Source organism: Mesoplodon bidens, assembly GCF_964165515.1.
Source record: "Mesoplodon bidens genome assembly, chromosome: X".
Taxonomy (NCBI): Eukaryota; Metazoa; Chordata; class Mammalia; order Artiodactyla; family Ziphiidae; genus Mesoplodon; species Mesoplodon bidens.
In genome coordinates, this window is record NC_138163.1 from 40,640,288 (window position 1) to 40,784,466 (window position 144,179).

At 38.4% G+C, this 144,179-nt stretch overlaps 1 protein-coding gene across 3 annotated transcripts; it reads right to left on the reverse strand.

Annotated features, from left to right (window-relative positions):
• Positions 1 to 9,153: 9,153 nt before the first annotated feature.
• PLS3 (plastin 3) lies at positions 9,154 to 99,193 on the reverse strand. Of its 3 annotated transcripts, none has more exons than XM_081221894.1 (16): positions 99,088 to 99,193; positions 53,171 to 53,251; positions 34,931 to 35,094; positions 28,815 to 28,944; positions 28,174 to 28,306; positions 25,883 to 25,964; positions 24,756 to 24,921; positions 22,949 to 23,091; positions 20,405 to 20,500; positions 15,559 to 15,754; positions 14,399 to 14,477; positions 13,447 to 13,561; positions 13,125 to 13,258; positions 12,371 to 12,494; positions 12,026 to 12,150; positions 9,154 to 10,379 (listed from the first exon to the last, which is right to left on the reverse strand). In XM_081221894.1, the coding sequence occupies exons 2-16, from the start codon at positions 53,241 to 53,243 to the stop codon at positions 10,247 to 10,249; spliced, it is 1,893 nt and encodes a 630-aa protein (XP_081078020.1). In that variant the 5' UTR covers positions 53,244 to 53,251; positions 99,088 to 99,193; the 3' UTR covers positions 9,154 to 10,246. The 3 variants fall into 3 exon arrangements, with proteins under 3 accessions (XP_081078020.1, XP_081078022.1, XP_081078021.1); XM_081221896.1 differs by lacking the exon at positions 99,088 to 99,193 and adding an exon at positions 98,431 to 98,449; XM_081221895.1 differs by lacking the exon at positions 99,088 to 99,193 and adding an exon at positions 64,149 to 64,239.
• Between the last annotated feature and the right edge of the window lie 44,986 nt (positions 99,194 to 144,179).

Consider the following 144,179-nt stretch of genomic DNA (forward strand, 5'->3'; position numbering starts at 1 on the left):
TCCATTTTTATAAGGCTGAAGGTTGGGATTAATGATATGAGGGAAGCTTAAGTGCCAGAAGGGGCCTATAAAAGGGAATCTGTCTTCCGAGATGTTTAAAGGAAGTGATATTAAATTAGTGTCAGCAGGGTCTGGTGGAGGATACTAGATCCAGCAATCAGTTAAATTCAGAGCAGCACCTATGACTGGGAAAAACATATAGGAGAGTTTTCTTTTCCCTGAAGTGGCAGAAGAGGGCAATAGGGGTTCAAAAATAATAGGATGAAGATAAGGGAGATCACATAGCGTTCTGGAGGGTGTAGAAGTGTCTTAATAGGTAATATTAGTAGAAGGGCAAAGGGACAGAAAAAGAGTGTTGAAAAATGAGAAAATTAATCTCACTCTGTCATCTTGGGTGGAACCTATCCCCTTCCGGAAACAGCAGCTTTTGTTGTCTCGGGGAGAAGTTGCCCACTTCCGCTGTTAGTGGCTTCTGGAAGATTCCTAAGAATCCTCAGTCTAAGGTCTTCTGATGAAATAGTTGTCCAGTAGTGTGGGAGGAAGTGATGTATATCTTTTAAGTTAAACATTTTATATACTGAAAAAAAATCTAAGCATCAATACCTTGGAGTTTTACTGATATATCAGTTGTTAATAGTACCAACAAGAAAGTTTTCACTAAGGGTCAATGGAAGTTTTATTTCTGTTGCCTATTTCAGAAGACCAAACCTCCAGGTGGCAGATCACATGGAGGATATTTAGGTGCATATTTTGAAGATGTACCTTATACGCACTGGTCATAAAGTTGGAGATATTTTATAAATCTCCTGGAATATTCAGTCACATTAGCTTGTAATAGAGTAGAACCTGAGATTGGAAGTGAAATTCCCAAACTCATGAGGCAGTTTTTTATTAACACATAAGGAGGAAACTTGTGGATCCTTGAGTGGTTTATCATCATCGGGCTAATGACAGTACTTTGGGCCTGGGAAGTCTGAGGGTTTTTGAGAGCTTTAATAATTAAAATTTTAGAATTCTGTTAATTTTCTTTATTTTTTTCTGAGTTTGAATATGGTATGTACAGAGGAATTTCTGAGTAAAATATAATATTTTTGAGGATTTTAAAATGGCAATACCAGCAAAATGTGTGTCCCTGTTACTGGAGAGATACCTTGGGATTTCCCGTATCAGGAGTGGGGAAACCATTTCACTCAGCTTTCCAGCAAGGAGAGGCCTCAACCCACCCTAAGAATACACGACAATAACCAGAACACACTCATTGCCCATTTGGAGACGTATAAGGGGACCTCGAGGCTCTGGTTCCTGTTTCCTACCTTTACAGACTTTCAGGATTTGTGAGATTACAGGTAGGACATGCCTCAGCAATACCTCTTACCATTTCCCCACTACTGTTGGTTCAGTGCTGTGGCCAAGCCATCTCTGCTACTAAGGGTGATACCATGAAGTGTTTTTGCTAAAATCTGTTTTTATCATGGTTAACTTAGATAATGGCAAAGCATCTCAAGGTCTTTTAAGTCACCATTTATTTTATAGAGGTTCCTAGAGAGGTCAGGAAATGTTCTAAACCATGAGGACATCATGGAATTAACCTAAAATCACATATTTACTATCAATATGAAATATCTTCCTTTATATTTTGTCAGTTAGTCTGAGCAAGGGCAATTAAGTTAGCTATCAGAACTGATTTAATTTCTATGAGAAGCTTATATTTCAAGGGGACATTTAAGTCCGTAATATCATACCCTATTTAGCAATTTTTTAGTTTTACTTTTCCAGTTTGAACCATTAACAAATACAACTAAATCATTGTTAGTTAAGAGTCTCTAGAAGGTCTGTCCAGGGCATAGATAATCTCCTAAAAGGCATAAGCAACCATGGGGGTTTTCTGTTTCAGGTGAAGGAAGGAGCGTGACTGGCTTTGGAGTATTGCAATAATATTTCTTAGGTGACCAGCTGAAAAGTGGTGAGTGCTTTTCTTCCATAGAAGAGTGTATACAGCATGAGAGCCATTAAGATTACTGAAGACCTTAGAACTAAGCTTAATGAAGTTTTTACATATTTCGCTGTTGCTGTTACAGCTTAAAGTGGATATGTTTTGGTTATTGGATCTAAGCAATAGGTCTTTCATGAGTCCTATGTAACTGAGTCAGTACCCCAAGTGCCTGTCCACAAATATTTTGAACAAAAAAGAAAAATGGTTTGTGAATCCAGAATCCTGGAAAAATGTTTGGAAGAGAGTCATTGCATCAGTCTTTGTGCTTAAATGTATGTTTCTTTTAACTTGAAATGTATTCAATCATTGAAAGATATAATTACCATATTTAATTATGCATAACTAACATAGGTAGATAAACTCTTAATTTGTTAAGTTTATCACCATTATTTTTACAGTTTGGACTTAATTAAAAGGTAGAAAAATTTATTCTTATTGTTCTTTCTTGTATAGAATTGAGAAGCAAATCTTCATATTCCCTAGTGGCCATTTCAGGAAACCCAAAGATAGTTTAGGCATAAAAGACATTTTAATAATTTTATTATTCTGAATTTGGAGCCTAGATTTGGGAGAGGCGAAATCAAGGCTAGCTGTCAGAGGAGACAAGGTGTAAGTCATAAGTATCTAAAGACAAGAAATATTTATAATCAACACTGTAAAACTACACTAGATTATACCAAGGCTAAAGCTGTATTGGGGGAAAAAAGACAGCAGCAGGGCCTCATATAAGCCAGTAGAGGAGGATGTTTGTTCATTTCTGAGACTTGGACGACATTCATATTTTGTCTGTGTTCAGACATGATTACACAGTGGTCTTGGTTTTGTCTCACTTCGTCACCATCATAGAGGGGCCTTGTCAGACGTTGGTATGTGAATTTCTCTATGCTCACAGGAGAACAGGCTGAGCCTTGAGTGCCAGGCCAGCTTCCATATGCCAGGGGCTGTTTTCCTCTTTCTCATCAGTGACATAGACTCTGAGAGGACTGTCTTATCTATATTTTAAGTGTCAGCTGTCAAGCCTTACAAGGAGTCCCTTCCATGAAATCTGAGTGTAGCAGTTCTGAAATAAGATTTTGAAACCCGGGAGTAAGTATGGGTCAAATCTGGACCTCAAGAAGAAGCCTGAAGGGTCTTTAAAAACTCATCTGGGCCCCTTTATCTCCAGTCAAATTTGTAAGAAATAAATCAGCAGCTAAAGCATCACTTTGCATTGGGGATTTTGCTGACCACCATGACCCCAACCCACACACATTTTGTTTACCCCCATCCAAATTTACCATTTTGGACTTTGTGCTCCTGATACAAATTTCCATAGACACTTTACTTAGTGATAAGTGTTTATGTCCCGGATCCGCAACTATACAGCTCAAGCAAAAGAACGTCTCTCATTCATCTTATTCAGGCCTTAGACAAAAGCCTGAAATTAAGCAGGTGCTCAATATTGTTTAATCGATTAGTGAATTATTAATGAAAAACATTTTAACAGAAGACTCAACAGAAAATGTAACTTTGAAAACTTCTCTATCCACGTGAAGTATGTTGAGTAAAAAGCAACAGAAGAGGAAGACTTAAGTCCCAAGTTCTTCCCTGGGGACATTTCACAAAGTGGACAAAATCTGATCAATTCCTCAGGAGTCGCTGCAAGTTCCTTTACCTGGTTTTTAATTTTTAAAAAATTTTTATTTAATTAATTTATTTTTGGCTGCATTGGGTCTTCGTTGCTGCATGCGGGCTCTCTCCAGTTGTGGCGAGCGGGGTCTACTCTTCGTTGCCATGCATGGGCTTCTCATTGCAGGTGGCTTGTCTTGCTGCGGAGCACAGGCTCTAGGTGTGCAGGCTTCAGTAATTGTGGCTCGCGGGCTCAGTAGTTGTGGCTCATGGGCTCTAAAGCGCAGGCTCAGTAGTTGTGGCACACGGGCCTAGTTGCTCCATGGCATGTGGGATCCCCCCGGACCAGGGATAGAACCTGTGTCCCCTGCATTGGCAGGCGGACTCTCAGCCACTGCGCCAGCAGGTTAGCCCCAATGGTTTTGTTTTAAAACCTTTCACCAATACTATTTGTCTCCCAGTAAGTCGTTGTCATCTCCCATCTTGTTGATCCTTAAAATACACCTTCCCATGAAGTGTTTCTGGGAAGGTATATGAAGGACAGAGGACCACTTCCCATTAAATTCGAAGTGATCTGTTTTTATCTTTAAGAACATTTAACAGGGGATCTACCCTCTTAACAAATTTTTGAAGATGACATGATTGTCTATGTAGAAAATCCCAAAGAACTTACCCAAAAACTCAAAATAGAATGAAATACTTATGTATAAACTTCAAAAACTGTACAGACTCTGTATACAAAGAACTTTTAAATGCTGATTAAAGAAATCAGAGAAGACCTAAATAAATGAAGAGATACACTATACTCATGGATTGGAAGAGTTATAATAAAGATGTCAGTTCTCCCCCAAATTGATCTATAGATTTCACACAATTCCCAGCAAAATTCCAGCAAAAACATTTTTTTGTAGACATAGAAAAGCTTATTCTAAAATGTGTGTGGAGGGGCTTCCCTGGTGATCCAGTGGCTAAGACCCTGCACTCCCAATGCAGGGGGCCTGGGTTCAATCTCGGGTCAGGGAACTATATCCCACATGCTGCAACTAAGAGTTCGCATGCTGCAACTAAAGATCCCGTGTGCTGCAACTAGGACCTGGCATAGCCAAATAAATACATACATACATACATACATACATACATACATATTAAAAAAATAAAATAAAATGTGTGTGGAAAAGCAAAGGACCTAGGATGGCTAAAATAATTTTGAAAAAGAAAAATAAAAGTGGGAGGAATCACTTGACTTGATGTTAAGGCTTATTATGCAGCTATAGTCATAAAGATGGTGTGGTATTTATTGGCAAAGGGCTAGATACATAGATCAGTGGAAATTAATAGAGAACCCACAGATAGACCCAAGGGTTAAGGATGAAGGCTGGTGGATGTGGCTATTAAAGGGGTAGCACTAAGGAGCATTGATTGTGGTGGTTGTTCCATGACTCTACAAGATACAATTGCACAGAGCTATACATATATACACACATACACATACAAATGAGTGCATGTAAAACTGGTGAAATATGAATAAGCTCTATGGATTGTATCAATGCCAATTTCCTGTTTTTTTTTTTTTTTACTCTTTTCCAGTTCCTGTTTTTTATTCTTTAAATTGCAGTAATAACTGACATAACATTGTGTTTGTTTTAGGTGTACAGCCTAATGATTCAGTATTCGTATATATTGCAAAATAATCACCACAATAAATCTAATTAACATTTGTCACCACACGTAGTTACAATTTTTTTCTTGTGATGAGAACTTTTAGGATTTACTCTCTTAGCAACTTTCAAATATACAGTACAGTGTTATTAACTATAGTCACTGTGCTGTACATTACATCCCCAGGACATGTTTATTTTGTAACTGGAAGTTTGTACCTTTTGATCCCCTTTACCCATTTCACCCACCTGGTGTTTGATATTGTACTATATACATATACACCTCATTTTATTGCACTTCACAGATAGTGCATTTTTTACAAATTGAGAGTTTGTGGCAATCCTGCATCAAGCAAGTCTATCAGCACCATCTGTCCAACAGCATTTACTCACTTCAGGTCTCTTGTGTCACATTTTGGTAGTTCTCATAATATTTCAAACATTTTCATTATTATTATATTTGTTATGATATCTGATCAATGATGTCACTACCGTGACTTGCTGAAGGCTCAGATGATGGTTAACATTTTTTGGCAATAAAGTATTTTTTAATTAAGGTATGTACAGCTTTTTTTAGACATAATGCTGCTGCAAACTTAACTGACTACAGTATAGTGTAAACATAGCTTTTATACATACTGGGAAACCAAAAAGTTCACTTTATTGCGGTGGTCTGGAACCGAACCCACAATCTCTCCAAGGTATGGCTTTATTGCTATATAGGACATTATTACTGGGTGAAACTGGATGAAGGGTGCATGGGACCACTTGTTCACTTTTTGACACTTCCTCTTAACTTATAATCATTTCAAAATAAAAATTTTAAGTGACCCCTCCCCCAAAAAAGCCATGTCACTTATTCAACTGTACCCACCTAAAACAAATGCTACAAACTCATCATAAGCTCATTTATACCAGGTTTTGTAAATATTATTTTGTCTAAATGGCAAATAATTTTTTTCCTTATTTTCACAATCAAATTCAGATGTGGGTCATCCTACTACAAAACTGGTCTGAACTCTTAACAAATGTCAATGGCACAAAAGACGAAAAGAGCAACAGATTGTTCCTGTGTCTTACATTTTAAAGGCAGAACAGGGACTTGACAATCAAATGCAACGTGTAAATTTTTATTGTATCCTGGATTAAAAAGAACATCTTTAAAGATACTTTTGCATATAACAAACCCACAGGTATCATCATTCTCAGTGGTCAAAAGCTGAAAGCATTCCCTCTAAGGAACAAGGCAAGGATTCCACTGTCACCACTTTTATTCAACATAGCTTTGGAAGTCCTAGCCATGGCAATCAGAGAAGAAAAAGAAATAAAGGGAATCCAAATTGGAAAAGAAGAAGTAAAACTGTCACTGTTTGCAGATGACATGATACTATACAAAAGAAAATCCTAAAGATGCTACCAGAAAACTACTAGAGCCCATCAATTAATTCGGTAAAGTTGCAGGATACAAAATTAATATACAGAAATCTCTTGCATTCCTATACACTAACAATGAAAGATCAGAAAGAGAAATTAAGGAAACAGTCCCATTTACCATCATATCAAAAAGAATAAAATACCTAGGAATAAACCTACCTAAGGTGGCAAAAGACCTGTAGTCTGAACAATATAAGAGGCTGATGAAAGAAACTGAAGACCACACAAACAGATGGAAAGATATACTGTGTTCTTGGACTGGAAGAATCAATATTGTTAAAATGATTATGCTACCCAAGGCAGTCTACAGATTCAAAGCAATCCCTATGAAATTACCAACAGCATTTTTCACAGAACTGGAACATAAAATTTTTAAAATTTTGTATGGAAACAAAAAAGACCTTGAGTAGCCAAAACAATCTTGAGAAAGAAGAACAGAGCTGGAGGATTCACACTCCCTGACTTCAGACTATACTACAAAGCTACAGTAATCAAAACAGTATGGTACTGGCACAAAAGCAGAAATATAGATCAACAGAACAGGACAGAAAGCCCAGAAATAAACTCACGCTATGAACCTAAAATTGCTCTAAAAATAAATTCTACAGGAATTCCCTGGCTGTTCAGTAGTTAGGACTCCACGTTCTCACTGCTGAGGGCATGGGTTCAATCCCTGGTCAGGGAACTAAAATCCCACAAGCCGTGTGGTGTGGCAAAAAAAAAAAAAAAAGGAAAAAAAGAAAAAAAAGAAAGTCTACTAAAAAAGGCAATTCTTGTTGGTTTCATTACTTTTTGAGAATCAGCATTTGCTTTTTATGTTCATTGGTTAATTATAGGTTTTAAGTTGGATATTTACCTCCTTTGCCCATTTTTCTAAAGGAACTTTCTCTTTCATAGATTTGTTAGTCCTTTGAATATATTAGTGGCTTTAGCCCTTTATTTGGAGGAAAGAAGAAATGGTGTGTTCAGGCCAATTGCTTTATGTGGACACTTAATAGACCAAAGGTGCATTCCTACAGACTGTGGGCCTTGTACAGTGAACCACCCAAGAAACCAGCTCTTTTTTTGAATAAAGGGCAAGATGGAGTAAGCCTTTTCTCTTGCTTCAAAGGCATTTCAAGGCATTTGGGACATAGTTACTTACAGAGAAGAACTTTTGTACTTGGAAGGAAACAGTGTAGATAAGCATAGGAAATATAAGGTAGAAGATAGGTCATAAGATACAGTCATCCTATCTCATCAGTTACCCTGGCATATGTTTGCAGAAGACTTGTCTTTTATTTATTCATAAAAGGTGTCCTTATATTAAGAAAATCCATGATATGGGCACCATAGACCAAATGTTTGGGTCTCCTCCAAAATTCATATATTGAAACCTAATCTCCCAGTGTGATGGTATTAGGAGGTGGGGCCTTAAATTATAAGGGTGGTGTCATGAATGGGATTAGTGCCCTTATTAAAGAGACCCCAGAGAGCTTCCTTGCCCCTGCCACCATGTGAGGTTACAGCTAAAAGACAGCCATCTATGAACTAGGAAGTGGGCCTTCAACAGACAGTGAATCTGCCAGTGCCTTGATCTTGGACTTCCAGACTGCTTAACTGTGAGAAATAAATTTCTGTTATTTATGTCACCCAGTCTATGAATGGACTAACACATGGGACTAAACTTTTTTCCTTGGTCATCTATATTTTGACTTTGTTTATTATATTTATTTATTTATTGCAAAAGCAGAATTGTCACATTTATCATTCTTTCATTTTATGTCTCTGGGGTTTGTATCATACTAAGAGAGGTCTTTCTTACTCTTAGACTATAAATACAAAATATTTTATAGTATCACCATGCACTTCCTCAAAGGACTACATTTCATATTACTCATTCACACAAAACCTTGAAACGGTACCATAAACAACAGGTTGTCAATTAGGGATGATTTTGCTCCCACCATGGAACATTTGGCCAGATCTGGAGACATATTTGATCTACACACCGGGGGTGTGCTACTGACATCTGTGGGTAGAGGCCAGGGATAGAGCTAAACCCCTGCAATGCACAGGACAGCTCCCTCCCACCTCCAACAAAGAATTATCCAGCTCAAAATGTCCATATAGTGATGAGGTTGAGAGAACCTAACATAAACCATCTCTCTTCCCTGGTTGTTCTGATACCCACTGTTTCGATCTTCTGTATAAAATCAAACATTGAAAAGAGTGAATGAGATGGAAAAGAAAGAAAAAGGGAGAAATTGGATAAGGAAATTTTGGTAAGTTGGAGAAAACCATCTTACCCCACTGATCGTATCCTTAACTCAGTCAGCCCCTGTAATTCAGCTCCAAAAGCTTAAATTTAACAAACATCATTTTATAAAGTACACCAGAAAAAGAGTTAGAATATTGGAGGAAAAAACCTGGCAAACATTACTAGCATACTACTAAGGGACAGAAGCATGAAGAGACTAATTGTTATGTAAATGCCTTTATTTGAACTAATACATTGCTACCAGATTACAACACTTTTCAGAGTTAGAGTAACATTGTGATCTTGAAAACTATAGCAAACAGCTTGACAAAGCAAGAGTACATTAAGTCCTACATATATGTTTATTTTTTAGTGACCACATCTCCTTGTCTTAGGTGTAAAATTAGAAAATTTATTATACACTTAGCATACTTGGCCTACGTATCCTGCCTAAATTCTGAGCCCACTCTCTCCTCAAAAGTGTCATATTCAACAGCATTTTAAATCTAAAGAGAGAGTTTGATGATACAGGTTTTAAAACAAATAAGCATATATTGAACCAAGTGTTTTAAGACAAAATATGTCAATTGTTTACAGCTTCGGTGTGAGAGGGAAGATGGAAATTCAAGGTACATTTTTCTTCTACCTATAATGTATGTTTTTTACTTACTTGAAGACCCCTTAAAAAAAGTAGCAAAATCAGCAGTCTTATTTAATGTAATCAAAATATTCTTAAATGTACAAAAAAGGATCATGTAGAAAGAATACTGTAAAAAGATACAGATTTTTAAGAATAAAAGAATATGAAAAGCTTCTATTACATTCTACACAGCCAGTTACTTCTGTAAATTTTCAGTACTAGAGAGATAAGCGAAGGATACTCATATCCAAATACCCTCTGACCACAGTTCTTGAATAAGAACTAGCATACTGGATGAAAAGCAGAATTATTGTCTAATAATATTCATATCCAATCATCTAAGCAAGTCCCAGGAGGTGGACATTCTAAGAGGGAAACAGATACAGAGAGAAATACGTACAGCAATGGGAAACATCAAGGGCAGCGATCTAGGAGGAGCGAGTAAATGATTTGGCTATGAGCACATTTCAGGTGGGCCTGACAAATCCACCTTGACTACGGGAAAGAGGAGTTGTTATTAAAACTCCCCTGAGGGCTCCCATGATGAGCTTAGTCTTGTTAAAAGTCCTTTAAATAACCAAGGGTTCCTTAAGCCATGAGCACTTCACCTGGAAATTGCTGACCTGCTAATCATGCACTTGGGAGCAAGGTTGTTTTTATTCAGATTGGTTATTTTACACTCTCTTCATTCCCCTGCCCATCAAGCATGCAAACACGGTCATGACCATCTTGGGCTTTACTTCCACAAGGTCTTCCGGGAGAGCGTACACCCTAGCTCCAATTCTTCTAGCCATTGACACTGCGTACCTATTTTTGGACGAAACAAAAATGAAGGTGAAATTCTGGTCAGTCAAGGGCACATGAGACATCTATTTCCTCTTACATAATCATTTGTCTGGGATGCAAAACTTCTATAGCGAAAGTTCAAATCAGAATGATATCATTTTTCGTTATTTTGTTTTCTGTTTTATTTTGTTTGCGAGGTCACTCATAAGTGACACCAGATTTTTAAGCTCTACTATTTGGGGCTGATAATATTTATTCACTCTTTTTCTACAATATAAAATGAGAAATAATTTTGGAGCACTGATTTGATATGAAAAAAATATTTTTCTAGAATATATAATTACCCAGATTGATATTCTCGTTGAGCATGTAATAAGATAATACTAACTCTCATGAGATCTTAGAGATTTGGGGTGGAAAAAATTATGCCAGAGGCAAAATACAAGTTGGTAGATGCAGTGAATACTTCCAAATATTCAAGGGAGGTGAGAGAGTCTACATGGTACATGGCCAGAGTGGCCGAAACAAGGAATGGAAAGTGTAGAGAAAGGAAGGGAGAAAAGAACTGACGTGTCCAGCTGGGGAAATTTGCAGGAGCTCCCCTCAATTAATACACAAGGCATTTCTAGGTGTTCTGTAACAGGAATCTTTAAAGATGATCAAGCATCTGGAAAAAGAAGCCTCAGGAGTTCTGTATAAATTATGGATATTAAATCTTTATCATATTATGCTACAAATATTTTTTTAAGGTGGGCAGAAATGACGTGCTTAAGCATGAAGTTTTGCAGTAATGTTTCTTAGCTATCCTGTGAAGCCCTGCTGGGGGCTGATTTTCAGTGTGTACTGGGAAAGTTTTCATGGGTTACCCATGAAACCAGATCACAGTCTAGGTCTTTGGAGAAGGGAAGAGACAGGTGGAAAAGACCTTCTCAATACTGTTGAAATGCCGGAAACTTTCAAGGCACAGTTCCACCTGAGGGTTTAGCATCCTACCCACTTAAGGGACCAAGATAATAAACTCAACATACATAGTAAAGTGGTCTATGCACAGTAAGAGAGACATCACTAGACAATGTGTGTTAAAAGAGTGTGACAGAAGAATACTCTTATCAAAGGCATGGTTATTCCTAGCTCATCTTTCCCTTGTGAGTTTGTAGCTAAGTTGCATTAAAACATACGTAATTTCTGTAATCTACCAAAGCAACGACTGACTGAGCACCTACCTACTAGGTCAGGTGCAATGCTAGGCTCTTACAGATTTTATACATTTCAAAATCTCCAAGGTAAGTATTATTATTATTATTATTTTTTGCGGTACGCGGGCCTCTCACTGTTGTGGCCTCTCCCATTGCGGAGCACAGGCTCCAGACGCGCAGGCCCAGCGGCCATGGCTCACGGGCCCAGCCACTCCACAGCACGTGGGATCCTCCCAGACTGGGGCATGAACCCATGTCCCCTGCATCGGCAGGCAGCCTCTCAACCACTCCGCCACCAGGGAAGCCCCAAGGTAAGTATTATTGATCCCATTTTACTGATGAGGAATCTGAGGCTAGAAGAGGTTTCCTCCAGGTGACATCATTCTCAAGTGGCAGAACCTGAATGAGAATGCAGATCTGCCTGACTATAACGCCTGTGCTCTTGCCAGGATATTATGCAGCATCCCTTACTTGGCATTATTGTGCTTGTCATCTTCTGTTAGATTGCCGCTCTTAACAAGGTCATAGTTTATGCAGCCTGGCTGGATGGCATCAATTAAATCCACAACTGCCAAACTGGAGCTGATCGTCTTGTCCTAGTGTAAAAGGACAATACATCTGAGAATTTCAATGTGTACAAATTAACGTGGATTACCTATATAAAGCTGCCAGAAACAAAGTCCAGTGAATTAAAAAAGAATCACGCCATTAGCCCAACAATGATTCTCACTCACAAAGAAACCAAAAGCTAGCCTTCCAAATTATAGATACTTTCTAGAGCAAACAATGTTTAATAGTCAAACATGGAATTCTTACCTTAAAACTCTGAATGGAAGTTGATTTTCCAGCTTCACTCAATGTTCTGTTCACCCAGCTTACAATGATGTCATCATTAGCTTTCTGACCGTCTCCAAGATCTTCCAGGACATTGAGGGTATATCTAAAAGAAGAAGCAGAAGAAAAGGTCCTGATCTACTTCATGAGAAAAAATTCAATTAGAAAGATGCTTTATCTTTAATTTCTTCTCCTTAGGTTTAGATTTCATGGAAAGAGAGTTGCACTGTATGGAAAAAAAAAACAACATTTCAAGTAGTAGTGGCTTGCCATGGAGCTGCCTTTTGCACTGGTGGGGGGGAAGATTCTCAGTGCTTTAATGAGTAAGCCCAACAGTCTACTGCAGTCTCATTTTGTACTAGTCCAACCATGGTAAGGACTTAAAATAAGCTGTGCTTTGGCTGGTACCTAGTTAAAATGAATGTTTTTCAGCATTACAGTTAAGAGATCTTTCTCAAATGTATACATGGGGTATTCATAATTTTTGCTATTTTTATTCACCGACACTAAATGAGGCTCAAGTCTGTCTGTCAGGCTTCCTATGGCTATGCCTCACTTTCAAGACGCCATCGCTCATTGGCCATCCAACATATATTCATTACTTAAGCTCACTTCAGAGTCTAAACACAGAAATTTCAAACGTGTAGTCATTGATACAGTTGCTTAAAAACAATAAGGACTAGATCACAGACCTGTATTATAGTGAAGCTTAAACAGCTAAAATTGTGTACCATACCTTCTCATCAGCTGCCAGACTAAAGCTAAAGTCAGGGTTTGGTTCCCATCATTCAGGTCTTGCCCTCCAATGCCAACCAGGGAGAATTTGGCAGGATGCTTCCCTAATTCAACAGCATAGTTGCAGTTTTCTAGCTGCAAACACACAAAAGCAAATGCTTAAAAGATTTTTCACTTGTTTAATCTGTATATGCACGTGTGCACAAAACTAAGACACAGTTGCTTTCCTTAAGAAGCTCAGCGCCAACGAGTTTCCCAAACAAAAGAAACAAATTGAGAATTAAAAGTCTGTAAGAAACATGTGCAGCAACCTAATTATCTACCTTTTTCATGTTGGCTCCAAGTTTCGGGTATGGAGGTTTATTCACCTTACTCCAGTCAACAGGAACTTTAATTCGTTCGTATAACTGTAAGATTACCAGGGCATCTTGCAGGTCACTAATGATTTAAAAAGAATTTGATCAATGCTTTCAGACAGCTGGGCCTATGTTTCCTTAAAAACAATAACACTACACTGTCAAACAAGATATATAAAACCACAGATAATACCCAAGACTCCTATTTTTTTAATCAATCTGTGCTGAAAATAGAGCTAACATCATCCAATTCTCTTAAAAATATTTATTGAGAGCTTATTGTTTGAAAAGTACTGTTCTAGAAGCTGGGCACATAGGACAAAAATCCCTGGCCTTTAAAAGTCAGAGAGAGAGAGAGAGAGAGAGAGAGAGAGAGAGAGAGAGAGAAAGAGAGAAACAGAGAGAGAGGGACAGAGAGAGGGAAGAAACAAGTATATGGATAATATGATTTGGGGTGTATTTAATTGCTATGAAAAAAAAAGAACGAGGTTAGGGGTTAGGTAGTGGTAGGTGGTGGTCAAGATCTGGATCACTGGCTTGAATATAGCAAGGGAATAACGCATTAGATGTGGAAAAGAACATTCCGGGCTGAGAGAACAGTGAGTACAAAGGCTTCAAGGCATCATGGATGGTCTGCTTAAGGCACTCTCTGGTCTCTGTTTCAAAATATAAAGTATCTGTTCCCTACGGTGTTAGAAAGACATTTATACATTTTTTCACTTAATGTCAATGATCATGTAAAGAAATAATCTGGGCTTTTGTGTATTTGGAAATGAAAATGGGAGTCACCACTCAACATTTTCCAATATAAGTAAAATGCTACAAACTAACATTTAGGAAAGGTTTAGAGCTGTAATTATTTGTGTAGTGTCCATTCATGATGTTCATAACTGTTTACAATAGCAGTAGGAAGGCTTACGCATAGAGATGGTTTACATGGGGATTAACACCAAGAGAGTTCATCCAGTTACGGAAGGTTCTTTCTTCACGAGTTTCTCCTATTAAAAATATTCACAATGTTTATATATTCATTAAATACCTTGTATATGTGCATATAACATCAACCCACATATAAGATTATTTTATTTCTTCTTTACAGATCTAGAGCTTTTTCTCCATTGTGAGTCTCTAAGCAGCCTCTCTAAATACATTCTCTCTAGATACATGCTTCTTTTTTTAACTGGATGAATTTATTTTAAAAGTAAAGAATACAACCTTATTAATAACCAGTTAAGCAATTTAGAGGTGTATGAAGTTTTTATAATCTCCTCCTCTGTCCAATCCTTCTCCAGTATCTCCCCAAATCCCCATACCTCTAAAGTAACTGATGTTATCAGTTTAGTTTTTATTTTAAAATTTTTCTAGGGTCATATCATATAAACCTCTATACTCATATTAAACTACATCTTCCCTCTACCCATTTAACAAATACTAAGCTACATATATGTACTCCTTTTACATGCCTATATTAGAGCAACAAATTATTTGAAACTTCAAAATCATAAAATTTAAAGATTTTATAGTAATGATAGTAGACATGCAATGAACTACTATTTACATTGTTAATTTTTAAGTACTATACTTCATGCATATATAATCTGGCAAAGGTAAACTCTGCCTTTCCCGAACTTAAATAAATAATTACTATGCATTATTATTATTTTTTGAGTAGGTTAACTGTGAAAGGAACTGGGGCCAGTTTCAGTTAGTATGACTGGAAGAATGAAACATAAATATTGTAAGTTTATAAATTTTATGCAAATGTGTATAAATTTTATGCATATAGGCATTTTTCTGGTGAAAGGTTTAAAAAGTGACCTAATTCTAAAATATTAAAATAAAACATTGGTTTATTAAGTGGCCTTAAACTAAGTGACCCTAGGCTAGCTTACTTTAAAAGTTCCCTTGTATCATTCCTTTCTATCAGCTGCCACTTTTTACTCAGCCCTTGGGACTACTTCTAGCAGACGGTTGCTAAAGGGGATAAGGAAACTTATTAAAGTCAAGATTATGAAATCACTGTGGCCTATGTGTTTCTACTCTGTAGTCCCAAACATAATTTAAGAAACCTTTAGTTACCTTCTAATAGAGTCCAGTCAATATCCTGGTTCTCTGGCTTAGTTAGTGCCGGGTATTTATTAAACAGGTTAGCCACAAAGGCTAAGTTCAGTTTGGGGTTTCCACTGACGACATCAGCAGGGGTAACAAACTGTCTGCAACCTAATTTGTCTGCTTGTTGAAGCATGCTCTCAGCTCTCTTCAAATCATCTGTTTCCTGTTGAAGTAAAATAAGAAGACATTTTTTAAAAGACCATACTAAAAATATAGAAATGCTTTCCTACAATGATAGGCTGGGTATACAATTCTGTTTTCTCTTAGTCAATATATGGTACTTACACTATTGTTGTGAATGCAAAAAAAAAAAAAAAAAAAAAAAAAGTTGGCTGTGCTGGATATGCAGTACCCTGAAAATACCCTAGATGGCACCAGATCGTATATCTAAGGACCGAATACATTTAACTCAATTGAGATTACATCTCTCATGGCAAAATTCATCAAGAAAAAAGCAAAACCTGTTCAGATTTTTAAATTAAGCCCTAAAGAAGGTGTAAGGCTGAAAAAGATGATGGAATTATGAGAAAGTATTTTAAAAATAATAATCAGGGATACCAGGTTCCGATAATTTTATTTCAGGTTTAAATTGCATATTTTAAATTGTAGTTTTTCTCTTCACCTATTTTTTGTTTGTTTTATTTTACTTTTCCACCCGGGAAGCAAAGTTGTCCATTTCTGTAAAAAAATACTTACTTTCAACTAATTCCTAGGACTCCTAACTTTTCTTCTTCTCCATTTTGCCTTTTTTTTTCTTCTGGAAAGATGCATGCTGATCTCTTGACTAACGTACGGTTTGGTGAAGATTTTTAAGTTATAGATCCGATGATTTCAGACCAATGTAAAAATAGTTTCCCAGGTGCTCACCATTCCCACCTCCCACCAATAAAAGTTCCTCCTCCTGGAGCTGCAGGAGAAACAGTTGCTTTTGGATTATTCGTTTCTAGTGACCTGCCCTCCAGACTGCTCTTGGCAGCTACAACAGACATCTCCACCCCAGTCTACCCCAGGGCAAAAGTAGCTCTTCTGGAAAACAGTGTCACTCACGTGAAAAGAAAAGGGATTTTATAACTGGGAGGAAAAAAGAGAGAAAGGGAACTTTAGGAATGTTACTTCTAAACCAACACGGTGCACGCAGATTGTATACTTTGAGAGTCTTAACTCTGTCTTTAATGGGTGGTGGTATCTTTAGTTTTTTAATCTCCAGTGAGGTGCCTTGAATGTCTGGGACTCTAGAACAATGTGTATTTATTATGTTACCCTTCTCTGTTACCATCAGCAGAGCAATCAGTAACCACCAGCAGATGGGCAATTGAGTGGGATTCAGCCTTTCTTCAGGACTCTCTGTGAGCTTAGTGACTTCCTCTCACAGAGCCTATTTTATTTCTTGTAACCTATCAGTTGTTACTTTAATGCCTCTGGTTTATGCTATTTACCATCTTTATTTTAAAATCTCTTATTTATTGATCATCTTGGCATTCCTAAACAAAAAGCATTGATAATATTGGAATAGAAGGAAGCTTTAAAATAGCCCCAAATTTAAAAAATTCAAATAGTTAAATATATTGTAGAATAGTGAAACAAAAAATAATCAAATAAAAAATATACATATGCAAAAAAGAACTTCAGCCCATACCTCACATCATATTCAAAATTAACCCCAAACACACACACACACACACAAATGTATAAACACAACACTATAAATCTAAAACCCAAATGTAAAACTAAATGTAAAACCCCAAACTATAAAACCTCTAGGAGAAAATATAAGGAGAAATGCTTATGACCTTGTGTTAGGCTAAAAGTTCTTAGATACAACACCAAAAGCATGATTTGTAAGAGAAAAAAACAACTAAATCTGACTCTGTCAAAATTAACAACGTCTGTTCTTTGAAAAACACTGGGACTAAATATTTGCAAATCACATATCCAATAAAGGACTTGTATTCAAAATATATAAAACACTCAAAACTTGACAAGAAGAAAACAAACAATGCAATTAAAATGGGTAAAGTGTTTAAACAAATATATATGGATGGCAAATAACTACGGGAAAAGATGTTCAACATCACTTGTCATTAGGGAAATGCAAATTAAAATCACAATGAGGGGCTTCCCTGGTGGCACAGTGGTTGAGAGTCCGCCTGCCGATGCAGGGGACACGGGTTCGTGCCCCGGTCCAGGAGGATTCCACGTGCCGCGGAGCGGCTGGGCCCGTGAGCCATGGCCTCTGAGCCTGCGCGTCCGGAGCCTGTGCTCCACAACGGGAGAGGCCACAACAGTGAGAGGCCCACGTACCGCAAAAAAAAAAAAAAAAAAAAAAAATCACAATGAGACACTTCTACACCTGTTAAAATGATTCATGTTTAACCACACTAAGGTGTCAGTGAGCATGTGGACGTACTGGTACTTTCACGCACTGCTGGCGGCAATGTGCAAAGGTACAACTACTTTGGAAAACAACTTGGCAGCTGCTTTAAAAAGTTAAACACACACATACCATACTACCCAGCCATTCCACTCCTAGGTATTTACCCAAGATAAATGAATGCGTATATGCATACAAAGACTTGTATATGAATGTTCAGAGCAGCTGTATTTGTAATAGCCCCAAACTGGAAACAATCCAGATGTTCATCAACAGGTGAATGGATAACAAATTATAGTATATCCATTCACTGGACTATTATTCAGCAATAAAATAGGAATGAATTTATGATACATGCAACAACATGGATGAATCTCAAAATAATTATGCTGAGTGAAAGAAGCTAGATAAAATAAGAATACATACTGTATGATTCCATAAAATTCTCAAAAATTCAAACTAAACTGAAGGAAAGCAAATCAGTGGTTGCCTGGGATGGAGGAGTATGGGGGCAGGGAGGAATTACAAAGGATCATGAGGAAACTTGATGTGGTGACGGATATATATATATATATATACCCCTAAAGAAGATGTAAGACTGAAAAAGATGAAGGACACTGAAAAACAAGGGGAAAAGCAAGAGGAAAGGCTCAGAGGTAAAATGAGTGTGTGTGTGGTGGGTACAGAGTAATGGGAAATTGCACTGGCCAAAAGAGTCAATGGGGAAACCTTGAAGGATTCTGAGGAGGTAAGAGACAATGAAGGGAGTGCTTTAAGATCAACTAGGGAGGAGTGACTAGAGAAGAGCTGTACCAGAATCAGAATCAGTATACTGGTGCCATCTACCCAGGCATAAAATCACCTGGCTAGCCATCCCAGACAGCTCCCTTAGTGCACAAGAGGGCCCCTTGTTCGTGCCAAGAGTAACCTGAGCTGAAGAATTTCACAGTTAAAAACAGACAGACTACTGGGCATATACCCTGAGAAAACCATAATTCAAAAAGAGTCATGTACCAAAATGTTCATTGCAGCTCTATTTACAATAGCCAGGAGATGGAAACAACCTAAGTGTCCATCATCAGAGGAATGGATAAAGAAGATGTGGTACATATATACAATGGAATATTACTCAGCCATAAAAGGAAACGAAATTGAGTTATTTGTAACGAGGTGGATGGACCTAGAGTCTGTCATATCGAGTGAAGTAAGTCAGAAAGAGAAAGACAAATACCATATGCTAACACATATATATGGAATTTAAGAAAAAAATGTCATGAAAAACCTAGGGGTAAGACGGGAATAAAGACACAGACCTACTAGAGAATGGACTTGAGGATATGGGGGGGGGAAGGGTAAGCTATGACAAAGCGAGAGAGTGGCATGGACATAATATATACACTACCAAATGCAAAACAGATAGCTAGTGGGAAGCAGCCGCATAACACAGGGAGATCAGCTCGGTGGTTTGTGACCACCTAGAGGGGTGGGATAGGGAGGGTGGGAGGGAGGGAGATGCAAGAGGGAAGAGATATGGGAACATATGTATGGTTTGTGACCACCTAGAGGGGTGGGATAGGGAGGGTGGGAGGGAGGGAGATGCAAGAGGGAAGAGATATGGGAACATATGTATATGTATAACTGATTCACTTTGTTATAAAGCAGAAACTAACACACCATTGTAAAGCAATTATACTCCAATAAAGATGTAAAAAAAAAAAACAGACAGAAATATAAGCACTACAAGTCAGTTACAAATTCAGTTCTGATAAGGGCAGCATAAATGGTTTAGCCAGTGTAATCCACTCCTACTGTGAAATATGCTAGAAATGTGGATTTTTAAAAACCAGTAGAATACATTCCATATCTAATGAGTACTAACAACAGGATCCTAGAAAGTTGGGACTAAATAGTCTAGGCCAACTCTTTACTTCATGTATGAACAAAGTGAAATCCAATTTCGGGAAGGAACTTGTCCAAGGTCATTGAACAAATAAGTGATGTAATCAGGGAACATGTTCCGTGACAGTAATTCCCCAAACTGGATTTCAGGGATCAGGAGTTTGTTAACATAGTCACATTACTCTCAACACAGGAATATTACAGATGCGTATATGAATATGTAGTCATTAAATCTATCACTGTGATTGTAATCCAAATACTTGGAAAAGGTTAGTCTCTAGTGCTTATTTCCCCACACCTGCTTTGAATATTTTATGCCATCCATATGAACCAATGCCACCATAATTACAGAACTCACTAATAAACTATTAACATAAATCAAAGCGTCTTTCTGCCTCTGAATTACACCTACAGTAGTAAATTTTAAAATAATGCTTAAAATTGTCAACACCACAACATGCAATTATAAAAATTCTTGTTATTTATAAGAAATTGACAACAACTTTGTAAGCTTGTAGAATTCAGAAGAACACCTATACTTACATTGAAACCTGACATGTTAATATCTATCCGTGGTTCACCTTCCTTTTGTCCTTTTGGTGCAATTTGATTGAGAAGATGAAAATAGGCTTTGGAATCCTACAAATGAATTGAAAATGTCAGTGAGATCACATTTACAAAGAATGAATGTATCCTACTGTCCCATGTTTGGAAGGATACTTGCATCGGATTTTGTGAGAATGTACGACACAAATCTCTATCTTCTAATTTAACAGCTCCTTTCCCCAGAAAAGTCCACTTATCTGGCCTTAGGTCTGCCTTGAATATGGATAAACTGGATTTTGTCATGACTTTACAATTTATTGAAGTCATCAATACAATAATGCTAGTAAACACATAACTAGTTCTGTACCTTCACTGAGTTACTGAAGTCAATAAGCTTGATAGATAAAACAAGCAAGAGAAATAAGTAGGACAGGAGAAATCCAGGAAGCATAGGGAAAGAAAAAATAAACAGGTTACATCATTACAAAGCACAATATGTATATACCATAAGGTATGGAGAAGAGATTAGCTGTGTTAAAGATGTATTTAAATGACAAAAATTTTAACACGAGTAACACCTGAGGTGGTGAAATAACATTAAACCCTTAATTATCTGAATATATTTAACCAAACAAGCTTCTCTTTGTTTTAAGCCCCTGAACTCTTTCATCATTTGAACACTTTCACTTGGAATCCCAATACCTAAAACAAAATGGCGTTGCTCATACGGAGTGTGCACTGGGTGAATGCAGGCTGTGTGGACACTGCACAGAACAAAACGTGAAAAACACTGTACCAAGTGCAAACACTTATGAGGGTCTTCAACACGCATGTCAAATTGTACCAGAGGACAGGAACTGGAGTGAAGATTCCTTAATCATGTTATATTTGAAGATCACCTTCCCAGCTATGATAGTTTTCTATTACTGGGCCTTGACAGTCCAGACAGATTATAAAGGAATGTTTCTTGTGGTAAACCCTATGGATTATGTGCATCCTAATCCCCTGGAGAAGTTGTTCAGTATGGAGATTGCTGGATCCAACCTCAGACATACCAAGCACAGATCTCTGGGAGCTGCCCGGAGAGCTGCATCTTAAATGAGCCACCCCGATAAGTTTGATACACTCGCCAGAAACGATTCTAAGATTGGGGAGAATCAGGTGAGTGAAAGCCACTTCAGAGCAATTCATGGAATGCAAACCCAGATCATACCATTAGTGGGCATAGGGGTTATCTCCTTCCAAGGAGTAGTGCATTACAGTTGTGAAAGTGCTTTCGCTTACAATTACCTACTAAAGGTGCAGAAACAATTCGTAATCTAACCCTATGTACTTGAGAAAGACAGGTAAAGAGCAGACCCCACAGAGTCTGTACTTACTACCCTGAAAAGGGGCTGTACAGGTGAAAATTGGAACTTGAACATACATTACTTAACAATCCTCTGCTTTTTAAAAATATTCAAAGCAGAATATTTTTTTTAAAATATTCATTTGTAAATAAGATTCCCTTTTATACATTTAAATTATATGCTCCGAACATAAAATACATTTATGAATGGTTTTTGGGAACGTATCTAATGTGTAAAGCAAAATATAGCTGGCTAAGCATGTTGCATAAATTAAAAGAAGAGGTGGGGTTAGTTGGTTTTATAATTTTGGGGCCATCCTTAATTTTCACTGATGAAATCAGTAATGCAAATATATCCCATTACTTTCTCTCACCACTGAATAAACTGATGTGGTCACAGACTATTTTCATAGCCCTATTGGCCAGTGACATCTGGTGAAGATCCTTGAGTTTGTTCCCTGTGTTCCAACATCTGGATTTTGGAGAGTCGAGTTGGTTAATGAGAATGCTAAGATATCTGCTGTGGTGATTTTGGCCCTCTCTCCCCGAGATGCCAAAGGCAACGTGTGGTAAATGAATGCTACCGATGTCTCCCGCCCTTGCGAGTTTTCCCTAGTGCTCATGGTGAGCAGTGAGTGCCAAAATTCAACTCAACACAAGAAATCTTTGTGGGTCTTTTATGTGCCAGGTGTTGTGTTAGAGGTGGGCTTTAGTAGGAGGGCGGTAATGCAAGGGCGGGGGCTGAGGTAGGAGACACAGACATAAATAGAAGTATGTAACTACCCTCAAGAACTCAGTGCCTGAAGGAGGGAGCACATGACAGAAGGGGACACGGAATCCTGAGGCCCCTTCTCTTCTAGGTCTTTACTAAAAGGTACACTGAGGCCTGGGAAAGGCAGTTAGCAACAGAAGAGTCATGACTGCCTGTCCTTTCGTACTCCATGTTGAGCAGTAGGTAGACTAGAAGATGTTAGGACTATAATATAATACTTTTTACCCCTTTCCACAAAATGAAAGCTAGACTTGGTGCTAGTGCTCCTTACTTGGCTCCATCTCTCTACTGAAATCTACCGTCAGGGCCAAGAGGCAACAAAGCTGGGTGATAAACTCAAAGGAATGACCCCTCCTTTAAGCTGGCATGAAATCTCCTGAGTCATTATATTCCCCCAAAGTGTCGATAACTGCACAGTTACCTTGATGTCAGCACTAAAATTGTTGATTTTCTGCCAGCCTGAGTTTTCCAAATGAAAGTTTGCCCATCTAAGCAGAAGCTCTTCTGGAGATAATTTCATAAGCTCCTCCAAGGTCTCACCGTCTCGAAGTAAAGCAGCCAAGGCTATAAGGAGAAAACCCACAACCAATATATTCCATGTAACAGTTATTACAAGTTTATTGAGTCTTTTGACACTCTATTAAGTAAGTACTAGAGGTACTAAAAGTACTGTGACCTAGTGCCTGGTTTTCAGATACTCACAGTCTCATAACAAAGATAAATAAAAGTAGATAATTATGATACAGATAGAAACACTGTATTATGAGAATACACAGCAAATATATATTATAACATATTCTTTATTATTCTTCACATTCCAAATACCAAATAAGTTCTAGCTTTTAAGTTGAACATTTTCACATTATGTCATATATTTACAAAAATTGTTCTTAAATAATATTAAAATCAGAGACTTGGGGGAGTATGTTTAAAATTTTGGAGCCTTTTACTTAACCTTTTGATTAAACGAGTATACAAACCCTAAGGTATTTATATTTAAGTATAACTAATGAACTCTTGAAGTGTTAAACCTATTTTTAAGGGAATAGAATTCAACTTTACATTTTCTATAGCATCTAACATGTAAAGGCTGCTCAATAATTTTTTGTTGTTGAATTGAATGCCTAGAAGAAGCGTTTTTTGATCAATATTCCCAGAGGTAAGAGGTAGAAGCTTGGGTGTCTGTTTTATGAAGAAGTTATGTAGTCCTTATGCAATAATTACCTCCCATAAGATAAAAGGAGATTTATATTGAACAAGAAGACTGAAACTGCCTGACTTCCAAAGAGGTCTAAGCGATACCTCTAACAGGCAAATTTCATCTTTCATGGACTCTGCTTCATGCCATGTCACTCTGGCACTGAGGGATTTAAGCAAGGGCAGAGGCAACATTCTTACTTGTGCAGAAGCCTCTGCTCTGAAGAGGCCAGCAATTAGAAAAATTTTATTTGTTTAAATATAGGCCCCTTTGAGTGGATTGAAAGTGTTAAGTGTAATAAAGTCTTGGATAAATGTGCAAAATAAGACTGTTGACAGGCATTGTGAGACCCTGAAATACTGAGAACCCCCAGTATATATTCTTCCCCCAAAGTAACTGAGGATTGATATGGTGATTTCCAGAAGAAAATGTGAATATTTGGAGTGATGCTTAATATTTTGAACTTCAAAAGGAGAGGATAATGTAGTACTTCCGAGCTCCCCAGGACAATTGTATTGCATATGCTTATATATCCTAGAAGTCTATGATGTGATATCAAAACCTATCCTATAAGAATGATGCTTCTGCTAATTCAGGAAACATGAGACCACCAGGGGCAATTTAGAATAGTTTTGAAGAGGCCTAAATCTATGATAGAATAGAAAAGGTATGGAAAATAATAGGAGATGGTGTGCAGCAGTGGAGCTGAGGGTGGTGATGCGGTGGGGACTGTGTGGTCAGAGCAGAAAAGAATACATATCAAGTTTGGGGACTTTGGGCAAGTTCCTTAAACTCTCTGTGCTTTCGTGCCTTTATTGTAAAATGAATTCTAAAGTGCCAGACAAATGTTAATTACTACTAAAGAAGAAAGTTATAATTAGGCTATTTTCCTGAATAACACTATAACATTACCTTATGTTTAATTCTAGTTTCATCTAATCACCTCAATTAAGTGAAAGCATGACAGTCTGCATGACTAGAAAAAAATAACCAATAAACGACTTTCAAAATTATGACTGTGTTCCATTACCTTCATTCCTGCTTAATTCAATGTCAGCAAACAAACCGATCTTAATGATCTGCCAAAGCAGTCCCAAAACCAGATGAGGTTTCCCAGCCCGCAAATCTTCTGCACCAATGTTCACAACGTGACACCCAATGGCAGAAGCAGAATTCAGTGCCAAGTTCAAGTTTTCCTGCAAGACAGCCAATTTACAACACTTGCTTCCTGACCTTTCTGTTTTTTTGCAGTCTATTTCTCCCTTCACTGAAAATATCACTCAGCAAGGAAATTATGTCTTAATTTTACCCATACGTGATCCACAGAAAGCAATATCCAGGCTTTGGTGTTAAAAGCATAGCTAGGGACTTCCCAGTGGGTAAGACTCCGCGCTCCCAATGTAGGGGGCCCGGGTTTGATCCCTGGTTGGGGAACTAGATCCCACATGCATGCCACAACTACGAGTCCGCATGCCACAACTAAGAAACCCATGTGCCACAACTAAACATGCCTCAATGAAGATCCTACATGCCGCAACTAAGACCTGGCGCTGCCTAAATAAATCTAGCCTCATTGTTACTGTCTTTTTCAGATTTACAGGGGAAGTTAACTCGGTATTTTTATTTGGTCCCTTCTTAAGGACACTGACACTAAAGGGAAAGGCTGAGTTACTAGAGTAAGTATATCCATATGGGTTAAGTGTTGTATTTCTAAAAATGCCTAAATGAGAGGTCTATTGAATACACCTGAGTGTTCTAGAAGTTCTCAATCTCCACATCCCAAGAGATGCTCTTGCCTGAGGGAATTTTGCTATCTAACAGTCTAATACTCACTAAATGGAAAATAAGAGCCCTTTGTTCTTTAAGCATGCTAATTAATTAAGAGCTTAAATGTTTTTGCTTATTTCTGTATGTTTGAACACAAAATGTAATGAAAAGAACACAGGGCTTTGCAGTTAGACCTGGATTTGTACTTTACTTCCAGCAGTAACGTTAGCACAGCTCAGAAACCTTTCTGAGTCTCAGTTTCTCTTCTCTATGAAATCTGGAAAATAATCCTCAACTCAGACTTGTTATAAGAATTAAATGAGAGCCTATGGTCTGTAGAACAGGTCCTCAAATAGTAGTTTCATGGAAGGAGGGGAGAATGGTGCATACCTGAATGATGAAGGGTGTAAGTTTCTTCTTGTTGATTGCTCTCTCATCAATTGTATCAGGAACTGAAAGGTTGATCATTTTACTGAAACAAATTTTGAAATGAGTTGACTTATTTTAAAATAATCTTTAATATACACAAATACTGTAAGGCTTATTATAACATGTCTCTCATATAATCTGAAAAAAAATGCAACATATGACTTTTATCATGTTGATCTCAAAAAACTATACATATAAAAATGCAAATAAAAAAGACCAAAGTATTTACAGTAGTTGAGTATTTCTGAGTTGGGCATTAGGGTATACTGTCTTATTTAATTTTTTGCAACTTCCACATTCTTTTAGAAGAATGACTTACTCGGATATTAAAAAAACTTTATTGAATAAATGTTAAAAACAGATAATATTGCACATTGAAACTGAATCTCTCTTCTAGATTATACAATGCACAATTAAAATGACCATTTATCTACAAAGAGGTAAACTTAGTTGAGTATGAGATTCTTTCATTCACCAAATACTTATTGAGTGCCTAGATGATGTACCAGGTACTATATTTGGGGCTGGAAATACAGTGATAATACAGAGAGAAAGAAAAGTTATATTAATTAGGTTAGAATCTGACTTAGGAAGAATCTCATTTGGTAAAAGTTGGAGTTAGACTCTAACATTTTAGATGTTTATAATACTGCCCTAAAACAAGTTATTCTGCATAGGGAAAACCATGCTTCTTTCCATGCAAAATTTAAATATTAAATAAATAGTACCATGTGAGTCTGTATATTAAAACATATCGGGAATATCTCTTTACAGCCTATAAGTGGCAAGTAAGGGGATATTTCACACTTTTAAAATCAGCTTTTCAAACAACCAAAATGACCTTCTTGAAAGAAAAAAGAATTTTATATATTGTACACTGTCATCAGAAATATACCCATTGCTCTGTTCTAAGTGCTCCATATATAGTCACTTAAAGCTCACAACAGCCCTGTGAGGCAAGTACAATAATATGGGGATCATAATGGATGGATCCTGAAATGCAAAGTGATCAAGTACCTTTTATTTATTTAAAAAAATTCTTCCCTATTATGGTTTATTACAGGATATTAAATATAGTTCCCTGTGCTATATGGTAGGACCTTATTGTTTATCTATTTTATATATAGCATATTTTATATATAGTGTGTATCTGCTAATGCAAAACTCCTAATTTATCTCTTTCTCCCCCTTTCCCCTTTGGTAACCATAAGTTTATTTTCTATGTCTGTGAGTCTGTTTCTATTTTGTACATAAGTTCATCTGTATCATTTTTTTTAAGATTCCACATATAAGTGGTATCATGTGGTATTTGACTTTCTCTGTCCAACTTCACTCAGTATGACAATCTCTAGGTCCATCCATGTTGCTGCAAATGGCATAATTTCATTCTTTTTTATGGCTGAGTAGTATTCCATTGTGTATATGTACCACATCTTCTGTATCCATTCCTCTGTTGATGGACATTTAGGTTGCTTCCATGTCTTGGCTATTGTAAATAGTGCTGCTGTGAACATTGGGGTGCATGTATCTTTTTGACTTACAGTTTTCTCCAGACATATGCCCAGGAGTGGGATGGCTGGATCATATGGCAACTCTTTTTAGTTTTTTAAGGAACCTCCATAGTATTTTCCATAGTGGCTGTACAAATTTACATTCCCACCAACAGTGTAGGAAGGTTCAAAGGGGTCAGTATCTTGATTGCAGCTATCAATACATAGCTACTGAGTGGCAGAGCCTGAATAGGAACCGGGCAGACTGATTATGGAGCATGCTCTTAACCACTGTACGCTACTGCCTCAAAAAAGAGTTGCATTCACTGACAGACTGTTGATAATCTTATATCATTTCTGCCAAGACACTGTTGGGTCTGGGGCAGCAGGAGTGACGAATGCATTTTTCAGAAATAAGTAATTGGAGAGTGAAAAGTGACTAGTGGCCTGTTTTTCTCTTTTGGAACCTATGGTACTTGAGAATAAAGAGATGCTGACATAAAAAGTTCAACTAAGTTGTAATGTTTAGCTTACTCAGTGGTGAGAAGAAATTGGAAGCTGAGAGCTTCTCTAGGAAGAGGTCTCTGGTCCAAATGACTGAGTTTTAGATTCACCTGTGGTGGTACTTTCACGGACAGACCTAGAGGTGAAATGGGCAGAGCCTAGACAATTTTCAATTCTGGCTATTCCCCGAGATGAATCCGTCAAGCATCCAGAAACAACTATGTCAATTACATGGAAGACTATTTTTGGAAATCTTACCAGAGCACAATTCCATCACCAACAGCTTTGAACAGGTCATCAGTATTTGGGTTCATTGGTATGACATGTCGGCAATCTGGATCATTTTCCAAAGCTTTGTTTATCCAGTTAACGAAAGCATATTTTTCTTCCTCTAAAATTATGTGGAATAAGAAGACATTAGTTCATACTCTAGGTTAAATATTTGACTCTAAAGCCTGAAATAGTTGTTCAGGAGAGCTGTACGTTAATGTATCACAAGCCTGTTGTTATCCTCTTTGGAAACCCAGACAAGTGAATGCAAAACAGTGGCTATTAGGAGATATAAAATAAACAAAAAGAATAGAGCAGGGTTAACTGATCCTTAGAAGTTAGTTATAAAATTCTTTAAAAATTCTATTTATATTACTGTAGGGCTCTGCTGTAATAAAGCCTATCTGTGCACGTATTGTATCATGGCTCTTACAAGCTAACAAAGCCATACAATAAATACCTGTAATGCCTTTATGGGAAGTATTAGTCCCAAGTCCAAATATAGGTCACAACGACTTCGACCGTATTCTTAATTAGGAGGCAACGTGTTTCTAGAGCCCCTCCTTGACATTATAGCAGGCAACTTACTTAGTTCACTGTGTTCACCTAACACATGTGAAACTATTTACCTGAGTAAGAATGCTGCGTTCCTTCACTGGACAGCTCTGAAGTTCCTCCCAGAGCACAGATCCCTTCTTTCCTGTTGATTGCTTTGCGGAAGGTTTTGGCAATATCGCTGCTTTTTACCTCTTGGAAAATCTATTAACGAAAATATGTTGTTGATTCACAATTTCAATCAGGCACAACCATAAGCATATTTATCTTCTTTTATACTCTGGTAACCTACATTTTCCCCCATAGGTGATGAGTGTTAAAAGATAAGGCAAACTAGGCTTGAGTTTTAAAATTCTAAACAAGTACTTCAATACTGCTACCAAAAATGAAGTGCCAGAAGTCAATTGCACACACTTGTCAAAAACATCAAGTGCCACATGCGTTGAATCCATTTTAAGCCAAAAACTAGTGCTGTTCAAAGGCACAGGTAAATCTGTTAATTTTCTAGAACAAGGAAGGCTTTGTTCCTTTCCTGGAGAGAAAAGACTGAAGGATTCCCCCTTCTTTAAGCACGATTCATAGTGCAAAGAAAGATGAAAATTTTGGGACTTCCCTGGTGGCGCAGTGGTTAAGAATCCGCCTGCCAATGCAGGGGAGACGGGCTTGAGCCCTGGTCTGGGAGGATCCCACATGCCGCAGAGCAACTAAACCCGTGCACCACAACTACTGAGCCTGCACCCTAGAGCCCACAAGCCACAACTACTGAGCCCGAGAGCCACAACTACTGAAGCCTGTGTGCCCAGAGCCCGTGCTCCACAACAAGAGAAGCCACTGCAATGAGAAGCCCGCGCACTGCAACGAAGAGTAGCCCCTGCTCGCTGCATCTAGAGAAAGCCTGTGCATAGCAACTAAGACCCAACGCAGACCAAAAAAAAAAAAAAAAAAAAAGAATAAACCCAGAAAAGAATCTTTTCAGTGATCGAGCTTCTCTTCACAATAAGGCACATGGCTAATGAAATTAACCTGTACATTCTAATTGTATAAAAGCAGGCTGTAATGAAGCAAATTTCATACCCTACTCTAACCGCTTGACTGAATGACTGGACATTCCAAAGGTCTGCCTATACATGTCTGAAATACTGGAACTTACCTAACCTCCAATTTGTTCCTGAGCTACCAATGTGCATGGCTAAATTAGCCACTGCCAGAAAAACAAGAGCAAGATGTAGCATTTTCATAAAAACTTCTTTAAAAGATGTTTAGAACACAATAGACTTATCGAAAGAAATTTACGGCCCTAATGGAAAAGTTGCTGAGCAAACAGAAGAAGATAACCCAAAGGCCTTTATCATTACTGACAAGTACATACTCACAAACACACCTCAGGAGGGGTAGCCTATGTTTGAAGGTCATAGAACAGGGTCACCATATTTAGCAGTTCAGGCTGTGTCTATGAGAGCAGGCATGAGTAGAAGCTGAAATCCAGCCCATGCTCCCCTAAGCAGGCCTGGTGTCTTGTACAAGACTGTGGCAGGCAGAAAGAGGAGTGCCTTTTTACATTTAGTCTCTCCAGGAGAGCAACTTTTTGTAATTAATCAACTGAGACAGACTCTTTCTAACTGGTAGGAAAGTTGCTGTAGCCCCATCACAAAGTCACCTTTTCCTGTTACCGTCCTGAAATCCTGGGCTTCCTTGGACTTATAAGCCCAATTTTATTTACGAAAATAGTTAGTAAGCAGTAAGTTTTACAAAATCAAGCTCACTCAATTTCCATAGCTGTGATTTTGTGCTATACCTGTAATTTCAGAGGTAGGCTCAGAATGTGTGTGAGTGTGTCTATGTCTGTATATGTATATAGACACACACACACTGACTACTCTAAATATTACACACAACCAATGAAATCACTCTTCCTCCTCTCTGGCCATTATACTGACTCCTGTTAAGTATCAATAGTGTGGAACTGACTCATGTACTCTGGGTAATTTCAAATTATTAAAATTATTTTTACTCACACTCTGATTCCACCTGTAATTTCATTTAATTTACCTTACCTTCCAAGCCAAGATTAGACAACAAAATGGTTACTTGGGAATGTAGCAGTCTTAACTGTGATGCATTTTGTTTCCACAGCTCCCTCTTCGATAACTATACGTATCTGCTCAGTGAAAAAACAATATTTACTATTCTACCTCATTCTGAACTTTACTTCATTTAGTATAACACTGTGTAGTAAATTAAAATATAAAATGTGTGCTTCTCCTGACTGAGATACCATAAATCACTGGAACGACAAAAATCTCCAAAATGTGATTGCCTCGAAGCTACTACCCTCAGAATGACATATGAAAAGTTATTTTTCTTATCACGACTATTTTTGCCTTAAGGATCATTAGCTTCTAAAAATTAGGGTGTTTCCATGATCACTATTTCAGCTGAAAAACTTTGTAAACATCACGGAAAAGAGGAATAATACAAATAATAATAACTTTTAAAGAACAATGTCTACGGTACAATATTCTAACGCAATTACTTACATAGCTCTACTTAAACTCTTGATGCTTGGGAATAACATGTTGAATAGAAAGTTGTAATTAACTGAGTTAATTTTCAATTGTCTTACAAAAGTTACATGACCTTCCTTTTCTAAATATTTTAAAATAAATTCTTCCAGCCAGGCTCAACTTTTCAGTTGCATAGTATTTTCCTCTGTTCTTTAGATTTAAAAAAATGTTAAAAGATAAGTGATAGTTTTAAATTGATTCACTACGTGAGAATTTGCATTTTATTTTCTACTTTAGTAAAGAAATCACTCGAGTGGATGATAAAGCAGTTTGAGTATAAGCCTTGGCTTAACAAGAATCTCTGAAATCAGAGACAGCACCAGGCCAACTACTGTGCTGGAGAGTTGTCAATGAATCTTTTCAAAGCTGCCCGTGGTGATACTAATGAGCTCACTGTTTCATGCTGTTTTCCCTCCATGAGGAGGGACTTGCTTTATCATGTGTGAACAAACTCCTGGTGTACACTGCTCACTCTGGTTCTATATATCTTTTCCAGTCTCTTTTATGAAACGTTTATGTTTCTTATTCCTTTCAAAAGTGTCATCACCTTCCTAGATCAGCACTAATGGCCAAATCAAAGCAATGCAGAGGCACAGGACTTAAGAAGGAAAGATTTTAGAATGAACTGCAAAAAAATACTGACTGGCTTCCAGTGTTTGAGGCTTGTTTCCAACGCAGCAGGTTTGAATTTTTACTTTTCGGGGAATCTGTTGTAGGCCTAAACTTAGTAATAATAGGAAAAGAACACTGCCTTTTTAATAAATAGAAATAACTACAAACAACTAACACCTGTATAGCATTTGCTATATACCGGGTATGGTTCTAAGCACTTTACTTATATGAAGTTACTTAATCCTATGAGGTCGGTAGTATTTGTAAAAGTTCTAAAACAGCTCAATAACTTATTACCATTATGTAAGAGCAAGGTTCTCACTGTGAAAATAAGAGTTTAATGCAGATTTCTCTGCTGAAAGAACTTATCACCATACCAGTCTTTTTACAGATGAAGTAAAAAAACCCCACTGTTGGGCTTCCCTGGTGGCACAGTGGTTGGGAGTCCGCCTGCCGATGCAGGGGACACGGGTTCGTGCCCCGGTCCAGGAAGATCCCACATGCCGCGGAGCGGCTGGGCCCATGAGCCATGGCCGCTGAGCCTGTGCGTCCGGAGCCTGTGCTCCGCAATGGGAGAGGCTACAACAGTGAGAGGCCCGCGTACCGCAAAAAAAACCAAAACAAATAAAACCCCACTATTACCTCGGAAGTATAAAAATCCAGTAATTTAGTTTTGAAATACTTATAAGAAATAAGATCAGTTAATATATTTAATTTTAACACGTGAAGTTTACATATGATTTGGGGGCTCTTTTCTGCCATTCTTCTCCAGAATTAATATAAACATGTTGTTTGTAGCCTGGTTTGCAATTAACACCTCTTACGTAGCAATTTAAAATAAAAACCAAAAATCTAACATGCAAGAACATGTTTATTTCTATTTCCTTATGTTAATCCCTGACAGGAATAATGTGCTTCCTCTTTCTCAGGTAACTAGGATCTACCCATACTTTGTCTGACAACTTGTTAAGATGTTTCATTGATGACAAGGCAGATGGGAGTGACATTTGGTTGGTTACATACCCATCTTTCTTTCAGTACAGTCATGGCGGGATCATTCTGAAACTTCAGGTGGGTTATTTTACTGTCCTTCAGATTTCAAATTTCTTGAATAGAAGGGAGGTAACTGGAAAAAGTCACTAGTCCCCTGTGTAATGTTGGGCAAGTAACTTCCTTTTTCAGGAACCCAGGCTTTTTTTTTATTTGAAAAATGAAGGAGTATAAACATATTGATTCCTTCCAATCCTAAAATATACATTTTAACCAACAAGGTCCTCATTAGTATTTTATTTTTTTTAAAAATCCCTGGTGATGCCAAAATTATTATGCCTGTTATTCACTTTTTAAGAAAATACTAGGGTAATCACAGCCTTCACTTAAAAGCCACAAACAGCTGTGTGGAATCAGCAACGTTTCAAAATATAGAAAATTAAATATTTCCCTAAGATGATTTTTCTCAAAGACAATTTCATAACTGTGTCCTTAAAAATACTGGCACACTGCAAATCTTGATTATTTAAGTCTGTTCCTTCTAGTAGATTAAAAAATTCTGAGCAGAAAATTATATCAAAAATAAGTGATCATAGTTATCTACCGCTCTAAGCTGCTTTAAACTCACAAGTAAACATGCAGTTACAAGGGAGGCAAGTTATACATCAGAGGACATGCAAGCGCTCATATTGCAAGTCAATTGCAACTTACTATTGAACATAGGATTCGAAACAAAAGGCTTTGGCAATAACTGGAGACAAAAAATGGTGGGGAGGAGATCAGTATTTCAAAAGGAGATGGCAAGAACTATAGCATTATAGTTATGAAATATGTCTGCATTTTAAAAAAAGTAACACCCACCTCCTCCCAGCCCCGCCCTGCCCCGCCCCACCCCCAGGCAAATGCTATCAGTTGAGTAGGCACCACTACTTAGTCAATTTGCTTCCGGAACTCTCAAGGTGTTCTAAAGGGGTTAATTCTAATCGGAAAAAACATAACAGAATTTCACCTCCTTTACTGAGCTTTGGTTACTGATGGGAGTATATGCTATCATTTCAGGTGTCTTGGGGGCAAAAACAAACGTGGAAAAGGATAGGGATGCTAGGAAGTTTGTGATAAGTATTAGGCACTAATTACCTATCTGCAATATATGTAAGGAATGCCAAATTTGATCTAGTCAAACTCAGCCTTAAATGAATAATAAATAAAAACAATAAAATCTTAAGTGTCCTTAACTGAGGGGAGAGGCAACAGCTATTCTTTAATATATATCTCAAATACTTTGTTAATGAATATGGATGGAAAATGCCATATGTCTAGAAAAATCTTGACCCTGCTAGCTAGCAGCTAAAAGCATTAGGCTTCAATAGTGAGTACCACACATACACTCTCTAAGCACTGAGTATGGAACAGTAGGTGCTTGGGGGTAGAAGAATTAAGAAATCAGCCCCTAACCTTGAAGAGTATTTGATTATACTAGAGAAGAAAACAAGAATTTTAAGTGCCTCTTCCAATGGACCGAAAAGATGTGCTTCTAACTTTTAATTATCAAAATCATCATCCTAGGGAAAATGGTACAGTTAAATACTACTACCACAAGAGTAGCAAACATCTTTTTAATCAGAAAGTTCAACTCAGGAAGCATCCAAGACTGTGAGTCAGGGTGTTATCATTAAAATTTGGGAGTACACTGTTCCCGATAGAAAAAGCACTTGGAGGATGTCATTTCACATCTTGAAAAATGCCCTTTAATGATGCCCCCAAATGAGATTGTTCACCTTACACAGTGAGCAGAGCGTTATATCTTTGATTCTGTCAGTGTTCTTTTCTTGATTCTTTTGTTAAGATATTCTAATGGCTAAAAGAATGAACTAAATGTAGTGGGTGGGATGAGAGAAATTTTATTAGTTATAACAGTACTACCATGATATATTTAGGAACTTAATAGGACTTACTACTAAAAGAGCCCACAAGACAAAGGAGCAATCATCACTTCTAATAATGGTAGGTTTTCACATACTTACATAAACAAATTCATCAAAACTTATCTTCCCATCTTTACTCCTGTCACCATCCAGCATGAGTTTTTGAATAATTTCTCTCACTTTATATCCCGGTAATGGCATATTAGCTTCCTTGAAAAGCTCATGAAGTTCATAGTCACAGATGAATCCATTGCTGTTGAGATCTTTGTAAAAAGGGAGACCAAGCAAAAACGGAAATAAATTAACCTATTAGAGTATTTTTCTTCATCTTAGGCTCAGTTCATAAGCTCGCCTAAATACAAGGTTTTTCTTCCTTATTGTTTGGTACCTAAGGCTGTTTGAAAGGGAAATGCAAATTTTAACTGAAAGGGCATGGTTTACATCATGTTTTTTATTTTATTTTTATTTATTTATTTTTTTTGCTGTACGCGGGCCTCTCACTGCTGTGGCCTCTCCCGTTGCGGAGCACAGGCTCCGGACACACAGGCTCCGCGGCCATGGCTCGCGGGCCCAGCCGCTCCGCGGCATGTGGGATCTTCCGGGATCGGGGCACGAACCCGTGTCCCCTGCATCGGCAGGCGGACTCTTAACCACTGCGCCACCAGGGAAGCCCACATCATGTTTTTTATGTTTTAAACAGTGTATAAGTAGCTTTACTTAAAAATAGCATCCCTAATTTTAAGAAAGCATAGTTGTTTAATAAAATTATTATTAAATCATAAAGCTGACAGGACTTTAAAAATTAAACAATATATTATACACCAATAAAACACTGCCATGGTATAAAACAATTTCTACTGTAGCCATTTAGAAGTTTTATGCCCCTTATTCTCCCCTTAGTCTAATAGAACAGTTTATGAATTAATGCTGATTATATTACATAGCACACCTGAAATTACAATACCATCTTCAGTGCCAATTTTTTCAAGAGTTAATGTAAATAAACGTTAAGCCAAAACAAATATAGGGTTCATAAAAATAAATGCAGTCATGAGTAATGCAAATGTATAAATAACTTTTAAATTTTTGTGCTTTAATAACTTAACACTGTATCTAAGTACTAATGAGGTTTATTCTGAAACTGTTAAAAATGGGGGAAAAAAACTGATCAATGACGAAAAGTTAATTTATTGGAAAAGAGGGCTAATGTCCTGAGGGTTATAATCACCTGGGTATATTTTTTTAGTAAAGAAAGTTGGAATTTCAACAGCAATTTCAAATACTTATTGGTCAAAAATGCTTTTTATTCCTTAGGTCCTCCACTGATTTTCATATATAAATTTAAATTATAATAAAGGGAAGCAATCTGAATAGAGAAATGACTCAAGATGACCACAACACCATTCAAGAAAATGTACTATGAATTTAATCTATTTGATATATTACTGCTTAAAAACTGTATCAGATGCTGTTCCTGGGATTGGGGATACTGCAATCAATGAAAGAAAGTCTTGCTGTACAAAAGCTCACATTCTAATGACAACTAATAAGCAAATAACATATAACATAAGGTATGATTATAAACATAATGTAATATGGCGTAAGTGCTATGAAGAAAAATAAAGAGGGGTTAGGGGTTAGACTAGGGGCTATTTTGCCCCCCAGGGAATATTCAGAAATGACTGGAGACATTTTTGATTAGCACACACAGCAGGGGGTGGGGAAGATGCTCCTCGCATCCAGTACATAGATGCCAGGGATGCTGCTAAATATCCTACAATGCATATGACCCCCCCTTCCACAGAACTGTGTGGCCCAATATGTCAACGTTGAAGTTGAGGAACCCTGCGTTATAGTGACAGGTGGGGATGTGGGTGGTGGTGGGGGTGCTATTTAGATAGAATGCTCAAGGACAGCCACTTTGATGAGATTATATTTGAATGAAGACTTATGTGAGGTAAGAAAGCACATCATATGGCTATCAGGGGGGGAAATTTTAGGTAGAGGAAACAGCAAATGCCAAGTCTCTGATGTGGAAGAGTGTCTGGTGTGTTTTGGGGACAGCAAAGATCCAGTATGACTTCAGCAGAGTGAGCAAAGGAGAAAATGAGAGATGAGGTCAGGGAACTGATCATAAAAGCTCTTATTAAAATATTAAATCCCCTGTATGAAACCAATACATTGAAAGCTGATGATATTGTTATGTTTACTTTTAATGAAGTATATGATTTTAGAGTCAAATATTCTTAAACATAGATTACCATATTTTTAATCTATCAATTAAAATATCTACACTTTTAAAGCATCATCACCAAACTGCCCAACACTTCTGAAAACCACTAATATTTCCTTTGAGGTAAAGCACTTGATTCCCCTAGGGCACATCTTCAAGTTTTTTTGCTTTGAACTTATAAAAGGCCACACATCAAACACTTGATTAGTAAAGTGTTTATATGCAGAAATCAATCCAGCAACAACATCTGCAGCTGCTAAAAAGAACAAAGTAATCCACGTGGCACTGTGGCAGGATTTTAGCAATTTTTGATGAGTGAAATTCTTGGGTTTCAATACACCTTCTCCTATGCATATACCAGTCTATTTCTCCCATTTTCTTTAAAAAGTTAAAAGAGAGCTCAGTACTAGAGTTAAGTGTGACAAAGTGAAAGAAACACAGCATAGATGAAGGGACACAACAAGAGAGAGTAATAGGACACCAGATCTAATTTCATCTTGGCTACTAATTTGCCCAAGTCATCTCTCCAGATCTTAGTTTTCTCATCTGTAAAAGGAGGGCTTTAGATCAAATGATCTCTAAGGTCCCCTTTTAGCTCAAAAAACTGGAGATAAAACCCATCATACATAGGAAAAACAAATACAGAGTAATAACATTCTGATCACTACTATACCTCAGTATCTAAATACTATATTCCTTCATTTTATGATATCTTTAGAGAAGGAGATAGCTTATTCCTTGCAACTATCGAAACTCTTTCCGAGAGACCTTCAAGATGGCAGAAGAGTAAGCCATGGAGATCACCTTCCTCCCCACAAATACATCAGAAATACACCCACATGTGGAACAGCTCCTACAGAACACCTACTGAATGCTGGCAGAAGACCTCAGACTTCCCAAAAGCAAGAAACTGCCCCATGTACCTGGGTAGGGCAAAAGAAAAAAGAAAAAACAGAGACAAAAGAATAGGGACGGGACCTGTACCAGTGGGAGGGAGCTGTGAAGGAGGAAAGGTTTCCACACACTAGAAGTCCCTTCACGGGCGGAGATGAGGGTGGCGGAGGGGGGAAGCTTCGGAGCCGTGGAGGAGAGCACAGCAACAGGGGTGCGGAGGGCAAAGTGGAGAGATTCCCATACAGAGGATCGGTGTCGACCTGCACTCACCAGCCCGAGAGGCTTGTCTGCTCACCCGCTGTGATGGGTGGGGGCTGGGAGCTGAGGCTCAGGCTTCGGAGGTGAGACCCCAGGGAGAGGACTGGGGTTGGCTGTGTGAACACAGCATGAAGGGGGCTAGTGTGCCACAGCTAGCTGGGAGGGAGTCCGGGAAAAAGTCTGGACCTGCCTAAGAGGCAAGAGACCACTGTGTCGGGGTGCGCGAGGAGAGGGGATTCAGAGCGCCACCAAAATGAGCTCCAGAGATGGGTGCGAGCCACGGCTATCAGCGTGGACACCAGAGACGGGAATGAGACGCTAAGGCTGCTGCTGCCGCCACCAAGCAGCCTATGAGCAAGCACAGGTCACTATCCACACCTCCCCTCCTGGGAGCCTGTGCAGCCCACCACTGCCAGGATCCCGTGATCCAGGGACAACTTCCCCGGGAGAACAAACCGTGTGCTTCAGGCTGTTGCAATGTCACGCCGGCCTCTGCCACCGCAGGCTCTCCCCGCATTCCGTACACCTCCCTTCCCCAGGCCTGAGTGAGCCAGAGCCCCCTAATCAGCTGCTACTTTAACCCCGTCCTGTCTGAGTGAAGAACAGACGCCCTCCGGTGACCTACATGCAGAGGCAGGGCCAAATCCAAAGCTGAACCTCAGGAGCTGTGGGAACAAAGAAGAGAAAGGGAAATCTCTCCCAGCAGCCTCAGGAGCAGCAGACTAAATCTCCACAATCAACGTGATGTACCCTGTATCTGTGGAATACCTGAATAGACAACGAATCATCCCAAAATTGAGGCGGTGGACTTTGGGAGCAATGAAATATATATATTTCTTTATTGATTTGGTTGCTCTCTTCCTTTACATATATATATGTATATATATGTATGTGTGTTTACTTATATTTTCTTTTTGTGAGTGTGTATGTGTATGCTTCTTTGTGTGATTTTGTCTGTATAGCTTTGCTTTTACCATTTGTCCTAGGGTACTGTATGTCCTTTTGTTTTTTTTTAAGTATAGTTTTTAGCACTTGTTATCATTAGTGGATTTGTTTTTTGGTTTGGTTGCTCTCTTCTTTCTTTCTTTTTTTTCCTTTTTTTATTACTTTTTAATTTTTTAATAATTATTTTTCATTTTAATAACTTTATTTTATTTTTCTCTTTCTTTCTTCCTTTCTTTCTTTCTTTCTCCTTCCTCCCTCCCTCTCTCTCTCTCTCTCTTTCTTTTTCTCTCCCTTTTTTTCTGAGCCATGTGGCTGACAGGGTCTTGGTGCTCCAACCAGGTGTCAGGCCTGTGCCTCTGAGGTGGGAGAGCCGAGTTCAGGACATTGGTCCACCACAGACCTCCCGGCTTCATGTCATACGAATCAGCAAAACTTCTCCCAGAGATCTCCAACTCAATGCTAAGACCCAGCTCCACTCGATGACCAGTAAGCTACAGTGCTGGACACCCTATGCGAAACAACTAGCAAGACAGGAACACAACCTCACCCATTAGCAGACAGGCTGCCTAAAATGATAATAAGGTCACAGACACCCCAAAACACACCAGCAAACGCGGTCCTGCCCACCAGAAACACAAGATCCAGCCTCATCCACCAGAACACAGGCACTAGTCCCCTCCACCAGGAAACCTGCACCACAATCCACTGAACCAACCTTAGCCACTGGGGGCAGACACCAAAAACAATGGGAACTACAAACCTGCAGCCTGCGAAAAGGAGACCCCAAACAGTAAGTTAAGCAAAATGAGAAGACAGAGAAACAAACAGCAGATGAAGGAGCAAGGAAAAAACCCACCAGACCAAACTAATGAAGAGTAAATAGGCAGTCTACTGAAAAAGAATTCAGAGTAATGATAGTAAAGATGATCCAAAATCTGGGAAATAGAATGGAGAAAATACAAGAAACGCTTAACAAGGAACTAGAAGAACTAAAGAGCAAACAAACAATGATGAACAGCACAATAAATGAAACTAAAAACTCTCTAGAAGGAATCAATAGCAGAATAACTGAGGCAGAAGAACGGATAAGTGACCTGGAAGATAAAATAGTGAAAATAACTACTGCAGAGCAGAATAAAGAAAAAAGAATGAAAAGAATAGAGGACAGTCTCAGAGACCTCTGGGACAACATTAAACGCAGCAACATTCAAATTATAGGGGTCCCAGAAGAAGAAGAGAAAAAGAAAAGGACTGAGAAAATATTTGAAGAGATTATATTGAAAACTTCCCTAATATGGGAAAGGAAATAGTTAATCAAGTCCAGGAAGTGCAGAGAGTCCCATACAGGATAAATACAAGGAAAAACACGCCAAGACACGTATTGATTAAACTACGAAAAATTCAATACAAAGAAAAAATATTCAAAGCAGCAAGGGAAAAACAACAAATAACACACAAGGGAATCCCCATAAGGTTAACAGCTGATCTTTCAGCAGAAACTCTGCAAGCCAGAAGGGAGCGGCAGGACATATTTAAAGTGATGAAAGGGAAAAACCTACAACCAAGATTACTCTACCCAGAAAGAATCTCATTCAGATTCGATGGAGAAATTAAAACCTTTACAGACAAGCAAAAACTAAGAGAATTCAGCACCACCAAACCAGCTTTACAACAAATGCTAAAGGAACTTCTCTAGGCAGGAAACACAAGAGAAGGAGAAGACGTACAATAACAAACCCAAAACAATTAAGAAAATGGTGATAGGAACATATGTATTGATAATTACCTTAAATATAAATGGATTAAATGCTCCCACCAAAAGACATAGACTGGCTGAATGGATACAAAAACAAGACCCATATATATGCTGTCTACAAGAGACCCACTTCAGACCTAGGGACACATACAGACTGAAAGTGAGGGGACGGAAAAAGATATTCCATGCAAATGGAAATCAAAAGGAAGCTGGAGCAGCAATTCTCTTATCAGACAAAATAGACTTTAAAATAAAGACTATTACAAGAGACAAAGAAGGACACTACATAATGATCAAGGGATCAATCCAAGAAGAAGATAAAACAATTGTAAATATTTATGCACCCAACATAGGAGCACCTCAATACATAAGGCAAATACTAACAGCCATAAAAGGGGAAATCGACAGTAACACAATCATAGTGGGGGACTTTTAACACCCCACTTTCACCAATGGACAGATCATCCAAAATGAAACTAAATAAGGAAACACAAGCTTTAAATGGTACATTAAACAAGATGCACTTAACTGATATTTATAGGACATTCCATCCAAAAACAACAGAATACACTTTCTTCTCAAGTGCTCATGGAACATTCTCCAGGATAGATCATACCTGGGGTCACAAATCAAGTCTTGGTAAATTTAAGAAAACTGAAATCATATCAAGCATCATTTCCAACCACAACGCTATGAGACTAGATATCAACTGCAGGAAAAAATCTGTAAAAAATACAAACACATGGAAGCTAAACAATACACTACTTAATAACCAAGAGATCACTGAAGAAATCAAAGAGGAAATCAAGAAATGCCTAGAAACAAATGACAATGAGAACACGATGACCCAAAACCTATGGGATGCAGCTAAAGCAGTTCTAAGAGGGAAGGTTATAGCAATACAATCCTACCTCGAAACAAGAAACATCTCAAATAAACAACCTAACCTCACAGCTAAAGCAATTAGAGAAAGAAGAAGAAAAAAGTACGAAAGTTAACAGAAGGAAAGAAATCATAAAGATCAGATCAGAGGGCTTCCCTGGTGGCACAGTGGTTGAAAGTCCGCCTGCTGATGCAGGGGACGCGGGTTCGTGCCTCGGGTCTGGGAAGATCCCACATGCCGCGGAGCGGCTGGGCCCGTGAGCCATGGCCACTGAGCCTGTGCATCCGGAGCCTGTGCTCCGCAACGGGAGAGGCCACAGTGGTGAGAGGCCCGCATACCGCAAAAAAAAAAAAAAAAAAAAAAAAGATCAGATCAGAAATAAATGAAAAAGAAATGAAGGAAACAATAGCAAAGATCAATAAAACTAAAAGCCAGTTCTTTGAGAAGATAAACAAAATTGATAAACCATTAGCCAGACTCATCAAGAAAAAAAGGGAGAAGACTCAAATCAACAGAATTAGAAATGAAAACAGAGAAGTAACAACTGACACTGCAGAAATACAAAAGATCATGAGAGATTACTACAAGCTACTCTATGCCAATAAAATGGAAAACCTGGAAGAAATGGACAAATTCTTAGAAAAGCAAAACCTTCTGAGACTGAACCAGAAAGAAACAGAAAATATGAACAGACCAATCACAAGCACTGAAATGGAGACTGTGATTAAAAATCTTCCAACAAACAGAAGCCCAGGACCAGATGGCTTCACAGGCGAATTCTATCAAACATTTAGAGAAGAGCTAACACCCATCCTTCTCAAACTCTTCCAAAATATAGCAGAGGGAGGAACACTCCCAAACTCATTCTACGAGGCCACCATCACCTTGATACCAAAACGAGGCAAGGATGTCACAAAGAAAGAAATCTACAGGCCAATATCACTGATAAACATAGAGGCAAAAATCCTCAACAAAATACTAGCAAACAGAATCCAACAGCACATTAAAAGGATCATACACCATGATCAAGTGGGGTTTATCCCAGGAATGCAAGGATTCTTCAATATATGCAAATTAATCAATGTGATACACCATATTAATAAACTGAAGGATAAAAAGCATATGATCATCTCAATAGATGCAGAAAAAGCTTTTGACAAATTTCAACACCCATTTATGATAAAAACCCTCCAGAAAGTAGGAATAGAGGAACTTTCCTCAACATAATAAAGGGCATATATGACAAACCCACAGCCAACATCATTCTCAATGGTGAAAAACTGAAACCGTTTCCACTAAGATCAGGAACAAGACAATGTTGCCCACTCTCACCACTATTATTCAACATAGTTTTGGAAGTTTTAGCCACAGCAATCAGAGAAGAAGAAGAAATAAAGGGAATCCAAATCAGAAAAGAAGAAGTAAAGCTGTCACTGTTTGCAGATGACATGATACTATACATAGAGAATCCTAAGGATGCTACCAGAAAACTACTAGAGCTAATCAATGAATCTGGTAAAGTAGCAGGATACAAAATTAATGCACAGAAATCTCTGGCATTCCTATACCCTAATGATGAAAAATCTGAAAGAGATATTAAGGAAACACTGCCATTTACCATTGCAACAAAAAGAATAAAATACCTAGGAATAAACCTACCTAAGGAGACAAAAGACCTGTATGCAGAAAACTATAAGACACTGATGAGAGAAATTAAAGATGATACAAACAGATGGAGAGATACACCATGTTCTTGGATTGGAAGAATCAACGTTGTGAAAATGAATATACTACCCAAAGCAATCTACAAGTTCTATGCAATCCCTATCAAACTACCAATGGCATTTTTCACAGAACTAGAACAAAAAATCGCACAATTTGTATGGAAACACAAAAGAGCCCAAATAGCCAAAGCAATCTTGAGAAAGAAAAACGGAGCTGGAAGAATCAGGCTTCTGGACTTTAGACTATACTACAAAGCTACAGTAATCAAGAGAGTATGGTACTGGCACAAAACCAGAAATATAGATCGATGGAACAGGGTAGAAAGCCCAGAGATAAACCCATGCACAAATGGTCATCTTATCTTTGATAAAGGAGGCAAGAATATACAATGGGGAAAAGACAGCCTCTTCAATAAGTGGTGCTGGGAAAACCGTAAAAGAATGAAATTAGAACACTCCTGAACACCACACACAAAAAATAAACTCAAAATGGATTAAAGACCTAAATGTAAGGCCAGACACTATCAAACTCTTAGAGGAAAATATAGGCAGAACACTCTATGACGTAAATCACAGCAAGATCCTTTTTGACCCACCTCCTACAGAAATGGAAATAAAAACAAAAATAAACCAACAGGACCTAATGAAACTTAAAAGCTTTTGCACAGCAAAGGAAACCAGAAACAAGACGAAAAAACAACCTTCCGAATGGGAGAAAATATTTGCAAATGAAGCAAGTGACAAAGGATTAATCTCCAAAATTTACAAGCAGCTCACACAGCTCAATATCAAAAAACAAACAACCCAATCCAAAAATGGGCAGAAGACCTAAATAGACATTTCTCCAAAGAAGATATACAGATTGCCAACAAACACATCAAAGAATGCTCAACACCACTAATCATTAGCGAAATGCAAATCAAAACTACAATGAGGTATCACCTCACACCTGTCAGAATGGCCATTATCAAAAAAGCTAGAAACAATAAATGCTGGAAAGGGTGTGGTGAAAAGGGAACCCTCCTACACTGTTGGTGGGAATGTAAATTGATACAACCACTATGGAGAACAGTATGGAGGTTCCTTAAAACACTAAAAATAGAACTACCCTATGACCCAGCAATCCCAGTACTGGGCATATACCCTGAGAAAACCATAATTCAAAAACAGTCATGTACCAAAATGTTCATTGCAGCTCTATTTACAAGAGCTTGGAGATGGAAACAACCTAAGTGTCCATCAAGAGATGAATGGATAAAGAAGATGTGGCACCTATATACAATGGAATATTCCTCAGCCATAAAAAGAAACGAAATTGAGTTATTTGTAGTGAGGTGGAGGGACCGGTTAGAATGGCCATCGTTGAAATATCTACAAACAATAAATGCTGGAGAGGGTGTGGAGAAAAGGGAACCCTCTTGCACTGTTGGTGGGAATGTAAATTGATACAGCCACTATGGAGAACAGTATGGAGGTTCCTTAAAAAACTACAAATAGAACTACCATACGACACAGCAATCCCACTACTGGGCATATATCCTGAGAAAACCAGAATTCAAAAAGAGTCATGTACCACAATGTTCATTGCAGCTCTATTTACAACAGCCAGGACATGGAAGCAACCTAAGTGTCCAGATGAATGGATAAAGAAGTTGTGACACATATATACAATGGAATATTACTGAGCCATAAAAAGAAACGAAATTGAGTTATTTGCAGTGAGTAGGATGGACGTAGAGACTGTCATACTGAGTGAAGTAAGTCAGAAAGAGAAAAACAAGTACTGTATGCTAACACATATTTATGGAATCTAAAGAAAAAAAAAAGGTTCTGAAGAACCTAGAGGCGGGACAGGAATAAAGACGTAGACGTATAGAATGGACTTGAGGACACGAGGAGGGCGAATGGTAAGCTGGGATGAAGTTAGAGAGTGGCATGTACTTATATATACTACCAAATGTAAGATAGATAGCTAGTGGGAAGCAGCCACATAGCACAGGGAGATCAGCTCGGTGCTTTGCGACCACCTAGAGGGGTGGCATAGGGAGGATGGGAGGGAGACACAAGAGGGAAGATGTATGGGGATATATGTATATGTATAGCTGATTCACTTTGTTATAAAGCAGAAACAACACACCATTGTAAAGCAATTATACTCCAATAAAGATGTTAAAAAAAAGAGTTACCAAGAAGAAAATTAAATTAAAAAAAAACTGTTTCAATGCCAGCAATTTCTGATAGAAAGATATTTTTAAATGTATTCTACTTTTCTCTGACTTCTGAAATGACATATCTGAGCAAAATTTAAGCATGTTATTTATTCCAGTTTAGAGCTAGAGTGCAGTTCTTTTTGTATTCTCAGGGATACAACAGAAGTGGAAGGTAGAGATGTTTAAAAATAAATATTGGAGAACTATAATGAATTCAGGGCTACATGAAACTGACAAAGGCCCTGAGAGTCTAGTCTATCTGGCAGTTTTTTCACTTTAGGTAGAAGAGAGGTGCAGGCAATGGGGGAACTACCAGTTGTGCGCACCCTCTCTGAAATAACCTCTGTTGAGCATTAATTAGAAGCTCACCGATGTGATTAAAAGATGCCAGGAAGTAGCCACCCTAAAATATAGCTAACGTAAAATAACCACATGTGGAAATACCATTTTGAAGTAAGTGTAGTAGTAACAGATGCTTTTAGTAATGGATAGGAACGTTTTAAAGGGTGGTTGGAGGAATAAGAATTTGTCATTACCTGACAATCTTATGAGACTGTAAATCTCTTGATGAAGATTCTTCTAAACCTTTTTATCTCCCACCCCAATATGTAGCACAGTACCTTGCATAGAATAAGAAGAGGGAAAAATAATTTTTGTAGAATCATTGATCCTCAAGTATTTTTTAGTTAATTTTTTTGTTTTTTGTTTTTTGCAGTACGCAGGCCTCTCACTGTTGTGGCCTCTCCCGTCGCGGAGCACAGGCTCCGGACGCGCAAGCTCAGCGGCCATGGCTCATGGGCCCAGCCGCTCCACGGCATGTGGGATCTTCCCGGACCAGGGCACGAACCTGTGTCCCCTGCATCGGCAGGCGGACTCTCAACCACTGCGCCACCAGGGAAGCCCTTTAGTTAATTTTTATTGGAGTACAGTTGCTTTACAATGTTGTGTTAGTTTCTGCTGTACAGCAAAGTGAATCAGTTATACATATACATATATCCACCCTTTTATAGATTCTGTTCCCATATAGGTCCCAGTCCTCATTACAGAGTATTGAGAAGAGTTCCCTGTGCCATACAGTAGGTTCTTATTAGGATCCTCAAGTATTAAACCAGGAAAAGAATGCTCTCATCTAACGAGCATTTAAAAAACAGAACTAAGCAAACAACAATGACCAAAAAATGCAGAAATAGCCTGAAAAACTGAATGGCAATTCATCAGGAAACCTTGAGGACAGAAATATCCCTTAAATAACATTCAATCTCATTCCCTTTGTTCTAATTCTGTCCCCACCCAGCAGCCCTCAGATCTGTAATTTGGTTTTCTAAGTGAACACACCCACCAAGGAGTCTCCAAGTAGACTACCAGTGATGGCTGTCAGGTCAGGACCTCTCTCTCGTTCTAAATGTAGAAACCTGCTTTGACTTTATTAAGAAATACCTGTGCATTTGTATAGCAGGAGACAACCTCCAGAGCAAACTGAGTACCTACTCTGTGGCAGGCACAGTGCTAGACACCAAAGATACAGAATCAGACACAATCTGTGGCTCTTACTTGAAACTGTGGCTTCAAAATACTTATAAAAATTTGGAGTCACTTTGAATCTCTTTCCTGTATCCTTCCTGATATGGGAAAAGAATCATTGACCATGTGTCATCTACTTTTACATATTTGTAAAGTTTTATCTACTCTGTTTCTCCATATTTTAACAGCAGATCTGGCTGGTACTACCTCCCGAGATCAAAGGCATTTTAGTGTTAGTACTAGTAAATTACTGCAAGGTTTTCTTAGAGTCCCCAAATCATACCTTTTGAAGAAAACAATTTTAATTTCAATAAGGCAGAGGGAGCCTAAAAAGGCAGCTTGCAATTAATTTTGGAAAATCTCCCAGCTGCTAAAGTACTTGAAAGACAAAACAGGGTGCAATTATTTTAAAAGAGTTTTATGCTAATTTTATTTCCAATCCCCAGCCAAAACACACACACACACACACACACACACACACACACACACACACACACACACACCCTTAAACAATATCAGAGATCTAATGTGCTGCGCTTTGGAAGGCTAGAATATGGGACAGCACAAAGGCATTTTAGAAAGCTTCTCCCTCTTCAGTGACGTTATTAACCAGGAGCTCGAGACTATGTTTGATGGTGAACTTTTCCTATTCTGCGTTTTGACATAAACATGAGAATGTAATAACAAATGGACCCCAAAACACAGCTCTAGATTGAAAGCAGTTTTAACTGGAAATCACAACCTCCTGGCATGACGTCAGTCCTTTATTTACTCATTAAAGCTGCCAATATTCTGAAGGCCCTTTCTGGCTCATTTGCCCCTTCCTCGTTAACTACAGATTGGTGTGGGGTGGAACAGGTTCTGCATTTCGAAGAGTCTTCTGTTCCAGCATCATATTTTCGACCACCCGATAAAGTAGATATTATCATACAGCCTGTGTTATCTACAGCATTCTCAATGTTTCTGCAAACACAGGTCTCAACTGTTCGGTTCAGAAAATATGGTCAGTGTGGGCAGACACTGACGGGCTGCAGGGAAAAAGAAGAAACTCCACCTACCCAATGAACAAAGTTCCCGCATGGAGTCCAGAGCTGAACTTCAAGAAATGGATCAAGTGTTCTATTTTTAAAGAAAGATTGCTATACTTGAAAAAAAAATCACTAAGACACTCCCAGTGCTGTACCAGAGAGGTCAGGGTCTCAGTATCTTTCAAACTGGCTGCTGAATTCATCAGAAAGGAACCAAATGTTTTTAACAACAGATCCTCTCTGTCTGTCTGTCTGTCTCTATGATGACACGTGTAGGTTCACATCTGCATTGTTTTGAAAGAAACCTCATTATGCTCTCTTACCAAGTATTATTTTAGATGCCAGTTAACTCTCCCAAAACCCTCCCCCCAAGTAACCTTAAAGTAAATAAACTTATTATACAGCCATGTTCCTGCAGAAGTTTGAATCACACCAAGAATGCATATCCTTAAAAGGAAATGTTTTCCCTCCCCTTGCATCCTGTTATTTAAGCTATTTTAAGTACTTGTCTGGAGAAAGCTGAGCCAGAATTCAAGTAGTTTTGATTTTAGCTGCTGTTTTACACTGCCCATGTTCAGGTGGTATGTGGTACAATCTATCACTTCAAATGCATCTTTTGGGGTGCTACTTTGTCTTATAAATCTGACAGTGAGAAAGAACGGGATTTCCCTTGACCCCTGGGTTTTGTGTGTATCTGTGTGTTGCTTTATTCATCCTTGAATCTGTTAAATCTAGTGTCTTTCTTTATAAACAGGTCACGTATGTGTGTCCTCATCTGCAATACATATGCAACCTCTTTACAAACCCACTACGGACAGTACTCATTAGGACTTAAAGAAGAAAACCAATCAAGTGCAGATGCACATCCTTTCAGAAAAGCTGTGTTTAAAAGTTCCATTTAGTTTAACCAATATATTCCACAAATGTTTTGCACTAAAAAAATGACAAAAGGCATCTATATATCTAACAATAATGGATTTAAACACACACACACAATCCTGATTGCCTATGAAAGCACAAAAAATATTAATTTAAAAGACTCAGCCAAAAGACTTGTGCAGAAGAATTTAGATTATATTCCACCCTCAGATCTAAGCAATAAAGTCGAGCTTTCATTAGGCATTAAAACTTTAGAAAAGGCAGCTGCTAAACATCTCCAGATGCTTAAACACGGGTTTTGCCTTTCACAGCTTATACCTTTTGAGGTAGCTCATTCCAGCAAATACATATAAGAGGCAGTTTAATGAGTCCCAGCTAAGGATAGAATAGAGGTCGCTACCAAAGAGTTCATCCTAATAGTGGATCCCCAAAGGTGGAGGTCAATTACAGCTGAAGGCTGGACAAGGTTAGAGGGCTGAGACCAGGCAATCAAAAATGCTGTCTATCAATTGTTTTCCAACTCAAAATTTCCAGCCGTTTGGCCATCATTTTCCACCTGCTGCCACTTTCCCACTTAAAAAATACACACACCCACACGAGCGCATTCTCGCACACCCCCAATCTGTGCTCCTATCTTCCACACAGTCAAAACATGGTTTTCAGACTATCCTAAGACCTTCATTTCTAATATTCCATCGATAATTAACCAGATGGCACAGTGAAAGAGCACTGGTTTTTTTTTTTTTTTGGTTGGGCTGTAGTTTTAATTTTTTAAGCCATAATTAAACAAATATGCACTGGTGTTGTCTTATTGAATGCTAAAAGTAAATTAAAAGAAACCACCATGCTTTTTGCGGCATCATCCTGATGTGGTTTTTATATACTAGAGAATATCAAGTAATTTGAAATAACTCAACTTCCTGAGATGAGAAAATCTGGTACAGCTACAATCACCATAACCAAAAATTTTTGTCATAGTTTGGTGGGCAGCCTCAAAGGAATATACCCACACTCTTCCTAGTCATTTATGAAACCCCATTATTTTATTTCAGAAGTGTTGAATTCCTGTTTGGAAAAAAAACCTGAGCGGCTATTGCTTAGGAGAGAAAAAAGCGTTTGCAGGACTAAAGCCAATCTGAGAAGATCTACATTACATGAATTTATCTTTATGACAAGGCATCATTCAAATGACCTTTAGCTTCCATAACAAGATTAAAGTCCCAGAGTGTAAAAGATATTTTCTCCTTGGTAAAATATTTACTTCCTAAGTGTTCTGAAAAGTTTTACTTATTCTTCTTTAGAATGAACTTATACAGCATTGCAGCATTTTAAATTAAAACAGAAACATTATGAAGTAGGAAAAAATGAGAGCCAAGGCTTCTGCTATCCCAGTGGAAAATACTAGAAACAAATGTTGAGAAAACGAAAATAATTAAATGAAAATATACTGCTTGGAACTTAACACTAAGCAGGTGCAGAAAGTGAGTGAAAGGAGAATTGTAAATCTTAATACTCGATTTTTATTGCTAGTAAAGAGAGTTTCAAAGCACTATTAATTGATTGAACAAAACCCATGATTAGTGGTAATTACAGAGATTTTCTCCACACACTATTATTTTGCTGAATTTCTAAAGAGATAATCAAGGCTATTATTTTTAATAGATGGGAAAAATCATATAATGATTTCCATATTGTGTCAAAATTGAACTGAGACAAAGTAGTCCTCCCTCCCCTCCCCTCCCCATGAGAAAGAATTGTCAGGAAAATAGGTTATAGAGCTTGTTTTTAAAATCAAGTTTCCCTGAATGAAAAAAAAAAAAAAAAAAGGATTTCCATAACACCTTTGACAGTTGCCTAAGGGCTCTGCAAATAAGAATAACTAAAAACTGCAAATACTTTAAAGGAAAATCAAAAGATTCAGCTGGGTCTTTAAACACTTTTCTAAAAGACAGACTATACACAAGCATATTAAAAATATGTTGAAAAATACAAATTTTATGTGTTACATTGTAATGGCCAAAGCCTTCAGAATAAATTCCGCCATGATGAAAATCTTCATAACAAAGACCGCTTGTGATAATGACAAAGTCCCAGTACATGAAAAGACTACCTATAATTCCTTGGAATTCAATCAATTAACTATTTATGTATTGAAAACCTAATGTGTGCAACAGTGAGCTGGATACTGAGGGGGAATACAAAATAATAATATGTGGAACAGGCAGAAATTTTGGACTCCAGAATTCCTATTTACAGCATATAGAGTAATAAGAGTGTACATATCATAGAAATACATGCCTGGTAGGGCTTCAGTAAGACACACGGCTCAATCTTCCGCCTTTGGGAAGGTATTTGCCTACCCTAAACCCTCCAAGATGTATGATTTAAAGTAAGACAGTAGTTCCACAATGACCCTTTCTTGCAGTCCAAGCTCTAATTGATCTCTCAGTCCAATTTAGCCCTGTTTCCTCCTTGGAGATAACTGGTCAACCCTCTTTATATCATTAAGCTTTAAAAGAGCAATTAAGCTCTTTTACTGATAAAAGTATCCAATTAAGCTCTTTTACTGGTAAAAGTATCTCAGTGCCATCAGGTAAACCATATTCAAATTAGCTTTAATTTTTAAAAAATATTGCACACAAATATTTCCAAGATGCTGCACATGAGAACAAGGCTTGTATTCAACAATAAACATTGATTTGAGGAGGTGAGGCCTTGCAGATTAAGCAATAGCAATAAGGTCCCCACCCCAAAATCCTATTCATAAAAAAAACAAATCAGGCTGTCCCAAACACTGAAAGATGAATATAAATAAAACAGAAGGTTTGAAGGAAACAATTATGATAAGAACAATTTCTACAGAATAATGTGATTTAAAAAGTCTTGCAGCCAAGAATTCACCTGCTGTTTTTTCATAATCAATCTATATTAAACTGAGTAGTACACTTCTTCCAGTAAGTGATATCTATGGCAAGTTAATTGACTGCCTTTTTTTCTTACACACACACACACACACACACACACAATAGTGTTAGATCCAGGACTTATTTTTTCCTAGTTAGAATTCTGATGGGATTATGAATAGTCATGCTGGCTGGGGGAGTCATTATTTTTCCCAAGGCATGTTGTTATTACTAAATGACTTCATAGAAAATGTTGCTCATAAATGTATGGGAACAGGGATGTGTATTTCCTCACTTTTCACTGATGGGGTTCCCAACACAGGTCAAAGAGTAGATTCTGATTTAAATAACAAATCATTTTGATTTAACTTCATACCCTTTAATCAAGAAGATACCAAATAGTATTAGTCTCCCTCTCAAAGCACATGTTGACTCATGTGAGCACACACATCAATAATCAGGTCTTACCCTGTTTTCTCATTATCTTCACTGACTTGACCTGAGCACTGAAATTTGGAATGTAAATACTATAAATTGCTTCCATACCTGCTGAATTCGAAGACATGTTACATGATGTTTAAGGATAAACCAAGTGGCATGCTAATCCTTCCCACCTTATACTGATGCTAATTCAATTTAAGAAGGTCGAACAGTGTGCATCCTCCAAAGCCACATAAGATCCATGAAAAAGGCAGAAAGCCACGCTGATTAGCGAAAGGTAAAACATCATCTTATGGTTCTTAACATCTTCAGGGGTCACCTGGCCCTTTAAGAATATGGGGAAAGCTCCAAATCCTCTCCTCAGAAAAATATGATACACAAAATACGATAACAACACAAAATTTGTCTAAAAGTTTCAGGAGCCACAGCAGCCCCCAGTTAAAGACTGGGATCCTGGACTAAAAACCTTTGACCATATTAGATACTAGATATAATTAGCAATAACACAGTTTAAAGTGTAGCTTCTAAAACTTTATTCCATTGGTTTTAACTATCTTGCCCTAAGTTTCATGATTAACCATTCATATAATTTTTCAGAGAAATAACTTTTATTAGTACCAAATAAAGACTGCTTTGCTATAGTTACTCTACAAAAACCACTTACCGACTTTTGCAAAGGCCTCTTTGAGTTCATCAAGCTCATCTTTGGAAATCTGAGTGGTAGCCATCTCATCCATTTAAAGATCTAAAGAGAAACCAGAAGGGTTTAAGACTTTAAACAGAAACAGAGTCATAGATACAGAGAACAAACAGGTAGTTGCCAGAGGGGAGGAGGGAGGGGGAGGAAAGAAATGTGAGGGAGCTTAAGAGGTACAAACTTCCAATTATAAACTGGAAAATAAATAAGTCACAGGTATGAAATGTACAGTGTGCGGAACATAGTTAATAACTATGTAATATCTTTGTGTGGTGACACATGACAACTAGACTTATCATGGTGATCAGTTTTAAATGTACAGAAATATCGAATCACTATGTTGAGTAACAGGAACTAACAGTGTTGTGGGTCAATTAAACTTCAAAAAAAAACTCACAGAAAAAGAGATCAGATTTGCAGTTACCAGAGGCAGAGGTAAGTGGAGGGGGAATTGGATGAAGGTGATCAAAAGGTACAAACTTCCAGCGATAAGATAAATAAGCACTAGGGATGTAATGTACAACACGATAAATATAATTAAAACTGTTGTGTGTTATATATGAAAGTTGTTAAGAGAGGAAATCCTAAGAGTTCTCATCACAAGGAAAACAATTTTTTTCTATTTCTTTTATTTTGTATCTATGTGAGATAATAATGCATGTTTACTAAATTTATTATGATAATTATTTCATGATGTATAGAAATCAAATCATTTTGCTGTTCACCTTAAACTTATACAGTGCTGTATGTCAATTATATCTCAATGAAACTGGAAGAAAAAAATTTTTTAAGACTTAAAAAAATTTTGTGATGGTTATAAGCACTCCTGCCAACTCTCATTTTAGGGATAATTTAGACTTTCTAGAAATGCAAACTACTAAAACCATCTGAATAGGTCCTCATATTTCTAGCTACAGCCATAATAAAGAAAACAAACAAATGAGAAGTTATCATTTACCAAAAGTTATTCAGAAAAAAATACTTGTGAATTTTCCTTTCAAGGACAAAATCTTACATTACGTTCAAAGAATGTAAGGAAGGGGAAGGTACCGAGCAATGACAGAAATTCTTGGTTATATGTGCCAAAACTAAGTCAAAATTATGTGACCAAAGATTCGTGTAAAATATAACTTTTTTGGGACTTCCCTGGCGGTCCAGTAGTTAGGACTCCACGCTTCCACTTCAGGGGGCACGGGTTCGGTCCCTGATTGGGGAACTAATATCCCGAATGCCATGTGGCATGGCCAATAAATAAATAAATGAATGAATAAATGTTAAAAAAATAACTTTTTCATTTAGCATTTACATATCTATCTATCTTACTGGCTAGTTCCATTTTTCCCATCTTTATTGAGATATGTGACATATGATACTGTGTAAGTTTAAGGTGTGTATCATAATGATTTGATATACATATATATTGCAAAATGATTATCACAATAAAAGTTAACACATCTATCACCTCACATAGTTATCACCATTTTTTTCCATTTATATATCACCATTTCCATATATCACTATATTTTTCCATTAAGCCATTTAAAAATCTTTCACTGTGAAAAAACTGATTTTCAGATAGCATAAAAACAGCTATCAATCATTCCCATTAAAGGAGGAGTCAACTAAAACAAATTATTTTTGGCTTTGATATAGAAACACACACAAGAGCAGGCTAATCAACACATCTTTGTGTACACAACTTATTAATATTATTTGAGTTTATACTCTTTATGATTTGGCCCTATTTTACCTATTTAACCAATAGTCAGGGCTTGGTAAGCTATGGCCTGTGGGCCAAATCTGGACCACTGCTTATTTCTGCATGGTCCCCAAGCTAAGTATGGTTTTTACAGATAAACATTTGCTGTCAAATGTTTGGACCTCAATTAAGTGAAATGTTACCCCAGGGGGGGAAAAATTCCATTCTTCTCATCAGTAGAGTTGTATTACCAAAAAAAGTACTCAAATATTTCTTATATTTTGACTTTTGTCAGTAAAAATCTGTGGAAATAATATTTAAACCCTTGACATTAATAATATAATATTCTTATTTTGCCTCTTGGCGCACAATATACATGATGTGGACCTTTACAGAAAAACTTGACTGAGCCCTGCAACAGAGAAAGGAGGTCTGTACCACAACGGAAAATTCCCACATACCAACCTATTAACAATTTTTAGACAGAAGGAAATGAAAATGATTATGTGTTGTCCTTTTTTGTTTTGGCTTTGTTTTTTTCTGTCTTTTTAATCTTTTTAAAGACCTTTACTTTTTAGAACAGTTCACGGCAAAATTGAGCAACAAGCACAGAGAATTCAGTTCCCATATACCCCCTGCCCTCACACTCGCACAACCTCCCTCATTATGAACATCTTCCATCAGAGGGGTACATTTGTTACAATTGATGAACCTTCTTCGATACAGCATTGTCACCTAAAGTCCATAGTTTACCTTAGGCTCACTCTTGGCATTGTAATACATATTACACATTTTGACACCATTATAGTATAATACAGAATAGCTTCACTGTTCTAAATGTGTTGCCTTTTCAAAAAAGTAGTCTATGTGTAAAATTTCACAAACTATGTGAAATGCAAATTTGAGATCTTATATTTATCCCTTTTAGACATTTCAAAAATAATTTTTGAATAGCCTTTCATATGTATTTGTGGGATTTATTTATTTATTTATTTATGTATGGCCACACCGAGGCATGTGGGATCTCAGTTTCCAGACCAGGAATTGAACCCATGCCCCCTGCAGTGGAAGCATGGAGCCCTAACCACTGGACCACCAAGGAATTCCGCCTTTTAGACATCTTTATTAAAAGTTAAAAAATTACTCGCCAACTCATCTTTTTTGCCATGATGACTAATACTTAGTACAGAGACGCTCAAGAGAGAGCTGGGCCACATCTGTCTTTTGCACACCCATAGTTGTCACTTCTACAACTTATCACAGTCCCAGGCAGGTAGTAAGGCACTCAATAAAATAGTATTTTCATAAATTCATCCCTTCAACAACTTGTGTCAAGGCCTACATTAGACAAATTCATATTCCTACTAATTCCCTGAACCCTCATAACAGACTTTTGAGGTAAATATTCTTACTCCCTTTTTTCTTATTAGAGATAACCTAGGCTCAGAGAGACCATGGACCTGGAATTCAAACTCAGGTTTCTCAAATCCCTGGGAAGTTTTAAAATGACCATATGGTACTATTAGCTAAGTTTCCACCATAATGTAACACATTTATAATGACTCATATTTTTAAAAAATTAAATAAAAACAGACTTTTATAAAACAGAACTTGCCTGTTCATAAACTTTTCTTACCTATGGTGTTAAAATGTCACTAAAGAGGGACAACTTCTTAGTAGAAAGTTGGGTAAAAACACCTTTCAGAGCAGTCTCGGGATCTATAAGGTGAAGACCTTCAGTTGGATATGAAGGCAGATATTTTAAAGATTAAGAGTAAAAAGTGGGGCTTCCCTGGTGGCGCAGTGGTTGAGAGTCCGCCTGCCGATGCAGGGGACATGGGTTCGTGCCCCGGTCCGGGAAGATCCCACATGCCGTGGAGCAGCTGGGCCCGTGAGCCATGGCCGCTGAGCCTGAGCGTCCAGAGCCTGTGCTCCGCAACAGGAGAGGACACAACAGTGAGAGGCCCGCGTACCAAAAAAAAAAAAAAAAAAAAGAGTAAAAAGTGATTTTGCATAAGTTAAGCTGCAACGTGATAACAGTACTTTAAAAAAGTATTGTAGGGGGCTTCCCTGGTGGCGCAGCGGTTGAGAGTTCGCCTGCCGATGCAGGGGACACGGGTTCGTGCCCCAGTCCGGGAAGATCCCACATGCCGCGGAGCGGCTGGGCCTGTGAGCCATGGCCGCTGAGCCCGTGCGTCCGGAGCCTGTGCTCCGCAACGGGAGAGGCCACAACAGTGAGAGGCCCGCGTACCGCAAAAAAAAAAAGAAAAAAAAAAAAGTACTGTAGGGACTTCCCTGGAGGTCCAGTGGTTAAGACTGCTCTTTCACGGCAGAGGCTGCAGGTTTGATCCCTGGTTGGGGAACTAAGATCTCACATGCCCCGCGGCATGGCCAAAAAAAAATATTCTATATTTTATTAACATGGTGTTCAACACCTCTCATGACAAAAATACTATATAGGATTTACTCCAATTTTCTTCATGTATATTTTAAGTAATGATGTTTTCAATACGAAATTATTGCCCATCTCCCGTAATAATACCACACAGAACAATGGCACAGAAAGTTTGAAAGTGAGACTGTCTCAGAAAATCCAAAACATGTGGCCTCTCCTTTACTTCTTTTTTTTTAATAAATTTATTTATTTTTGGCTGCATTGGGTCTTCGTTGCTGTGTGCAGACTTCCTCTCATTGCGGAGATCGGGGGCCACTCTTTGTTGCAGTGCACAGGCTTCTCATTGCGGTGACTTCTCTTATTGCGGTGGTTTCTCTTGTTGCGGAGCATGGGCTCTAGGCTCGTGGGCTTCAGTAGCTGTGGCTCGAAGGCTCTAGAGTGCAGGCTCAGTAGTTGTGGCGCACGGGCTTAGTTGCTCCGCGGCATATGGGATCTTCCCAGACCAGGGCTCGAACCCATGTCTCCTGCATTAGCAGGCAGATTCTTTTTCTTTTTCCTTTTTTTTTTTTTTTGCGGTACGCGGGCCTCTCACTGTTGTGGCCTTTCCCGTTGTGGAGCACAGGCTCCAGACGCACAGGCCCAGCGGCCATGGCTCACGGGCCCAGCCGCCCCGCGGCATGTGGGATCCTCCCGGACCGGGGCACGAACCCGTGTGCCCTGCATCGGCAGGCGGACCCCCAACCACTGCGCCACCAGGGAAGCCCAGAAGGCAGATTCTTAACCACTGCGCCACCAGGGAAGCCCCTCTCCTTTACTTCTAAAGGTCCTTTCTAGTTTGGGCAATTCGTGAGTCAATAATAATGTAAAGTAGTTAGTCTTTTTTTTTTTAAGACGATTTTATTCTCATACTACTATATCACTTCTATAAAAGAGAAAATTAGACAAAGATGGTTCTGGATATACCCCCCCGCCACCCCACCGCACTCTTTATCCCTGCTGAACAGTGGGTTCTGACTCAATCTTTCCTTCCCACTTCTCCCCTTTGTAAGCAGCAGGTCTGAACAGGGTAGAAATCCCTTCCCTCTTTTTATACACCTCCCCCAACACACACCTCTACCCTCACACAGTTTACCAAGGCGTCTGTTATATGCCTAGTTCCTGCCCTCAAGGAATCTACAATCTGGGGAAGACAAAAAAATGTAGATAATTATAATCTGACATAAAGTGAATTAGTGGTTGTAATAAAAGGTAGAGAAGGAGAAAGACTCTGAAGACCTTAGGGATTATTAATTCCATCTCAGGCAGGCCAAGAAAGTAGTACTTTTGTTCTTCGTGCAAAATTAGGAAATACATAGATCTCACAGAAATGATTTCGAGGCACTTGTTTACTTAAAAAAATATTAACGCAATGCAGCATTTAAAAAACCCAAAATATACTTTCTGTTCTTTCTTTCTTTATTTATATGGCTGCACTGGGTCTTAGTTGCAGCATGCGGGCTCTAGTTCCCCGACCAGGGATCAAACCTGGGCACCCTGCATTGGGAGCGTGGAGTCTTAACCACTGGACCACTAGGGAAGTCCCCAAAATATACTTTAAAGTTTTCTAATTTCTTATTCCTGTCTAATTATCCTAATGAAAGCTTAAAGTGTCCCCTTTTACACCTATAACTCAGATTTTTCATCTGCAGGAGACATGAAGAGGCACAATTGAGTAAGAGTAAAAAGAACTGCAATACACATATATTCCCAAAACAACATTTGTTTGATCCAGGATAACAAAATAGTTTAATTTAGGAGTCTCTCACTTGAATACATTCAATTTCATTTATTTACAATTATTTGAAAGTAAATAAATAAATGCTACCCTGAAGCACCTGAGCTAAAACTAAGAAATCCAACATAAAGTTTAAAAGGCTCACAATATACACTTCAGTTGACAAAAATCACAATATTTAAATTAGCTATTTAATGCAGACTTTTTTTCCCACTATGAATAAAAAAAGTTTGTCCTTAAGACTACTCAAAGGTACTTGATGGAATCTTTAAGGAAATCAAGCAATTAAATACTATCTTGGGAGAAAATATCACATTTAAATAATTTAGGGAAGACAGGAACAGGAACATCAGATTTTTAGAAAACTTGCAAATTAAAATTACTGAAAGCTCTATCCCTCTTCATCGGGCATTCACTGAATTTTTTCTCTCAAAGCAAGTAAAACATCCCAGACTGGGGTTTAGGAAGCAAAATAGATGATGACATCATTATTGCCGTATAGACACGTTGATTCAATCCTGAACACTTGCGGCAAACTGTTGTTCCCCACCCAAGAATGCAGTATGTTATGACAGGAAGATTGTGAGATGTGGAATCAGAAGACATCAATTAATGCCCCGGCTCTGCTACTTCCTATCAGTGTGTCTATGAGCGAGTTTATTTAATCCTGCTAAGGCTCAGTTTCCTCTTTTGAAAACAGCGATAATAACTACTTCCCTAGGGTCCTTGTGAAGATTAAAGATGGCATGTGAAAGCACACTGTAAACTATAAAGTACTATACAGCAACTTCAAATCCTTAATGAAAGAAAACGGTGAACAAATCAATGCCTAAGTAATTGTGAGAGGCTATATAAATATAAGGCATAAGTTCTACTAAGAACCTTTTAAATGGAATGTATGAAAAGTTATGTCATTTGTCCTATAATTATTGACTACAGAGTATAATAGATCTCCTTCATATATAAAAATTATAAGCCTTTAAGTCGAAGTAATTTAAGAAGGATGGGACTAACAAAAATCTGTCAGCCATTTTTTACCCATGACTCAGTTTGGCTCCTGCATAAGACCAGTTTCTAAACACAACTTGAAGAACGGCCAGGAGATTTTTTTTTTAAATACAATTTTTACTTTATATCAGGACCACTTAAAAAAAATAGCTAACAGCTTGTCAATATTGTCACATTCCTCCTACTTTGCACATTTTTTCATAAGCAATGCAAAATAAAAGGTGAAGAGGTAAAAAGTAAATATTATTGCTGAATAAAAGTTTAACCTCAATTTCACAGTATGTGATTGGTAGGTAAAAAGAAAGTCTGACTTTTGAAATATGTTGAAATGTGTCCTTTTCCCCAGTCTGTCTTCCCACAAAAGTGAACTTTATTTACATGGAGAGAGCAGGCGCCGATATTTAAAAAAAAGAAAGAAAGAAAGAAATATATTTTCCCTCCATTTAAATTTAGCTAAATGAAATACCATCAAAAGTAAAAGCTTCCAGGGTCTCTGCATTTTTCTGAATTCTCTCATCTGCAGAGCAGTTTGATCTGTCCCCAATTCTGTTTCCTCCCTAGCTCCTATGCCTGCCTTCGCTATAAAGGGAAAGCATCAGGAGAAAAGCAAACCCTCTCCCTAAACATCTGAGACACAGGAAAACAGATTTTCAAATAAGGGAATGAAAGGAAAGCAAACAAAACCTTGTTTGTTTGTTTTGTCATAAAAGGATATGGTGTACAACTGGGTCTGAATTCAGGGCGTCACCCATAGAGGAATCTTATGCCTATGAAGTCATCCCTAATTACAGAGTTTGACTAACAATACAGCAATTATGAAACCACTCCACTGGCTCCTTTAACTATACTTAAACCCTCAACACAAATCTTTGCTGAGAAAGGTGTACCTACAACTACCTACCTGAAACTATTACTCAAATTCTGAAAGGTATTTGATGGAGATGAGGAAAGGGGTGGGGTGCCTGTTTTCATCCCCTAAGGCGATTCACTTTAGGAATGCTGCTGACTAAATAATCTATTTACTAATCTGTGTCATTCAGAACCACGCCGGTCAGGAAGCAGGGCACACAATGGGAAACTTAACCATAGATAATCAAGAGTTGATGACGAATTTTATATTTTTTTCTTGAAGTTGAGAGGAACTAAAAGATAAAAGCAGGGCATATTCACCATAGACATTATCCAGCCACTTGTATGCCAGGTAAACAGAATTGGTAAAGTGAGGCTGATGACTTAAAATCAGAGATTTGGCCACACACACTTAAGCTGGTAAGCTCGAATCATGAAGAAGAGAGGGTGGACAAAACATGGAAGAATACATTGTTTGTATTTGTGTATTTGTCACCTTCCTCTGTCCAAAACAGGCAGCGCTTTGGAGCAGCCACACTTCACATACCTACGTGTACCAACAGAAACTGCCACCCTGCCTCCTCACTAGTAGGTAAGTCAACAGCACTAGTCTCCAGGTCAGATGGGCGTGCAACACTCTGAGCTAAAGCTCACCCACTCTCACTATGATTACTCAAGCTCTAGTGCCGCGTTTCCAAATGACTTGAGAAGATTTCAACTTGAATGTCTATCATATTCACCCACTTACTCATTTATATTCAAGCCTTAATTGAAGGCTTAATAGATACCAGGCACTGTGTTGGGTGCTGCAGATATAGAGATTTAGGACCCAAAGTCTCCTCTCCAAGACCTTACTGTCCAGCGGGGAGAAAGACGGAAAAACAAAGATATAATATTAATGCCATCATCCTATTCACTGAGTGGTGGGGTGACAGTGGTGGGCTTCAGGAAAAGTTTTCCAGAGAAGGTGACTTTTGAACTTTATCTTAAAACGTAAGTAGGGCCTCCTGAGACAGATATCACTGGTAAAGGCATTCCAGGCAGAGAGAAGATGATATTCTAGAGGAAGATGATATTCTAGAGCTGTAGAAAGACAGTGTGGTTGGAGCACTGTGCCTAGGGTTTGAGAGAGACACAACTGGAGCAGAAGGTCAGGGTCTAATTTAGAAGGGCCACACTCAAAATCTGGACTTGACCCTCTGGCCAAGGGAGAAGGAAGGTCAGTGAGGAAAATCCCATTCAGGAGAGTCTAAGTGTCTACATTTGAACTTATTGCCACATTATTTCTCCCCTTTTCAAATACCTCTCCTGTCAAATCAGGTCTCCTTTTCAACTTCCCTACTTTCCTCAGTCTCCAGGTTTACAAATTTGAGAAGTTTGGCCACAAGAAACAAAGGGAGATTGAAGTAAATCACTAAGCTCTCTGGATTCTTCCATCATATCCCTTTATCACCTCATGTCTGGCCTTTTCCAAAGGCCTTTTAGCTGATCTATGTATGGTCCTGTCTCCCTCCAATGTAATCTCTACGCTGCTAACTTCCTGAAGAACAGATCTAAGGTATGTTTCCTACGAAAGCAAGTCCCAACTTTTAAGCACAACATCCTAAGCCCTACACTCTTCTGTATTGATACCTGTCTATCTTTCCAATGTTTCTTCCCATTACACACACTGCACACCCTGGAATCACACTCTCTTCACACCCTATTCCCCAAACAGGCCATGTATTTTCCCACCTCTGTTCCTTCTCCTCTGTGCTTCTCTCCAGTGGAATGCTCTTCACCTGTCTCCTATGTACTTTTCAAAAGCATCTTTGAGAAAGTCTCTTTGGAGTGTCCCCACCTGAGAGAAAAATTCTCTGTTCCCAGGACTCTCACAGAACTGCATGCTTTCTTCTGTTACAGCCAGTGCTGGAAACTTTCAGACAGCTCCAATTTTAAATATCTTACTGTCAGACCATATGTACCAATTTTTGAATGGGAAAATACAGTCACCACAAGGATAGCATTTAATACTACTATACATAAGCTCTTTGATGGGATGGAAGGGACCGTTTCCCATTCATCTTCATATTCCCAGCCCCTCTCACTGTGCCTACAGAGTAGGTAATATAAATAATTAATATAATAACATATCATTGTAAGTTTATACTATAGCAGCTAACATTCTTGGAGGACTAATTGTTTATATGGACTGTGCTAAATGCTTTATATACATTATGTAAGTTATTTCTCAGCAAAACTCTATGAACCACGTAATAGTGTTATTTCCATTTTACAGAAAAGCAAACAGGATTAGAGAAGTTGAGTAACTTGCCCAAAGTCACACGGCTAGACAGAGGTAGAGCCAGGTCTCAAACCCAACTGCACCCGACAGCAAAGTCAGCATTCTCAATTGTTATGCTGTACTGCATAGCTTCCTCAACCACGGCTTCGTGAATGAATGTATCTCCCCACAGACTATAAACTTATTAAAGTAGAAACACAGCTTACTCATCCCTGTATTCACCACAGCGCTTTACGCAGAGACACAATGCATTCTCAGTAAATATCTTGAATCAAAAAAGGTCCACATCTAGTACCCACAACCATTTTGATCATGTCAGTCCCATTTCAGGAAGCTATAATTTCTTATGCCTAAACAGCTGGTCTAAACTTTGCCTGGTATTCCTGGTCCTCTAGTGTTCCTACGAGTCACATCTAACCAGTTTAACCTTTCAACAACACTCAGAATTAGCTTTTTGATCACAACCATCCTCCTGAACGATACCCGTCCTATTAACTCCTACATCAGCATCTTTTATCCTGCCCCCACTACCTCTTTTCCTCCCTGTCTCTGTATCTACCTTTCACATTTATAAAGCCCTTCTCTTTATTCCTCTTACCTTCTTATCCAAATCCTACTCATCCTTCAAGTCTCAGCAAAGCCTCATCCTCTCCCAAACCACATTTCCCAGTGACTCCACACCCCAGCTGATCTTTCTCTTCAACTCCCACAGGATTTAGAATCTTGCCACAAAATTTAGCAGTTTAATTATAGACTTCCTCCTATAGTTACGTAAGTAGATGTGAGTACAGTCTGGCTGGGACATCCATCATCCTACTAGATTCAGTTCATCTGCCTCCTCCACACTGATCCTCAAACTTGGTCCAAGAGAATAATCTTCCCCAATCAAAGACAACCATTCTTTCACCAAGAGCACACACATACTTGTCTAATTACTTGCTCTGCAAGTCTTATTTCAAGATTGTTTGTTTCTCAAGAACAGAGTCTAAACTTCATCTTCCTCTCAGATACTCCCACAATGATAATCCATTGCTGGATGCTGAGTACAGAGGTATGGCTCAAAAAATATTCCAGTTGACTGCAATGTTTTGAGGGTGGTGATAATCTGCAACATGCCCAATATTCAACGATTACTGAAATTATATTAGGGAAGAAACAAGAGCCTAGGGTAGTTGAGTGACTTTGCCCAAGACACAGAGCTGTGCAGCAAATGTAAAATTAAAAAAAAAAAAGTATGTGAGAGAGAAGGTAATTAACTACTCTTACCGTAAAAATAAAAACAAAGAGGCTACATATTGCTCTGTGGAAAGAAGGCTCATGCCTATTATACCCTATGGAAGATAATTGAAAAACTCCTAACCAGGAATTCCCTGGCAGTCCAGTGGTTAGGACTCTGTGCTTCCACTGCAGGGGGCACCGGTTCGATCCCTAATCAGGGAACTAAGATCCCGCATGCTGCATGGCACAGCCAAAAAACAAAACAAAACCTCCTAACAAATGTGACCATCATACTGAGAAATATGAACGGTTGCCAGAAAATGCAGTTCCTTTCAGCTAATTCGTTCTTATTACTTAAAGGAGGGATTCACTTAATCCTTGAACTGAAATCACCAAAACTGTAACTGTGTAAAATATATAGAATATTGGCAACGGATTCAGCAGATACTATATATTATAGAGTTCTAAAAGTTCTTTCTTCAAAATACTGGTGTTAAGTGAGTACTGATAATAAAACAGGCCATACTTTTTAAAAAGGACATGAATGCTGACCTTCTCTTATGGCACATTCATTCCTATATATGACATGTTTCTGCTTCCCTGTATTTAATATCCCTTAATTTCAGCCACTTACATGCTAACTACTGTAAACAACCATTCCCATTGTATCAGTGCTAATAACTTAGTACAAATGTAAGCAAACACTCAAGTATCAATGTGACGATTTGATTTTCAGTTTAGGATTTCTTTTTTCATACATAAGCCATCACTGTGGTACTCCTAGTTTTTTTAGTGATTAGTTTTTTACCTTACAGCTGATTTTTCTCCAGGGGCAAGCGGCTTGGAGTTTTGTTTGCTTACTTTTAGAAAACTTTAATGGAATCTTGGTAGAGGAGCAGCTGTAATAATTTAAGAGGTTATATGCCTCTTTCTCAATTTAATGATCTGTTGCTCTGAAAGTCACAAGTGAGTCAAGCTCTAACTGGTCTCACCTGTGTCACAGGTTTCTAGTCCTGAAAGTTTAGGAAAGGTAAAAGCAGACAGAAGAAGTGGTGAAGGATTTTACTGTTTATTATTCCAGCACCTCAGCATTATTAAAAATTGTTCGTTATAGTCAACATGGAGAGCAGACTTCTGTGATGAAAGCAACATTCAACATGTAGAACATACTTTACTTAACGAGGTTGTTTTTCAGGCCTAGATCCTCTGGTAATTCTACTGGACATTTCAGCCGCAAATTGGTAAAACTACACAGAGGACATTGATAGATAACCCCCAATAGAACAGACGGTATTTTCCCATGAGGTACTGTTATATATGCTGTTAGACTGTACAGGATTCGGGACTAGAGAATAAAGCAGCTGGCTGATGGAACACACATCTGGATACATTTAGCAACTATGCTTCTACAATTCATTTAGATTAAAGTAATAGGAACACAAAAACATATCATTTTGGTAACATAGCATACCATTTCAGGGACATTTGTGAAATGACCTAAAAAACCTTACTTACTATTTACATGACAAAATACGTTTCAAATTCCAAATCAATTGAGCGATGAACTCTGGAAGGTTCTATCAGTGACTGAAGGCTAACTCTCCCTATTATCCAACCTCAAGCAGCTGCCTGCCTATAAGTGCAATTTTGCTTTGGAGGTACCCAAAAACATTAAGGAGACTTAAACATTAGCTCACTATATTTAATGTGAAGAAGGGATTGCTATCTCCTGCGTGTATGCTGCTCCAACAATGCCCATGGATGCATGAGAGAGGGTGAAGGTTTATTAAGAAGGGCAAGGGAGCAGAGGCGGCTGTTATTTGCCAAGTAATGTGCACAGAGTTAAACTAAGCTATCTTAGCCCTCTTCCTACTTCCCTAATACCTACAACCAATTAAGCCACCTCAAATGTTCTGTCTGTGTTGTGTTGTTTTAAAGGAGATGCAGCATAGGGTTCTGGTTGCTAACCAGTGACGCCCCTTCCCCAATTCCGGTAGCTCCCCACCCCCCAGCGTGTCCCACCATCTACTTCTCTATCTCCTCCGCTAGGCTGTGAGCTCCTTGAAAGCAGGGCTGGTACCTTACTTGACTTTGTATCTTGGCTCACAATAAGCCCCTACTAAATGTTTGTTGAATGAACTGATGTTCGTAAGTAGGGAAAGTGAACAGACTTAAACATACTGCAGGCTAAGTAGTTGTCACGCATGGTTTTCAACATGCATACTCTATAGAGAAAGCTGGGAACAAAATAGTCAAGACATAATAATGTTCCCACATTCTTCACAGGCACTTGGCCTGTTAGCATGCTTTAACTATCTACTGCCCTTTAATACTTCAAGATACTACAAAACTCTTCAAGATGTTTGCAACCTGTTCTTTGAATTTAGCTGAAAGTCAGTTTTTTTTCTTTCAGAAACAGTTTTTACTTGGCAACAATTTTGGCAATCAAGCAGCACATTTCACCTTTACAATAATATACATCACGCACACAACATGTTTTGACAAACCTGCAATTTATAGATAAATGTATCATTTAGAAATAAATGTAAATTGCTGCAAACTAAAGCTGTACTTAAAATTTTTATTATGAAAATTTTCAATGTATACAAAAGAGAAAATGGTACAGCAAACACCCATAATCCCATCATCCAGATTCTACATTTATCAGATTTATCAGGATTTCCCCACTGATTCTCTCTTCCTGTCCTCTTCTTTTCCCCTGCTTCCTCCCTCCCTCCCTTCTCAACCCCCCTTCCCCCCCTCCCCCTCCCCCCCCCAACCTCCTGAATTATTGTAAAGCAAACCCCAGACATCCCATGAGTGATTTCACCCTACTTAGCTATTAAATGAGTTCATTTCCTGGAAACACCTCTATTCTGTTCTAGGATCTAGCATAAGCTAGATTCTAATTGATCTTTTTTTCAAGTACCAATACCTATGAGTCACTTAAACCCCAAAGGGTGCCCAATCCTGTGTCATTTCCTGGAGGAATATCAAATACTTCCATTTTAAGTAAAAGTTTACTTTCCTCTTTTTGTCTTAATAAAGATAAGATCTTTAAGCAATGGCTATTTTAAAATAAGTTAATAATTTTTCCCATAGAAACATTCACATCAATTAAGTCAGATTGAAGACATTCTTTAAATTCTTGCTAGACAAGAGTCTTGTAGATATTTAATATACATCTTAACCATATTCTAAAAGCCCCCTTTCCTGTTAGGAAGAATACTATATCAAACCCAAAGACAAAACAAAGTTATACCTCTACTTCCCCATCTTTACAAAGCTAAGAAGTATTAACTCCTTGGATTGAAATAGCACATTCTTCTTTTAAAAGGTCCAATCCCTTTATTTCCTAAGTAAACTCTGACATTTTCCAAAAATATCTGAATAATTTATGAAAAAAACATATCTGCTGCTAATGAAATTAATTAACCTTCACACTTGAGGAGTATTTCCATTCTCCTTTCCTGTGAAAAATAACACGGAAGCCAAGGGCAACCTTCGGGTATATATCTCTCACAAGGCAAGATCAGACCAGTTAACTCAAGACAAAATATTATGATGTACAACTCAGAAATCACTAGAGAGAAAATTTCAGCTTAGACTTTGAGCTAAGCTGGAAGTTTATCTATTAGTCACTAAAATGGCCTCCTGCACTGTAACATACCCTGCTTATATGTTCTCAAATATGGTACTTGTTAATTGAGAAAACTAGACTCTTTTGTTTCATACTTCACTTTTTACTTCATACGGGTGTAGTTAAGTGCAACTAATTTGAGAGGTTACCCTTGATTCGGAGTCAAGATTTACACAACCAGCTATATTGAAATAGGAGAAATAAAACATATGATCACTATGTGATAGAAAACTCTGGTGAGTTTGCGAGCATCAGAAATCACTATCACTACCATATTATAGTAACACCACCAAAATCTCATCACCAATGATTTTCATGTATTTTGCAAAGTATGAATAAACACCAGGACAACCGTTTGTCATAAGTTATTTTGTAAGAGTAGAGTATCAATCTGTTTGCCATATTCTGTCATGACAGCTACCCTCAACTTCTATTTCACAGAATTTTGAAGAACCATTTAACAGGGATCAGAAGTATTTGAAATTCCATTCTCCTTTGCCCCACCCCCCAGACATAAAGTAAGAATTTCTGTCATTTAAACCTTTGGCATCTGACTTGATAGATACAGCTATATAATTAGGATTACAAAACCAATTTTTAAAAAGTACAAAGTCCCTAAAATATTCCCCAAATAAAGAAAAGACAATATAGAGAGAGAACAAGTCAGATTCTAAACTTCAAAATTTTCTCTTAAAACAAATTTGCTTCTACTTGAATACATAAGATTTAGAAAGCGTCTCCAAATGTGTAACTACCCAAACACATAATCAGGATTCTGAGATGTTTAAAGTACATTTCTGCTTCAATATTCCATAATATAAAAGTTAGAGCCTAACGAAATAATATTAAAATTATTACCCTTCCGGGATGAGCGCAAACCTGTTGTTTCTTTCTCGCAGCACTAAACAGAAGGAACCTCCCACGCCCAGAACGCCAATCTGGAAACCCAACATTCTTCTTACAATTGCAACTTTAGAGAGCAAGTCATAACACTTCCTGCTCGAGAGAAAGAGCACCCTGACAAAGCAATGATACAATACTTACGAATCCCCTTCCTGTCAGCCTCACGGTATTTTGCCAAGTATTAACAAATTCGAACTTCACAACATTTAGAGAAAAGTGAATTTTTTCATTCCAGCTCCACTGAAATCATGCAAGAACACAAGGGAATTTAAAGTTGGTTCAGGTCAAATAGCTACAACCCACATACCTATTTAAACTTTGAACATTAGCCAAGTAACCTGCTTATTTTAGAACACATGGAACCAGCTTCTCCCCAGAGGCCAAGTCACTCGTCCATAGGAAAGTGCATTACTTAGAAAGGCAAATGAACTGTCCCAGACCACTTACGTTCTATTATTCATCTCGATCCATACTTACGTCTTCATACAACACACTCCATATGCTAGGTGCCAGAGCATTAACTGCGAGTATCTATATCTTGTTTTCTGTTGAATACATATGCTGTTAAGTGTAGGAACTATATTTTCTACCAGCCTAGCATACAGGAACGAAACCAATACTCGCTGAACTGAATTTTCTACTGAGAGGCAGTACTGCTGAGTAGTTTAGAGTTCTGGAGCCAGACTGGGTTCAGATCCTGTCTCCACAATTTTCTAGGTTGTCTTTGGACAAACTGCTTAAGCTCTTGTGCCTGTTTTCTCATCCAGGGATGATAATAGTAACTACATCACATAATGATAAGTATTTTGTACATTGTTGTGATGCTTAAATGATTTAATGTGCATTCAAATTTTAGATCATAGCCTGGCAAATCGTAAGCACTAGGTATGTGATAACTGCTATATTCTTATTATTGAAATTTGTTTTTTAATTGGTCTAGCAATTCTAATCAGCTAATTGTTAAATGAAGCAACTGGTTAGCTATGAGTTCTCACCCTTTATGGGAGAGAACAATAAATCAACAGGAGTACTGTGCTAGGCTCAGGAGACCATTTCTAATACTGACATAGGGCAAGTCAATCATTTGAAAGGAAATGGAGTGCAATGGGAGCATCAGGGTCTTAGGAATCAGACTGACTTCAACTCTGTGTGACCTTGAACACATCACTTAGCTTCTCTGAGCCCCAGGTTCCTATCTATAAAAGTGGAACTAATTCCACGAACTTCAGAGGGTTGCGATGATGATTAAGTGAGATAAATGCATAAGGGGGTCTGGCTCCAGCAAGGTGCTCAGTAAGTGGCGGCCATTGTTATAATCTGTCTGGGATATAATATGCATAATACCATCTGCTCTACCTACCTAATAAGTATGAAAGTGAGATAATAGATCCTCCAGTCCTTTATAATTAATATAAAACAAAGTGAAGCGTTTTATGCTAACATTGAAATCTCAGCATAAGGAGGTGACTCACATTGCAGTCACTTGTAAAAAGCATCAGGACAGCCCACATCAGGAGGCAGAGTGTTCTCCTGTCCTCATCACTAACCACCATTAGCAGACACTGGATTACATTTTGTCTCCTTAATGGAAGCACTTTATTTCATCAATCACAAAAACTGCATGAACTATCAAAAGGCAACGCAATCCCGAACAGAAGGAATAGAGCGTCAGGAGTCAGAGGACGGACGTGTTTTTCCACCTGTTTTCATTGCTGACTCACTATATGAAGCCTCTTCAACTTTCCCGAGTCTCAGTTTCACCATCTGTGAAACAAGCATAGCACTAACTGCCTGTAGCCAGTCAGGCAATATGTGGGGTAGTAAGGAATGCTCAAGCACCTTGAGCTAACTGGAAGAAAGGGTATACGTGTATGTATTATCATGCATTTCCAGGGAAAACTGGGGCACAGGCAATTGCCTCCGGTAAGAAGACAGTATCAGTGACAGGCCAGCAATGTCGGGTTTCCCCAGCCTTACTTTTCTTTAGCTACACTTGTCACTTCACAACACTTAGATGGGTCTGTCCCAAGTGCTATTAAATTAACTTCCTTGGGCTTCCCTGGTGGCGCAGTGGTTAAGAATCTGCCTGCCAATGCAGGGGACACGGGTTTGAGCCCTGGTCTGGGAAGATCCCACATGCCGTGGAGCAACTAAGCCTGTGTGCCACAACTACTGATCCTGCACTCTAGAGCCCGCGAGCCACAACTACTGAGCCCGCGTGCCACAACTACTGAAGCCCGCGTGCCTAGAGCCTGTGCTCCACAACAAGAGAAGCCACGGCAATGAGAAGCCCATACACCACCACAAAGGGTAGCCCCCGCTCGCCGCAACGAATACCCAATGCAGCCAAAAATTTAAAAAAAATAACTTCCTCAATGATCATGCTACTCAGAAACAGCTTCCTTGTCTTTCCCTTTCTTGGTCTTCTGGAATGTATATGCTTTCTAGCTTTCTGAACTCTAAGGCTAATCTTTGATCACCGTGAAATCTGTCAACACCCAGCTGTTGATTTTAAAGTCTATTCAACATAACATGATAGAATTCACTTCAACTGCAAAATATTGTAGTGAAAGTTCTAGGAATGGATACTCCCTTTAAAAATGGAAATCTTCCACTTAGTAAATACCAGGACATTTCCTAAAAGACTGTTGTATCACATCAGTAGTTCAGCCAGTTTCGGCCTACAGCCCATTCTGTAACCTTCTAAATGTCTCATCATATGACGTATGTGCAAGTGTGCAGGGCCAAGGGGGGATATTGGCGTTTGTGTATGTGCATGTGTGTGAGTATGTGTGTGAACAGCATCTCTGTTTTTACTACGGGTAATGAAAATTGCTTTGGGAACAGAAGATGGTGGCAAGGGTTATGTAATCCATTGCCCATTTTTATAAGCAGGCCACGGAATGAAAACAACTTTTGCATTCCAAATTCATCATGATGAATGCTGGGGAAACTCAATAGAAACCAACCTATGTTTTTTATCTGTAAACGTAAAGCGCACAAGCTCTCACTCTCTCTCAAATGTTACAAACATATCCATAAAGTTAAAAGTACACACACGCACCTGTGGCCTCATACACCCTTCCGGGTGGAAAGGAAGGAAAGAGGCACACCCAAAGCTGCATGAGAATTTCATAGACATATCAGTGTAATCTGCAGTTAGGACACAAGACTTAGACACGGTATTTTTAAAGTCTCTTCCAACTTTCATTCAAACATCATCCTCTCCCCACCACACCCAGTACAGGTTATATTCTTTCCATGTGTGACACGTACAATGGAGGCCTCTCCCACTGTGCTTAATGCCACACCTCAGTAAAAGTGATCTATCATCCTTTAATGGAACAGGATTTTACCCATCTTCATGACTTACTTATAAAGTAAACAAACAAATAACACTCACTGTGCGTGAAACATCAAAGCAAAGGGATCTAACATAAAACAGGTACCAAATTAACACGAAGGATATTGCTACTGTAATTTTGGGCTATACTGGAAAGTTTAGGAAATTTATGCCAGGAGCAGTATTAGATACACAAACTTCCTGTTGCGTGGCTGTGTCAGTTTTAACAATCAAGTAGATCTGGTTTACGTGATGATTGGGCGGGGGGGTAAATAAGCCACAAGAACATCTTAATTTCAATATTCCAAGGGCTGTCTCCCCAACAGTAAATATTTGTGAGCTCTGTTTTTGCATAACAAAGTAATCAACCTTTAAACAGGATGTCTTATTATATATTAAATTATATACCTTGTCCTAATGCCCTAAAACAAAAGGCCGAAATAGGGCTTCCCTGGTGGCGCAGTGGTTGAGAGTCCACCTGCCGATGCAGGGGACACGGGTTCGTGCCCCGGTCCGGGAAGATCCCACATGCCACGAAGCGGCTGGGCGCGTGAGCCATGGCCGCTGAGCCTGCGCGTCCAGAGCCTGTGCTCCGCAACGGGAGAGGCCACAACGGTGAGAGGCCCGCGTACCGCAAAAAAAAAAAAAAAAAGGCTGAAATAAATAGAAGGATTTAAGGCATGGGTCCTCCAAAAATTATCAGTTGAACTACACATGGGATAAGGACGTGATTTGGAAGACATCTGTGGTGACTATGTACAGTTAACAACACTGAACTGCATATTTCAAAGTTGCTAAGAGAGTAAATCTTAAAAGTTCGCCTCACAAGAATAAAAAAGCAACTGTGGGGTGGTGGATGTTAACTAGACTTATTGTAGTAATCATTTCACAATATATACATATATTAAATCATCTCGTTGTACACCTTAAACTAATACAATGTTATATGTCAATTATATCTCAATGAAACTGGGGGGCACATCTGTGTTCTGTTCAGAGCTAATAAAATCATACAAAGAAATAACTCATATGCTTGACACCTTCCTATCCTGAGGGTCTCTCATTCAAAAAAAGGATAGGGAAGGAAAAGAAACAAAAAAAACCCAACTAACCCAGCAGTTCCTAAACTTTTTGGCCTCAGGACCTGAAGACTCCAAAGAGCTTTTTGATATGTGGGTTAGATCAGTGTCTTTATCATATTAGAAATTACAACTAAGAAATTTTAAAGATATTTATTTAAAAAAATTAAACCCACCACATGCTAATATAAATAACATTTAAAAATGAGAACTATATTTTAAAAAAATTTAGTGGGAAGAGGCAGGGCATGCCTCGCTCCTGAGGATGTCTCTTGCTTCAACACTGTTTGAACGGAACAGACCCAGGGATGCCCCCCTTTTCCAGCCTCCCTGGAACCTCTTTTCCAGTCGCATCCTTAGGAACCAACCACTATGCCGTCCTCGGCCTCCAGAACCAGCCAACACCGTTTTTTTTGGAGCTTAGCTCCTTACTGACCATGACCTCCCAGATTTGTCAAAATTATTCCACCCAGGTGGAGGCAGCCATCAACCACAGGGGTCAACCTGCATCTGGGTCCTCCTACACCTACCTCTCTCTGGGCTTCTATTTCTACCGCGATGATGTGGCTCTGGAGGACGTGGGCCACTTCTTTTCTGAGTCCACCATGGAGAAGGGCAAGGGCGCCCAGCATCTCTTGAAGATGCAAAATCAGCACAGTGGCTGTGCCCTCTTCTAGGAGCGCAGAAGCCATCCCAAGATAAATGGGGTAAAACTCTGGACAATAAGGAAGCTGCCACGGCCCCAGAGAAGAACCTGAGCCAGGCCCTTGTGGACCTGCACCCCTGGGCTCTGGCCGCACAGACACCCAACTGTGACTTCCTGGACAGCCGCTTCCTGGAGGAGCAGCTGAAACTCATCAAGCAGATGGCGACCACCTGACTAACCCCACCTCCCACTGGCGCAGACTGCCGCCGGGGTTGGAGTGGGGGGCTGAGCCAGTAGCTCTTCCAAAGGCTCACCCTCAAGTACGACGGGGGCCTCTGGAGCCCAGCGGTCTTTGAGGGGCCCCTCTGCATCCCTCTGGTGTCAGGGCTTCTGCCTGAGCCCCTCTCTGCAGCCACTAGGCAGCTTTTTGACCACCCTGGGGCCCTCACCTAAGCCGTGGGCCAAATGGAAACAAAGGTTTTTGCAGGGAAAAAAAAATAGAAGAGTATATTGTTTACATCTTTGTTTAACTAAATACAGTGACAGCTGGATTTTCATATCTGCTTCTGCATTGTCTGTTGCAATATTTTGTTTTGATTCAAGTATATGAAGAAAACATGGCCTCCCACAGATACATTGTTTGGAAAAAGGAAGTATTTTAGGAGCCTTTTCGGATAATTATGGATATTCTTCTTTATAATACCACGCCAAAACTGGGTAAGTGCTAGTTTCTTAAATAGTTGTTGCAGTGTGGAATCTGATATCAGATCAATGACGTTTTCATACTCTGTTAACGTTAAAATCCATTGGTCTATCTTGCACTTTAAATGGACCTTTTACCCATGCTTGACTTCAGAACATCATGCACTGATCATATGGAACAATACTGTTTGACTAGTACAGATCTGTTGTCACACTTCATTTTACAATATCTAACAAATCACTTCCATTAAAAACACCACCAACCTCATTAGAAAAGTCTAAGTATTGATGCATGGTGGCTGACACAAGTTTTCAAGAATTTGAATTTTTGCTTGAAATCTCTAACTTTATCATTGGCAACAAATACTCTCAGCCGTTTTCCTTGCAGGGACTAGCACACTTGACTCATATCTGCCAAATATTCAGGTCTGAATTATCAGTTAATGCGTCATTCGCTCTTTTCGAGTAAAAATGGTTTTCTATTTTCTAAAAGTGCAGCTAGTTTAGCTTGCAAATCAAAAAACTGCACAAGTGCTTTTCCTCAAGACAATCACTGTAAATCCATATGCAGCAGCAATGTTTTTATGTACTTCCCATTTCATCACACAGAATATTGAAAAGATGTATACCCAAGAGTTGAGATTTAATAAAATTAATTTTTCCTGCTTAATCAAGGACATTCATTAATGAACTGCATGTTATAGGTATTTTTCTAACAGGAAGGGTATGGTGTTGAATACAAAGACTACTAATACAGTGTGGGGCTAAGGCACTAGCAGTTTTACCCACCATTGCTTCTGTCAGTATAGTGAAAAAGCAAAGAACACCTTAGTGTTATTATACAAGTAATTTTGATCTCCAAGGGACTATGTGGCATACTTTTCTATTGAGAACTGGTGCTTTATTTGGTAATATTTATGATGGACTCATCTAATTTTAGAGAGACAAAAACATAAGGTCCATAGGTTTTTAACAAGAAATTTCAAAACTGAGAATGCAATTACCAGAATAGGTTTTAACGTGAGTTCTGTTCTGTTGAACTGTGAAAAGAAAAATTAATTGATTAATATCAATTCTGAAGGGACCAATCTACAGCTTATTTACTCCAAAGAATATTTTGCAGAATCAGGTTCATGTCCATAAGATGGGAATTTATCATGATAGTGTAGTTTTTAGAAACTTTTAATACATTTTTTAAAAGATTAAGAAAGAATATATTTGTTATAAAACTACTTAAAAATATCCAGTTCATATGTAGCAAATCAGATTTTTCTTCTGATAATCAGTAAGAGTTTCCTTCTCTGATACTAGAAAAGAAAGGCTTTGAAAGTTAGACTCTGTATGAAATGCAGAATTATTACTATTTTAAAATATTAAAAATGAAGTGAACTATAGTATTTATGTGTAAAATAATATGCGGGTTATTTGAAAGCAAATCCCAAATAACAAAAAAGGGGAGAGAAAAGATGAAATACAAGAACATCAAATATTGATAAACTGTTGAAACTGTGGGGGGGTTCCTTATGCTATTTTACTTTGTATGTTTGAAATTTTCCATAAAAATAAGCTTTTAAAAATTCCATGAGCTTATAAAAAAGTATTTTGTATTTTGGAAAGCAAAAATAAAATTCCTGGCTCATATTCATTCATTACATGAACACTGAATGAACATCCACTCTGTAAAAGGCACTGTACTTAAATGGCATCAGGAAATAAAAAGATTTATGAAATATGCCTTTTACATTCAAGGAGCTCAGAGTGTCTGTGTCCATATATGTAATTGATTCCCTAAAATGGGTATAATGCCTCCACTATGACTATTCTAAGGGGTACTTACACTATTACAAAGCACAGCTTGAGCCAATTGAACTGCAAATCAGGATAATGCAATTTTAAGGAAAAAAAAAAGGAAAATGGCATGAAAAGAAAATACAAAAAGGAAACTTAAAAAATAAGAAATGAGACTCTCTTTGGTTTTCCTCTATAAAAGGAAACCAACAAGAGATGTGAGCAAATATGGGCATGACCACATCATTTTTCCACCACAACCCCATCATCTTATTTTACTTCAGGACAGGAACCATCATGTCATCTCCTTTGAGTCAGCTCTTGTACTACTCACATAGGCAAAAATAACTGAGCAATACATTCACTTTCCATGGTGAACATTAAATACATTAAGTATTCTATAATTCTACCAATGAAAGAAGACAGCAGTTACAGATTCCATATTTTAATTTTCAGAGCTACTATGTCCATTCACACCGCCCACCCCCCCCCATATAAATTAAGACCATCCTAAAGGATAAATCCACAAGTTAAATCAGTAACATTCCTCAGTTACTCAAGGGGTCTAATTATAACACTGATAAATGAAAAATAAAAGTGAGAATCAAAAAAATCAAACATTTACTTCAACTATCATCTTCCAGCTTATTGCCGTATATTCCAAACAAATTATCAATTTTTCCCTATACAAACTTCAGGTAAAATGTGCAAGAGTTCTCAAAACTCATTCAATGTAGGTCTTTAAAAGCTGAGTGATAGATTAAAGGATTTAAAATTGCTCCATTGTTTTCATCTTTAATATTTATTAAGCTCTATGAGGGCAGTGATTGGTCTTTTCACCAATCTATCTCAAGCATCTAGAACAGTGCCTGGCACACAGTAGGCACACAATAAGTATCTGTTAAGGAGGGTGGGGGCGGGGGGATTGGATGAAAGCAATCAAAAGATACAAACTTCCAGCTGTAAGATAAATAAGTACTAGGGATGTAATGTACAATATGAGAAATTAACACTGCTGTATGTTACATATGAAAGTTAAGAGAGCAAATCCTAAGAGTCCTCATCACAAGGAAAAAAAATTTTTTCTTTCTCTTTTATTTTGTATCTATATGAGATGATGGATATTCACTAAACTTACTGTGATAATCATTTCATGATGTATGTAAGTCAAATTATTATACTGTACACCTTAATGCTGTACGTCAATTATGTCTCAACAAAATGGAAGAAAAAAATTCAGGAACAAATATTTACTTTCAAAGGAAAAAAGTATCTGTTAAATAAATTTGTGATAATAACATTGCATGCTAAAGGAATTAAACTCACTGTCATGTGCTATAGTGGTTTATTACATAATAAAGAATAAACTTTTAGCACTTTTAATGCAAATCACATAAATAAACATAAAAGACATCTACTCTTGTCCCATTGGGTAACCCTACAAAATAGGGTGATTCCTAAGAAGTAATCCAGCCAAAGAAACGGTAGGTTACATCTCTCTAGTGGCACCGAATCCATGATCATATATGGCAGCTGAATGATTTTCTAATTCTCCACTTTTCGAAATTAAGGGCATTTCAGAGAAAAGTGGAATGGAAGGTATAAAGAACTCTGAATTTTATCAAGTTTTCCTTCAAAATTGCCACACACACACAAAAGAAAAATCGCACTTAAGCTGTCAAGATCTCAGTGCTTTAGCTTTCTTAACTTTAAAACGACTACTTTTTGACCTCACAAGGAATCACAAAACCTTCAAAAGAAACAGCCGCTTCAGCATTTCCTGCCTGTCTGCCTTAGTCCAAGATTAACCTTGTCAGTTTTTAGGAAGACTTATAAAACTCCCTTAAATGACTAATTCAGATGAAGTGGTAACATGAAACCACAGTTTATAAGACGCTGGTTTCTACTTGTTACCAGATGTTGCCATCACTTCAAAGTGTTAAATGCATTCATGAAGAGGTTCAGATATATTTGCATGTGGAATATTTTCTGACTTCTGCTATTATTGTGAAGACAGAGGAAAACTGTTGCCTTGTTGTCTAATAAAACATCTTTAAGGTTGCCAATATTCACATCAAGAATCACCAAGTACTCTCAGTCTAATTCCTCCGTGTAATTCTTGCAAGCACATATATATATAAACACTTTAAAAACACACCACAGGGACTTCCCTGGCGGCGCAATGGTTAAGAATCTGCCTGCCAATGCAGGGGACACAGGTTCGAGCCCTGGTCCGGGAAGATCCCACCAGCCACAGAGCAAATAAGCCCGTGCGCCACAACTACTGAGCCCGCCAGCCACAATTACTGAAGCCCACGCGCCTAGATCCCGTGCTCCCCAACAAGAGAAGCCACCAAAATGAGAAGCCCGTGCACCGCGACAAAGAGTAGCCCCCGCTCGCTGCAACTAGAGAAAGCCCACGTGCAGCAACGAAGACCCAACGCAGCCAAAAATAAATAAATTAATTAAAAAAACAAACAAAAACACACCACAAATTAATTCCATTTCTTTGGGAGCTTGTCCTGAAACAGCCCGCTTAAAGATCTAGCTGAAAAATCCAAATGTGTGCGTGTTTGTGTGTATGTGTGTACTTTTTTTTCTTTTTTTTTCTTTTTGCGGTATGCGGGCCTCTCACTGTTGTGGCCTCTCCCGTTGCGGAGCACAGGCTCCGGATGCGCAGGCCCAGCGGCCATGGCTCACGGGCCCAGCCGCTCCACGGCATATGGGATCCTCCCAGACCGGGGCACGAACCCGTATCCCCTGCATCGGCAGGCGGACTCTCAACCACTGCGCCACCAGGGAGGCCCTATGTGTGTACTTTTGGAGTTGCTTCTTTAGACAAATAGTAAACAGTCACCCGCTTCACATAGTTCAGGGTTCCTTTGCCAGGATAACTCAACAATTGCACTAGGTTTTCTGCTTCTACCCATTCTTCTCTGGTTATGTTAATTTCTTTGGTTATGTTGCCATCGGGGTTTTATTAGGTTAATTAAAAATGTTTTTTAATCTCCAGAGAGAGTTTAAGGCAACAACAATGGTTGCTATTTTCTACACATAATGGTCATTGTTAAGTTTTGGCCCAACACAGCATCCTGAATACAATGTAGATTTATCCTTAAGATTGGCTGCAAAAATACTGTGGTCTCACACAGTGTTATGTGCCCTTTCTATTCAAATGTCTGGGAGATACCCCATAACTCTTATTTTATTTTTGCTGATACCCCGATTGTATTTCTTTGAGGATGGAGTTGAATCCATAAACATAACACTAATGCTGGCTCAGATTTCTAGACACTGAATTGTAACTGACCAGTCTTGCTTGCTCAGTATTTTATTTGGCAATCTGTTAACCTGGTACAGCTAAAAAGTCTCATAATTAATTCTGCCACAAATCAAACAACTTTTGTGTCCTTTGCTTGCTAAAAATCATATTGTTAGCAAAAAGTCATCCATGCAAGAGCAACTTCTTCCTTCTCCCAGTTTATCCCTCTCCCTGGTACTCTTACCTCAGAAATTGGCTAAGCCATTAGCAGGGTTCTTTTGATGGGGTAGACTATGGTAGGCTCACTTGCTCTGAGAATTCACTGCTTTAGAGAATGAGCTTTTAAAAGTTTCTCATTAGACCAAATACAAAAATGCAGATAAGCTATATGTGAAGAAAGAAGTTGGAATATCTGTTTGATGAGTACCATTATACTGCGTTCTTCCTTAAATTACACTTTTTTTCCATCACAGGATAGGTTTTGCTGTAGCTGTGACTATTAACCTAAACAAAGTTAGGAGTAGATGGGGAAGAAACAAATCACTGATATTAGTGGTAGTAAATTTTTTTTCAGTATTAATTCTGTATTTAAATGGATTCAATGATCATCATACATTCTTTTACCAAGACTCCTCTATTCTTAAAATCTTAATTTTGCCCTATTTTTTAATTGGCTGAATTTCACTTTCGAGTATTTCTCTTTTCTACGAGTTCTTTTATATTCATGGGAACTGCCTAGTACCTTTATTTCTGAATGACATCTTGGCTTACTATTCTTGGATCGCACTTTTGTCCTTTCAGAACTCTGTACACAATGCTTAGTGGTAGTAAATTTCACTGTAATAATTATACTAAAACTATATGAGCCACATGCTATAACTTAGGTAAGTTTTCCTTATTGAGAAGTAATTCTGTTAATTGTGTTTAAGGTAGTATATCTGGACTGTGATTTTCAAATTCCTCCTTTCTGAGTGTAACCACTTAATGCCATATTCATAATGTTATAGGCTGCCAGTGACATATTTATTGAAACAATAAAAGCCAATTTAGAATATAAACAGGATGGGAAAGAGAGCCAAGTATTTTTGGTGCTTTCACCCTGAATCATGAAGCAGAAAGAAGGGTGGAAAAGCTTTATCTTGAGAAAGCAAGACAGAAATGAAAGCATGATCTCATTCACTTTTCCCGCACCCAAACAAGGTGACATTTTCTGTTCCTTTCTTCTTCAGCCCTAATCAGTTTAACAGTCCTCTTTTTTTAATCCCTAATAGTAAGTTTCCAAGTGCCCTTTTTAAATTAAGAGGTTTACCAGATTCTTTTTGTAATTTTTAAGATTTTATTTTTCAGAATCAAAGATCAAAGCATGAGAATACACAAAAGTTTTCATTTAAAATGTTTTGATTTACTATTCATGACTAACAAACACATCCTAAACTCCAATACCCTAAATCCCAATGACTTAGTGGCATATTCTGTTTTGCTATGTGGGTTAATGCATTTGTTTGAAACAACAGAAGAGGTAAACCATACTTAAGGCAGTAGGTTTAGGAGTCTTGCAAAGAGAAATCTAAGGTGGGGTGGGGAGTCTTTAAAAATTCTGGAAAGAACTCTTCAAATAATTTTAAAATTCAAAAACATCTCAGTGATTTAGAACTTGAAAGTTATATACCTAAATCAAGAATATGTCATTCCTTTGAAAAAGTTTCAATATTGGCAATTAAAAAAAGATATCCAAGTTATATCTGAAGAGAAATGACCAATTAATATTTGTTCAGTGATTTAGAAATCATAAAAGTAGGCACCACTTTAGAAAATAAGACCTAGCATAAGACTATAGAAGAAATTAAATTGTCTTCCTTAATGGAATTACCATTTTTAACTTAATTAACATTACATATGCAATCTCAAAATTCTAATTTATTAATGTAACTCCTATTGACAGCACAGTTTTTTTGTGGTCATAGACCAGCTTATTCTAAAAATTTATGTGAAAAGAAACAGGTCTTAGAACAGGAAAAATTTATTGAAAAATAGACTGGGTGGACTCACTCTGCCTGGTGTTAAGTCATTCCTTGTAGCTACAGCAATCAAGATAGTGTGGTTACAGAGCAACACATGCAGAACAATGGAACAGGCCAGAGAACCCAGAAATAGACCTACACAAATAAGCTCAACTGATTTTTGACAAGGGTGCAAAAGCTCATCAGTGGTGGAATAGTGCTACAGCAACTGGACAACCATAGGGGAAAAAAATAAGAACTCTGACCTAGAACTCATTTTGTGTAATTTTGTGTAAAGATTTACACCAAAATTAACTCAAAATGGGCCACAGACTTAAATGTGAAACATAACACCATAAAACTTTAGAAAAAATTTTTTGAAAAATTCATCAGGAACCATGTTTGGTGAAGGGGCCTTGGACATGACACCAAAAAGACAATCCATAAAAGGAAACATTGATCATCTTGGCCTTGTCAAAATAATACTTTTGTTCTGTGAAAGACCTTACTTGGAGGATAGAAAGACAAGCTACAGACTAGGAGAAAATAGCTGTATACCACATATCTGACAAAGGATTGTTATCTAGAATATATAAAGACCTCTCAAAACTCAACATTAAAAAACAATCTAATTGGAAAATAGGCAAAAGACATGAACAGATAGTTCACCAAAGAGGATATACAGATGGGAAACAAACACATAAAAAGATGCTCAGAATCATTAACAAACTGGGAAATGCAAAGTGAAACAAAAATGGGATATCACTACACACCTATCAGAATAGCTAAAATAAAAATGTGACAATACTAAGTGCTAGCAAGCATGTAGAAAAACTGGGTCGCTCATACGTTGCTGGTAGGAGACTAAATGGTACAAGTCACTACCAAAAAACATTTTGATAGTTTCTTATAAAATTAAATATGCAACTCTCATATGACCCAGAGATTGCATTCTTTGGGCATTAATCCCAGAGAAATGAAAATTTACAATCACAGAAAATCCTGTACACAAATATTTGTAGCAGCTTTATTTGTAGCAGCCAAAACTAGAAATGGCCCAGATGTCCTTCAGTGTGTGAATGGTTAAAAAAACTATGGTACATTTACACCATGGAATACTACTCAGCAATAAAAAGGAGGAAGGTATTGATATACACAACTTGGATGAATCTCTAGAGAATTATGCTGAATGAAAAAAGCCAAAAGATTGCGTACTCTGATTTCATTTACATAATATTTTTGAAATGACAAAATTATAGAAATGGGAAACAGATTAGTGGTTTCCAGGGGTAGAGATGGGGCAGGTGCAGGGGAGGGTGGAAGGAAGTGTGTGCTGTTACAAAAGGGTAACAAAAGGGATTCTAGTGGTGATGGAACTGTTCGGCATCTTGACTGTATCAATGTCAACATCTTGGCTTGGGTATTGTACTATGGTCTTGAAGAGGTTACTACTGGGGGAAACTGAGTAAAGGGCACACAGGATCTCTCTGTGTTATTTCTTACAAGTACATGTCTACAATTTCTGCAAAGTAAAAAGTTCAATTAAAAAATCTAACTCAGAATTAAACACAGAATATAGTATAATTAAATAGATAGGAAAAGGGAAGAAAACTTATATGCAATAATTTCATATCCTAAACATTATTCCCATGAATTTTTCCAAAATACTATAGACATAACTACTGACACTATAGTCTTAGCATATATGGTCAATTCATGACTCCACTAGAGTATTTGATCTGGGTAAATGATATTTTTTTCTGTTCAATACCAAAATAACAAGCTGATATAAAGGAGAATTTCAGGGCAAGAACCCACCAATGCATGACAATTTTGGTATCTGTTATTAGAAATATTTACTTAAGTGACACTTCTCCCCAGATAGTCACTCCTTGATCTCTTTCATGTCTTGCATCAAATATCTTCCTTTCAGTGAGGCCTCCTGTGACCACATGATTTGAAATGGCAATGCACTCTTCCCACTCCCTATACCCTCAACTTTAATTTTCTCCATAATACATTACCATCGAATATACTATATCATTGTTCATTTTGTATCTTCCCCTAGTAGGATGTAAGCTTCATAAGGATGGTAATTTTCATTTGTTTCAGTCACAGGTATAATCCCCAGTGCCTAGAAAATAACCTGACCTATAGAGGCACTCAGTAAATATCTGAATAAGTGAATGAATCAATGAATAAAATGGAATTTTTTTCTTGGTGAGGAGTAGTACAAAAGGGGAATTACTGGCTCTCTGAGAGAGAAAATCCAGTTTGGAAGAAACCAAGAGTGATAAATCCAGGAATTCCCTGGAGGTCCAGTGGTTAGGACTCTGCACTTCCATTGCAGGGGGCAAGGGTTCAATCCCTGGTCGGGGAACTAAGATCCTGCAAGCCACGTGGTGTGGCAAAAAAAAAAAGAGTAATAAATCCTACAATGTATATCCAATATATTGGCATTAGAGTTTTCAAAATCCTTTGGATGCAATACAATGTAGGAAACTCTTTAAGATCAATGATTAGGACTGCAGCTTTGTAAGCATAAGAGTACTTTGGTTGAAGATACAACCTAGAAAATAATTTACCACTTTAAAGCTATTACTAATGAATTTTCATTAGCTATGGAAGAGTTGGGCGAGTTAAATAATGTTGCTTAAGTTATAGGTGAAGTGAGTTTCAGAGAGTTTATGTCAACTTTAAAGACATGGCATTTGCCATTTTGTTAACATCTGAAAGAAAACTCCAGATTGTATAAACTGATTCAGGGTGGAAGAGGCATTCCTAGTGAACCACGCTGGACTCTGGATGTGGTATTTAAATTTATGGCAAGAATAGTGATGGATTAGGTATCAGGAGACCCCATGCCCCACCACTGTCCTCCACCACTGCATTAGACCTCTGTCGCCTCATCTGCAAAAATCAGTGGCTGGATTAGACCCTGAGCTCTTCAAACGATGGCACATTATGTTCTTTATCTTAGTGATAACAGTGCCTAGCACACTGTTGATAATTAATAAAGGCCTGTTAAATGAATTAAGTAATTAAATAGGAAGTTCTAAATGGGTCTCCGGGAAATTGTATCTTTTCTTGACTGAACTGCGGCCCTCCTCTCTCAGGGAGGCCTATCCTTTCCTAGTTGGCCTGCCCAGAATAAGGCAGCTAGGTCCAGGAACTTCTCTGTGGGTTGAATACAGAAGATAATGGCAGAGATTGGTTCTAGGTGTCATTAGCTATATTGACCTGAAGGGTTCTTGAAAGAAAAACTCTGATCTGTAACTGATTCTTATCATCCTTGGATAATCCCTCCTTCTCATGTTCATCCCTGAAGAGTCAAAAGGTAAAGACTCCCTCAAACTTACTGCTGCACTTTCTACATGTAAAACACCAAGCTCTTCTGAAAATGTCAAGTGTCAAATGTACTCAATATTATTTCTGGGTGGATAGACAAGAAACTAGTACTAATGGTCACCTCCTGGGAAGGGAAATGGGGGATTGGAGTCGGAGTCGGGGGCAGGAGGTTTATTTTCTTTATGTCCCTTTATAGCTTTTGAATTTTGTTCTGTGTATGTATTTCACATTTGAAGTGTAAATTTAAAAAATAAATATTAAATGTGCTCAATGATGCTTTAGGTTGACTGAAAACCATTGTGTTTCAAAGCATTTGTCATTTACTTCTGCAATACTTAATACTGCTTACTTTTGTTCCTTATACTAGGTATTCAATAAATGTGTATAAACAAGGAATTTTGTATAAATCTGTTATACAAGTTTTTTAAAAGGTGATTATACAACTTTTACAGGCTTTCCATTATTCAAGCAGAAATATTACTAAGGAATAAGGTAGTGTTGGGAACAAGTTGATGATAATAAGCTACTAAGCATCAAGAAACAGGAAAAGGGGCTTCCCTGGTGGCGCAGTGGTTAAGAATCCACCTGCCAATGCAGGGGACACAGGTTCGAGCCCTGGTCCGGGAAGATCCCACATGCCGCGGAGCAACTAAGCCCGTGCGCCACAACTACTGAGCCTGCGCTCTAGAGCCCACAAGCCACAACTACTGAGCCCGCATGCCCAGAGCCTGTGGTCCACAACAAGAGAAGCCAACGCAATGAGAAGCCCGCGCACCATAACAATGAGTAGCCCCCGCTCGCCGCAACTAGAGAAAGCCCACGCACAGCAACAGAGACCCAACACAGCCAAAAATAAATAATAATAAATAAAATTTTAAAAAATAAATAAATTTTAAAAAAAAGAAACAGGAGGGGCTTCCCTGGTGGCGCAGTGGTTGAGAGTCCACCTGCCGATGCAGGGGACACGGGTTCGTGCCCCAGTCCGGGAAGATCCCACATGCCGTGGAGCGGCTAGGCCCGTGAGCCATGGCCGCTGAGCCTGCGTGTCCAGAGCCTGTGCTCCGCAACAGGAGAGGCCACAACAGTGAGAGGCCCGTGTACCGCAAAAAAAAAAAGAAAAGAAAAGAAACAGGAAAAAATTAGCTACACTTAGATGTAGAAATCAATATTGCTCAGAGTCAAAGCAAGGATCTACATTAACAGCAGACCAGTGATAAATGAAATGTTATATTGTCAGTACCACTTCTAACTCATTAGCTGACCAGTGGTTAGACATTTAATGTTAACATATACCATTATTCATAACAGCCTAAAAGTGGAAACAACCCAAATGTCTATCAATGGATGAATGGATAAACAAAATGTGGCATATCCATACAATGGACTATTATTCCGCCATAAAAAGGAATGAAGTACTGATACATGCTATAATGTGAATGAACCTTGAAAACAATATGCTTAAGTGAAAGAAGTCAGTCACAAAAGACTGTATGTTCCATTTATACATAAAAGTCCAGAACTGGGAAATCTATAGAGACAGAAAGAAGATTAGTGATTGCTTAGGGATGGGGAGGTGGAGGGCTGGGGAGAGGCATAGCTTAAAACTCTGGAGTTTTAAGCCTCCTTCATTCTTCCAAGGTGATGAAAATGTTCAAAACTTGCTGATGGTTGTGCATATCTGTGAATATACTAAAATCCGTTGAACTGTACAATTTACATGGCTGGTACAGAATGTGAATTCTCTCTCAATAACACTGCTTTAAAAAGTGAAAAAATATTAATATGTCCCAATATCCTGGTTGATTCTAAAGTTAAGCAGTTCTCACAATGAAAGTGCCATCCGTACGTAATATTCACTCCTGACCATTCACTTAAGACAAGTAAAAGAGGAAGAAAACCAAGGAAGCCATTTGCTTAGTTTTCTGACAGGTTCACATCAATATGTATTTTATTCACTATGATTCATAAGTTACCCATTTGCTGATTAGGTTTTCACAATTTAATCTTTATCAGCAAGGGCCATCCATGGCCATTTATACCCTCTTTCAAATGTATTATATTTATGGAGACCTGCTGTCTGCCAGGTGTACTGTGAAAGAACCAGGAGAATGGGTTTATTTTCTTTTCTCCCTAGAAGAACAGTGTTTTCCATGGTACATGGCAGGAATTTAGTAACGTCTTTGAAGAAAACCATGTACTGCAGACAGTACATCCAGATATACTGCATTCATTTGATCCCCTCCCACCAAATGAAATGATGACCAGATTTGGAATCCTGGGTTTTTCAGCTCATTTTAAAGTCTGGGACAGTCAAGAAGTTCAAGGCAGGGCTTCCCTGGTGGCGCAGTGGTTGAGAGTCCGCCTGCCGATGCAGGGGACACGGGTTCATGCCCCGGTCCGGGAAGATCCCACATGCCGCGGAGCGGCTGGGCCCATGAGCCATGGCCGCTGAGCCTGTGCGTCCGGAGCCTGTGCTCCGCAACGGGAGAGGCCACAGCAGTGAGAGGCCCGCGTACCGCAAAAAAAAAAAAAAGAAGTTCAAGGCAGAAAATTAAGGTGTCAGCTATACTTGTAGTTACTCGCTATTATCCTTGAGTCACATAAAACTTAACAGAATGCTGTACTACAGAAAGTATGAGAGCTGCATGTGCAAGTAATGGCGAATCAATGTTTTTTAGGGCTTCTACATACATGGATATTTCCACAGCTGCAGAACGAACTACTGCAGAAGTACACGCTGTGCACAACATCTACAATTTAGTAAAGCTGGAAAGAATTTTATTTTTGTAAAAACTAAATGGGGTGTGGCTCATTTTCTTGCCAAAGGGCTATTTTATTCCAAGACACTGGTGTCTGCTGACCTTCATTTATAGGCTGAGCAATGTTCTATTTAAGTAAAATTAACTCATGGTCGGCACTTTTTTTAGGATGCAATAATTATTGCAAAGAAATAACAATGTTTAAATTTGATTTGTTCTTAGTTTAGATTTGATTATATTGGGTTATACATGAACGTCTTTGTTCACACAAGGTTTAAATTTAGAAATTATTTTATGTTGAGAAAAAAGGCCTTATTTAAGTTCTTTTTCTACATGTAAGAATATTTTTAGGTTTCATGAAATCCAATATTACGTTTTTTCTTCCAGACTGCAGGAGTATCTTACCATCTTTGTAGCCCTAGCACCTAACAGTCTTCATTAAACTTATTTTAGTTGAATGATGAAGTCACTCCACAAACAGACTAATTAAGGCATTGTCCATGTTACTATCTTTGGCTATTACTCCATCTATAGTTTGTACTATCTCAATATATACTTGAGAACTCTGGGCACATTTTAAAGTTTTCCTGAGGGTTACATCTCTTTATAAATGCCTTATAGGCTGCCTTTTATATAATCTTTACACATTTCAAGGTACTTGACACAACAATCCTCCCTTCATCTTTACACAAACCTTCTCTGGTTAGGGAAGTTTGCCATCTTCTGCTTGCACCTATAAATATATTCTAGTTTGCTTTTATTTTTCGCGGGGCTGGGGGCCCAACTAATGCTGGAAAACTTTGATTTAGGATAAGATACCACATGTATGGGTTGGCTTATATCTTTAAACATGTAAATCTATCAGTATTACTTTTTGGTTATCTATACTGCATGGTAGTTTGGATATATTTGTTTTTTAATTATCATAAGACAAAATATAAAATTTTAATTATTCATAACCACTTGCAAAACTGATTCAACTGTAGCTTTAAACTGGAGACCCACAAACTGCTCAAAATATTTGTTGAATGTGTCAATGTCCTTCATCATTTCCTGGTTTTTGCTTTTGAAAACTTCCACTAGAGGAAATAATGGGCATCGTAAATTTAAAATTAATATGTTTTGGATTCACCCATGTCTAAAGGCTATATGTCATCTTGGAAAGATACTGATTTAATTTATAACTCTCTGCCTTCCCCAGCATTTTAAGTTTTCACTAACTTATTTTCTCTTTTCTATTTTTTCAAAGGTAAACTTTTAAACATTCATGTTTATACTATTTCTACTATTGTAGAAACACTGAAGAACTTGAAGCTTTTTTATCCTCCCCCCAAAAACAGGCATCAACATTACCTATTACCTTTCACCCTGCTCTAAGCTAAATTTGTTAGTGGCAGTGACTTTATAATGGTGTCTGTAATGTATTAAAAGAGTCACGTTTCCAATTTTCCTTTGAGGGTGAATTTAGACTGTTGGATGGCATATCTTCATAAAAGGATAAATTAATGGTAAAGGGGTTTCTTAGCTAAGCCAAGAGGCTTCTTCCACCTGGAACATTGTTAAAATCCTCCACATTCGTAATGAAAAGCATTGGAAAGTCATATTTTCACAATACCATTAAATAAAACAGAAAAAATAAAGTATCTTATTTATCTTCAATGGTGATACTTAAGGAAAAAAGAAGTTTAAATTAGAGGAAAATGAAGAGGCAGCTACAGATACCTGATAAAGATCACCTAAGGCAATATTAATTGACCTGTAAATGGGAACACTGATTGAGCACCTAATATATGCCAGTTTCTTTATAAATGTTCTCCTTTAATTTTAAAGACAAGACTGAAAACAAGTGATATTATCCCCATTTTATAGATAGTGAAATTGAGGTTTAGAGGAATTAAGGAACTTCCCCAATGTCACAGAGATATAAAATAGCAAAACCATGGGAACCCATATTTTATGCTAAAATCCATTCTGACTATGAAATATAGCATGTACATGATCCCTCTGAGAACAAAAAAAGGAGGTGGTAAGAACGAGTTGTCCAGTCAGACAAAACTTTCCACATCACTTCTGGGTCATCATGGGATGCCTGGACCAACATGGTCCTTAGTGCCACCAGTGAACTGGGGTAAGGAGACAGACATCCAGGAAGGGTCTGTGAAGCAGCATGGGATAAGTTTAGAGAGAGATATGCAGTGTACAATGAGCCATTTAAATACACAAAATGTTTGTTAAGTCAAGTGTTGTAATTTGGGGATTCACCATATACTGAAACTAGGCACAAATTAACTGGTGGCACCAGTTTTACCACTATTGGATCTCCGTTTAGTTATTTAAGCAACGTGAATGAAACATAAAACTTTGAGTTTATTGAGCATTGTCAACGTACAGGCACACATCATTTTATTGCGCTTTCCACATATTGCACTTTCTACAAATTGAAGGTTTGTACTAACGCTGCATCAAGTGAGTCTATTGGCACCATTTTCCAATAGCATTTTCTCACTTTGTATCTGTGTCACATTTTGGTAATTCTCACCACATTTGAAACTTTTTCATTATCATTATATTTGTTATAATGATTGGTGATCAGTGATCTTCGATGTTCCTAGGACACACTGAAGCCTCAGATGAAAATTGGCATTTTTTAAACAATAAAGTATTTTTAATTATGTACATTTTTTTAGATGTAATGCTATCACACACTTAATAGACTACAGAATAGTGTAAACATAACTTTTATATGCACTGGGAAGCCAAAAAATTGATGTGACTCACTTTATTGCGATAGTCTGGAACCAACTGAAGTATCTCTGAGGCGTGGCTGTACTTCAAGAGGCTGACAGCCCGAGATAAAGAAGCCTATCAACAAACACAGCCATTTCTATGTCTGTGAGTCTATTTCTGTTTTGAAATAAATTCATTCGTATCATTTTTTTAGATTGCACATATAAGTGATGTATGATATTTGTCTTTGTCTGACTTACTTCACTCAGTATGATAACCTCTAGGTCCATCCATATTGTTGCAAATGGCATTATTTCATTCTTTTTTATGGCTGAGTAATATTCCCTTGTGTATATGTACCACATCTTCTTTATCCATTCATCTGTCAATGGACACTTAGGTAGCTTCCATGCCTTGGCTATTGTATATAGAGCTGCTATGAACATTGGGGTGCATGTATCTTTTCAAATTAGGGTTTTCGTCTTTTCCAGATATATGCCCAGGAGTGGGATTGCTGGGTAATATGGTAATTTCATAGATATAGAAAACAAACTTATGGTTACCAAAGGGGAAGGGGGGGTTAAATTAGAAGCTTGGGATTAACATATACACACCCTATATATAAAATAGATAACCAACAAGGGCCTACTGTATAGCACAAGGAACTACATTCAATATCTTGTAATAACCTATAATGGCAAAGAAGCTGAAAAAGAATATATAAATATATATGTTTATATATATACAGCCATTTAACCAACTTCAGGATTAAAAGTCTCTTCATGATACTGAAAGTTTATGGTCACAAGTAAGCTTTCTGTACTTGAACTGAGTTTTACAGCAATCTGAAATCTAAAGGCTAATTAAATACAAACCTGTCTCCCTTCCCCAATTAACAGTTCTGTTTCAAAAAATAGAACTTCCTATGATTGTACACCCCACAGGATTCTACTTCATCCTCCTTTGCACCTGCTAACTAGATCAGAGGAAACCAAAATATTTCCAAGACATATACTTTACCTAAACCAGCTCCATATGAAACACTATATAAAGAATGGCTTTTTTTTTTTGAGAGCTGCTGTTTGAAATCAAGGCTCTTTTTGCTTACACCAATGTTTAAATTTCAGAGATTGTCAAAGGAATTCATCTTTAAAACAAAAATCTTTGCAATTTCTCTTCTAAATATTTATCTCAAAGAAATAATCAGAGTCATGAAATGGTTTTTGCCCCAGGGTGTTCACTGAAGCATTATCTATAAGATATGGAAAGAACAAAAACTTCCAACAACCTGGAATTAGTGAAATAAATTACGAAATATTGACTATATAGAATATCATGCAGTAATTTTAAATATTTTCAAAAATATCTGATTACGGGCTTCCCTGGTGGCTCAGTTGTTCGGAGTCCGCCTGCCGATGCAGGGGACGCGGGTTCGTGCCCCAGTCTGGGAGGATCCCACATGCTGCGGAGCAGCTGGGCCCATGAGCCATGGCCGCTGGGCCTGTGCGTCTGGAGCCTGTGCTCCGCGGCGGTGAGAGGCCCGCGTACCGCAAAAAAAAAAAAAAAAAAAAATCTGATTACATTGGAAAACATGTTCATAATATAAGTTAAAAGAATTGGATACAAACAGTATATACAGTATGATCCCAATTTGAAAAATATCTAATGTTCTACACAGGAAACAGATGAAAAATATGAACAGGTGGTACAATTATGAGTAATTTTTATTTTTCTTCTTTATAAACCCTTTTGTTTTCTTCTCATATTTTTAAAGTGGTCTTGTATTTTTTTAATCCAAAGTAAACTGATTAAAAAATATCCTAAGTACACACTACTTAAGACACTTTTCCAGCAGATTAACTAAATATACCTATTGACTATTATAGCAATAGGATATACCCTAGGAATCATGTCTTATCATTTTCACCTCTGAGAAAACAATCTTAAATGGTAATTCTCCCCCACCTGAAATACAAGCACCAAGATGTCAAAAACAACAATAAGAAATGGCAAAAATGGGAATATGCAAGCAAGTAAAGAAATACAGGAAAAAAAAGCTTAAAAATTACATTTGTCTATAAAGGACAATGTATTATTCAGTGTCAATAGCAGAATGTCAATCTGAGAGCAACACTATGTAATTAGAGCATATAATGTAGAATGCAATAATATGAATATTCAAAGCTATTATGCTGCCCTCTCAAATTCTATTTTATAGAAAGTAAAAATTTTATATACATACTTTTTATGTAAACAAGTATTATATATACATATAAATTTAAAACAGCTTAAGAGAATCAGAGTTGTATTTCCAATATATGGGCTACAAGATTACAAAAAAATGATTTGCTATTTAATCTTTTAAAACAGAGATGGTAGAAATAAGAGGTCAGATTTTATAAAAGAAAATGATTTAACAAAGAGAAACTTCTCTTCAGAACTAGTCATAGGATATCAGGTTATTTCAAAAGTCCTTTAACTCAAGGCTTTCTGCTTATTCCATTTTCATTAAGTACTAACACTTCACAAATGCTATTTTAACAAATGTTAGCAAACATAATTTTAACAAAATAAAAATGCATAATAACACAAAGAATGACAGAGTTAAAGAACTATCATGTAACTGGCAAGATGACAATAGACAGTGAAAATTAATTCCAAGTTAATAGTTTTGAGGGTGGGGGTTGAAAATGACCCCTCAGGGGCTTCCCTGGTGGTGCACTGGTTAAGAATCCACCTGCCAATGCAGGGGACACGGGTTCGAGCCCTGGTCCGGGAAGATCCCACATGCCACGGAGCAACTGAGCCCGTGCGCCACAACTACTGAGCCTGCGCTCTAGAGCCTGCGAGCCACCACTACTGAGCCTGCATGCCACAACTACTGAGCCTGCGTGCCACAACTACTAAAGCCTGCACACTGTGATGAAGAGTAACCCCTGCTCGCTGCAACTAGAGAAAGCCCACGCACAGCAACGAAGACCCGATGCAGCCAAAAAAAAAAAGAAAAGAAAATGACCCCTCACAAGTCATCTAGCCCAACATGTTTGTTTTTCAAATGAAGACCTGCATTAACTTCTCAACTTTTCTGTGTTAATGATGGCACACCACTTAAACATAAGTTTACCTCCTCCATTATGCACTTTTCCATACCTGCATATTCAATTTAGAGTGCAATTATAAGGAGAAACATTTGATTTTTCATGCGTAATTTTACACAAAACCTCCTATTACGGGCAATCACAAAACTAAGAATGAAGTATGACAAGCCAAAGTATTTTGTAACCATTACCAATGAACGCCAAAATACTGCTCAGTAGTTACTTGGGAAAGGTTAAAAAAAAAACAACCACCACATTAATGGCTTTTACAGGCTACTTGGCACAATATTTGAGGGAAGAAAAATAAAAGAAAGTATTACACATATAGGTTTTTATTCTCTTGTTATCAACCATTTCTCTTATTTTTCATTACATTATGTCTGGCTTTATTTCTTCTTAGCTTGTAAAAGTGGATGGCTGGAGAACATTTACAGACAAGTAAAAATGTGGCAAGGCTTAAGTGATGAGAATTCTACCATTTCTGTAAACTCTTATTAAAGCTTTAGTGTTTCTATGATATACTACTACAGTACTTTGAATTTATATAGCACCTGTCTGCTGAAGAGCCAAGGCTTACATAGCTCATTTATCCTTTCAGCATGCCTGTGAAATACACAGATTGAAAACAGATGGCTTACAAATAAACTAAAATCCAGATATGAAAACAGAGAACTTCCATGATTTACTGAAGATGGCCTGTCTGTGCAAACTGTAGAAGCCTAAAAGATCCTGGAGTCCACACTCAATGCCTTTTCCGATAAACAATACTACCTCCTTATCATCAAATTTCTAGACCGTTAAGAGAAATTAAGCTTTGTCATAATATAAAATCAGTAAGTTTAATGCACCAAAAATCCTTGATAAGGAATGATATAAATGGTACCTCTATATTTTAAAGAAATAACATTAGTCATGGAATAAGCCACTAGTGATCATCTTCCTGGATAGTCACCAATTTGCCTACAAGGTATTTAGCTTGGTTCAATATAGTTGCATTAAAATTGGGAAAAAATCAACTGATAAATATAGCTGAAATAAGCCAGACTATATCTATATAAAATATATATCTTATAAAAGAAAAAAAATCCCAGCAGACCAAAATCCTTAAGCCATGCCCTCATTTTATAATTGAGAAAATGCGTGGTGTCTGGCACATGTATGTACTCAATGTTAATTATCAGTATAATAATCTTAAGTGACTTGCTCAAGGTCAAACTATGAGTCAGTGGCAGAGCCATGTCTAGAATCTAGTTCTTCTGAAGCAAGTCCAACATACATCCCCCTTAGCATTGTAATTTTCATTTAACAGCAATGCTTTTTCATCCCTAAAACAGTTTATACTCACCAATATTTGTCTCTCAAGTGCTAAGAATAGGGCAACTTCAGTGTTATTAAGCATATTGAATTTTTGGAAACTGTCTCGCCTCCATAACTACCATTGGCCCAAGTATTATCAGATCTTCTCCTGAGACTGACATTTCATGATCAGACAGTTTTTTATATTTCTAGGCCATAATTTTAACCAAAGCTCTCATCACTAAAAACAGCTAGTCGTGACCACTGGTATCTAAAAGACAGTATAATGTATCCAAAAAACTTTTGAAACCTCCAACACAATGAACATACATCATATGGTGTGTCACTCTCTAGAATAATTATAGACTCAAAACATGATCTAGCTGTTTTCTTCTAAACTGAGTTTTATTATTTTCACAGATTAAACTTTCCCCCTCCGGATTACTTTTCACCAAAAGAGCATGAGCAAGTACAAAATGACTCCAAAAACAGTTACCCAAGTTTTCTTGTATTGATAGATGTTCGTTTTCAATTTTATTATACCCACTACTTTTGGAATATGTACTAAACAGCAAAAACAAACAGTTTGGCATATTCATTCCACCTAGATTATAGCAATAGCAAATTCTTGAATTTATCATATGTGCTAAGAATATTATGTCAGTAAATTTCTTGGAAAGGCAAGTAGAAATGCTTAAAACAGAATATGGAAAAATGGCAAGTGAATTTTCTTCCTTTTCTCATCAGTTTCACCATAAAGAATCTCCTTAGTGCTCAGGCACCATGGCCAAGTTACTACCCCCTTCTTTTCTGTAAGAGTCACGCTGTTTGCCTAGGAGCAAAATTTCATGGGGTTCCTAATAGTGCCCTGGATATTGACATTCTGCCAGTATAAACAGTCACAGTCAGTCTAATGTGCTTGCAACCATTTGTAGAAGAGACTTAATCTCAACCCAAATATTACTCACTAGTTATAATTAATCCTTCTACCCAAAATGCATTAAGCCTAGACATTTTTAGCAATTGACCCTAAATGATGGCATCAGACTAGACTAGAGACCTTGGACCTCAGTGTTGACTGTCTGTGTTAAATCAAGGCAGAGCATTATTTGGCTCTCCCACCCCAGGTAAAGAGTTTGATAACTTTCTAGATGTAATTGTAGAAATTAAGAATTAGACTCATAATCCTCTAATTTTAATGAAAGCCTGGGTTCATTAGATCATATGACTAAAAAATGAAGTCAGTAGCTGTAAATGAGTGGACACACCGAGACAATGAAAGACTGTGGTTGGAGAGCCTAGTGAGGATCCTGTTTTGACATGAGTTAATACTATTTTAAAAAGAACTTATCTCCCTACCACTTTAACCTAGTTGGATAGTTGTGCTCTTCTTTTTTTAAGGTTAAATATTTGTTAGGAGTCCCATCTAAAATTATATTATCACCTCTCTTCCACTAGGGGGGGTCTATCTACCAGTGTAGTTAACTCCAATTAACTCAGGTGCAGTTTGAGTCCACTTCCAGCTAATCTGTGCCGCAAGGCTAGCCTTGTGGTCAGAACTATGTGCTTTAAAGTTGTTCTAGTTTTTAGGCTCAGAAACCCATGCACAGCATGAAAATGTAGTGCTCAAGTCATTCAGAGGTTGCTGCAGTAAGTAGACAAGGATTTTTGGCTGAAGCATACAAAGCCAAAATCTCTTAAATATTCCCAGTTTCATTTTTAGCTGCTCTAGTTGTTTTCAAGACTGAATATGTATCAACTGGATCCATTTTTGTAAATAAGTAAAGCTTTTAAACTCTCAACCTCAGAGATTCCTCTGCCCATTTCTACACTCTGCAATATATAATCTGACTAGCAAAAAATGCCACGTTTTTCCAACAGCAACCTTAACTTGGGCCACTTGGGTGGGTATTGGTCATTATGGGAGTTGTTTCTGTGGCCTCTCATTATTCTACTAAAGTACTGACAGATAAAAACCCAACTAGCTCGATTTCTTAAATTTAGTGTCCACTGTCTTCCTGCCTGATTTCTGATCCAATTAATTCCAAACCACAATAACTGATGGTTAATTTTAGCCAAGAGATTATCCACCACCTTCAAGCAGATGCCTAATATAGAGAACAGTTCAAATGGAATATAGGCCAGACCCAGGGACATGGACAAAGCCTAATTTTTTAAAAAACACTATCTTATGGGATATGGCTTCAAATCTATCATTTAGGAATGAAATAGGGCATGAATAAATGGACGATTTTTCTAGAAAATAATTAGTAAGATATTTTTTAAATTTAGAAAAGCCATAACTAGATTGAAGGGCCACAGGGGAGATATATATCCCAGCACAAACATATTTCAAGCCCTTATTTTAAAAACACCTTCTGTTTTTTATTTTGGATAAAATCTGAGCACCAAATTCCCTTTCTGTTCCCCTCATCCAAATCCAAGTAGAACTCCCTTGAGTAGAGGCTAGTTCACACCGCCCCTTCCCCTTTTTTGTCACGGTAGTTTTGGGAAAATGAACTTCAGCCATTACATTCCAGTTTTAAAGTCAAAAGAAGTCATGTGACCATTACCCTAGGGGCATCAGAGACTTGGGGCACGTGATGCCAATTGACATATGTGGGGCTTCGGCCACTATGTTGGAATTCACTGTAAATTGGATCTTCAGGATCAAGTTTAAGCTCCCAAATACACTGTGACATCCTGTAAAGCAGAGTGTGCGCTTACCTCTCAGTAGTTTTTAATTTCACCTAGGTTTCTACCTACTGTGCAGCCAGCCAGGCTCTCTTCGCCACCCCCCATCCCCGGTAACAGGTCGGGCACCCCGAGCATCCCGTCTATCTGATCCTAAACGGCAAGGCTCTCCAACCCAGTTAGTTCTAAACTCAACCTCGAGTACCACCCGGCATGTTGTGCAGATCGGGTGTGGAGCAAGAATTTGCGTCGCGTACAGGAAATGTCAGAAAGCATTAAGCCCACTCCACCTCCCAGTTTGGGATCTTCTGCCCTGGAGCCTGGCCGTCGGAGCCGCCAGCACATTAGAGCAAGTAGCAGCGGCGGCGGCGTCAACTCTGGGACTGGCGAGAAGCCCGGGCGGGGGTGGTCGGCGCCCCCCGGCCTCTCATTAGACCGCTAAGTACTGCGAGTGGGGAAAAGTAAACACCGGCAAGTGCAGCTCTGTGGGAGGAGGGGGATGTTGCCCTCGCCCCCCGCCCCTTCGGCTCTGCCTCCAGAGGAGCCCCGGGAGGTGCCGGGCGGCCGCTGCCCCGACCGCGCGGTCGAGGCTGCAGAGCCAGAGGAGCTGAGAAGGGAGCAGACGGGCGGCGCGGGATCTGGGGAGAGGAGAACGGAAAGGTACTGCCCTAATGGCCCGGAGATGTCCTGCTACTGAAAGGAAAAAAGTGCTTACTCATAGGGAGACGCGGTGCGATAGCGATTCGCTCGCTAACGGCCAGGGAAGCAGGCGGCAGGCAGGCAACCAGAGCCTCGTTCCTTCCCTGGGCCACCGCACCCCGTGGAGCCCGGGGGCCGGGGTGAGCCCGTGAGGTCACCCGAGGAGGGCGAGCGGGGGCTGGAGGCGTCGCCGGCGACCGGCTCCGGGATTTCCTGAGTCCAGAGCCGGCGGAGGAGCGGGGGAGGAAGGTGGCAGCAGCTGAAGAAGGACGACAGAGGGAAGTTAGGCGCTTGGTTTCCACTTCGGGGCCGCCGCCACGGAAGGGGAGAAGGGCAAGGGCTGGCGTCAAGGACTCCAGCCCAAGTTTGGCAACAAGTTAAGAGCAACTAGTGAGAAAGCACCGTCTCTCCAGTGAAGAGCAGAAAACGTGTTTGCGGCGGGCGGTGGTCGTGGGGAACACTCGGTCACTCCCACCCGTCCTTGATGCGAACGATCGCTTTGGCGCCCAAGGTCTAGGACAGAAATTTCTGCAGCCTCCCTCTCAGTCTCCCGCCTCCCGTGCCAGGCACGTTCCTGCCGAGGTCCCCGGAGATGCTCTCTCCTGGACCCACTCATGCCCACGCCCAGGGATCCCGCTCCCCTCATGCCCTCCCGCGCCTGCAGAGCACTTACATAAAGTCGCAGAGTACCGGATCTGGCCAGACAGCCTCCAACCGACTCACTCAGACAACTTCTGCTGCTCGGAATTTTTGCGGCTGTGGTTCTAAAGCCAGCGCTCCCTCCCCTCCTGCCAGCCCCCTCCGCCCCTCGGCCGCCGCCATTGGCTCCGGTGGTGCTAGCAGTCGGCTGGGAACCAGGAAGGCGATTGGGCCACGAGCCTGTCACGTCAACTGGGTGGGGAGTTGGGAGAATAGGCACCGGGATGGGCGCCCTGGAGGGATGGGGACTGTAACTCTGCGGCTGGGAGCGGAGATTGGTCCTCCGCTCTTGTTTCTTCCCCTCCCTGGCTATGAAGAGATTAGACGTCCCCAGAGCCTGGCTCGGGGACCACGTTCCAAAAACTCGTGTGGAATAAACGAAGAGATGAGAACGTTGGAGCGAGAGTTTGAACGTCACCAAGCCCCTATTTAAGTCTCTGTACAGTTTCAACCCAGAATCGTAAAGAGAATCTCGGCATGGGAAGGGACTAGTAATACTAGTACTTAGTTTCTTCTGCTCCAATCAGCCTGCGTGCGGAACAACGCAGAGGGAAAACCTCAGCAATCTTCCCTTTCCAACGAGGTCTAGGGAGCAGATATATGGACAGGACGAGGCTCTCATGTTTTTGGCTTCGTGCCCAAGTAAATTGTTGACCAAAATCACCTGTCTGGTCTGTTTGTCCATGTGGAAAGGAATGAGAGTTGGAGGTGGGAAGGGAAGGTGGAAATAACGTGGTTCCCACTCGTTTGACTGGAAATGGATGTCAATTTTCATCAGTCTCCTTTCACCAGAGAAAACTTGGAGACATGCTCCTGCTTCCCAGAGGACCCTTTCTTCTTCTTGGCCTCTGTGTCATAATTGACCTCTTTCATTAATACGCGTGGAGGTTTCCCCTCCTTATTGTGCATTCCAATCCTTTGGCTCACTCCAGGTCCAAAATCAGCTCCAAGGACCAGAGTCTGACGGATTCTCCAGGGTCAGGTCAAGAGACTGGCTTGTGGCACAGCTGTAGAAGAGAAAGGCTAAGCCCTTTCCTGTTTCAGTCACAACCATTTTGTTCAGGAAATGTGTGCTTGGAAAATTTTTTAAGAATTAAAAATTGGTGCAATTACTTCTCATTTTATATGCACTACAAAAATTGCTAAATTAAGAGTGGCCTGGGACTTCCCTGGCAGTCCAGTGGTTAAGACTCAGCGCTCCCAATGCAGGAGACACGTGTTCCATCCCTGGTCAGGGAACTAAGATCCCGCATGCCTCAGGGTGCGGCCTTGATCTTGTCAAGGAACCCTCACTTCATCTGCTATTATGAATTTCCTTAGAGAAATTAACCTATAGTAAATGCCAGTGCTTCTTGAATGGGCAGAAGAGGGGAGTTCATATACTGCCTAAAGGCTACACTAGCAGAGAAGGAATTGGCACTGGGAAAAAGGCTCATTAAATATTAATTAATGATTAACCAACTGGAAGAACATACGAAAGGCACAGAAAGGTGAAAAAGAAATGAGAGAGCAATCTGGCTATCGGAAATATTAAATTTCCGGTATGAGAGATTTTGTACTGGGTCAGGTTTGGGTCAGCACAAAAATACTGATTTCAACATGTTCGTGTTGTGTGGACTGTGAAGTGTACCGCCACACACATTTACAAGAGGATCCACAGTGAGATTTCTGGCTTTCAGTAACTGGCCCAAGGTTTGGTATGGTTTCTGGAATTCTTTACACAAAATTTCTAGATACACTAATACAGTACTTCAGTTTTCTACATTTTATGGTGTCTGTTAAGTTGCCACTGAAGAGCTTCCACCTGCTTTAAAACTTAAATTTACAGACTTAGAATGTCTGTATGAAGGGACTGTGCAAGCTAAATTTTCAAGTATGGATATATTTGTCTCAATTACTTAACTTAGCATTCTATTTTAGTTTATTTTTCAAGTGTTAGAATTTAGAATAAGTCAAAATATTAAGAATCCCATGCATATGCTATTTACACTTTCCTGTTTTTTTTTTCAAAAAAGCTTACATAGAAGCTTTACTTTATTTACTAACACTGAGGATGTCAGAATTCAGTAAGAGTTTGTGGTCAAGAAATGTCACTTTAATGGAAGTACAGTGGTCACAGTTTCAAAGCCACAGGGTACCCAGGTAAGGCACTGTGTCTCAGTGCCTTGGTAGTTTCCAACACATAAAACTTGCCCTGTTTGGATGCTGGTTGAGATTCCTGTTTAACAAGCTCAACAAAGTAGAACTCTATTTTAATGAATACTTCTATGATAGCCATCTTGATGTAACTAAGCTACTTTTGTGTTACCCAAAATCTAAAAGTCCTTTACAGAGGCTAACATTTTGCTCTAAGAAAGGAGCCTCAGACTCAAAGCTCTATTCAAACTGCATTTCTTTCTGATCTTTCACACCATCAATTTAAGCCATATAGGATCATTCACAAAGTAACCCAAAGTTGGTAGTTTTCCTATCTATATAAAGAGGCTTTCAGGGACTTCCCTGGTGGTCCAGTGGGTAGGACTCTGCGCTCCCAACGCAGGGGACCCGGTTTGATCCCTGGTGGGGGAACTGGATCCTGTACGCATGCCACAGCTAGGAGTTTACATGCCGCAACTAAGAAGGCCACATGCGGCAACTAAAAGATCCTGTATGCCAGAACTAAAAGATCCCGCGTGCCGCAACTAAGACCCGACGCGGCTAAAATAAATAAATAAATATTTTTTTAAAAAACGAGGCTTGCACAGCTGGTCTTCAGGGTCCCTTTCAGAAGCTCAAAGGCAGATCATAGGGCCTAATTCATCTTTTAAAAATTGAGTTATAATTAACATACAATATTATATTAGTTTCACGTGTACATGTTGATTTGATATTTTTATATGAGATGATCATCACAATAAGTCCAGTTACCATCAATCACTATACAAGTTGTTATAATATTATTGACTATATTCCATACGTGTACATTACATCCCTGTGACATTTATTTTATAGCTGGAAGTTTGTATCTTTTATTCCCCTTCACCTATTTCACTCATTCCCCCATGCCCCCTCCATTCTGGCAATCACCAGTTTGTTCTCTGTATCTCTGAGTCTGTTTCTGTTTTGTTTTGTTTGTTCGTTTGTTCTGCTTTTTAGATTTCGCATATAAGTGAAGTCATATGGTATTTGTTTTTCTCTATCTGGCTTATTTCTCTTAGCATAATACCCTCCAGGTCCATCCATGTTGCCACAGATGGCAAGATTTCATTCTTTTTTTATGGCTGAGTAATAGTCCACTGTATGTATGTACATCACATCTTCTTTATCCATCCCTCTATTAATGGGTACTTGGGTTGCTTCCATATCTTGGCTATCGTAAATAATGCTGCAGTAAACATAGGAATGCATATATCTTTTCAAATTAGTGTTTTTGTTTTCTTTGGATAAATACCCAGAAGTGGAATTGCTGGATTGTATGTTACTTCTATTTTTAGTTTTTTGAGGCACCTCCATATTGTTCTCCATAGTGGCTGTATCAATTTACATTCCCACCAACAGTGCAAGAGGGTTCCCTTTTTTCCACACCCTCTCCAGCATTTATTGTTTGTAGATTTTTTGATGATGGCCATTCTGACAGGTGTGAGGTGATACCTCATTGTAGTTTTGATTTGCATTTCTCTAATGATTAGTGATGTTGAGCATCTTTTCATGTGTTTGTTGGCAATCTGTATATCTTCTTTGGAGAAATGTCTATTTAGGTCTTCTGCTCATTTTTGGATTGGGTTGTTTGTTTTTTTGATATTGAGCTGCATGAGCTGCTTGTATATTTTGGAGATTAATCCTTTGCCAGTTGCTTCATTTGCAAATATTTTCTCCCATTTGGAGGGTTGTCTTTTCATCTTTTTTATGGTTTCCTTTGCTGTGCAAAAGCTTTTAAGTTTCATTAGGTCCCATTTGTTTATTATTGTTTTTATTTCCATTTCTGTAGGAGGTGGGTCAAAAAGGATCTTGCTGTGATTTATGTCATAGAGTGTTCTGCCTATGTTTTCCACTAAGAGTTTGATAGTGTCTGGCCTTACATTTAGGTCTTTAATCCATTTTGAGTTTATTTTTGTGTATGGTGTTAGGGAGTGTTCTAATTTCATTCTTTTACATGTAGCTGTCCAGTTTTCCCAGCACCACTTATTGAAGAGGCTGTCTTTTCTCCATTGTATATTCTTCCCTCCTTTATCAAAGATAAGGTGACCATAGGTGTGTGGGTTTATCTCTGGGCTTTCTACCCTGTTCCATTGATCTATATTTCTGTTTTTGTGCCAGTACCATATTGTTTTGATTACTGTAACTTTGTAGCATAGTCTGAAGTCCAGGAGCCTGATTACTCCAGCTCCGTTTTTCTTTCTCAAGATTGTTTTGGCAGTTTGGGGTCTTTTGTGTTTCCATACAAACTGTGCAATTTTTTGTTCTAGTTCTGTGAAAAATGCCAGTGGTAGTTTGATAGGGATTGCATTGAATCTGTAGATTGCTTTGGGTAGTATAGTTAGTCATTTTCACAATGTTGATTCTTCCCATCCAAGAGCGTGGTCTATCTCTCTATCTATTTGTGTCATCTTTAATTTCTTTCATCAGTGTCTTATAGTTTTCTGCATACAGGTCTTTTGTCTCCTTAGGTAGGTTTATTCCTAGGTATTTTATTCTTTTTGTTGCAATGGTAAATGGGAGTGTTTCCTTAATTTCTCTTTCAGATTTTTTTATCATTAGTGTATAGGAATGCAAGAGATTTCTGTGCCTTAATTTTGTATCCTGCTACTCTACCAAATTCATTGATTAGCTCTAGCAGTTTTCTGGTAGCATCTTTAGAATTCTCTATGTATAGTATCATGTCATCTGCAAATGGTGACAGTTTTACTTCTTCTTTTCTGATTTGGATTCCTTTTATTTCTTTTTCTTCTCTGATTGCTGTGGCTAAAACTTCCAAAACTATGTTGAATAATGGTTAGCCTATTATTCTTGATTGTTTGATTCTCAAATATGTTAGGCCAGATTTTAGTGAATTTAAAAGTGTCTGTGTGCATAAGAGCGTGTATGTGTGTGTGTGTGTGTGTGTGAGAGAGAGAGAGAGAGAGAGAGAGGGAGAGAAAGAGAGAATGTAATATGATTTTTAAATGCTATAAGTATTTGAAGGCAGATGGATGGATCAAGAGACTGAAAAAGGAGCTTTCACCATATAGGTCATTGGTTAAATACCGTAAATATTTGAGTCTGTGTCTACTAAACAAACAAAATGTGACTTTAAAAAGAGATTGACAGAGTTATAACATAGATGAACTTTGAAAATATTATGCTAAGTGAAAGGAGCCAGTTACAAAAGACCACATATTGTATGATTCTATTTATCTGAAATGTACAAAAAGGGAAAATCCATAGAGACAGAAAGTAGATTCGTTGTTGCTGGGAGCTGGGGTTGGGAGGGGTGGATGTGAAGGAAAATGGGGAGTTACTGCTGATGAGGTTCCCTTTTGGGGCCATGAAAATGTTCTAAAATAAACTGATGGTTGCACAACTCTGTAAATACACTAAAAACCATTGAATTGTACCATTTAAGCAGGTGAATTGTATGGTATTGTGAATTATATCTCAATAAAGCTGGTATTAAAAAAGAGATTGACAAAATTAGGCTGCTTAAGCACAGGAAAACCACACTAGTGAAGATATGGCACGTGACGGCAGGAAGCAAGTATAGAAAGGATCTGTATTGCAAGAGACAAACTAAACTCAGAAATCAAAAGGGCCTTGGAAGATAAAGTCATCTACCTCTTGTTCAGCATGATCCCTTGTTTGCCACTGTCATTGCAAGAAGGACAAAGTGCTTCAATTTACCACAAAAGAGATTTCAACATTGCAAAAACATTTGATTTCGACAAATCAAATAAGCCAGAAACAGAAGCTGGATAGCAAAAAAAAAAAAAAAAAGATATATTTCTTCTCTGATACTTTTAGAAAGGTTTAAGTAATCATGTGACTATACTGGTTTAGGGATTATATCATGCCAATGTTTTTATAACTAATTGCAGTCAGAAAGATAATTGGACATTTGGTCTAAATAACCAAGAGTTTCCTTATAAAATGTCACAGAAGGGCTGAGGACAAGAAGTTTCATTTTGAACCAACAAACATCTCTTTGATAATTCAGAACCAAGAATGCATCCACTGGTTTGTTTCTTCATCAGTGTCATAGGGTCACCAGAACAAGGGTGTAAATAGAGTGTAAACCTGTCCATTCAGAGAGGATTCCCTTTCACACACTGGCACCATTATAGTAAGATACATCTCATCTAGTGGATGGAATGGAGTAGGCCTAGAAGTAACTAAGCTTAACTAAACTTTAAATTTTTTTTAAATATTTGGGAGTCTTCAGGAAAGTACACCATGTGAAATGAGATCAGACTCATAGGAATATTCTAAGTCAGGAGTCAAAAACATTGTCTACAAAGGGCCAGATAGTAAATATTTTTGGCACACAGGCCATATAGTCTCTGTTACAACTACTCAACTTGGCTGTTAGAGTACAGAAGCAGCCACAGACAATAAGTAAACAAATGGCCTTGGTGATGTGCCAATAAAGCTTTATTTACAAAAACATGCAGCAATAGGTTGGGCCTGGAGCAGCTTAGTTGGCTGACTCCGTCTGGGTTCCTGTGCTTGCCCCAATATGGACTTGGTATCCGGATGGAGTTGTGTTCTTAAAGGGGTATATTTACGTTAGAACTGGTTCATGGCTGAAGATATGAAACAGATTAAGATAGAAATTAGCACCTTTGCACATTACAATCTTAGGTCTTCACAATCTTTAATACCAAGCAACTGATGGATAGCTGTATTCTACTCTCATTTCTTTATCACCATTCAAATTTGAATGTAATCACAATTGTGGAATTCCACGGGGGTGGGGGGGAATGACAACTACAACTACCTCTTATTGAGCTCCTTCTATGTGGCAGGACTTGTACTAGGAACTTTATGTATATTATCTCATTCAAGGCTAATAACTATTCCATGAATGGAAGTGTTATTATCCCCATATTCAAATGAGAAAATAAGGCTTATAGAATTAATTAGTAACTTTTGCCCAAGATCATTTGGCTTGTAATGTAGAAACTGGAAGGTACAGGAGTGGGGAGGAGATATTCTATCTCATATCTGACTCTACAGCCTGTGAATAGAACCATAGGATATTACAGGAAACGTTCACTGTACTTTATCCCAAAAAATAAGGCATAGGGGCTTCCCTGGTGGCGCAGTTGTTGAGAGTCTGCCTGCCGATGCAGGGGACACGGGTTCGTGCCCCGGTCTGGGAGGATCCCACATGCCGCGGAGCGGCTAGGCCCATGAGCCATGGCCGCTGAGCCTGTGCGTTCGGAGCCTGTGCTCCGCAACGGGAGAGTCCACAACAGTGAGAGGCCCACGTACCGCAAAAAATAATAATAATAAAATAAATAAATAAATAAATAAAGCATGGGAATGCAGCTGATGATTTTACCTTTCTTCTCAATTCCATGGAAAATTGGTTAGCCCACTAGTGGTAAATCTCACTGATAAGCAGGCATGTTTATTACACTTATGCCTAATCTAATGTTGACAGTCTATAGTAGCATGTATTTATTTTTATAATTCTACACATGGCGCTTTCTTTCCACCAAATGACACTGTCACCTTTGAAGAGTAAGTCAGTGGATCCGTGAAATAGAAATTCATGCCAATGGCAGCAGGAAAAATATAATTCTATCTTCCTCTTAAGCAATATTTTAGGTGATGTCCAGGATTAATAACATAGATATTTTAGGACTCTGAAACTGGAAATAAAGAGAGTTTTATTTTCAGGCTATATTCTACGGGATATTAAAATATAGGATAGTTTTAGTGAAAAGCTTAGTCAAACCAGTTATTTGTTACAAATAGAAAACAACAGATTTTCAGTTTATCCTCTAGGCAGGATATAGACAGGGGCCTAATTTATCAAATTTTCCAGAAAATATACTATTATAGCCCAACTTGTCCTACCTGATGAACTCTGAATTACGAGTCACATAAATCGTGTGTCGGAGGGAGGTAGTTTTAAACAAATGAAATATATTTCAAAATAAATGTGTTGATAACAAAACACCCATAGCATATGGCTGACATTTTCTTTAATTTGTTTAATATAGGGTGTCCTGAAGCATCACATTTAAAAACTAAAATAGAGATTGGGATTGACATATATACACTAATATATATAAAATGGATAACTAATAAGAACTTGCTGTATAAAAAAATAAAGAAAATTCAAAAAAATAAAATAATTTGAGAATGAAAATCATAGAATTTTTGTGTTAGAAGGAACATTACAGACCATCCCCCTCACTTTACTGATTAGTAAAACAGAGGCCCACAGGAGCAAAATGACTTGCCGTAATCTTTTGGTTCTTTCAAAGTCTTTTTTTTTTTTTTTTTTTGCGGTACGCAGGCCTCTCACTGTTGTGGCCTCTCCCGTTTCAGAGCACAGGCTCCAGATGCGCAGGCTCAGTGGCCATGGCTCACGGGCCTAGCCACTCTGCGGCATGTGGGATCTTCCCGGACCGGGGCACGAACCCGTGTCCCCTGCATCGGCAGGCGGACTCTCAACCACTGCGCCACCAGGGAAGCCCCAAAGTCCTTTTATAGTTACCGTACCAGATGGCATTTTCAGGATTATAATCTTCTTTCTATGTAATTCAATTTTAAGTGTGGATTTGCCAATATGCTAATGATGTGTTCCAGTGACCCTGCCTTAACTCATGCCATGTAGCAGGATAGAGTCCCTTCCAGCTGTCAGTTTCCTGGAGAAGGGAAGTCAACAATAAGGTACTACCTGAGTGTACCCAAATAGCAGGTAGGCTGTAAGTGGGTTTCCAAAACCTTGCACTTACAGAGCAAAAGTAGGGCCCGGACTGACCAAGATCAGGAACCTTGTCAATCAAAAGAAATGCAAAATCCAAGTTTTAAGGACCCAGTCCAAGATGAGGGCTTGACAAGGAGGCAAGGGGTGGCAAGTGAAGGCAAGGAAAACCTGAATAGCAGCTCAGCATAGAGATGATTTGCTGGTTTTGAGACAGTGCCCCCTACAGGTCACACGATGCAAAGATCCCTTGTTCCGACTATTTTTTTAAGTCGGCTCTAATTAATTAGTCTGATTCTAAGAGGCATGAAAGTCAGTACATTATTCCTGGGGAAGCTGGAGTAAATTATTCACAACAGGAGGAACAATTCAATGTCTGCAAAGAGGTCACTTGACAGGTCATTCTGCGCCACAATGGAAAGACTTCACCTAGCTTGCCTCCTTAATTCTCATTTCGCCCTTATTGTTGAGTATACAAAAGTCCTTCTCTTCTGTTAAAGGAAGGCAAGCCCTTTCTCTTCGTCAAATCTGAGAAACAGATTCTAGGCTTATTTATCCTTTCCAGTTTCTTTGTTACCTTGTCTGAAGCAGGTACTGCTCAGTCAAGTACATGACATAATCATTCTGGATCAGTGTAAGTTTCAAAAGCAGAAAACCCACCAAGGAGAGAGGCATAGGCTAACAGATTGCAAAGGGTTGGCAGTACTTCCTTTAAACCCAGATATGAATACCAGCCTCTCCTACCTCCCAGTGACATATGATTATGCGTTAGAGCTCCCCAGATGCACAGAACGGATGGATGTGCCAGACTAGAAGCAGTCGTCCAGGAGTCTTTTGTCTTTAAAATTTTACTTGGAATATTTAAAATAATAATAGATATCATTCTTTTTACCAGAAATGATTCAGAACATTAAGGTCTTTTCTCAATCTTACTTTCCGTTTTGAAGTAAATATAAATTTCTCAAAAATGAACCAATACTTCCATTAGTATTTATACCAACCCTTTTGTGTGTGTGTGTGTGTGTGTGTGGAGGAAAGAAAATCCTCTGAAGGTTTGGGACAGCTCAGCCTCCAAAGTGCAGGCCAGAAGAGTGGGCTAATTGAATGCTTATCGGTAGTAGTATAATTTTTTCCAAATGTCTCATAGAGTTTTGGGTTTTTTAAAAATAAATGTATTTATTTATTTATGGCTGCGTTGGGTCTTTGTTGCTGTGTGCAGGCTTTCTCTAGTTGTGGCGATAGGGGCTACTCTTTGTTGCAGTGTGTGGGCTTCTTATTGTGGTGGCTTCTCTTGTTGTGGACCACAGGCTCTAGACGTGCGGGTTTCCGTAGTTGTGGCACGCGGGCTCAGTAGTTGTGGCTCGCGGGCTTAGTTGCTCCGTGGCATGTGGGATCTTCTGGACCTTCCGGAGCAGGGATCGGACCCATGCCCCCTCTATTGGCAGGCAGATTCTTAACCACTGCGCCACCAGGGAAGTCCCTCATAGAGCTTTATAAATAATTAGAAGTACGGTGCTTTGTGACCACCTAGAGGGGTGGGATAGGGAGGGTGGGAGGGAGGTTCAAGAGGGAGGGGATATGAGGATATATGTATACATATAGCTGATTCACTTTGTTATACAGCAGAAACTAACACAACACTGTAAAGCAATTATACTCCAATAAAGATGTTTAAAAAAATTCAGTTTCTAAAAGGGAAATTGATATATAAATTACAAAAATGTGTATGAAAGGATAAAGTATTATCGAAATCCAAAAAATGCATAACCAATAGTAGGTTTTTTTTCAATTACTTAAAATGTTAAAATGAAAGTGCCATGCTTCAGAGCTAATTTCTGTGTTTTCAGTTATTCCTATTAAAAGCCATTAAATTAATTATAATGCTTTGGTGCTTCATGGAAGCTAAATATTTGCTTAAACATTAACATCTACAATCTTAAAACCAACATCTTAAATCTCAGTACAGGGGACAATTCTTTCCCATAATCACTAAGATAGGTCATTTCAATTGCTTCCCTGAAGGCTTAATAGAAATCCTATGAAACTGGTGGCTTGCACCACGCAACAACTTAATCTTTATTGCAAAACACTTTCTTTTGTAACACTTCTTAATACATTTATAGATCATTTAATGAGATTTAATTTTATAAGTAATGAATTTTCAAGGTGTATGCAGAATTTGGCAATGGTTTTTGGAAAATGAAAACATGAAATTATGTAAATACAATATAGTTATGATGCAACATGAAGGTTGTCGTTTTTATTTGGTATCCTCATATTTGCTTCAGACAGCTGTTCCCTTCTCCTCGGTTGGGTTCGGGCATATTGTCTGGAAAGCTGGGTGATAAATATTCATGGTGTTTTAACGTAATTGTAAGTAAAAAATGGTTGCATTGAGAATCAATTTTAATTCTTTCTTGGTTTATTTTCCTCCTCAACATTTCGGGGTCATAAGTTTCTAAAAACTTTAAAAAGTTATTACTATACCTGTTCCAGGATCTTCTTGAAAAGGCACAAAAAGGAATTACTTCTCCTTTTCTAAACTTGAATGCAAATGATTAGATATTTAAACATTAACATGCAAATTAGTGAAACATTCCACAGATTGTCTGCTGCCACTTCTCACCCCACCCACGCATTCCCTCATATTCTAGCTAAACCAGCTATTTCATCATTTCCCAAATATGCCTGTATACCTATATAATCCCCTTTTGACAGTGGAATAGAAAACATGTGTATTTAAGGAGAGTCAGAACTTGGTTTGAATCTGTCTCTTGCTATCTGTGTGGCTTTGAGAAAGTTATTTAGTCTCTGTCTGCCTTGGTATACTCATAAGAAAATTCAGAGAATTAACACTTGAGCATAGTGCCAGGTATATAGCATGTGCTCAGTTAGTTGTTATTGAATGAAGGATCAAATATAACATAAATAAAGTATCGGTACGTAGTACCTCTATCATTTACCCTCTGTTCCTCTGTGAGGTCTGCTTTCATGTTCCTTTTTAACCTAGCAGGTCCCTAACCATCCTTCAAGTCCTATATCAAATGACATCTTTGGAGATGACTTCTCCAGCCCCTCCAAGGCAGAGCTAATGGTTCTATCTCTGCACTCTCACAACATCTCATACTTAGCTCCCAGAGCATGGTGCTGTCATTGTTGTCTATGTCTCCAACCAGGTATAGGGAGCTCCTTGAGGGCAGTGATTCCACCTTATTGGGCTTTGTGTCCCTAGTTTCTAAGTCCCAGGTACATAGTAGAGCAAATAAATGTTTGATGAAAGATAAAGAAGAGGCTGAGTTGTCTGCCAAAGCTTTTTACTAGAATGTAAGATTGGACTAAACTTCTGAATTCACATATTCCCCACATGCCCATTAGACCATGAAATCTAAGGGAAGGCCCCTTTCTTTGTATTTGCAGCGCTGACACAGTATCTGGCTCAATAAATATCTGTTGAATTAATGTAGGCAAAATCCATCTTTAGAGTTCTTTCACCCATCTTTTTCCATTATTTGAGTAACTCTCTTCCCCCACTTCATAGGATCCCTACAATATCTGCCTTTCCTTGTGTGCGCTCAGTCTCTGATTTCTTTCCCTAAGTGTCAAAGGATAGGTTTGAATTAGATAAACTCATCACTGTTCATGTGTTATTAGCTAACTCCTTGCCATCCCTCCCAGTCAGTAAATTTCCTGGCGAATGGTAGTATATCAGGACAGCCTGTTTCAAGGGGTTAGGGGAGGGGAGATTTGGATGCATAATCCTTAAAATATCTTTCAAATTACACTGTATACAGGGACTACTCAGTGTGTTAATTGGCATGTCTAGCCCTGGGCAGAGGTTCGATAAATTAGATATAGTGCATCAACCTCTGAAATCCCTCAGTTCTGAACCTATCCTTTTAAACATGGAGAATTAAACTCACCAAGTCTAATTCCCCATTTTGAGTTTGGGAATGCTCAAGTAGTGACCTCCTGTGGAGCTGGGAGAAAAATCTTGGCTCTAACTCCCTTCCAGATTACCTGAAGTGACCCCCATTTAGTTTTCATTTGCCCAGTAACCAAGAAGGGACCATTTTCCATGCTGATTTTAATATGAAGAAATTTGGGCTCCGGGTGGGTATTCAGCTAGCAAGTAATGTACCAGAATTATCTCTGTCCCATCAGTCTATCAAGCATGATACAAACAAAATTAATATGGATGCCTAAGATTCTTTGGTATTTTCTCCTGCAAAGTTGGTCTTTGATGGGTCGGGTCAAGTATCCCAGCCTGTGTCATCTTCCTTTTCAGTCTTTTAATTACCAAAACTAACCCCTGTCCAACCATTCAACTGTCAAGGAAGGAATACGACATTTCTCTTATGATTACAATTTAGATATCTTGAAGGAAAGTCTTTTCTGTTAAAAAACAAAAAGAACAACAAAAGACTCAGAAGTGTTAATGGTGTTACGTTTGTCAATTCGGGTACCGGATTGTACAAGAAGTGTTTTGGTCTAAGACTCCTAAATTAGAATATAGTTAGGCAAGGATTGTTAGTAAAAATTTCCTTTTGCTTTATCCTGATAATTGTTTTATTTTCCTTCAGACATCTGTTCCCAGAGACTGTTGCCTTGAGTCCATATCCCCCTCTTTCAATTAAGGAGACAGATAAGCAGTTGTCTTCAGAATATAAGGTCACTGGCATTCCATAAATGGATTCCAGTGCCTGCTACAGAAACAAGTGGTGAATGTTCTCTGTCACTTGCAAACTATAAATTAATTAAGTTGACAACTTTTCCTTCTTTATGTTATGCTTTCAGAGGGACTTTTGAAATACCATTTGTTGCATTTTCTGATTATAAAAGTAACGTATGGTCATTGTAGAGAATTGATAGTACAGAAAAGTACTAAGAGGAGAATAAAAATCTCAACACCCAGATATAACAGCTGTTAGCATTTTGATGTAGTTATTTACAGCTTTTTAATGTGCATATAAAATATTTTAAAAGAAAATTGGGATCATATCTTGGCTTTTCAAAATGTCCTTACATCTGAAACATTTTCAAGAACCATCAAGTATTTGAAAACACCAGTTTAAATTGTTATATAACATTTTCTCATATGAATATACCACGGGCTGTTTATTAAAAATAACATGCTTTTATGGTTGGACGTTCAGTTTGATTGCAATTTTTCCATCTTAAAAATAATTCTGTAATCTTTGTCTGAATTTCTGATTGTTTCATTGGAGTGGAATCCTACAAAGGAACTTACTGGGTCTAAGTGTGTGATTTTTTTTCAAAAAGCATTCATGATAAGAATTTTAAAATTATCTTTAAAAAGTTTGTACCAATTTACCCAGCCACCAGCAGTGTTTGAGCATGCCTGTCCTTTTCACTGAACTCTCCCAAATAATCATTTAAAAGTTCTTAATTTGATTGACAAAAGTGGTACTTTAAAATATTGAGCATCTAAAAAAATATATCCATTAGGTTCTTGAACTTGCCTCATGTGTATTTATCTCTTTTCTTGTGCTTTACCCATTTTCCATTTTGATTTTTGTGAGCTTTTTACTATTTTAAATCGATCATCCCTTTTTAGTGTTCGTTGCAAATACTTTTCCCAGTTTGTGGCTTGTCTTCTAAGTTTTCTTATTTAGTAATGGCTTTTGAGCTTCAAGTTTTTCCATTTTTGTGTAGTCCAAGTCTATTGATTTTTCCATTTGCAGTTTCTTCCATTGCTTATGTGCTTAAAAATTCCATTCTTATTCAGTAGAGTTTTCGGTTAGTTTTAATTAGTCAGATTTATAATTTTGAAGGCAATGGATTTGTTCTACATGACTGCAAATATAGCTATAGCTGCACTTTGTTCATTTTAAATATTTTATAGACAGATTTGGAAGTGTTAGTTACAAAAGTAGGAGCAGCTGTAATTCCTTTTAAACAGGACCGTGTATAGAAAGAGTGATTCTTAAGAAGTCTTTTGAAAAAAAGACTTGAAATGTTGACATTTTACTGCGGTGAACAACTGTGTTGATTGAATGTTCCACATTATTCACTTCACATTGTGTAAGAGCTCTGTAACTCAAGGCAACACAACACTCAAACTGAAGAATCCCCCAGCAGTTTTCACTTTGAGGATTATCTGATTGTAGTCTTATTTCAGAATAGTTAAAACAGCATTTCTCAAAGGTTGGTCTGTGGACTTCCTTCCATCATAATAACTTAGAGTAGTTGTTAAAACGGAGATTCCTGCATCCTCCCTTCAAACATGCTAAATCACATCCCTTGGGGTTGAGGCCTCAGAAGCCACATTCTAACAAGCATCCGGGATGATTCTGGTCCACTGTAAAGTTTGAGAATCTCTGGGCTAGAGAGGAAAATTAGAAGTGGACCCCCAGAGGCAAAAAACAAAAAGCAAGCATTTGAGAACTTGAAGTCAAAAATAGATCTGAAATCAGTATATCGGCCAATGGGCAGAAAGGATAGTCAGAATGCAACAGGGCAGAGATGAAAGAGCACTGGCCAGAAAGTCAGAAAAAGGAGCTCTGCTACTTAATATCCTTGTGTCCCAGGGCGAGTCAAAACTCTTCAGGCTTCTTATCCTTAAAATGAAGATAAGAAATGCACGTACCCAAGCATACAGGATTGTGAGGACCTGGTGAAATAAACAAATGTAACAATGCTTTGTAAAGTTCATAGGTTTTATTGTTTATGATAGACTCAAAGGAAGTGCTGGTGGTGGTCAGCATCTGGAAGATGTGGCACTGGGTACCAGTGATTCATTAGAGTCATTAGAGTTCAAGGTCAAGAAATCCAGTCCCTGGAAGGACTTGAAGTTGGGGGCAGGGATGTGAGGGGAGAGAGAAGGCAGGACAACATTTGAAGGGCTATAGTAGGAGTGCAAGTTATTGGCAGACCTACATCAGAGAAGGAACAAAGCCTTCAGTGGCTCTTTCAGTGGTCACAGTCTAACCGAGTGATGTGAATAATAGCCACCAAGTTCTTTTATCAGGCTTCACACCACCCCACAACCCCATTTAGAATCAGGATTGGGCCAGGGTATGAGGTGAGGGCACCCCTGTAAGAGGTGACTAAGTTAAACTGTTCCGTAAATTAGAGGATTGAGGGCTACATGGGTTGAGGGGAGGTGAAAGGAGCCCAAGCATGTACTTTTTCTGTTGTTACAACCTCAGGAAATGGGACATTTGCTTTCTGAACAATCTAATTTCCCTTTTGACTTCGCTCCTCTGAAGGACTTTATTCACTTTTATTTATTGCAAAATTAAGTATATTCCAGTGTTATTAAAACCCCAGGGGGTAACAAATAGACTATATAGCAGTCAATATAGATATACATAGTTATCTGAACCCTCCCGATGCAAACTCTATTCATTAAGTATAGTGGAAAGAGCATGGGCTTCTGCCTTTCAGGAATCACCTGAATTACCCCTGAGGTTTCCGGAATTCCCTCTCAATTTCTTACTATCTGTGAGATCTAGAATATGATTGTATATGAGCCACCATTTTTTAAATCTGGAAACTGGAGATTAAAATGTCTACTTGAATAGTTATTTGAGGATTAAATCAGATATCCTGGCAAAAGAAACTGGTACAATGACTGGTACATAGTAAGTACCCGGTATCCTTGTTTAATTGATTAATCAACTTTCAACAATTCTTATCTGATTTTCTAATAGAGTACCTAAACTCATTTCAGCCCTGATCCTATGGGATCCACAATTCTTCCTCCCCAGTTTTAGCTGTTTTTGCTTGGTCCATCTCTTCTCTTTCTCTTTTATGTTTTCTCCCTCCCTCCCACGCTTATTTCTAAAGAATCCAAGTTCTTGTGTTCTGGAATCTAGGACCACTTCTCTCTAGATGAAAAATTCTCTCCTTAGCCTCCTGAATATTGAATATATTTCCCTGATTTTCTACTCAGAGGAAACTAGCCGCCCACTTTTTCGTGGCCACTTTCTTATTTTGTGTGATTTATCCTGCTATTGTATCAAAGATTAAAAAAAAATCTCCCCTCCCCTTATGCCAGAATAATTTTTCTAGCCCTTCAGTGTTTGTCATCCTCTTCTGGCCACATTCAAGTCTTCCTACAGATATGCAAAAACATGCTGACCTAAAACCCAACTAATTATGGATGAGATCCCAACCAGGCTGGAGTTTTCACCGCTTAGCTTTCAGAGGATAAGAGGCCTGTTTTAAGACTCTAGACTACACTGTACTCACAGTCAATACTAACTTCAGCTAAACCTCTCTACTTACCCACAGGGGCCCAGGAGTCTAGTTGCTGAGCGTTACTTACATTTTAGACTGTCAGTGAGAAAAATGCCAAAATCTTTCTCCTCTTTCTTTCTGCATCCAAGTAGTTTCGGATAACAGAACTGCAAAGTCTTTTATTTTGAGTTAATAAAAGGGAAGAAACTCCTTTCTGAGATGTTTGCTTGGAAGTCCCACACATCTGGGTATGATCATTCTATAGCTGTAGTTAGTACAAAATAAAAACAGTCCACACATTCAATCATTCAACAAATATTTATCAAGAATTTACAATATGCAATGTAAAGTTCTGGATGAAGGGATTAAGATGAGTAAACATGGGCCCTGCTGAGATCTCACAGAGTTTATCATTGAATAGGGGAGATAAGCCACAAAAAACTACAATACACTGCATAAAGGGATAAACACTGTACAAATGAAAGAGAATGTATCTTCAGAGAAAGGAGAGGTTCCTCCAGGCTGAAAACCTCATGTGATTAGCTTCCCTCAGTGACTGACCAAATGATATGACAGTCTCATGAAACCCGATTCAGCAAGACTTAAAATATTTCAACTTAATATAAGGAAAAAATGAAGTTCAATTGTCTCAACAATGAGCATAGTGTCACTGGATGAGGGCAGCCTGTGGGCACCAGAAGACCCTGACAATTGTGGTGCTTCATCTGTTAAGCTGTCTTTCTTTTCCTCAGGTTGTGGAAATAAGATAAAACAGTCTTCAAAAAGAACAAAGTGGAGAATTTCCAGTTTTGTCCTTTAATAAATGGTTTGTTGGCACTGAATAGAATGAAAATAATGATAGGTCTTTTGCCACCAAAGCATAATGACCCTTGTGGCCTTTCTCCTCACTCTGTACCCTGTACTTTAGATGGTAAACAGCAATTTGAGTGGCGATATCGAAAAAGATTTTAACCCTCTGTTGCTCAGCAAGCATGAAGCAGACACAGAGGCCACATTGTAAGCACTGAGCCAGGACTAATAGCAAAGGGGTGTTCCTGGGTTTTCCCCCTTCCCCCAGCTCATTGAAACAGAAAGGGCGGTATTGATATAGGGTCCTGACTGAGAAGGCAGAGGATCCATGGATAGTTAGAAAACTTATAAACCTAAAACTTACTCTTACATTGATGTTGACACTGCGTAGGAACTTAGAATCTAAATTCTGTAGAGGAAATTATTACCATCCTAAACCTTTAGAAAAGTAATGGAACAGTTAGATTTCAAAGGTTTTTTTTTTTTTTACAGTTAAGGAAAAAACACTTTTTTTCTCCCACATAGCTGTGTAAGAACTCTGACTGTTTTTTTTTCAGTCATTTAGCAAATATTTATTGAATACCATTGACTGAGGTATTAAACCAAGCTTCTCCAAAACTACAATGTCCTATGAAAATGCAGAGAATTATCAAAAGCACTGAATAAATAGTTGATATTCTGTACAGTCATTATCAACTCAAGTATGCTGAGGAATAACTTTTTTGGATGACATTTTTATTGAGATAGAATTGACATAGACTATCATATTGGTTTCAGGTGTACAACATAATGATTTGATATTTTGATTGCTCTTTAAAGAATGCTAAATTAGAAAACCTGACTGAATTTTAAATGCCGCAGATGTCATAAGTAGCACCTTAATAGGGTTGCCAGATTTAGCAAATAAAATTATAGGGTGCCCAGTTAAATTTGAATCTGAGGTAACAAAATAATTCTTTAGTATAACTATGACCCACACAATACCTGGCAACTCTAACCTTAGAGGCGTTGCTTGATTATATAATACTCCAGTGGGCTGGTTAAATTTTAGGAGGCCTGTTTGCTTTTAGTCTCCGGCTTTTCAACTTTCCCCATTCCTGCATGTCTCCACAGCATACAAGATATATTTGAATGACTGGAAAGATCTTCAGTGAAGACTATTCATTTCATAAATGAATTCTTTTAAAGCCCTGCATCCCTCTGCAAAAAAAAGTGAACAAAAAGCCCCCTTTTGGTTCCCTTTTTGTGCTGTCCCAGTTGCTCTTCACTGGTTGATCTGGGTTGAACCATCCAGATATGTGTCTCAACTTAAGTGCCTTTACTCTTCTTGGTATGAAGTCTCAACCAGAATGAGGTGGGGATGGGGCGGGGGAGGGAGGAGGGTAGGAGCCAAGTCAAAAAAGTAGAAATATTTTAAATGAGCATTTGGAGAGTGCCCAAAATGCACATGTAGTGAGCCAGAATGTAGACCTCATTTGGAATTTTTCTTTAATTAAAGCATCTCACCTCCCCGACTACAACTCATATGGTTTACCTGTTCTGATCATTTCAATGTACATTCAATTCACACTTCTATCGGAAGGTTAAAAAACGTCTGAAAAGTTGATGGTTCCGCATTTAGTTCTTAACAAATTACAAGGAAAAATACACTCTCTTCACATTTGAATACCTTGATGTCAGCTTCCAGGATTACTTACTTACTCCTTATCTCAAAAAAAAATTGGGTCCCTCCACCTCAGGCTATTTCTGAAGACAGATTCTAAGTATGACAAATAGTACAAATGAATCTTAGTAACATGGGCTGTTCCCTAAGTTTATAACAATTTTGAGAGAGGCATCAAATTATGCAAACAAAAACTTGTAAGAAAGAAATATTACACATTTTCAGTTGTTAATTTACTGTATCATAAGAAAACCTTCTTATGGAACCCTGAGACAGCTTATCAAAGTTTTAACTATATTATGACAGATAACCTTCATGATGAAATAACCTTAAACATCATATTCAAATTTTTTAATTATTGCTTTTCAAACATTTCTTATAAATCTTTAATCTTTTAATTTTAAAATGTGATAGGGCTTCCCTGGTGGCGCAGTGGTTGAGAGTCCGCCTGCCGATGCAGGGGATATGGGTTCGTGCCCCGGTCTGGGAAGATCCCACATGCCGCGGAGCGGCTGGGCCCGTGAGCCATGGCCGCTGAGCCTGTGCGTCCGGAGCCTGTGCTCTGCAACAGGAGAGGCCACAACAGTGAGAGGCCCACATACCTCAAAAAAAAAATGTGATTTACATACTCCTGTCTTTTGTTTATATGTTTTGTTAAAACATACAGTATGTTTGTATACTATACTTACTTGAAACCTCATGAATTATTGAGCTATGTAGGTAATATTACTTTATTTTACTGATGAAAAATCTTGAGATTTAGAGAGGTTAAGTGTTTTGCAAAAGGACACACAGCGATAAGTACCTGAGCTGCCTCTAGAAACGAGTTAGAACTCTATTTAGGCAATTTTACATATACTGTCTGCCCTCTCAGGAATCTTTTAATGGAAAAATGTTGGTGTGCTTCTGTTTATGATGATTATTAAATCTTTTGTTCAGCCCCCAAAACACTCCACAGGCTTAAAAAGGTATCATGTCCTCAAGATGCAAAAGCACAACTTCAGATCAAACTTCAAGGTTGATTAAAATATATTTTTCTGTATGTGACTTTATACCATATACATTATACAGTATGTCTTTTGTCCAAGGGAGCTTCACTTATAATAACTAAATTTAAATAGATGCCTACATGAAGATAAAAAGATATTTTAAGGGTAATTTTAAAATTTCCCACACTATGAAATATATATATATTTGACAATAATACTGGCATTTAAATAAGTATGTACTGTAAAACTACAGTAACTAAGATTCTAATAACATAAAATAAATGATAAATTAGTTATAGGCTAGCCCTAAGTATATAGTTTCACTATCATTTAAAAAAATTTGCCAAGCAAATTAAATCAGGTCCACAATCCTTAACACAGGTACTCTGAGAACTTTTCAAGCAGGTACACACACACATGCACATACACACATATATACATAGATTATATATTAATATGCTGATTGTAAAACATTCTTTTTAATAAAGAATGTCTTGACAGAGCCTTGCAATGAAACGTTTATTAGCTTAGTTTAACTTAATGTACATTCTTAAACATAAAAACCTCATATTTTAACATACTGGAAGTTCTAACCAGAACAATTGGACAACAAAAGGAAATAAAAGGCATCTAAGTTAGAAAGAAAGAAGTAAAGATATCTCTGTTTGCAGATGAAGTGATCATATATGTAGAAAATCCCAAAAGAATCCACAAAAAATTACAGCTAATAAATGAATTCAGCAAACTTACAGGATATAAGATCAACATGCCAAAATTAGTTGTATTTCTATACACTAGCAATAAACAATCCAAAAAGGAAATTAAGAAAACAATTCCATTTATAATAGCATCAAAATGAATAAAATACTTAGGAATAAATTTAACCAAGGAGGTGAAAGACTTGTACATAGAAAACTATAAAACATTTCTGAAAGACATTGAAGAAGCTCTAAATAAGTGAAAAGACAGCCTATGTTCATAGTTTGGAACACAATATTGTTAAGATGGCAGTTCTCTCCAAAATGATCTATAGATTCCATGCAATCCCTACCAAAATCTCAATGGCCTTTTTCCGGATATGTAAAAACCAATTTTCAAATTCATATGAATTTGCAAGGGGTTCTAAATAGCCAAAACAATCTTGAAAAAGAACAATGTTGAAGGACTCACACTTCCAGATTTTAAAACTTATTACAAAGCTACATTAATCAAAAGACATAAGCGTAGACATATAGATCAATGGCAGATAATACAGGGTCCAGAAATAAACCCTCACATTTATGATCAATTTATTTTTCCCCAAGAACATTCAATGGAGAAAGAATAGTCCTTTGAACAAATGGTGCTGGGGCAACTAGATATCCACATGTAAAAGAATGAAATTGGGGGCTTCCCTGGTGGCGCAGTGGTTGAGAGTCCGCCTGCCGATGCGGGGGATATGGGTTCGTGCCCCGGTCTGGGAGGATCCCACATGCCGCGGAGCTCCTGGGCCTGTGAGCCATGGCCGCTGAGCCTGCATGTCCGGAGCCTGTGCTCCGCAGCGGGAGAGGCCACAGCAGTGAGAGGCCCGCCTACTGCAAAAAAAAAAAAAAAAAAAAAAAAGAATGAAATTGGACCCTAACCTCACATATATTAAAATATCACCTAAAAATGGATCAAAGATCTATACATAAAAGATAAAACTATAGAACTTTTAGAAGAAAACAAATAAGCCACATCTTCATGATTTTGGATTTGGCAATGCCTTCTTAAATATGACACCAAAAGCACAAGAAACAAAAGAAAAAGTATATAAATTGGACTTCATCAAAGCTAAAATCTTTCGTGCATCAAAGAGCATTATTAAGAGAGTGAAAAGACAAGCCACAGAATGGGAGGAAATATTTGCAATCACATTTCTGATAAGGGTCCAGTATTCAGAAATTTTAAAGACCTCTTACAACTCAACAACGAAAAGGTTCATTTCTTGTAGAACTCTCAAAATACTAGAAATAGAAACCTTTCTCAATTTGAAAATGCTCTCATCTATGAAAACTCTGCAGATAACATCACACTTAATGGTAAAGAACTGAATGCTTTACTCTTAAGATCAGGAACAAGAGGAGGAGGTTTGTTCTTTCCACTTCTATTCAACATTGTACTGGATGTTCTAGTAAGTGTAATAAGGCAAGAAATAAAAGGCATTTGGATTGGGAGGAAAGAAGTAAGACTGTCTTTATTCATGTACCACATGATCATCTATATAGAGGATCTTAAATCTACAAAAAGCTACTAGATATAAAAAATGAGTTAACAAGGTTTCAGGATACAATATCAAAATAGAAACATTGATGTTTTTTCTACATACTAGAAACTAGCAATTGGAAATTGTATTTAAATAAAACAATACCATTGACAAGAGCATAAAAAGACATGAAATACATAGGTGTAAATCTAAAAAAAGCTGTAAAAGACTAGTATACTGAAAACTACAAAACACTACTGAGAGAAGTTAAAGAAATTATAAATAGAGGGCTTCCCTGGTGGTGCAGTGGTTAAGAATCCGCCTGACAATGCAGGGGACATGGGTTCGAGCCCTGGTCCGGGAAGATCCTGCATGCCACGGAGCAACTAAGCCATGCTCCACAACTACTGAGCCTGCACTCTAGAGCCCACGTGCCACAACTACTGAAGCCCGTGCGCCTAGAGCCCGTGCTCTGCAACAAGAGAAGCCACCACAGTGAGAAGCCTGTGCATGGCAATGAAGAGTAGCCCCCACTCGCTGCAACTAAAAGAAAGCCCGCGCGCAGCAACGGGGACCCAACACAGCCAAAATAAATAAATAAATTTATTTAAAAAAATTATAAATAGAGAGATATATGGTGTTCATTGATCAGAAGACTCATTTTTGTCATTTTGTCAATTTTCTCCAAATTGTTGTATAGATCCATATATACTCAAATTCATCTGGAAATACAAAGGATCTAGACTAGCTAAAACAACTTTGAAAAAAATTACAAAGTTGGAGGAGTAAGAGTATCTGTTTTCAAAACTCATTATAAATCTACAGTAATCAAAACGTTATGGTACTAGTGTCTTTACACTAGTTTATCTTTATAAACATGTAGATCAGTGGAACAGAATAGAGTTCAGAAATAAGCCCCCACATATATAGACTGCTGATTTTCAACAATGGATCAAATGCAATTCAATGGAGAAAGAATAGTCTTTTCCACCAATTTTGCTGGAACAAACATCTATACACAAAAGCATTAATGCAGGTCCACACCTTTGTTATAAAAGAAAATTTACCCACAGTGGGTCATAGACCTAAATGCAGAACCTCAATATATAAAACCTCTAGAAGAAAATATAGGAGAAAATTTTTGCATCCTTGGATTAGGCAAAGATTTCTTAGATATGACACCAGAAGTACAATCCATAAAAGCCAAAAGTTGATAAAATGGGCTTCATCAAAATTTTTAAATTCTGCTCTTTGAAAGACACTGTTAAAAGAATGTAAAGACAAGCCACTGACTGGGTGAAAATTTTGTATGTAGGTGATAAAGACTTGCATGCAGAACAACAAAAGACCCAATTTAAATGTGGGTAAGATTTAAGTAGACACTTCACCAAAGAAAATATGTGAATGGCAAATAGACACATGAAAATATACTCATCATTAGTCATCGAAGAAATGAAAATTAAAAGCAAAATAAGGGGGGCTTCCCTGGTGGCGCAGTGGTTGAGAGTCCGCCTGCCGATGCAGGGGACACGGGTTCGTGCCCCGGTCCGGGAGGATCCCACATGCCGCGGAGTGGCTGGGCCCGTGAGCCGTGGCCGCTGAGCCTGTGCGTCCGGAGCCTGTGCTCCGCAATGGGAGAGGCCACAGCAGTGAGAGGCCCGCGGACCGCAAAAAATAAATAAATAAAAATAAAACAAAACAAAACAAAATAAGGTACCACCACACACTGACGGGCATACATCACTTTATTGTGCTTCGTTTTATTGCACTTTGTAGATATTGCTCTTTTTACAAATTGAAGGTTTGCGGTAACCCTGCATCTAGCAAGTCTACCGGCACCATTTTTCCAATACCATTTGCTCACTTCATGTCTCTGTGTCTCATTTTGGTAAGTCTTAAAATATTTCAAACGTGCTTATTATTATTATATTTGCTATGGTGATCTCTGATCAGTGATCTTTGATGTTATTACTGTAATTTTGGGGGGGCGCCACAAACAGTGCCCGTATAAGATGGTGAACTTAATCGATAAAGGTTTTGTGTGTTCTAACTGCTCCACCGACCAGATGTTCCCCCATCTCTCTCCCTCTTCTTGGGCCTCCTCATTCCCTCAAACACAAAAGTATTGAAACTAGGCCAATGAACAGCCCTACAGTGGCCTCTAAGCGTTCAAGTGAAAGAGTCAATCAAAACAACAAGGTCCTACTGTATAGCACAGAGAACTATATTCAGTATCCTATGATAAACCATAATGGAAAAGAATATTAAAAAAAAGAATGTATATATATGTATAACAGAATCACTTTGCTATACAGCAGAAACACATTGTAAATCAACTGTACTTCAATAAAGAGTCAATTCAGCAAACTTCATTTAATCCTTTTTTTTAAAGAAATTTCCACAGCCACCCCAATCTTCAGCAGCTACCATCCTGATCAGTCAGCAAATGTGAGGCAAGACCCTCCCCCAGCAAAAATATTAGGACTCACTGAAGGCTCAGATGATGGTTAGCATTTTTCGCAATAAAGTATTTTAATTGAGTTTTGTATATATACATTTTTTTTTTTTTTTTTTTGCGGTATGCGGGCCTCTCACTGTTGTGGCCTCTCCCATTGCGGGGCACAGGCTCTGGATGCGCAGGCTCAGCGGCCATGGCTCACGGGCCCAGCCGCTCCGCGGCATGTGGGATCTTCCCGGACCGGGGCACGAACATGTGTCCCCTGCATCTGCAGACGGACTCTCAACCACTGCGCCACCAGGGAAGCCCTTTTTATAGATATATATAGATATATATATATATATATACATATTTTAAGACATAATGCTGTTGCAGACTTAGTAAACTATAGTATAGTGTAAACATAACTTTTATATGCATTGGGAAACTAAACACTTCATGTGACTTATTATGATATTCACTTTATTGATGTAGTCTGGAACTGAACCCTCAATATCTCTGAGGTATGCCTGTATTAGAATGGCTAAAATGAAAATGACTGACCATACTAAGTGTTGGTGAGGATGTGGAGGTACCAGAACACTCATATACTGCTTGTAGGAATGTAAAATGTACAGCCACTTTGGAAACCAGTTTGGCAGCTTCTTAAAATGTTAAACATACACTTAACATATGATATACCTATTCAACTCCTAAGCAATTATTTAAGAAAAATTAAAGTATATGTCCATGCAAATTCTTTCACACAAATGTTCATAGTATTTTTATTTGTAGAACAGCCCCAAACAGGAAACATCCCAAATATCCTTCAACAAGTGAAGGGATAAACAAAGTGATATATCTACACAGTGGAATACTACTCAGTACTAAAAAGAAATTAACTTTTGATACATGCAAAAACTTGAATGAAACTCAAAATAATTATGCTGAGTGAAATGAGCTAGCTAAAAAAAGAGTTCAGACTATGATTCCATGTTTATATAAAATATTAGAATATGCAAATGAGTCTGCAGATCAGTGGTTGCCTGGGAATGCGGAAGGCAGGGATTGAGTGTGAAGAAAGGATTACAAAGGGGCGCCCAGGGAACTTTTCGTGGGTGGTATATTTGTCCACTATGTTGATTGTGGTGATGAGTTCATGTGTATACGCATGTGTCAGAACTTAAAAACTGTACAATTTAATTATATTCAGTTTATGTAATGGCAAATTATATCCCAATAAAACTGTTAAAAATTAAATATTAGCTTATAATATTTTTTTCCTGAAAAGCTTTCATAGTGAATGTCATATAAGTGTCTTGCTGGCATTTCTATGTTAACTTAGAGCCAAATGACAGGCCTCCTCTGAATGAACACATTGTACTTTCCTGAATTATCATCTCATCGTAAAAATGAGAGCAGAATGGCCTAGCAACTGTTCTGAAAAACTGGAATAATTGAGGCCAAGAAAACAGTGTTATCAGATAGAAGTGATTTTACTTGGCCGGCAAAAGAAGTTAAATATTGTCTGAAATGAAAGATGGAGAGATATAACGTGTTCATTGTTCGGAAGACACAGTGTTGCCAATGATGTCAATTCTTCCAAATAATATAAGGTGGCTAGCACAGAGAGGGGGCATCTACCAGGTGGTCAGTGAATCATTCCTCTTGTTATCACTTTAAAATAAGAAAGTTATGTAAAACAGAAATCATTATAGACTTTTGGTGGTAACCAATTAAAACTTGAGACAGTCTCTTGAAGTCACAAGTACACTACAATGGAAAACTGGAGACCTAGTTGTATTCCCACTGTGCCAGCATTTACTTTTGTAATATCAGGCACATCGTTTCACCTCTCTAGGCTTGAGTTCCTCTCTTATGAAATCAGGTGGTTAATATATATACATTCTTTTTTAAAAATACTCTTTTCCATTATGGTTTATCATAGGATATTGAATATAGTTCTCTGTGCTATGCAGTAGGACCTTGTTGTCTATCCATTCCATATATAATAGCTTATATCTGCTAACTCCAACCTCTCACTCCATCTCTCCCCCAAACCCCTCCCCCTTGGCAACCACCAGTCTTTTCTCTGTGTCCATGATTCTGTTTCTGTTTCATAGATAGGTTCATTTGTGTCATATTTTAGGTTCCACATATAAGTGATATCATATGCTATTTGTCTTTCTCTGTCTGGCTTACTTAGTATGATAATCTTTAGATTCACTCATGTTGCTGCAAATGGCATTATTTCATTCTTTTTTATGGCTGAGTAATATTCCATTATATATACATCTTCTTTATCCACTCATCTATCGATGGACATTTATGTTGCTTCCATGTCTTGGCTATTGTGAATAGTGCTGCTATGAACATAGGGGTGCATGTATCTTTTTTAATTATAGTTTTGTGTGGATACATGCCCAGGAGTAGGATTGTTGGATCATATGGTAATTCTATTTTTAGTTTTCTGAGGAACCTCCATACTGTTTTCCACAGTAGCTGCACCAACTTACATTTCCAATCAGGTGATTAATAGATGCTTACTCCTGTCCCGCTTCTAATACTTATTATCTAAGACATAGTGAGTTTAACATCAAATTTATTATCATCAACAATTTTAAGACACTGCCTCACTGCTGCACCTTGAGCATTGATGAGCAGAGAAAAATGCTTTATAAATGCAGGCGACAGTGAGCTTTTTGCCTGGCTCATTTCAGATAATTGATTACTTATCAATTGGCATTAAAGATCCATCCACAGTATGCTAGTAATATAAAAAAAAGTCAAATAAAATCCCCAGAATTTTGTACTTTCCCAAATCAGATGATTAGGAACAAGCAAACAACAAGGTTTTTTTATGGTCTTATGATTTAGACTTTCAAGGCATTCACAGGGCAGACTACAAGTAATTACAAAGGCCTTAAAGTAGCATTTTTTAAAAAAGTACCAGCAGTTTTGTTCTTACGCTATATATTTGGGCCCCGTTTGGAGGACGCATAAAGCTTTATACTCAACCAAGTAGATAGCCAAGTTGTCAGGTTACACACTTTACCAACAATGTTATTTTTATTTCCCTGCTATGTTTTCTTTAACACATTCAGATGTTATAGTCACTTTCTTTGAATATATTGTTTTCAAAAGAACTAAAAGTGATGTATGAATTGTTCTATATAGAATACGAACCTTAGAATTGGTGATGCGCTGCACAATTGTCTTTTTTTTCCTTCTTTAGAATCAGCCTCTTTTCCTACTCGCTGATACCAGTTCATTTGTTCCATTCACCTACTCATATCCAGTAGTAAAGTTTGGTTTATATTTATTAGTTTGCTAAGTGACTGCTAAGTGATTTCATATTCATAGACATCTATAGATAGGGAGATTGTTCTTCTATCTGTATTCTGAGAGTTCAAAGCCTTTTGAACAGTTCAAATTTCAAGAAATATGAAATGTCTTGCTTCATTTGCATGTTTTTCATTATTGGAATATTTCACTAAAGTTGAAAGCCTTGGTCTCTGCAGAGTTTTTCAATGGGTAACAAACTTCATTTTATATAGTATATATATTTTTGTCTTTACAGTTTCTACAGTGGCACATTTAAACTATGAGCCAAGGTTGTTTCTGCATTCCAATTTGATAATGAGCCTTCACCATGTATCATCTCATTCCATTAAAAGAGAAAAAAAATACTTACTTGCAAAGCAAATGGCTCATAAAGTAATCTGAGTGATGGAGAAAGAACAGCTCCCAGCATGAAGTGAAAATATCTTTCACCAAGAATGAAGTAGAATTCTAGAAGTCCTCCAGCTGTAGCTGCTTTCGACAGTTGATGATCTTAGATAAAATTCTCCTTGGGTCCCTTGTACTGTCTTTGACTACTAATGTTTTAGAGCCTGAAACATGATTAATTACCTTCAACCTCATAAAATTCTTCACAAATTTACCTTATAAACTTTTAGATATTTTTTTCAAATAAAAAATTTTCTAAATATATCATTTGTTTTGTGATGTCAAGATTGTCCACGGGATCCTAACAAATAATAAAGCAGTTTAGCATGAAATAAGGAGCCAGACTTTGGTTCTAATAGCAGCTTCATTGCACAATTACTGTGTAGTATTGGAAAAGTCCATTCACCTTTCTCATCAGAATTATTGTGAGCGTTAAGTACAAATATATGTGAAAGACCCTTTAAACTATAAAGCAGTATGCAAATATGAAGTGTTTTCTCCGAAAAGCCACCCAAATTAATGTTCCCAACAACTTATCTCCATTCAAATTGGTTTTTCAAATTACATCTATATTTCCACCTTTCCAATCTCCTCACTTCTCCATCTCTTCAAGCATGTTTTAACATGATGAGTTCTGACCTGTTGCATCCTAGGAAAGGGAGCCAAAAGTCTTTAGAGCTTGTTCCCTGAAGACAGCTGCCCAAATGTTACTTTGGCTAAAATAATCAGAAAAAAGTTGAATATCGTTAAGAAAAATAGGAGAAAAAAACCCAGTAAGTAGTCATCCTGCTTTTCCATAAATCCTTGGGGTGTCTGCACCTGGGCCGTTGTTTTTTTTTTTTTTTTTTTGTAGTCCTGGTTTGTGTACAAGACAGGAATAATAGTGTTGGAGTAGATGCAGAGAAAAGCAACTCAAATGATGAAGAGGATTACAGAAAGCAAGGCAGGTGGGGGGATAGGGACAAGGCTACATATATAGTCGAGTCCTCCATATCCATGGGTTCTGCATCCTCAGATTCAACCAACCACAGATCAAAAATATGCAAAAAAAAAATGCCAGAAAGTTCCAAAAAGCAAAAGTTGAATTTGCCAGACACATGCAACTACTTACAGAGAACGTATTGTATTTACAGCTATATACATAGCACTGATATTATATTAGGTATTATAAATAATCTAGGGATGATTTAAAGTATACGGGAGGATGTGCCTAGGTTATATGCAAATACTATGCCATTTTATATAAGGAACTTCAGCATCCATGGATTTTGGTATCCGTGGGGGTTGTGGAACCAATCCCCCTTGGATACCGAGGGACAACTGTATATAAAATGACAACTCTTCTTAATGAAAGTGGGTAAGGGTAAGCAGCATCAGAGGGCCATGTGGCTGGAGCTCTTTGTTACTGGTGTCTTGCCAGAGCATGTGAGCTAAACAGATTCTCCTCCAAATGGCCTCGGCCTTGGGGCTGAAGTTTTGCTCTTCCATTTTCTCTATGTTCTTTCACTTGAAACTTCCTTAGTCCAATACATCCACACTTAGAAGGAGCTTCTCATTACAATATGGGGAATGTCAGGATGTCCTTATATTCCTCCAAAGGGCAGGTGAACAGTCTTATTTAATGAGTTTGAAAGCTGGTTCATAAAAGTTCTGGTTTGAATCCCCCTCCAGGCCAATTGACTTACTCTTTAGGTTCCATGTGTCTCAACCAAATTGTGTACATCAGAATCACCTAGGGGAACTGTGGTGCTATAAATCATTCAGCACTTGATTTACCTATTGTGTAAATTCATAATGTCATACGGGTGTTTCTTCAATATAGAACATAACTAAACAATGAAAATGCATTGATAAACAGAAAACTGCTTTTAGTTTTATGTTGTATTTGTTTCTCAAATAGAAAGGCATGCAACATTGAACATGCTCAGAAGCCAAGGTTGGCTTTAGTTAGTTGCCAAGAGCAGAGGCAAATAATCACTTACATAAGCATCTCCATTAGGCCAGGCCAAGTCCTGTTCTCTACAATTCAGTTTCTATGGCTCTCTACAACATCTACCTTAGTTAGACTATTTTCACAGTAACCTTATCAGCCTGTCCTGAAGGAGGCTTGGGATAGACAGAAGTTGAAGTAAAATGTGGGCCCAGACAAGTTATATAATTTATAGACTATTAGCTTTCAATACCCTTGTAATGCAACGTACCAATCCTACTTCTTCAGGTCTCTAACAAAGCACCTAGCTGAGCTAGAGGACTCTGCTACACAAAACTATCTCTTACTTAAAGAATAGCACCTCAGTGTCATTTTACTGTTTAATAAAAACTTATTTTCAGGCTTCCCTGGCGGCACAGTGGTTGAGAATATGCCTGCTAATGCAGGGGACATGGGTTTGAGCCCTGGTCTGGGAGGATCCCACATGCCGCGGAACAACTAGGTCCGTGAGCCACAACTACTGAGCCTGCACGTCTGGAGCCTGTGCTCCACAACAAGAGAGGCCGCGATAGTGAGAGGCCCGCGCACCGCGACGAAGAGTGGCCCCCGCTTGCCACAACTAGAGAAAGCCCTCGCACAGAAACGAAGACCCAACGCAGCAAAAATAAATAAATTAATTAATAAACTCCTACCCCCAACATCTTCTAAAAAAAAAAAACTTATTTTCACCACTTTTAGCTATAATTCAAAGAAGGAAGCTTCAATCCCTTCCTCATTTGGTCTTTTTATTTAGGGTATTTTATTTTTTCTTTTTAAAAAATTCTTATTGGAGTATAGTTGATTTACAATGTTGTGTTAGTTTCATGCGTACAGCAAAGTGAATCAGTTATACATACACCTCATTTGGTCTTAAAACTGGTCATATTGTTTCTGTCCTTTGTCCCTTTACATTCTATACTCTACACTGCAGCCAGAGTGACCCTTTTTTTTTTTTTTTTTGCGGTACGCGGGCCTCTCACTGTTGTGGCCTCTCCCGTTGTGAAGCACAGGCTCTGGACGCGCAGGCTCAGCGGCCATGGCTCACAGGCCCAGCCGCTCCGCGGCATGTGGGATCCTCCCGGACCAGGGCATGAACCCGTGTCCCCTGCATCGGCAGGTGGACTCTCAACCACTGCACCACCAGGGAAGCCCCCAGAGTGACCCTTTTAATGAGTTATTCTTTTGCTCAAAAATCTCCAGCAGCTAATACTCACAGTAAAAGACCAGGTCCTTACATTATCCAATAAGGCCCCATAGGAAGGCTCTGCATCTCCCTCCCTTATTCTTCTCCTACTAGTTCCACTGGGCTTCAGCCACATTGACCTCCTTGCTTCTCCTAGACAAAGCTGGGCTTTTACATAGATGTTCTCTTTGCTGGAATACTTTTACACCAGATAGAAGCATGACCCTTTTCCTCGCCTATTTAAGGTCTCTGCTCAAATGTCACTGTCAGTGAGGCATTATCTGGGTACCCTAAGTTTCTCCCGTCCACGTTTCCTATCTTCCTTCCTTGCTTCATTTTTCTCCATAGCACTAATCAAGTGATATACTGTATGCTTTCCTTATTGATTTGTACACCCTGTGTATCCCTGTTCCCCAACTGAAATGTAAATTTCTTGGGGATAGGAGCTTTTCTCTGTACCTTGAATGGTGCCTCTTGAACAGTGTGTGGCACATATTAGGTGCTCAATAATTTTTGTTCGAATTAAGGAATTAAAACTTCTTTCTTAACAGCCATCTGCCTAACTCTCAAACTTTTTCCTTCCTGTGGAATCCTTCTGGCTATTCCTTATCAAGTATTTCTTCTCAAAGGCCTATCTGACTGAATGTGTTTTCCTAAGTGGCAATCTCTTACTTCTGTTACTGTACAACTTTCAGGCACCTCTTGCAGCCCATTCCAGTAGCACCCAGTTAAATATTGCATGGAACATACTTATACTAAGTATTATTTGTTGTATTTCTGAAATTCTGATTTACTGAGACATTATGTATTTTATCTGGCAACCCTACCTATCATGGACATAGATATTGTTGAAAGGGCATTTTCAACTTGATTATGTTCTAGAAAAACTGTATGTAAACGGAATAGATTATCGGAGTCTACAAATAAGATACACCTGCACTATTTCACTGTATTCAAAAATACCAGAAATAGGGAGTACTCCCTTGAAATTTAAGGAAGTGATTTTGAATTTTAAAAAATTGAAATGCTTAATGCAGTAATAAACGTATGGAATTTATTACCTCCAGGAAAAGATCCAGCCAGAACATTTTTGAAAAAAATGTTTTAAAAGTTCTAGAAATATTCATATATAAACATGTAAATCAAATAAAGATGATAAAACACCTTCTGTAGTTTGGGCACTCATGATCCAGACTTGAGGACACTGTCCCAGTACTTAGAGTCTACTAGTAATACAGATATAATCCAAAATGACAATATAGTGTTAGGAGAAAAACAGAAGTAAATAATAAAGTGCATCTGTAGTAAGAAAGAAAGTGGTTGATTATCTCTAGTGGGGGGAAGATGAGAGTAAGGGAAAAGCTCTCTAATAGATGACCCTTGAATTTGCCTTTTTTTTTCTTTTTTTTTTTTGTGGTATGCGGGCTTCTCACTGTTGTGGCCTCCCCCGTTGCGGAGCACAGGCTCCGGACGCGCAGGCTCAGCGGCCATGGCTCACGGGCCCAGCCACTCCGCAGCATGTGGGATCCTCCCAGACCGGGGCACGAACCCGTGTCCCCTGCATCGGCAGGCGGACTCTCAACAACTGCACCACCAGGGAAGCCCTTGAATTTGACTTTTAAAATCCATTTTATTGGGGTATAGTTTACATACGATAAAAATTTAGCCATATATCCATTTAAAATCAATTTGATGAGTTTTAATTTATTTTATTTTTATAGGTTTATTGAGGTAAAATTTACATAGATTAAACTTTAACCTTTTTAGGTGTACAGTTCTATGCATTTCGACAAACTTACTCAGTCGTGTAACTACCTCCACAATCAAGATATAGAGTATTTGAAAGTGCTAAGAGAGTAGACCTTAAAAGTTCTCACCACAAAACAAAAGGTAACTATGTAAGGTGATGGATAAGTTAACTAACCTTATGGTGATAATCATCTCGCAATCTATACGTATTATCAAATCTTCATGTTGTACGCTTGAAACTTACACAACGTTATATGTCAATTATATCTCAATAAAGCTGGAAAAAAAAGTCTAAAACGAAAGATACGGTATTTCCTCTACCCAAAAGACTTCCTTCATGCCCTATTGTATTAGTTTTCTATTGCTGCCAAAACAAATTACCACAAACTTAGTGGTTTAAAACAACACCCACTTATCTCACAATTCTGTATCTCAGAAGTCCAGGCACAGTGTGTTGGGTTCTCTGCTCAAGGTCTCACAAGGCTGAAATCAAAGTGTTGTCCAGGTTGAGTTTCTTTTTGGAGATCTGAGTGAAAATCTGCTTTCAAGCTCATTCACGTGGTTGGTATAATTCAGTTCTGTGTGGCTGTAGGACCGAGGTTCCCCGTTTTTTTGACATTTGGCCCCTCTATCCTCAAGCCAGCAACAGCCAAGTTGAATCCTTCTTGGGCCTCATACCTCTCTGCCTGCCTCTTCTGCTTCAAGAGCTCATGTGATTACATTGGGCCTACCTAGATAATCCAGGTTGATCTTGTCATTTTAAGGTTAACTGACTAATAACCTTAATTACATCTACAAAGTTCCTTTTGCCACATAACATATTATAACATATTCATGGGCATAAAGCCAGGGTTGGGGTCAAAATTCTGCTTCCCTTACCTTTTGAATCAATCCCTTTGCTCCATTCTAGCTTCTGGCAACCTCTGGTCTGATTTCTGCCCCTATAGTTTGTTTTTTCCAGAGTGTCATATAAATAGAATTATACAGTGTATAGTCTTTGAGTCTGGCTATCCACAACATTGCATGGATAAATAGTTCCTTTCTATTGTGGGGTAGGTAGCATTTCATTGTATGGTTATATCATAGTTTGTTTCACCTGATGAGATGGTCCAGTCACAAATGTAATCTAAGAATATGAGTAGTGGTCACATTCAGTTTAAGGGAACAGGGAGAGGACAAAGGTTAGGAATCCCTTAGTGATCTAAAGTTACAGGTAGATTCACACATTCAGGGGATGACCTGGTTCTAGGAGATCATCTATATGCACCATTTTTTCAAATAAGAAAAGAGAAGCTCCAAGGGCTTATCTAATTGGCTAAAATCACACCGCTGGTCAGTGCCTGAGTTGGGACTTAAACCTATATCTGTCTGACAAGAATTACATTGATGATTCTTAACTTTTGATATGATAAAAGTTATGGATCTTCTCTCCAGAAAAATTTATTATGCAAATACATACCAGCCCCAGTTTAAGAACCGCTGTGCCGTGGCACTGTTCTTCAGCATGAGCTATGGCTCTGTGGGTAATTTGGGTTGATGATTTCTCCCCAGATACAAGACTAGATCTTCAGATTCCTTATGGTTCTAAAGGCTGGGGTGGGGGTGGGGTGGCAGGGAATTTCATTTACTAATGAAGGCATCTCCTGAACCTATAGGACATTTTGATGGGTCAGCAGGGGTTCCCAAACTTTTTTTTTTAAGGGCCAGAAAATAAATATTTTAGGCTTGCAGGGATATAGTCTCTGTGACAACTACTCATCTCTGCAGTTGTAGACCATATGTAAGTGAACGAATGAGCACAGCTGTGTTCCAATAACACTTCATCTACAAAACCAGGCTGTGGGCCTTCAGGTCATAATTTGCTGACCCCAGGTCGGAGTGGCCACAGTCTGTTGTAAAGATATAATGCTACAGAGTCTAATGTGTGCATCTGTATCCCTTTATACACTTATCCCTAATCCCCTAGGGCGAAATACAATTACTCCTTGTGATAAAAATGCAGAATATTGCTGCAGGTAGGGACAATTGGAGTAGGAAGACCTGGTTTCAAATTCTGTCATTTACTGTCTGTGTGACCTTGATCCTGTTACTTTGAGCATCAGTAAAACAGTATAAGACCAGGAAAATGAGTGTAATAATGCCAGCCTTGCATGGTTGTTGTGAAGCACACAGTGGGTATCCGGTGATGCCTGATAAACTGAACCGCTCAATGAATTTCACCTCCCTGTCCCTATTTCCTTTCTTCTGACCATCCCATCATAATAAAGAACTCCATCATCAACTTTAGTGGAGATTACTGGTCCGACTGGTTAGTCACATCAGGAAGTTTGATAAGGCATGAGCATCAAGAAACCTTCTGGGAGGGACTTCCCTGGAGATTCAGTGGTTAAGACTCCGTGCTTCCACTGCAGGGTGCACGGGTTGGATCCCTGGCTCGGGGAATTAAGATCCCATATGCCCCACGGTGCAGCCAAAAAAAGAAAAAAAAAAGAAACCTCTTGGGAAATAAATCATCCAAAGTTAAAGGGTAACACGTAACTTGATTCAAGGGTAGTTGGGCTCATGTTAGGAGCTTGGCTAGATTATGAGCTCAGCCCAGTGTCTGTCACAGATACCATCTGGCCCAGCCCCCTTGAACCCGGGCCCGAATCTAACGTCAAAGGATCTCCAATAAAAGAACAAATGTAAAGGAAAAGAGCTTTACTGTAATATGTCAGCAGCCTCAGTGTCAGCTTTTGTGGCACCCTGGGAGGCTGTAGCACTGGCTTCTGCAGCTTTGGAAGATAGCACCTTCCTTATTGGGCACTGACAGCCTGGACATGGATACTGCTGGCCACCAGTCTTACCCTTGGCAGGCACCAGTAGAGGTTTTGCTTTTGATGGCCATTGGCCAAGACAGTATATGTACCCAGAGCAAGTCCCAGAAGAAAAGAAGAGAAATGGGAGATACATGGTGGCCATGAGTACCAGTTCCCAGAGAACTTGTGAGATATTGTCTTGGTTTGACAGAGGTGGGTTTTTTTTCCTTTTTTTGGTGGGAGTGGGGGGCAGGGCGGTGGGGAAGGGTGGGAGAGAGGACATATGGGAATGTATGGGTACGGAATGGGGAGTGAAGCTCCTAGAGAGTACATGGGAATGGAGCCAGAAAAACACTGACTTGTGATTTCCCCCTTTCTTGCAAACCTAGTGCGATCATGGAAACTCAGGTGCAAAGTAGTAATGTTTACTATCCCTGAAGATTGTGTACTTCATAACCCTCTTTTTCTTTTTTTAAGTTATTTATTTATTTATCTTTTGGCTGCATCAGGTCTTCGTTGCTGTGCACGGGCTTTTCTCTAGTTGCGGGGAGCGGGGGCTACTCTTCGTTGCTATGCGTGGGCTTCTCATTGCGGTGGCTTCTCTTGTTGCAGAGTTCGTGCTCTAGGCGTGTGGGCTTCAGTAGTTGTGGCTCGTGGGCGCTAGAGCGCAGGCTCAGTAGTTGTGGCGCATGGGCTTAGTTGTTCTGTGGCGTGTGGGATCTTCTGGGACCAGGGCTCAAACCCATGTCTCTTGCATTGGCAGGCAGATTCTTAACCACTGCACCACCAGGAAAGCCCTTTTTCTTTCTTTACTTGAAGTACAGTTGATTTACAATGTTGTGTTAATTTCTGCTATATAGCAAAGTGATTCATAACCCTCTGACCTTTGCATGTGGGTTTTTTCCTCTAGTACTATCTCTCCTCTTGTGGTTTTCCTCCCTGAAGGCTCCTCTTCATGTCTTTTGTTCATCCCAAGGTTCACTTTTAGTCCAATTTTCTTCTAAGGTATAGTATCTTGGATTCAGGCACAGGCTACGCTTTACTAGGGAAGTCATTCTCAAACTTGCTCAAGTGTTAGAGTACTTGAAAGCCATGGTGCTCTTTGTGGGACTTTAACAAATGATATTTTTTTCATTTGGTTCCATGAGAATGAATTAATAGCTGTATCACAGCACCTGTCATTGGCAGCACTTACTATGTACCAAGCACTCTGCTAACCTCTCTACATGCATGACCTTATTTGCCTCTGACTATAACCCTGTGCGCTGTGTGCCGTGTGAAGATGTAGGCTCAGAGATATTCAGACACTTCCCCCGGGTCACACAACCAGGAAGTGACAACCAGGATTTGCACTCTGGACTTCAAAGTTTGTGATTGTAACTAATGCATCTACTGTCTCTCCTTATGAACAATTTTCCTAATAGAAAACATGCCTATGTGACAAGTGGGCAATATTAAATACAGCCTCTAGAATATGGATTTGAGCACACAAAATAAGTTGATGAATACGTGCATTCCCCCGAATATTCCATGAATATTCTTTTGCACACCATAGTAACATGGTCTTTTCTGTCCCTCGGGATTATTTATAGTAATTAGCTGCACTTCCTTCTCTCTCTGAGGTTCATTTAAAAGCATCAGTTGATGATACTCCCATCATAGAACTACTGTGAGAACTTACACACTATCACCAGTGACAGATTGCAAAGACTCTCTAAGGTACTTCAGAGACTTGGGGACATGTGAAGATAGGCCAGTCTGCCATCCAGACTGCCATTTTATTGATATCTGGAATGGATAGGCCACATGGAGAACAGAGCATGAATGTCTCTAATCTTGCTTCAAAATCGATATTCTGAAATGCTTATACGAGAAAGTTCAAAACCTTTTCTTTCATCTTGCCACTGTGTCAGTTCTGGTTTACCTCACATATGTTTCTCTGGGATGACTTTTCTTCCTGCTTTAGTTCCTTACTAGGTGTCTTAGAGCTTCAGCCTTCACCCGGCTCCAGGTTTAGCAGGTCAAGTACTCGGAATTAGTATAGATCTTAGACATCCACTAGGGAGGAATGCTGACACATTTGGAGATTAAGTGGTTTGTTTAACAGAAAAGGAGACTGCATAGAAAGTAGGCAGTAACATTTTAAAATTTGGGGTCAACTATGACTATAAACCCCAATACTTTTGTGGGGAATCACCGAATACTTAAATGCCCTTAACACCACCCTAATACTGATTGCCCACCCCACTGTAAGCAATGAGTAAGAGGTAGCTATTACTTTTGTGATGATGAGGATGATGTTAATGATGATGTTAATGATGGATAGATGGCCAATTGGAGTGTTCTCAAAGATTATTCAGATTTTTTAAGGTACATAAAAAAATCAAAAGGGGAAAGTCAAACTGGAAAAATGTTTCTATCTGTTTACTCTGGATACATAAAATGAGTGATATCTGTGATTTCTGTTTGTCCCTCTATATTCATTCTTCCCTTCTATTAGTAACAGAACTACCTGAGTTTGACTCAGCCAAAGACTACATATCCCAATCTGCTTTGCAGCTAGGTTTGGCCATGCCACCATCTGGCCAATAACGTGTAAGTGGCAAGTGCAGCCTCCAGGTCACATACTTGAAAGGAAACTGCTTGCCCTTCACTTTCTTGTTCCTTTTCTCATGAGAATTGAGTGTCAATCATGTGACCAAGGAAAACAAAGATAGAAGAACGCCAAGGACTTGGATGACCTTGTGGAGCAAAGCCATCTACCTCCAGACTATTACACGGGAGCCACTAATTTCTATTTTGTTTCAGCCACTCTGTTTCTGAGTCTCTTCATTATTTATAGCAAGTTAGCCTAATACATGAAATAAAATGCCTGGTACAATGCCCGCCAACTATAAAAGAAAATGACATATTTTTAAAAGAAGCACAAATGAGAGAGTGGCATGGACATATATACACTACCAAACGTAAAATAGATAGCTAGTGGGAAGCAGCCGCATAGCACAGGGAGATCAGCTCGGTGCTTTGTGACCACCTAGAGAGGTGGGATAGGGAGGGTGGGAGGGAGACGCAACAGGGAGGAGATTGGGGATATATGTATATGTATAGCTGATTCACTTTGTTATACAGCAGCAACCAACACAACATTGTAAATCAACTATACTCCAATAAAGATGTTAAAAAAAGAAAAAGATGCAATTAAAACAAAATACAGTTGACCCTAGAACAACTTTCTAGAGAGTTTTTTTTATCATAAATGGGTGTTGAATTTTGTTGAAAGCTTTTTCTGCATCTATTGAGATTATCATACACTACCAAACGTAAAATAGATAGCTAGTGGGAAGCAGCCGCATAGCACAGGGAGACCAGCTCGGTGCTTTGTGAACACCTAGAGGGGTGGGATAGGGAGGGTGGGAGGGAGACGCAAGAGGGAGGGGATATGGGGATATATGTATACGTATAGCTGATTCACTTTGTTATACAGCAGAAACTAACACACCATTGTAAAGCAATTATACTCCAATAAAGATGGTAAATAAATAAATAAGAAGAAGCACAAATAATAAAAATACATCATTAAAGATGATATATCTAAAAATGTGGGGGGAAAAGCATCAGTTGATACCAAATGATGCATTGTTTGCTATCAGCACCTAATACAAGAAAGGAAAGAGAATTGCTGTTCTTCAGGATGTACTTTTGATTACTTCCAGAAACTGTTCTTTGAAAAACAAATGTATTTTAATCATTTTGTTTTCAATTTCCTTCACAAAACTTGAGATCTTCACAGTTTTAAAGAGCAGAGTGTTGGAGATGTTCACTAGAAAGGTGTCTGAGACTTTTCTTTTAACACACTTTCTTTGGTCAAAAATGTCAGGACTACTCAAGTAACAGAACATTCGCCATTATTGTCATTGGTTTCCCATCCCCATTCCTCAGAGGATGAAGATATTCTCCTTTTGGATGTCAGTACCCCCTCAGAATTGACCTTTACGCCCCACCATGAAGGATGCATGAACAGCCACACCGTGAAAAACCTCAGGTTCCAAACCATACCCAGGAAAACAAATGATAATTGCCTAGATAAGGCTCGAGCCAAGACTACATTTGTCTTCTTAGTTTCAGCCTCCTTCACCTTTATGCCAACCAGGACAACTATTAAGCCCATGGTAACTACAGAAAAATAGGTCTTTGTGACTGGACTTTAGGCATAAGCCTAAGATTCTAGACCAATAATAAAATAGCAAAATAGCAATTGCCCTGACAGCCCAGTTGGACTGCTCTCCTTCAAATCCCCTGAATAAAACCTTAGCTTGGACACTTGACCTAGGTCAGGTTACACGAGCTGTTCATGAATCAATCATCCAGTTTCTGTATCTTACTTTTTCTCTAGTCTGTTCTTTTTGTCACTTCAGCCCTTTCTCTTCTTGTCATCATATGGTTTATATTTGACTCAGAGTCATCTTAAATTCTAGGTTGTCTGCACATTTGTATTTTCTCTCTCCTGAGCCAGCATCCATGCTGCCTGAATTTTCTTCAACATACATAACATTGCTTTTCTTAAAATAAAATGGAGCTACATAGAAAATACAGATGGTTCTTGGGAGGCATGAATCATCATATCTTCAGTACATAATGTAATTGGTGCATAATATCAAAGAAACACGCCTCCAAGGTCTCAGACCATTATATGTATACCAAAACCCAGAGAGGAGAGGGGGACTCTTATAGGAAATGTCTGTTGTTGGGTTTTTTAAATATTTTATTTATTTATTTATTTTGGCTGCACCTGGTCTTAGTTGCAGCACGTGGGCTCTTCATTGCAGCATGTTTAGTTGCGGCATACGGGATCTTTAGTTGTGGCATGTGAACTCTCAGTTGCGGCATGTGGGACCTAGTTTCCTGACTAGGGACCGAACCCAGGGCCCCTGCATTGGGAGCGTGGAGTCTTACCCACTGGACCACCGCGGAAGTCCACAGGAAACGTCTGTTTTTTAACTCAGCCTTAAAAGCAGCATTAAAAAAAACCTCAAGCAGTGAACTGAAGATCTTATTTTTCAGTGCAAAGATTCAGGAGCGGCTGGTTCATAAAGTATCAGTTCAGATCTCTTTTGGGGAACCTAAGTTGCCAAAAAATATGTGAAAACCCACAGGCTAATTGAAATGCAAATTTCTCCCAAGGTAAAAGTTAAATACCAATGATATCTTATCTTGATGGTTCCAATGTTCTTGAAGTTGCTGCCTGGTGAGAATAACTTTGTTGCACAATAACTTGCTACACAGAAGCATCTTTTGTTAAATTGTGAGTCCTTGACCAAAAAGTTTTCTTTAAATAAAATTTCTAAAAGATCACGCAGAAGAAAGAGCAGCTAGACACTTATGTTTAGCAATTTTCTTTTTAGATTTTTAAAACCTTGACCAGATGGCTAGGCTTTGTACCAAATTATGAAGACTGAGCTTATGTGAATGACATTGCAACCATAGAAACCTACTCCCTAATATACATGTTTGGCCCTGACCTTTCACCTTTTTTTGGCCACACCTATGTTTTCAGCTATCTATAGTTATCTTCATTTGGGTTTCTCAAATTTGGGTCTCCTCAAACCCTTTATTTAAAAATAAACTCATTATTTCCCCAGCTTTCTGTTTCTCTTGTTATTGTTCATCTATGCTTCCAACCTAGAAATCTTGGTGTCACCTTGAATACCCACCTTTCCTCCATTAACAGACATTTATCGAGCATCTACTGTGAGCCAGGTCCCATGCAAAGTGCTGGGGTATGGTGTCAGCTCTCAAGGAGTTCAATTTTCAGATTGTAACTGAGTTGAATTGTTACCTGATTTACACGAAGGCATACAGAAAACAATGAATGTTGGCTGCTATTATTTTAATATTGCCAGTGTTGTTTTCTTAATGTGTTGGATTCATCCTCTTCTCTCCTTTTCCCATCAATTCTTTTTAATTGTCTTTGATTTTTTTCCATTAATTCTTTCTTTTTTTTTTTGCGGTACGCAGGCCTCTCACTGTTGTGGCCTCTCCCATTGCGGAGCACAGGCTCCGGACGCGCAGGCGCTGTCAGCAGCCATGGCTCACGGGCCCAGCCGCTCCGCGGCATGTGGGATCTTCCCGGACCGGGGCACGAACCCGTGTCCCCTGCATCGGCAGGCGGACTCTCAACCACTGCGCCACCAGGGAAGCCGCCATTAATTTTTTTAGTTCTCTCCTCTTCTCTCCTTCTTACTATCTAAATCCTAACTCTTAAAATCTGATGCTTAAAATATTGCAGCAGTTTTTCCTTTTCTTCAAAGAGTATGCATGGTTACATGTGATCATTTTAGTCTTGTTATTTAGTCCACCCACTGAATTTGCTGTGTTTAGGCCTAATATTACAGTCTTTTATGAACATTCTCAGCCCCAGCCATCTTGTGTCAGATTCTGCAGAAGCAGGGATTTGGTTGTAAATAATATGTTGAGGAAATGCTCTTTAGGAAACACCTATCAGTGAGTGAGAGAAGCATGATAAAAGGGAAAAGAACCAGGAAAAGATGTGGTCTCAGATTAAAGTCAAACCTTGATCTGATCCATGGGATTAGGATTCTGGAGCATAAACCACACTGCAGAGTTGTTCCCATTTTTGTCAAGAAGTCAGGCTTTCACACTTCTATCAGTGGTTCAGAAGTTATGGGCCACCCCCAACCAGGGGCACAACTGCCCGGGAGAGGCGGCTCTGACAGCTGAGGGCAATTCCCCTGAGAAAGGGGGACAACTGTGAGACTTTAGCAGCTGCTTGGTGGGTGCACTGGTGAGATCTGGGCAGGACACTAACAGAGCTGGCTATATCACTTGTTTTCTTTTTTTTAATTAAAAATTTTTAAATTTATATTGGAGTATAGTTGATTAACAATGTTGTTAGTTGCAGGTGTACAGCAAAGGGGTTCAGTTATATGTATACAAGTATCTATTCTTTTTCATATTCTTTTCCCATTTAGGTTATTAGAGAATATTGAGCAGAATTCCCTGTGCTATACAGTACGCCCTTGTTGGTTATCTGTTTTAAATATAGCAGTGTGTACGTGTCAATCCCCAAACTCCCTAACTATCCCTCACCCCCACCCTTCCCCCCTGGTAACCATAAATTCTGTCTCTAAGTCTGTGAGTCTGTTTCTCTTTTGTAAAGAAGTTCATTTGTATCATTTTTTAAGATTCTGCATATAAGCGATATCATATGTATAGCAGTTGTTTTCAAATTTTAGTATATACCAGGATTACCTGCTGGGCTTGTTAAAACAGACTGCTGGGCCCCAAGCTCAGAGTTTCTGATTCATTTGTTTTGCCTGAGGTAAACCCAGGAATTTGCATTCATAACAAGTTCCCAGGTAATGCTGAGGTTGCTGGTTTCAGGATCATACTTTGAGAACCAGTGCTTTATATAGAATAACATTTCATCATAGATATTCAATCAACCTTGATGAATTTAATTGAATCCTGCATAGGACTGCCAGATAAAATATAAGATGCCCAGTTAAATTTGAATTTCATATAAGCAACAGATCATTTTTAGTATAAATACAACTATTCTATCATATACTACATATACAAATATATGTTTATATGTAATATAAACATAAATGCAAAACATAAATATGTCCCAAATATTGCATGGGACATACTTATACAAAAAAATTGTTGTTTCTCTGAAATTCCCATTTAAATTTAAATGTATTAGCTAAAGCTGGAAACTCTAATCCTGCATCATCATGAGTACAAATGTAGAGAAATTGTTGTGTCACGAGATCAGTGTATTCACGACAAAAATAAAAGTAGAGAATAAAAAAATTGAAATTGGTGGGAAATGACCAGTATTTGATGGGATAACTCCTTCTGTGATAGAAACAACTGTGAATGACAAATAGCAAATAATGACAGATATAAAAAGTTCTGTGACTTTGCAATCCACGATAATCAGGGAGAGGACATGGAAATCTATTGAGGAAATGGAAAACTTTTGAATGTGGTACTGAGGGCCCAGCATCAGTGTCCTATGCCTGTTAGGGTACTATTAATTTAGGAGAAGGCTAGTTTAGAAGTTCAAAACCTCAAAAGCTAAGCCCGATAAACATGCTGTGAATGAAGATATTTTGCGTTAATTTAATATGATGACCCTTTTTATTTAATACTGCAGCCTCTTTCTCTCACCTCTCTCCCTGCTCTCTCTTTTCTTTTTCTACAGCAGTTATTTCCTTCCAATATATAACTTACCTACGTACTATGTTTATTGCCTGTTTCCCCCCTACTAAAATGTAAGCTCCATGAGGGCAAGGATCTGTAGTTGGTTCACTGATACATGTATCCTGAGAACCTAGAACAGTCTCTGACACGTACTAAGTACTCAATATGTATTTCTGAATGAATGAAGAGAT

Excerpts from the sequence above, each read along its gene's own strand:
- PLS3 (XM_081221894.1), bottom strand. The coding sequence starts at position 53,243 with ATGGATGAGATGGCTACCACTCAGATTTCCAAAGATGAGCTTGATGAA. Across the intron at positions 24,922-25,882 it reads TTACACCCTTCATCATTCAG|GAAAACTTGAACTTGGCACT; the intron begins GTATGCACCATT and ends GCTGTCTTGCAG. Across the intron at positions 23,092-24,755 it reads TGAATTAAGCAGGAATGAAG|CCTTGGCTGCTTTACTTCGA; the intron begins GTAATGGAACAC and ends TTCTCCTTATAG.